Source organism: Lepeophtheirus salmonis, chromosome 8 (assembly GCF_016086655.4).
Source record: "Lepeophtheirus salmonis chromosome 8, UVic_Lsal_1.4, whole genome shotgun sequence".
NCBI lineage: Eukaryota > Metazoa > Arthropoda > Copepoda > Siphonostomatoida > Caligidae > Lepeophtheirus > Lepeophtheirus salmonis.
The window spans coordinates 37,323,096-37,467,274 of NC_052138.2; the positions used below are offsets into that span (position 1 = coordinate 37,323,096).

The 144,179-nt window shown below is 30.9% G+C and overlaps 1 pseudogene; it reads left to right on the plus strand.

Annotated features, from left to right (window-relative positions):
* The first annotated feature begins 8,105 nt into the window (after positions 1 to 8,105).
* LOC121123617 (uncharacterized) lies at positions 8,106 to 72,622 on the plus strand (annotated as a pseudogene).
* The last annotated feature ends 71,557 nt before the right edge of the window (positions 72,623 to 144,179 follow it).

The following is a 144,179-nucleotide window of genomic DNA, read 5'->3' on the forward strand; positions in this document are numbered from 1 at the left end:
CATTTTTCATGGGCTATCTTTAAGATTGTGCGTTTGCGCTACTATATTATATTAAAGTTTCATTCATTTCTTCAAAGTTTCAAAGATTACTTAAGGTAATAGCAAAAATAAATGCTACATATTTTGTTGACAGCTACGGATTTTTGTAGCTTTTTTCCATGGAGCAATTGTATGAACGTTGATTGGTTGAATTCCAAATAGCTATTGTTAAGTTGTAAACAATCACTAGGAATTTTTTAATAGGAAGGATTTGGCTAACCAACAACTGATTTTGGAACATTGTTTCTTTTTTATATAAAAGGTTACACGATACAAATAAAGAGAATAAGTAATTATTCCTCCGTTAGGAAACAAGGATATTGTACACCCGAGATATAAAGGATTTGGTACATATTTTATTATTTTCAATCAAAAATGGCATTGGTAAAAAATCACCGAGGAGGATAGTAAGATTTCTTATCTCAAAACAGTCAAGCAAAGATGGGTGGAAAGAGCAATGAAGATTCTTAACTTTCTCAACCCCTACAAAAAATTAGGTCAGAAATGTGCTATTTTTTACCTCTCATGCCACTTTGAATAAGTAGAACAGCCTCTAAATCACACAACCAAATATTCAAACAATGCCTTAGTTACAGTGAAATATGTCTTCAGAACAAACAATCAACCCGGAAACATGGTTTGGGATAATTTAGGGTCTTCCCTCCCATTTTTGTGGAGATGAAGAAGTGGCTCAATTTATATACTTTTATTGAGCTTCTGAATAAAAAGAGCGTACCTTGGGCCATAGAAAATTTATGGGACAACTTATATTTCACTCAAGACTCTAAGACCTAGGCTTTCTTGAGAAACAACTTTCTATATTTTAGGGATTTCAACATGTGGCCGCCCTACTCTCCAGACACGAGCCCCATCGACTAATGTATCTAAGTAATTCTGGTAGGAGAGGTTGTGTGCTACTCCCCACAGGAGTGCCCAGTCTCTAGAGGCATCCACAAAGAAGGAGTGGACAAGCTTGTGCCGACCACATTGTGAAGAGTTGTGCAATCCCTTCACAATGTGATTTACAAGGGAATCAAGGGATTTAAGCCTCGTATTAAGGCAATTATTAAAGCTGAGTGTTCATATATTGAATAAAAGTGGGGCCAAGGACTATCTTTGTTTAATAAATGTCCTCACAAAACCTAGAGGTGACCCCGTATATGTAAAACTGAGCTCATGGCTTCATCTGTCAGAAGGGGTACTCAATGTATGACGTTATTTTTTTAAATACTACAGCAGCAATCTAATCTGTGGATGTACAGGAATTTTCTAATACGAAATGAACCCATACTATATCAAAGCCAGGACAAGTATTGTCCCTATCTCCAGCTGAATCAAAGTTATAAAGTGGCGAAGTACAACTTGTTAAATTCAATAAATTGTTATATATTTTGGATGTAGTTTTTGAAATACTACAAGTTATATTTTGCCTTCGTGACAAATGCAGCTTTTTCTTTGCTTCACAGAATTAACCTTGCTAGTTCAATTCAAAAGGTGAATTCAAAGAGACTGCGAAGTTAGTTCTAGACTAATACACAAAGCACCCTCCAAAAGAAAAACTGATCACGTGTTTATTATTTTGTCACTTTGTTTATGGTCCAGGGTTGCCAACTATGCAAATAGTCATTTTTTTTTCTTTCTATAAAGCTTAATCTTTTTATTTACACTCTAATTCATAAGTGTTTTAAACTCAATATTGAATGTTTTATATTTGAATGTGTTGATGGATATTGTTATACATAGAGGGAATGCCAATAGCTGGCTAAAGTAATGTATTTGTTGATATTTATATACAAAAAAGCATGCATTTCTATCGTGAAGGAGTAAAGCATTCACTCCAAAACAGAATGAAACATGTTAACCTTTGAAACATTTTATGTTACTAACTTGTTTTGAAGAAACCATTCTCATTATTCGTATTATATATCTAAAAAAAATTTGTCATGCAAGACTCAAAGCATTACATAAAGTAATTAAGGTTATTTACTGATAGAGTCAATTAATAAATATTGCCATATCTACTTTTTTTCTTTATTGATAGAAAAGTATACCATTAATACACTATTTTGTCTCTAACGAAAATAAATAAATTAGCTTTTCTTTTGAATATAGCCTCTTACCACAAAAAATATGGAGAAAAAAGATAAATAATGAACCTCGTTTAGCATAAATCACTTGCCTTGTTTTCCTTCATATTACATTCACAGCATTACTTTTTACGGAATCAAATCACGATAATATAATGTTCAGATGAGTTCAAGTGTTAATTTTAGTAGAAAAAACCTTGTAAAAAGGGATTTAGAAAAATTGCCCTGGAGGAAATTGCTAGTGGAAATTTGCCATTGGGAAAAATGGCTCTGAAAAAATTGTTATTGTTGAAAATTTCCGGTCATTTACTAACAAAATCACAATACTTTGGCCGATAACTTATTATATACAATGACAAGGATACCAAGCAGGTTCAAAAACACCGCCACTGCTTAACTAATACTCCCGAATACTTTCATATTTCTCTTTATATTTCAATAAAAGCATTTATTTCCAACAGTCTTATACTTTTCGTGGATATTTTAATTTATTTCAAAGGTGCGAAAAAATTGAATTAATTAAGTTTATACTATTTTTGAAGGGTTGTGTTCTCTTTTTGTTGCATGTCATTTTAGCAAACATTGTTTGAGGGATTCTGTTTTGAGTGCATTTTTTTGCAAGTGCCGAAGACCACACAGTTAAGGGTTCAAAAAATTAATTATAGAAACAATAACGAAAATTCTACACTTAAACTGTTTAGTCTATTTTGTTAATTAATTGAATATTATTACATCGACGGATATCTTGAAGGCACCTATCAGGTTTCTCATTTCTCTTTTAAAGCTCCTCGTTGAAGGTGAAATCTAGAGCCTCCCTAGAACCACTTCAGATATCCGCTTGGGCTGCTTGTTTTGTAAAGTGGTTTTTAACCTGCATGGGGTGCCAAACCTAGGCGTTCAATTTATAGTCAAAGGTCTAGTCAAAAGCTGAAACAAATCTATTATTCCATTTTAAGCATTTGCAAAAATTTCTTGATAGTACAAATTGGCCTCAAGAGAGGCTTATGAACTATTTCAGATTATTACCAATGGGGACGAATACTAATTCAATCGGGGAATTATGAAAGTGCCTTCAAAATGAACAAAAGTTATCCAACAAAACGGCGCATATTTGATCTAAATCAGATAATATTAACTATATTTATTGGATTGTCAAATTAAACGGAGAAAATGCTCAAAAATTTTAACTTGACTAACTATACAGATATGTTGTGTACAAGCTACGATGTCTGTAACTTGAAAAAGCAAAAAGTAATAGCTACAAATTCTCGGCTTAAAATGCCTTATTGAAATATAGTATATTAATTTTCATTAAGATCTGTTAATATTAGATGGTTTTTATGTATTTAGGAGTAATATAACAGTGGATTTGATCTTTATAATGTAAACTTCAATTTAAGTAATTTGTATTCAAATAGTCAAAAATTTCACCAGTCATGTATCAATCATCCATGGAATGTTCAAATATTATATTAGACTTTCCCAAGATATGTAAATCCTACATTTAAAATTATTTATCTTATTTCATTTTTCTCAAATTGTACAACATAAATATTTGAGAAAAAAATTAGGTTGGGATTCATAAACATCTTATTTAGGGGGGGCTGGATGAAACACTTGAGATTGGTTCGAATTCTTCAAAGACTAGAGGACTAACTGTTCGTTTTGTAATATAACAAGCCAAACTACCGACGTCTCTTTTAGGACTGTTGGCTTGTAAGGAAGTCTTGTTAGGGGATCTCACATGACCTGCTTTGAGAATTTTGGGGCAATTACAAATATTGATGAGTTTTTAAGACATTTTTGTGGGAAGGAGAAGATCAAAGTTAAGACATTATTTGAGAAAGAGTCAAAAATAATTTATGAAAAAAGACTCCAACCTTATGGACATCATCCCCATATAAAATTATATATCAAAGTTACTAAAAGGATGGACTCGTTCTTTAGTCACCAAAAGACTCTTTTACTTAAAACATTATTTTACGTGTAACTGTTACTCGATTTTTGTATCTTTATTTTGATTTTGATATGTGTTTGAAACCGAAAAAATAATATTATAACTTTTGTTGTTTGACTTGTTCATAATTAAAAATCTCTGTTGTGGTGTTCTCTAATCTTTTTACTTTGGATAAATTTATATTTGTTGCACATAAAGGTACACCATCTCTGCGGTTAAAACGTGGACTAAGATTTGACTTCCATTTGTGAAGAAACATATAAAATTCATTCATCACTTGTAGCTTTATAAGAGCTTTTCCCATCTCTGGATGATATCCATATTACCTCAGACAGTTGTTGCAATTAATCTCCAACCAGTGTACGTCAATGTTTATAAAATGTATATATAAATTGGGTTGTTAGTCCAGTAACGCCTATCATCATTATATGAACATGTTAGCCCTCTATACACTTTAGTGACAGATTACTTTAATTCTCTTAATGCGAAAATATGAAATCTAGAATATCTACAATCTGTAATAAATTTCAACAGTTTATAATTAAGATTTATTTATTCTTACTCATATAATTTTTTTGATAAATAGTAGATGTTTGATTTTAGACTTTATTTTAAACTATTCACAAAATTTTTACCAAATTAACTAAAATGCATTTGTAGTACTTTAATATGTAAAATTTTTGTCCAGGTGATTGAAAATTTCATATTGAGAAAATAAGGCTAATAGAAAATATGTTTTTAATTTTAAAAGATCTGCCTACAGTGATCATATAAGCACAGCTTTTTTCTCAACCAAGGGAGGTTTATTATAAAATAATTTACATCTATATTAGCTAAATTAAAATTTTCATTAATAAATTTTGCAAAACTTTTTCCTACTTTCAGGGATTAACAGCGAAGTCTTCCAACACCATGCTGTGGCGTGGTTCCAAAATACTACTCTATGCCACCATGGTGGCATTAGCATTTTACAGCCAGCACACTGTTTGACACTCTAAGAAGATGAAAAAGAAAGAAAAGAACAAAAATGAAAAGAAAAAAAGGGAAAAAATGAAAAAGAAGATGATGACGCAGGAGATGAGAGATTGGCAGACAGACACACAGAGATACAGCTACATGCTTTTGACCGCAACACTGGCTAGCACTCTATGAAGAGAGAAAAGAAAAAGGGAAAAGAAGAAGATGAGAGACAAACAGACACAGAGATATACAAAGGTAAAAATCCAGTGCGGAATGAGCAAGTTAAAAAAAGAAAACGAAAATCATCATGGTAACCCTGACAATTTGAAGAATGTTTTGGGAGAGAGGAAGAATAATGCTTATGACGTTTGATTAGATCATCCACAATTGGCTGTCACAAGATAGGAAGAAAAAAAGGATATGAACAAGGCCATTTGCTAGAATTACTCTTACGTGGATTCCCAATTCTGCTCTGAGTCCAACTAGGACTTACAATTATATATTTGCAACAATTACTCAGGGTTACACACCATTTTTTTGAGCACACATGAAGGTTCAAAACATGTTTTGAATATAATTGAATCTATTTAGGAAAGGGTGTTTACTCCTCAGGAATTAAATAATAATGACAACTGCCATGGAAATCATATTTGTTCTTTATACTAACAATTACAAATTAACAGGCCAGTTCTAAACACACTGGATTTACATGCATGGAGATATATATTGACAGTGACTTGGTTTTTGACCTGCACACTGGATGACTCAATCAACAATTGAAAGGGACCCAGAGTAGATGAAATGGCTTCGGTCATAATGGTGAAAAGATAAAGAGAATAATAATGAGAATTTTGCATGGCATCTAACGACTCTGTTATCCAACAACTGATAAGTGATGACAAAGAGCAAGATACTTTAGGAAGTCTAATATGAATATGTTTTGTTTTTTTAAAGATGATGAAAACTCAATTTGCAGACTATGAAACTCAAAAATACCTAAAAAAGCTCATCCACTATCGGAACGACTATTCATCTCAAACACCACCACTGACAATTCGGCTGGAGATTTTTTAACTCAAAAAAATCATTAAATCAGCATTAAATGATCAAATAGATAAACGATCATTGTGGTCTTGTGTGCCTACTATGCCCATGGTGTACCAATAACAATAATAAAAGCAATGATAGTAATATATAATACTGTTCTATTGCGTCTAGATGTAAGACAAAAAGAATTGAATTTCAATCTTGAAACCATTTTTATTATTAATACTTAACTTTTAAAATAAAATAATGAAAAAGTTTTTGATAGAACAATTTTGAATATGTATTAAACCTACCTTCGAAATCTGATATTGTATTGATATCTACTTATATATAAACAGTCATGACAAGTTAATGTATTTTGACTTACAGAGTGGATACCCAAAAATTGCAGAAGCATATAATTACGATTTAATCCTCATTATTTATCATTAGAAGGTTTTGTTATACAACCGAACGACAGGTAAAACGAAAATAAACAATTTTTCCATGTCTCTATAGCTATATATGTCAGAGCAACAAACAAAGAAGACAACGCACGTGTTATCACATATGCAATGGTATCAAGACTTTTGACGGTTGTAAATACTTTTGGCATCTCCATCTGGACTGCCTCCAAACATCAAGAATTTATTAAGGAGCTTCCCCTCCCATAAAGCCATGAAGAACCCCAACTTCTACAGCAACTTTTGACCTAGCTCCATGTGACTCTCCTACATCCCTGACGTCGACGCCCTGGACTTTACAGTTTCGGGTATTTTAAAGAAAACATGTTTGCTGCACCTCACATCTGAATTTGGATTCATTCCGAGCTTCCATACGAGGATATATTGAGAACAAAATATATACCTCCTGCAGGTCTAAAAAATATTCACAAGATAAATCGAAACAATGGGCTTTTAAACTGTTTCAATTTTATATTTTAATTTATAAAGGGGACTGTTTTTTTAATCTATATAAGATATGTGAATGTCTCTATGTGTGTGTACATATATACCCTTCAATCATGGCCAAATCAATGGATGAATTTTCCAGAAATTTTTTATTTAGGTTTGTATACCCCCAGAAACGGTTTTGTATCTTCTTTTTTTTTTTTTCGTCTTAGAGGAAATAACAGTCTTTAAAATGGCACTTTTAAGCGCTTCACCTTTACAAACTGAGGTATATTTTGGATTTTATATTCTGTAATGCTCGAGCAAGGGCCATTTGAAGAATTTAACCTGCTTTAGGGACCAAAAGCCCACTACCCGTATGCGGGGGTATATGATAGCATATTAGAAGTGGTACTCTTTGCTAAGAAATGTGGTGGAGGGACATTTTAAATTGCTTTGAGACCCAGTACATCACCAGCACAGCCTTGGGATATTAAGAGGGTTTCTTTATACTCAGGAAAGTGGAAGGAGAGGAATTTAACTTGACTCAAATCCAGTTGTTCACTTGCACAACCCGTGGGCTGGGTTTGTATTATAGAATATTAGAAGGGGCGGTGGTAGTGTTTAAACTTAGTTTTTGCCCAGTGCTTCAACTGTACTACCTGAGAGTGGGGTGTATTTTAGAACTTATAAATCTTTCCTATTATTTTTTATTACCTATATCTCCTTTTATTGTTTTGTGTTTTATAATTTAAATTATTTGTCTTTAGTGGGATATTTTGTAATGTGACAGAATGCAAAAATATATATATATTTTTAAATATTTTAAAAACATTTGACAAATTGGTTTTGAATTGTTTTTTTATTATATAATAATTACATTTTTGTATTAAATTCTGTTATTTCAAAGTTTTATAAAAGTGAAACTCACTTTTTACCAATGTTAATGTCCCCTATTATATGTCAAAATGAGACCAACAAATAAAATAACTTAAATCTTACAGTCTACAGAGTGCAACAGGGAAATTTTCCGCGTCATTAACTTTTTGCTCTTATTGAGGTTTCAGGTGACATTTCAAGGAATGTTCTGATGTGTTGTCCCTGGAGGCCAAAACCAAAGAAAATCCAACAGCATCAATGCGCTACATGGCTGACGAGTTCAACGTGGGCAAGATCACTGTCAGGATGGCAGTTCATGATGATCTCGGCCTGAAGAAGTTTGTCAGAAATACTTCTCCTGACCGACAGGATGAAGGCCTTAAGAATGAAAGAGATGCAAAAAAGTCCGTAATTACATGAAGAGTCATCTCTCGACTGTGAAGATCTTCTCATACAAGAAGATCTTCACAGTCGAACCGGCTTTGAACTACAGAAACGACAGATTATCGCAGCAATACCTGAGGAAGTCTAGGGCACCTCCAGGACAAAAAATCCGGGTCAAATAATATACTTGGGAGTAGTGGCCTCTCTTGGGAAGAAGATGGATCCCTTCTTCTTCATGCCCAATGAGAAAATAGTAGGTTTGATACCTATTATAATGTACTGATGTGGAAAATCTCGGCCTCGATATCTGAAGAACAACTATGTGTACACCCAAGGCGTGGCCCCCAGCTTACAGCCTTGAAGAAACAGAAATTCTCCAAGAAGCACTTTGGTGACTTCTGGTACAAGCCTTTCTGGCCCTCATCCACTCCTGATCTTAATCCCCATGACTTCAGTCTGCAGAGTGTCTTAGAGAGAAATATTGGGAAGACATCGAACAGAATTGTGCAGGAGCTCAAGACCAGCATCATGAAGTAATGAGCCAACATATCTGTCGACTATATTGTGGCAACCTGCACCAAGTTCCAAACTCATATGGAGGCTGTGATAGTGGCTGGAGGCGGCCATATTGAATAACTTTTGCCAAAATTAATTGCTAAAAGTTGTATCAATAACATTTTTCTTTATATTTTTCTAAAAAAAAGTTATTAAGATTTTGGTTTTGCTTTTTGATCCCGGAAAGTTTCCCTGTAGCACTCATTTCAAAAACTTTATCCAACTATAGCCTAGTTTAATTAAATATCTTACCTTTAAATGCTATTACATCATTATAATTTTTTTTTTTTTCAAATTGTATGTTAGTAATATTAAATATTATTATTGAAAGAAAATATTATTCTGATCTAGTTTTACAACTTTTCTTGTCCTTAATCGATCAAAAGAATAGTTGTAGAGATTTTCATAACGTGGCACTTTGATTATATTTATATATTATTTAATTTTTGATTTCCTTTTATTGTAGATTTTACAAAATTTAAAAGTCATGAGGTTGGAGTTGATTACCAAAATCCATAAAAAAATTTCATTATTTCAATTCCTATCCAATCTTCTAGTCTTCCATTTTGTAGTTTTATAATAAAAAGGTTCATATACTTACCTTATCCTACAAAAAAATATTTGTAATAGATGTGTGTATTATATTTGTAATGCCTTGAGCGTATCATTAATCATGTTTGTAAATAAAATGAAGAAAGTTGAATGGAAAAACTTTTTTTACTACTATATTCCAGATGTGACTAAATAAAAAATCTGAATTTTCTTTCTCACAAAATTTAAGTAGATATATGTATTCTACAAAAATACATGTATACCTATTTCTTTTTCTTCAAAGATATAAAATCCAAAGAAGTAAATCATAACACTTCATTCAAGCATTTTCAAAAATACATATTTTGTAGGTACAAATATTATATATTGCCAAATATACAACGAAATATCCTTTACATTTTGAAGATATAGAGAATATGTATGAATAAATTACATTTGGACTTGGAGCATCTTGTTTGTTTTAACGGAGGGATCCTAAAAAAGTAAAAAAAGTGTGGCAAAGTAGCTTCCTTTATTATCAAGCGTGGTAATACAGGTGTAGAAATAGTAGTAGAGCCGGTGTGTTTTCATTTTTGAGACAAGATTCTAAAGTGTTCATGGAAATACAGTTAGTCACTATCATGTGCAAAGATGGAAATACTGGAAAAAATAGGGTGAGCACAAATCGCACGCCATGAGCATTTAAAAAAATATATGTTAATATCTTATGGGTGTAGTTCAACTGTTTATATTTGATCGGTCAATACATTTTGATCCTTTTTTGTCAACGCTCATATTGTCAATAAATTAAAATTTGAGGAGCCACATCAAAGAGAGCAATATTTTAGTTCTGCTGCGGCTAATTTTTTTGTACAAATTTAAAATATTGGTCATGATTTCTGGGATTACGCTTTTGGCATTGTCAAATACAAACTCTCAAATTCAGCTAGATACATGTGTATGTAGTTTAATATGAATTGTTTGGAGGTATGAATGGATTGATTATTATTTTTGTATGATTAATTCAATAATTTTGTGTTTGTTTTATTTAAATGTCGATTTTTTTAGGCTGAAGTCTTGGAGGTATAATTTGAAGCTAGAAAGCTTATTCATGTTAATGTAACAAAATGCACTCATATTATTTTATTTTATGTTTTGTACATACATATATTTCATGTATGATATGAATAAAGATTAAAAAAGCTCTGTGTGTTTGATTTCTAATAAGAAAACGTCATACTACTGTTAACTTTTTATTTCAAACTATTTGAATTTATATATTCAAACTAGATCGTTCTTTTTAGACCGGTTTGAACCCAGATTTTGGTCGAGACAGTAGTCTCGGACCAGGGATCAAAATTTAGTCGTTCTCAAATAGTGGAAAAAATTCTTTTTTTTTTGGTTTCACTCTATGCAACGAGTTTTTTCGATCTCACTTTCAGGACCCAATTTCTCCTAATTCCAGAACTAAACACTCAAAAAAACCTCAATGACTCATTTTACCGGCAACACACTCATCATGACGTGATCAAAAGTTCAACTTATAAATCGACCCAGACTGATTCTTAAGTGAGACTGTTCAAAACTTGATTATTTCTCGAGACTTGTATGAGTCGAATTTATTATAGATTACTTTATTTTACTTTTGATCTAAGAAAAGCTATAACGGTCTAAGAGTATGTAAACTTTTGTAAATCGAACTTTCAGCACTAAATGTGAATTCTGTAAGTATGTAGGCACTTATGTAGCGGGGGTTTCCCCCATTTGACCCATGAAATATAAATTTTTTCAACTATTAATTTTCAAAAAATAATATTTGGTTTATCTAACCAAAAAAAAAACAATAACTCTGTGATATTTTATTGATCTTAATTGTAAAAAAAAATCACATCACCCAGTACATCAGTTGACTATAATACTGTAAAGAGATCATTTATTTCATACTCCAATAGAGTTCCGTCTATGTACATACATTCTTTGTATAAAGAGAAATATCACATTTAAAAAAAACAAATCCCAGTATCAAGTTTCAAATTAATTCGAGGTAATTTATTATCCTTGAAAAATGATTAGAACTGACAATATATGTATGTATGAGAGCATTACCTATATAATTCTAAATATGTATGTAGGCAGTAAGCACATTGGATGAGTAAGAATCGAATAATAAATTAGTGGTTATGCATAGTTTACTGTTTTGGGAGTAGGTTTATGGAGCAAGTACTTATATCTTTCATCAGTTTGATTATAATATGTACAATGCACTGGTTGTTAAAAAGTTTTTACTCAAAATATTCAGAGTCAATTGTCCTAATATGTTTTTTTTTCTTTTTTGGAAATAATACTAATTTAATGTCTAAAAGCATGTGACAAAGTAAAGAAACATAATAATGGTTAAAAAAAGTTTTTTGAACAGGTCTAAATATATGGTCGTAGGAATGAATTTTTGAATAAATATGTATTTTAGAACCGTGTATATCGTTTTTTTAAGAGTGCTATCGCTTTACGCTAGATATTGTTAGAAAGATAAGATTTTGTACTTCAAACTCCTTTGACAGTTTTGTGAATGCTTGACTCCATATTGTTTGAGCACAAAATAGAGAAAATACACCATATTTTACTTTTATTTTTCTTCTTCAAAAAAAGCAAAAACGAAAGCCAGGCGGCTAATAATGTGAAAATTAAAAATAGTTATGAGCAGCTTTGTAAATAAATAATAAGAAGAAGTTTCGTTATGTCAAACACAATTCACTTTGAGCAGCAATCAGTAAATAGTTATATTCCTGCTACAAAAATATGGTATTTTGACATCCCGATAGGGGTAAAATATTCTTTCCAACAGTCCTACTTTTCCTACGTCCTAATACCCCAAATTTAGCAATTTCAAAAGGATCTTCAACATCTATTAGTCAGATTTAAATCAAGTATCAATGTTTTTTTTTGTATTAAATTATATTCAATATATGCGTTCAATTATGCATTTTTCATTTGTAAATCAAATTGATGTTTGTTTTCCCAAATTTTGTATATTTTAAAGATATTTATCAACTACATCCCTTTTCTATTAAGTATACAATCTGTAATGTCAAATCTTTCATATTGACTGAAAAAACGATGTTTTTCAATTCAAAACATGTTTCAAATTGGATTTTCTATTTATGTTATATCGAAGAAAGATATATCAGACGGATTCTATACATCAACTCACACGAATTGGAGTTATGACGTCAATTACTTCCATATATGCTTCATAGCTTCCCCTTCCTAATGGAGAAACCTATTAGGATTTTAAAATAACATACATAATTACTTTTAAGTTAAATTTCAGAAAAAGGAACTTAAATCATGTAAATATGTTAAGGTCCTCCATGTTTGTTACTCACATAAGAGATTTTCCCATTGAATGTCATCATTTTTGTATACTCTACATCAATGTATATATTGGTTATTATTATTATGATTATAATTATTTTCAAACAAAAAGTTTATAATAACTTTTTTATTACTCTGTATTTTTAAGATTATTTAGTGGTTAAAACTTTGAATTTCATTTTATTTAAACTGTTATTTTACTATTAAAAATTACCATAGTTAATTGATCACCCATTCCTGCCACATTAAACTATTTTTTTTTAACTAAATATTTTTTGTTCTATATATAGATATTTAACAATCACAACTGAAAATGTTTTTATAAAATTTTATCAAATATTTAAAGAGTTGTATATTTCTATAAGTAAGTTATAAAAACAATAAGTAAAGTAATAAATAATATATATATAGTAACATATATTTAGAGGGTCTCAACTGAATTTTAATTCTTTTTTTTATTAAGACGTTGCGTAACTTTTTTAATCATTTGATGCATATATTTTAGTACAATTTTGGACATATATTTGACGAAAATTGAGTGAACAGGATGCAATAAGGCGTCGTTCAGCTGAGTTTTAAATATAGGCCTCTAACTAAGTCTTTTTGACTCTGAGTAAAATATCTAGAATGCTTTGTTGCTTAAATAAATTAATAACAGTGTATTATGACGTAATAGTACAATCCATGCAATGGTAATTGTAATTTGTATATGATAAATTGTTAAGGAAGAAGGCTTTTGACGCATCTGATCATAATTAATTTTAAGATTTAAATAATTAATAATTAGCCTTTATATGTCAAACAAACTTTGTTTCCAAAAAGATCAGAAAAAATGCCATAATCATCTTGTAGTTAGCAACTAAATCAATAATACCGACTGGTATTTATCTTTTAACCCATTAATGACGAAGGGGCATCTAAATACCCAATAACATATTTCACCATTACTTCGGAATTTGTTTTATTAGATAGGTTAAATTTATACACGTGGTTCTTGAGTGCGTTGGTAATAAAAATTATATAGGATAAATATGATTTTGTTTATAAGTCTTGCATTATCAGTCTATTTTTTGTTTGTAATCGCGTCCAAGAATTTGTTCAAGGGTAATAAGTAAATGATTTAGTTTTTTTTGGTATAAACATCATAAGTAACTACTTCAAAATGCTGCATGCCTAACGACAGGACGTATATCTCTCAATTAGTACAAAAAAAAATTATATATGCATAATTATAAATATGTTTATTTTTCTTAACAATAAATTACGAGGAATATTATAATAACCCTTTGTCCCAAAAGAATGATTTTCTCCTCTATTTTTTTATAACAATGAGCTCCTACATTTTTGCTTTGATCGTCTAAATTGCAGTTTAACAGCTGATGAGATGTTGGGATTCCTAAAAGCTAGAAGATTTATCAGAGGTAATACATCTTGGATCAGGACTCTAACAATTGTGAAGACGGCGATGGGGATTTATACAGTCTCAAAAAGGGGCATTCTCTCATCACTATGTTTTCTTTGTCACAATGATGCCAATGAAGAGGAAATAATTTGTAATACAAAAAAAACTCAGAAGAGATGAAATAGAATTAAAATTGAAGAAAAAAAACAGAAATTCCTATCCCTACATCTTTCAACATCAAAGAAACATCCCTCTCATTAAAAATCCATAGGAATATTTTGTTTTTCTTTGACCAGAACCTGAGAGATCTCATCATTTTTCGAAGTAATAGGTACACAATCTAACACAACACCACCTTGGATTTGACATAAGATGAGTCCTTATTTTTTATTGGTTGCCTTTTTTATATATAGCACATCCTCTTCACAGGATAAGAAAATATACTGATCCAACTCTGAAGCTGTTCCTCATATTTTACCCAATAATATTAGTCGATATCGATTTTTAAATATTATAAGTATATTTATTTTATAGACAATAGAAAAGTCGAAAAGTCAGACACCACAGCAAAACTGAGACAATTCTTGAGGAATTTGGACGCCTAAATATTCAGCAATGGACGCAAGTATGGTTCAATATTATGGAAAATATCACGCCCAACAGTTCATTCGAAGAAAAAAAAACTCGTGTTGGCTATAAAATTTGGACCCACAATTCTCAAGGAGGATACTTCAAAAAAAAATTTTAAGGAGTATTGAAAATATTGTCAGATATAGCATAATTTACCACTTGATCTTGTATATAAAAATGACGATGGTAAAAGATGTAAATTTTGTGCTATAAACAGTTAGTTTATGTGTGAAAAATGTAATAGATATTTTCATTCAAAGTGTTTTAAAGAATATTATATAAGGTACATAATCAATTACTTAACAACTTTTTTGTACCTTGTAATAGAATAATAAATTTAAATATAATAGAGGAATTAAAAAAATATATAATTGTATAAAATTGTACGCCTATTCGAAGGGGTATTTAAATACACATCCGATATCTCGAGAATCCGTGTACCAATTGGTCTTTTATTTTTTAGAAAAATAACAGTAACATCAATGGATATCCTAAATTTCAAATTAATTCATCGAATGAATACATTCCTCTTTAATGGGTTAAGTTATCCAGACAATCAATTTCTTTTCTCCACAATTTTTAAAAAGAATTACTTATACAGAGTGTGCAAACAATCCCTGGCCCCACTTTAGCACACTCCCATAGATACACACGTGGAAGAGGCCGTTAATTACTTTTTTGGTGGTAAGCTTTTTCAGTCATACACCACTTGAAAAAAAAATAGAATTAAGTTAGGAATTCATTTTCCCAAATATTTGGTAAAGGCACGGAACTACAACATGACAGCGTGTTATTCATGACATTTCATTAGGTTAGCGGCGAGCAGCCTCAATGAATATGGTTTCTAATACAAGGCCTTACATGAGGCAACAAGACTCTGCTCCCTGCTACACCTCGAAAAAAAGTATTTAATGGCTCAAAGACAATTTTGACGGCTTTATCTCACAGGAACTGATCCAATTGATTATTTTTTTTTTTTGTGTTTTGACCTGATTTGCCAAAGGACCAAGGGGTGACGGCCTGTTCTCTCTTTCGGCTTAAATACAGAATTCTGAATCTTTTTGTTTTTGTTTTTTTTGTAATCTGATAACTGATTGTGTTTGAAAGGACAAAATCATTTCGTTGCACTGATAGCTTCTGCACCATGTATGGATAAATCAAAAATATAAATAAATAGCTTTAAATCAACGGTTGCGTAACTCATATATAAAGGAAACAATGGTATGTGCCAACAAAGTACGTAAAAGAAAAAGGTTTCCTTATTAATATTTAATTACTGACAGATTATGGTCTTATTAGAATACTTGTAAAAGATAAATGTATATTAAGTATCCGACGAGGCACCAGTTCATATATTTAAAGAGAGTGATGATGTAATATAATTCAAATTAAGGGATAAGTTTTACCCTCCTTTAAACATACTACAAAAAATGCATTTCTAAATTTGTTGATAATGGGAACTTTGGTGTTGCATGGTATGATTTACTTTTTTTATGATAAATTAATATTCCATTAGTGAACAATTTTAAATGCAGGAAGTGAACTGGGTAATAATTAAGACGTATTTATTTACATGGTAAACAGTTGCATGATAATATTCTTTACTTTTTTTAAATCTTTTATCATTTTTATAACTATTCCATCCGTTTTCCATAATAACTATCAATTAAAATGCTGAAAATACTTGTATTAATATAATACATACAAAAAAATGCAACCATATTTGTATATAATTTTAACAACATGAGTTTAGATTTTTTACAAAAGTATTATGTCTTATTCTTAGATTATTATACAGGGTAGAGCATTAATGTATATTTTCTTATTACTATGAAAAGGTGTAATGGTTATTTTTTGACTGTCTTGTCTTGTTTTTACACTGTCTATTTTACAGACACAAAATGTAGTAATCATTTAGTTATTTCATCATCATGAGCAAGCAACAATCAAAAAGGTCATTACAGCATCTCAGATCTTTCAGATCCTGGAGTTGATGTAATGAAGATTACGGACGTTTTTAAGTGTTCTATGAACTGTTTTTCTAAGTTGGGGAAGATGAATAAAAATGTAGAAGACCTCTTCAGGATGTCAGGAAGTGGAGGGCATAATTTAAAGCGGGATACGAAGTTCTTGTCTAAAGTAGGACCATCGAGACGGCTATAAAGCACAACTTGGAATTATTTTATTTTACAAGGACCCCATGTCACCTTCTGAAAGAGGGTATGAACGGCGGAAGACTCAAAAGGTACAAGAAAATACTCACATGGATCAAAGCTAATGGGCCAATTCTGAAATTTTTCTCAGATAAGAAGATTTTCACAGTTAATCGATTCCACAATCACCACAACAACTGTTGGCTTGCGAAAGCAAAAGAAGAGGTCCCAGGGTTTTACCACAATAAATATCCAGCCTAAAAAATGGCCCTCGATGAGCTGGTCTCTGATGGAAACAATATCCCTCCGGGTTTTTTTCAAGGCTGGACAGAAAATAGGGTAGGAAGCTTACTATAAGGGGTTTAAGTACACCATCTTACCATGGCTGAAGACGATCTACCCAGAGGGTAACTATATGTGGACTCAGGGCGGTGCCCTCTCTCATACCTCCACCAAGTGCCAAAAGTTCTTCCAAATCAGATTTGAACCCAATGGACTTTTCTATTGAAGGGGAACTTTGGAGATGGAAACCAACAGGTCCTCACACCCTATTGTGGACTCACTGAAGTCCTCCATAGTGGCTGCATGGGACAACTTGTCATCAACTCCTGTATGGCCTTCAGGCGACACGTAAAGGTTTTGATTGAATATGAAGGTGACCATATTGAGTGTAAAAATATTTTCAAAAACCTTGTCTACGTGTCTTGTTTTTGTTCTATAATTGAAAATCTAAAATTATTGATGTAATTCTAAATCCATCTCTCGAGCCCATGTTTTGATGTCCTACCCCGTAATATAATATTTACTCTACGTCTAATTTAGGAATCTTCATTCAAGTTCAAATACATGAAGTATATTTCCTTCTCTAGGAATGACCGGGGTGCAAAACTACGCACATTGAGTTCAAGAGAATAATTTCTCCGAGCGCGCTGTCAATTGGGATACGTTATTCAGGCATTATAGATGATTTACCACAATCTTTACACGGAGTTCTGAAAATCAGAAACTACTGTTGTCAGCACTCCTCAATAAAGATTGTGATATATTAATTGTAAATTATAAACGCTGTTTCGGAATGACATATTATGAGTGTATTTATTAGTTTAGGCCTGAGGGGTCTGGAGGACATTAATGTTGATATAACTACGTCGTGTCATCAAACAATAAAAATCATACCCTGAAACTATCGATAGAGAATGTTTTATTAAATATTAAGGATCCCCTAACAAAGTATATATCTATAAGGGAACAAATAGTTGCAGAGCATACTCATCCAATTTTAATGTCGGGTGTTGCAGATATTAAGCGTTCGATTTGTCGATTCTTTATACGATTAAAGGTGATTGGGACTCGTCCTCTTATATTATAGATATAATCCATCAAACTCATTCACAAATTTTGTAGATTGCAAAAAGTACTAAAAGTTTTTGATAGGGCTTGAAGAATCGAAATATTTTTTACGTCATATTACAATTTTGTCTTTACTATTATATATTTATGATTTAGTGGATTGTTTGTTATTTATTTATGCCTATGATGACGGGTATTGATGTGTGTCGTATTATCTTATTATACTAATTTTTTATGCATACTTTGTTGTTGTGATACTAATGTTATTGGCAATAAAATGTATAACATTCTTTATAAATGTCGTGGTGTATATTATTCCAGTTCACTATGGAACCTTAAGTACTAATTAAGGCAATAATGTTGGCATACTTATCCACTGCATATTGTGTCGCTATACATACTTATTTACAAATTGCATTGATAAATATTGTTTTCAAGGTAAAAAAAATAATAATAATGTATTTTACAGCTTGAATTAAGGCCTACAATTGGTCATTATCGCTATAAATATGCTTGCCTTTATTTATAACAACATAGCGTACATATTTTGTCAGTTACTTACAGCATTACCCTCTACTGGAAATGTTGCCCCTGTAAATAAAATTGCTGAGTACTGGCTGAGCCTTAAAGCTGCATTTACCGAGTGATGAATAAAATTTTTCAACTTCAATAGAATATAATTTATTAATTAACAATAGAATTTCAACGAAATTAAAACTATAAATAAATTTGTGTCTAACCTCCTTTAATCATTAATGTTGCCACCATTAGTGGTAATTATGGCTTTCAGGGGGAAGTGGATGACCTAGCATCCAGTGCGGATGTAGTCCTCTGTCATGGCGTACCACTGCTGGCTGACAGTTGCCTTGAAGGCCTTGGTGTATGGATGACAAAAAAGTGTAGTCAAAGGAGATTGGCATCGGAGCTGTAGTGTGGTCCAAAATGTCAAAAAAGAGTTTGAAAGAACTCAAAAGAGTTTTGCAACGAAGACTACCCACCTTTTTTTTTATAACTCTCTGGACAAACTGGAGTGAACCCCCGAGATCTCTTGCATAGGCCCTCGTGGACTTGAGGAGATTAGCCTGGGCTATATTTGTCAACTCCTCCTGGTCTAGTTTGACTTTTTGAGAGAGCCCTTTTTCTTCTACATCGTTTCGGAAATGCTGACGGGTTAGACAGTTGTCATGAAAATGCCCGATTGAAGCCTCCGTCAAGTGGATTAAGATCAAGTGACTAGGGATTTCAAAATTGTATTTGCAAAATCCTTGTAATTCATTTGTAAAGTAGATTTGGGAATAATATTTATTATAATATAATATTTTTTAAATCAATACTCATATTTTCATGACGTTAAAATGAATGAGACTCTAATTTTGAGGCATGCAGTATTCAAAAATAACATCACGTACTTTTTGTCTTCTTTAATGGAATTCGTATAACATGTGCAAAAAGTGTGTTCAATTAGTTTGATTTTGTATAGTTGAAAGATACATCTAATTACATACCTGGGGGAGAGACATATAACTTTTGCGACACGGAACAGTTGCAACAATCCCTTTATCTTTACTAATAATTATTTATCATTTATAATCGATTAAAAAATACAAAAAAGAATACTTACCAATATTGTCATTGGTAGATATACTCAAACAAAAAGTCCCCAATTATAAGCTAAGGATAATGGCAAATCCATGAAAAACTTAATTTTAAACTTTTAGCGTTTTTTTACTTATTACTTCCACCAACGAAGTTGAGCTGAATTTTTTTCTCTCAGTGTCTTTGTTTTCTTTTAAACAGGATTATGAAAAAAGTTACAAATGGAAGTTGCCAAAAACTATCAAGGAAAGTTAAAAGTAAAAGAGTTAACAATTTAAACTCTTTAAAAAAAAAACTAATTAAAAAAATAATAGAAAAACCCAAAATTTGGTTTTAATTATTTATATACAAACCTCTGTATATTCGTAAACGTATTAATTTTAATTATCTCCTGAATTATAATTCTTGTAATAACTAGTTTAATATTCATGTTTTATTAATTTATTGTAAAGATCTACTCGTATATGGAAATAAAGAAAGAAGCATGAAGGAATAAACACATATTTATGGCCCAAATAATAATTAAAAAAGTACAAAATTAAAAAAAACTTAAGCATTGTTATATACTATATACACCAAAATGGTATAATAGGTTGGATGAAAAGTTAGTAAGCTGACTCACAGATGGCACAATTAGAAATAGAGTATAATTTTTATTTAGTATCCATCATCAAACGTTATATGTAAAATTTAACGTACTATCAGAAAATTGGTTCATGAAATACGTATAGCATTATGAGTGAAGAAACTTTAGTTTTTATTTACATGGGCAAAAGAGAAATACTGTGGAAGCCAGGCTGGGCTGAATGAACATTATTCGGATTCTGTACTAGCAAATTAAATGTTGAAAATGGTGTTTCTAAATTTGAATGAGGCGAAATGAGCTTTGAAGACGATGCATGTAGTAAACGACCCAAAGAGGCAGTTTTTCGACAAAACATCAAATAAGTCCACGAAATAATTTGAATGATCGTGAAGTCATGTTAATCGACACAGATATCAAAAATAACGTTTTGATCATTTCGTGTATGAATATTTGTAGTTGTAAAAGCTATCAATGAATTAAAAGCAACAATGTTGCAGATTCCATTTTTAGGGAAATTCTACCATAAGAAATACGAATTTTTTAGACGATATTTGACTAAATATAAAACATGGCTCCATCACTATACTCCAGGGTACAATTAGTAGTGAACAGAGTAGATTGCACACGATAACCGAATCTAATGTATGGTAAGACGCAACAGTCTTCTGTTAAGGTAATGACATCAGTATTATTGGGTGTCGAAAGGTATAATATTCATTGATTACCGTTAAAAGGGCCAAACCATCAGCAGTAAAAATTACATAGGATTACTAGAGTGTTTGAAGGATGGAAGTTTGAAAATGGGCCTATTTTGAAGAAGAAAAATTGTTGTTACATTATTACATTGCATTATGTCACAAATCACTGAAAACAATTGCAAAATTGTATATACAAAGGCTACGGATTGTTTCTTAATCCACAGTATTCTACAGATCTGGCCTGCAGTGATTTTTCTTGTTTGCAGACCTCAAATGAATTATCTTTGTAAAAAAGCTTTGAGGTAATGTAGAGGGCATTGCCCAAACTGAGACCTACATTGCGATTAAAGACAAATCGTACTATAAATAATCATTGGAAAAATGTCAGACAGCTATAATTGTTGTATTGTCTCAAAATTTTCAGACAACCTGTTATAGTAGGACATATTCATCACTCATAATGACGTATTAAATAACTAAAAAAATTATTGAAATGAAAGTAGGCAATCTATACACCATTATTATTGCCGATGTATTTACAAGATTATTGATGTCTAAGCAAGCAGGCCTCTTCGCCGTGAATGGATTCATCAAAAACCGGTTATGAGAAGAAATAACAAAAATAACATCTACATAATAAATTACAAAATACCAATGTCTTATTCCTTCCTGGTCGATGATGTCGTCCTTTTGTGGAGCTACATATATAAGTACATGTACAAAGAATGTTGCCTTTGTATTAATGAAGGGGTTGTATTTAATAATTTAAGAACATGGATAATAACATGACTTGTATTATTAGTCTATAGATTATTTTTTTTCAAAAATTTTAATTTTTGAATTTTTTTTTTCAAAATTTAATATTTGAATTTTTTTTACAAAAAATACAATTTTCTAAGAATAGCTATGGATTTTTGAAATCATAAAAAAATTCCAAAAACCAAGCCCCTCCCAAAATATATATATATATTGTATATAATCCTGGAAACGCTTTTGACTGAGGAGCTAATATTTTATATTATTCAAACAATCTCATAAAAAACTTTTGGATAATAGCTTGATTTTTCAAAATTCGTACAAATAATGATCATTTCATACAAATTTTTATTTAAAAAAAAAGTAATAAATTTTTACTGTACGAATAACCAATTTTATCTTGTTAAAACCTTCAGCTCATATTGTTCTTTTAATTTTAAAAATGAAAGTTTATTTTTCATCGAAAGGGATAGTCACTAACTGAGAATTAGATCAAATAAAGATTATAAACTGTACTTGAGATTAATTGGTAGGCTAAATTGTCCCACAAATTTGAATGAAATAGTTTTTGAATTTTCATAATTTTTTTAATGCTTATTTTTATATTGACACACCACCTTTGTGAATAATTGACATTACAGGAGGTCGAAGATTAATTCTTTTGGAAATCAATATTGGTGTTTAGAAATTAATAATGCTATGAAAGACTATTCCATGATAAATTTTTAGAACGATTGAACTATTTTTGAAAAGTATTTTAATACAGTTGAAGTTATATTTATATATAATTGGGGGATTTCTCATTTATTACATATTATGATTAGAAATTTGATTCTAGGAAAAAACTTAAGAGCCCATAGTAATAAAATGGCTCTTATTAAAAAAAAATTATTTTTGTTGTATATTAATGCATCAAAAGCTTAACTTTAATATTTAATGTTTTCTAATTTGTAAATTTTAATTAGTCTTGCCTTTATAATTAAGTAGATAGGGTTATCCTCCTGACAAAATAAATTATGTTTAATTTTCTGACATTTTAAAAGCGTATGGTAATTGGAAAAACTCTAAAAAATATTGCCTGCAGGATTATTGTCATAAAAAAAAGTTTAGGGAAATATCTTACAATTATACAATACTCAGACCTCTTCCTCATTTTTCAAATAACTACTTTATCCCATCCGAAAATATATCATTTCAATTCTGGTTGACAATCAAGAGAATAAGGAATAAATAATTTGAACCATATGTCAAAAATAAAAGACCATTTTATAATGTTATAATACATCACGACAAAATAATTTTACGTGTATGTAGAGAAATTCATTCATGTGAAGGTGGGAAAAAAGTAATTAGTTTATCTAAAGGCTTCATAAGCCTTGAAAACGTGGTGTACAGGAGGACAAACCCGGAAATGACCCTGACTTGCATATAAACAATAAAGGTGTTGCTAATCCCGAGGGTTTTCGTCAATGTATCAAACAAGGTTTTAGACATGTTACCCCACACATTGAAACATATTGGGATCCCAAATCATGTGCACCTTGGACACAATTCGAGAAATTAGAATCGGTAATTTATTGTCCCCCATCTGGAGATGGGAAACTATCAAGGGATCCTTAAATGGGTCAGACACATCTATGGGACAATTTAGTTGATGAATCAGTAACAAAGTAATTCATTACTGGCAATTTTCTGATAGCAATATTTTATATGGAAATTTTCCTGTGATCAATCCATTTGCGCATGTTGCCACATTTAAAAATTTTAATTGAACGACGTAGCTCAACGGACAAAACGCTTGAACCAAATTATTTTCTAGAACTCAATGGACTTCAAAGACAACTCTTAGGCTAGATGGAGTATTTGTAATACTGTAAGGTGTATGTAAACTTAATCAGTGCAAGTCCATCTGACCAATTAAATGAATATTCAAAAAAAGTTTTTAAACTTCCTCAAAACAACCCACCCTAATTGTACAGATTAATAAATCACTTTGATACCATTACGTAAATTGAATGAGGCACATGCATACGCGAACATACAACCATTAAATATGTATTTTCAATTATTTTATTATTAATTGCAAAAACAAAATAATAATAATAATGATTGTTCATGAAAGAGTACACGTATACAACAAAATTACCTTGTAGTCTAATAATATAAGAGATAAATTGTTTATTTATTTACATATATCATGCTATCATGACTAATGATCCTTGATATTTAAGTGCAAGTGTTTATTTTATGTAAATAATGGATCTTAGAATAATACTAGATTTTTTCAAAAGAAGGACGAACGTACTGCATCAAGATATAATCAATTAAATATTGCCACTATATTTATACGTAATATTTAAAATAATATTGTCAAATTTCAATTATTTTGTTCCAAAGACAGCGCTTGTTGTTAATTTTTTTTTTTTTTTTTGTTATTTTTTTACCATTTTTTTACTTTTATTAAAGAAAAGGTAATTTAACAAAAATCGCCCCTCCCACAAAGAAAAATGAGTGTCTCAGCCTTGTTTGATCTCGAGACCAATTTTTGAAGGTATTGTATTGGTATCTACCTTTTTAAAGCCTTAATATGAATACTCAAAAAAGAAAAAATATGATAATTTTCCTCTATTTGTTTCGACTTGATCTCGATTAATTAAAGGTCTGGGATCTTCATGATCTCATAAAGCTCTTGTTTTTGATGACGAAACTATGTAAAATATTAAGAATTTTTCATTAAAAAAGTTTCAAGAGCAATTTGATCCCCTGGGTATTAATTTGATCTCAATTCCTTTAAGCTTTACATCTTCTTGCTCTTTATTGTTCAAGGTTTTGGTCTTACTGTCAAGATTTTGTAGCAAGGCAACTAGATTTTCCTTCTTTTTTTTATCTTTTAGGTATTGACTTGATGTCAATATATTAAAGCATCGATTGCAACATGGTCTCAATTTTATCATAATCATTGCGTCACATTGGTTTTGATCCGGTATGTATAGTATCGACTCCTTCAAATTCTTAAAATCAGTGTCAAAGCCATGCAACTAAATAAAAACTTTCCTTCTTTATTTTAATAGTCTAAATCCTTTAAAGTATATCAACATCTCGACCACTTTTACATCTATATATTAACTACTTTAAGTAAATTTTGGGAATCAAATTAATACCCATCAGTTTTGGATCAGGTTGCAAGTATTATATAAATAATAACTTTCTGCAGCTACCGTTATAGACCTTAGTCCTCAAATTGAAAAAAAATCATGGGGAAAAAAAAGGAACGACTTTGAAGCAAAACAGTTAACCAATTACAGGGAGCGGGGATCAAATTGTCGCCAAAATATTTTTCTACATAAAACAACACAAAATATACATTTTTTAACTTTTTTACTGAAAATCAAAACTATGACGAGCATATAGGTATAGAGTAGCCATTCATTCGATATAATCACCGTTGGCATCAATAACAGCTTCAATATGGCCTCTGAACCGGCCGCAGGTTCTTCTGACCATCTCATTGTCCATGTTGCCGAATACTTCCTTGATGGAGTCCATCAGGCTGGCCTTGGTGCTATGGGGATGTCTGTTGGTATGTCTCTCGACATAGCCCCAGACAAAATAGTCTAAAGGATTAAGGTCGGGAGAGTTGGGAGGCCACAAATCCTTGGTTACGACGTCATAACAGTTCCTGGTTAACCACTGCATGGAGATTTTGGACACATGGCAGGGTGTTGAGTCCTGTTGCCACACTTAATGTTTTCTCATGGCAGCCCAGATCCCTCACCATGGCCTTCATGGACCTGGTAGGGTCATCCTCAACCATCTTCTTCACCTTGTCGACAAAGTTGGTGTCCCTGACTTCCTGTCGGCGCCCTCCTCCTTGGGTGCCCTCTTTATGGTGGCATCAACATCCCAGGTGTCCTCTAGCTTCTTACGGATACGCTGAACAGTCCGTAAATTCACTCTTAAGGTTGAAGCAATCGTTGAATTGGAGATTTCACCTCCATTATTAACCAATGCCATGACTACGGCGGACCTCGAAAGCTCCTCGTTCCCCTTATAGCTCTTTATCTCCTCATATGATGACGGCATGATGCTAACTGAACTACGTATTGTCAGCTGACAAGAATAGCTTTCCTATTTGGTAACCGGTTTTTATTTGATAATGTCGTCTTCAAGTTATCAAGGTTTAAAGTAGGCGACAATCTGATCCCCGCTCCCTGTATATTTACTAAATGCCAATGAAAAATACTAATTATAGGAATAAATCATAAAGAGGGCATTTCAAGATAAATAACACATAGTATATATTCAGATTTAAAGAGTTTTAAGAACATACTGAAGATTTTGGGTCATGAAATGTAGATTTAGATTCACCACATAAATTACATCAAAACAACTATTTGATTTATATTTTGAGAAAAATGTTATACGCTAATTAGCATTGCTGTACTTTTTTGTATTATCACTTTAAAGGAAGGGCAGTTTGAACATATATGCTGAAAGTATAAATAAGTGTTAGTGACTTTAGATATTCAATAATAAGATAGCTTAATGAAGAATCAATTAGTGCATAAATGGTATTTTTGAAGTAAAGTCTCTTGCATAACTTTTCTTGTAACAAAGACAATACATAAATATCCCATGGTATTAAAATAATATCTTTGTATAAAGGTACAAACATTTCAGACATTAGAAATAGTTGCTGTTAATAAAGAGTTTTGCCTTTTTATAACTTAGATACTCCGTTTTAATGGTAATATTCGCACCAGAAAAAGGGTATTTAGTAGCGTTGTGTCCTTTCATAAAATAATTGGTCCAGTCTATGATAGAAAGGGTCCTATCAGTCATTAGGACCGGACTTTCAGCCCGGTCGTACACTACTGGTTTCCCAATTTTGAGTCATTTAAATGAAGATAATGGATTTCCATACATAATGTTAAAAATATTTTTATAATAAAAATACAATATGAGACAATGAAAAATAAACTCATTCAATCGAACAACAATTAGCAAAAAATGGTTTGGACTTAACAGGAACAGAAGATTTGTTTCAATTTTTTGATTATGCTTGGGGCTTATGGAAGCCCAAACTTCGTTGACATAAGTTTGTCTTTTGTCCAATCTATTCTGATTCTTTTCTAAGAGTAATCTTTCGGCTAAATTAAAAATTGAAATGAATTAAGACCTGCGTAGGCCAGAATTCCTTAGTAAAGCAGCTAGGCTTGCTGTTTTTAGATAAAAATCAATTCCTAGAAGGATATTTAATATTGTTTCGACATTTCCGTGCATTGTATTTTTACTCAAATGAGGTTTTATTCTCTTTGGACATCTCCTTTTTATAAAATTCCTATTCCTAGTAATATTAGTTTTTATTTCCAAATAGATAAAAAAATTGCCCTAAAATATTTTATAACTTAATGAATAATTGTCAAAAGATATTTATGGTACGCCCGGTAGTCATAAATAGTTTAGGTTATATTGTTGTGTAATTTTTAATAAAAAAATCCTTCTATAGCAACAATTAAATATTAATTAATGAAACTGTTGTAAATGTCAATTATGGATATGTATTTGTAATATAATTTGTTGTAACTTTTTTTAAATGCGAAACTACCTACTACTAATTTGATTACTATTAATCTTTTGTCAAACTTTGCTCTATATTTCAATGTTGACAAAAGGAATTTGTGTCTATAATTAATTATACCTGTTTGTAATTATACTTATATATGTGACATAAGCGTAACTCCAATTATAGGAACCATATAGAAAAAAGTTACACATCGTCGGCCGTTCCAAATTGTTGGACACTTAACGGTTCAGTCATTACAATTTTATAGTACTTTAGTTAAGGGAAATTAAAAGCGATTGTTATATAATTTTCACACATTTCTAAATAATCTTGTAAAATTTCAGATTGATTAATGTAATAGTTTTTGAAAAAAGTTTAAAGTTCGAGGTTTTAATCAATTACAGTTCAAATTCAACACTTTTATATTTTCCAATGTGTGATAATATGAAGTTATTTTGTCTCCATTTAGTTATATCAGAAGAAAGTGGCTATGTTCGAGTTCAATAGGAGTTTGAAACATAATTATTTTATTTATTTACTGCATTTTTGTCATATTTTTTTCAAAATAATTGCTGTTTGATAATATGAACCAAATAATTGACAAATTAATACTATCGGACAGTGTCTTAAATTTAATAAAATAAGAAATAGCTAACTAAATACCAAAATAAATAGCTAAATACCGAAGAGAAACTCATTCAAATAGCTGTTGATGAGGAAAAAGAAATTGAGGAACCGACGCACGGTACATAAATAAGGAAGAGAAAAATCCCTCAAAGCTTCCAGTTATTAATTAATAAAATGGATGATATTTATAATTATATCCGTGCATCTAAACCCATCTTTTGGAAGAATATAACGATTCAGCAAGATAATGTCATTTATTCCATTGATTTCTCCAATACAATACATCTCTCTCCGAATTATAACTCTAACCAAATATTGTATAGAGTCTCTCAGAGTTCGAGTGACTTGACTCCATCTCATCACCTTGGGAAATTATCAACATTTCTTGTTGAAGTGTAAATAACTATTTTGGAACATCTAACAGGTGCTCATACGAAAATATAAAGTCTGACTGGATGAACACAACAATTCCACTTGGAGCGATGTTGATTAATAATGGGTGGAGTTTGATTTTGAACTTCCAGTAGGTATTTAAATGAATACCTTTTATTTAGGGAAAGATATGAGGAGACAGCAGAAAATTATTTATCCAGTTTTATTTTCCATCTCACCCAATCCTTTATTACACAATCAAGGCGATATATAAGAAATAATTAAACATTTAAGAACTCAAGTTAATTCATATATAAATTGTATAGTATAATATTAAATTTATTGATTAATAAAACTTTAAATTTGATAATATTATAGAATCGTTAATCAATGAGAAATTGGATTTAGCAAGAACGGAGAAGGTAAATTCGAAGTTGCCAGTTCCTTAATCATTAAAGAGCAATGCGTTTTTTAATCTTAAAAAATGATGAACTATCAAGGCGCAAGCCTCTTATTCCAACGAAATCTAAGCTATATACTTCCATACTTGTTAATAAGTCGAACCAGACCGAGTAGATGGAGTTCCACTGATTAAGTATAAGTAAACATTATAGTTTTACAATTACTCCATCTAACCTTGGAATCTTTTAGTGAAATTCATAAACATAAAGTATGTTTCTTTCTCTAGGAATCACCGGGGCGCAAATGTTATTATATTGTGACAATAAATTTTGCCCACTATAAATGTGACAGAATAACTTGTTGGTAGAAATCAAAAATTATTTGTTAAGAAATATAATTGTAGTCACAATCAATTTTGAGAATGGTCACTCTATCTTGTTGTCGTGTTATTTGACTGGCCACATATTTTGACGACATTGAATTTGACATATGTAATTTGTGAGAGGCGCTAAGAGACTTAAAGTAGATCATGTTAAAATAACTTTTCAAATGACCATGTTGCACTGTAAGCAGGGCCTAAGAAGAATGTGGATCTAGGAAAGCTTCATATCATTATGAATTGTGGAAATTATTTCTAAAAAGCATCTTAAGCATAGAATGTAGACAATTTAAAGTACAACGCCGTTAAGAGAAACATTCGGCGTGTATTTATAATCTTTGTTTGATAAGAACCTTCCCATGTAGTTGATCCCAACTGTACGTATCACAATTAAGGTAATTAGATAATTACATGAAGTGTAGAATATTTTTTCTGAAGTCATTAAATATGTATTCACATTTATTGATATAAAATAAGTTTATTGATGGATTTAAACATTGACAAAGGAATTTACATCAATATTAGTTTTACAAATTAATAAAGTTGTTTACATTCTAAATAGTTAATTGAATGGAATAAATATGTAGAATTGTAATAATCATATTCTTCTATATAAATCACTAAAGAAAATGATTACAATTGGATGTTATATATTTAAATATCATTGTATCAAATTAGTTTAATACACTTAAAAATTCGTTGAAAGAGCCTATCAGTAACTTGTTATAGTTATCGTAACCTGGGTTGAGATCCATTAGAGGTATGAATTTGTTGTCCTGGGTATACAATTCCGAGGAGTCAAGGCCCTTGAATGAATTCTCAATGCAGCTTGCTTTGTACAAGAAATAAGTTCCATGAAGCGACAAAGAAAATCCTTCTCATCTCTCTATTTGTATTCCAATTCTAAATGTCTCCAATTGTACTGAGATTTACAATTTTCCTAGCTTGCATCTTTCATTTATTCGTGCTCCCCTACGACCCGACCTTTAAGTGCCTAACCAAATCCTCTTAGTAATTTGCCTCACAACATCCAACCGCCTCTTAAGTAAGTATAAATTGCTTCTTTTGCATAATCTGATGCTAAGCTCGTTCATCGAACCATAAGTATTTTCCATTATGAATAATCCATCATTTGTACAGTCTAATGATAACTGATTGAGTCTAATTAATTGATTAAGATTTCTTCCGTTTGAATTACCTTCGTGTTTGTTTACTTTTCTTTTGTCATATATTTATCATAAATAAATAATATTACCTATATTGTTTCTGCTACAAACTCATTTGTCATAACATAATTGAGATTATAATTGATATTAAATAAAGGAAGGCTTCTGTCCGATGAGCCTCTTCCAAGTCAAATTTACCAGGGCAAGATATACCACGGCAGACTTACACAAGGTTTCCTGACACCGAAAAAAATATATGTTTCTTCTTTTAAATTATTTTTTTGTTAGAATAGGAACTTATTTTTGTTAAAGAAAATTAAAACCCTGTGAGGGTCAAATACCTCCAATGCCCCTAACCCTTCATTTAAAAAAGCTATATATAGTAAATCTATACACTATCAATTGCTTTCGTCAAATTAAAGTATATTTGGTGAAATGGAAATGTTTTGTATATTTGTTAATTGCTTGTAATATATGTAATAATATATATTATATATTTATTTTTCAATGATGTATATGTTCTAGGAATTGTTTTCATATATTCGAGAGGTTCTAATAATAGTAGATACCACAAAAAAAAATTCCTTCGGATGGAGATAATGTATCGTTGAATATTGTATAGATCTTTATCTAATTGGTCTAGTCTAGTTCAGCCTTAGGACCAGTCTTGTTGATCCTTAGTACTGACAATCCTTTATTTTTCTTAAGAATGGCATTGGTTTATGAAGCTAAAAATGATGATACAATATATATGTTTCCTTGCAAGTAATACTTTATCATTCTGTCTCGGAATTTAAGACACCGGAAAGTTGTAATCTAATAATTAAAACGGAAGATACTACAAAAAATAAACAGATACATTAAAAAAACCGCTCAAAAACATAATAAAGGAGATTATTAATACTTTATTAGTTTACGAGAGAGTATGCGCTATTTAAACAACTGTTTGGAGGAGAACAGTATACTATTTTCTATAGCTTTAATAGTAAAAACGATTGCAAGATCCAAGTTTCTTCTATTAAAATAGATGTTAAAAAGATTCTCTGTCGGTTTGAGGATAGTTTTTCTGAGACTGAAGTTAAAATTTTTGCCAAACGCATTCGAAAGGGTATGTCTTGTATAAGGCTTTTAATTCCCCGATGACGATTGAATGCCATCCTATTAATGATAAACTTTGAATGAGCAGTTTCCACAGGAACAATATAATCCAATTGTTTGAAATGCCATTAAACCAATAAACTTATTTTGTAGGAAATTCGCAAACTAAGGTTTTTGTAAATCATCAAATGATATTTACAGTATTTTTCATCATTTTATTCATCTGCTGTAAGTCCATAGATAGGTTCTGTAGAACAGTTATACATATTTTGGAGGATCGTGAAACTAGATGGATTGTCTTATTATGTGGAGAAAGTTGTGAGTTTGTCCTTTATAGAGTATTGGGGGGGATCATAGTGAAATCACATATCCATTATGTAGGACACTCAACTTCTTCTTGTATCAACCATGAATCATTACAGTATAATCACTAAATGAAAGTAGTAGTTATAATGGAAAATAACTTCTATGCCATCAAATCTATTAACTAGTGGTTTCATTTTAATCAATATTGCACGAACATACTCCATTTATATATAGTTTTATAACTTATTAAATTATATAAGTGAGGAAAAACACCCTCTATGATGTCACAAAGGATTGACTTTATCTTCTTTAAGGACCTACAAGTGGAACTGGAATATATTGGACTTAAACTATTGATATTATTCTCTATAATTTACACTTGTGATTAAAAAATTAATAAGTCTATGTTCATAAATATTATAGTGAAGGGGACTGTTGTAACCGTCCTGCGTTGCAACTGTTCTACCTCTTCATTCATTATGAAATTAATATAATGTACTTGGTCAATTAATACAGCCAATAAGTATGAAAAATATTTATAATAAATAATATGTTGAAGTATATCAACTATTCTGAAAATTTTGAACCACTTATAAACTGTTGAAGGCGCAAAGTCCCCATAATATTTATCTTGCTAAGTTTTAGCCTCCTGAGGTTTTATGTCTTTCATAAAGTAATATTTATTCAACAGACGAAATTATTTTTCATCCATTTTTAAAAAGTCACTCCAATTACTCGACTCAAATGAATGCCAAACTGAAGTAAATAAACTGATCTGGCTGAAAGTTGAATTGTGGTCTTCCAAGAGACCTTACTAACTAAACATAACCTCGATACGTGCCATTAGTGCCATCTCTTGGACTTTGAAGAGATTTTTCAAACAACCCATTTACTACAAAAACATTGTTTCTTAAATATATATGAAAAAATTCAAAATTCATAAGATGTTCACCGAACAGAAACGCAGTGTGACCATTATTATATGCCTCTGTGTCAAGTGCATTATCAGTATTATAAAAAGATTTTATATCAAATCAACTCTTCACTATGTTTCACACACACCACTAAGGAAAACTCATTACCCTTCTGAGAACAAAAAACGCATTCCAGACTTATACTCCAGTGTTTTAGGGAAAGAAAATGTGGACTTGTATCTTTTTGGACTACTTTGTAGGGAGTGTCATAGAAAGAATCCACTAAGGTGATAATACTGTTGACTCCTGAAAGGTCTCCATTCTCGAGGTAATACCCAACATGGACAAAGGGTTTATCATCAAAGGGTTGGCCAGGTTAAGTGCCCGGTTGGAGGTTGTGGTTGAAAATGGAAGCGCTTGGTTTGAGTGATTAACTTCACTATGGACCTTGTCATGTCAATGCAAAAGTTTTGGAAATTGTCGAATAAATTTTGGGAAATAAAGTGTCATATACATTATCCTTAAATTTTCTGAATTTAAAATACCCAATTTTTATTATATACTTGTAATTTAAATTTTAAGGCTTTAGCTTTTCATGCTTTTTTTTTTTACTGTTGCAAATCTCTTCAGTCTCTTTACATTAAAAATAGCTTTTACTTAGCATTGTTGGGACTGTAGCCTTTTTTATGTTTTTTTTAATTATCCCCGGTCTCTTTAATTTCAAACTAACTTCTAATTAGCAAAGTAAATGTACTTCATGAAATGACAAATTATAAATTTTCAGAGAAATTTATGAAAGTATACGAAATGTCCGAATTCCTATCACTCTAAAAACTTTATATTTTATTACTATTTATCAAATATCACAATTATTTGTAAGAATAATGTTATAAGCATATTCAAAGCAAAAAAAAAATTGAGTTAAATTTAAAAAAATTATATAATTCAATCTTTTGAAGGTTTAAAAACAACCAGGAAAGTATATTGGAAGGATATTGAAATATAAAATTATTATTCATTATAATAGTTATTGTTCACAATGGTTATTTTTTGTGCAAAAATTGCACACACAAAGTTAGAAAAAAGCTATAAATAGTTTATCTGCAGTTTTTTTAATTCTTGTTTAATATAAAATGTTTTTTATAGGACCAAAAAAGTAGTATTTTTAATACGTAAGGATTCCATGCCATTGTATAATTCTTCAAGTAATCTAACCAAGTATAGAAAAAGTCGTAATTTGTGTTAACGCAAGAGTAAAAAACTTACTCTTAATTCATCTATCGCAGGTAATATTAGATACCAGATCAACACCAAAATTATATTAGTGGTTAAAAAACAATTGAATTTACAAACAAAATTTAATATAAAAGTTCTCAAATAATAAAAAAACGGTAATTTTCTATTTAAAGCCCCTTTTCGTCATTCACCTAGCAGTTGAATTTATTTAATGTGGGAATTACGTCCAACAAGAATGTTTTCCATCAGTCTGTGTAAAAGTTGTCCATCAATGCAACTAACTCACTTATAGAATAATTATGAATAATATATTATCAATGATGTAATTTGAAAATTCACCATTACGAAATGATTCATTCTAGATAATATATGATGCATATTCAATTCAAAACACCACAAAATTATTACATGGTTTACATATAATTTTTAATGATAATATGCTTATTCATTTACGATACCTTAATTTTTATTGAAATCAAAGTTACTAAATCCCGAACATTTCCCATAAAAATCATCAAGGGAGGGTCTACCGATATGAGCAAGTTACTATTTTTTTGTCTTGTAATCAACTGTCTTTCTCAGTTGAAAGGTGACCGTTCATCTAATGACCAATATTTAGTTATATAATAATTTATGTGGCAGCTAACCTGGGATAGTAAGGACACGCTTAATATAGTGTTTTAAGTGCCAACTAGGGATGACTGTTTAGTACTGTGACACGCTTAAATCAAGCAACTGTTAGACCAGTTTCGACTGTATAAAATAGGGTAAAAATATTGAGAATAGGATTATGATTTATGTCGAGTTTCAATAATATGAAGACTAATCAAGCGTACATAGACCTTTCAGAAGAGTTACGTTTATTAATGCATTAATACTTCTATCGATTAACATTGGAATGACCTATATATCAATGTGTAGTGTCTATATCATTATCCTTTGAGTTATTCCATTAATAATAAAAAAATAATAAATTTTATTGTGTCTATCAACGATTCTTAGACTTAATGATATTACATACTCAATCAAAGAGGTTCAATAACCTTTATGTGCGGATCCATTTTCCTCATTGTATTTATTTTGAAATACATTTATATGCATTATACAGTAAAACACCAGAACTTGACTGCCTCAGTAGTCACAATATAATCGTAGTTCAGCGCACAGATAAAACTTTGCCTCTGAGCTCAACAAAACTATAGAGTTTGAACCGACTCATAAGATATTTGTAATTAGATACAGTTTGTGCATCGGTACAATTATTGTTTATACGGTTTTATACAGAGGTGGGGCTCAGGCTGTATACTTGCGACTCGACTTGAAGTTGATAGCTAGTTTATACTGAACTCAAGAAAAAAGATTAATATTATTGGCCTTATATTATAATTATAGAATTGAAATGAGCTCAAGGGAAATCTAAGTTCTGGATCAAAATATTCAATAAGTCAAACTTGACACGAACATAATGAGCAAGGTGCACAAAGACTTCACTTGGAGTTGTATATATTTATGCCAACTCTGGTTTTTTAGTACTGTCATGATTTGATTCTTTTTTAAATTATATTGTTTATTCGGAGTACCTTTCTCCGAAATTTCGTATGAAAAGACAACTAGATTAATCTTTAGCTATAAAAGTTATATTAATAACATTGTTTAAAGCACCTTTAATCCAATAACCACAAATATATTTAATACATGAGTTAGGGAAATACTCGATTTGAGCCATTCGACAAATTTATGGCTCAAAAAACTTAAATAAATAAATAATCAATACAACATTAAATTGGCAAAAATTACTCATTCTTTTAAACATTAGGTTCTCATTATTTTAAATTAAAAGAATTGAGAAACTTTAAATAGCTTGATAAAAAAAACATATTCGATTAAGAAACAATTTTTACAATCGAAAATAATTTTCAATTTTACTTTAAGAAATGAACAGGACTTTAACATTAAAAGTCAGTAAATTATCATATCTCTAATCTGGTCACTATTTCCCTTTCCGGTATCAAAATTTGTAGTGGGATTTTGATACTTTTTGTACTCAAGTTATAAAAAAAAAAGTAATAATCCGTTCATTAGTGATGTGGGATATTCTGTAACGAAAATTGTATAAAATTGCTATAAATTTGTTAAAATTGATTTTATGGCCGGATTTTTTAGTATACTCCTTAACCATCCTTCATACAAAAATGAAACTTTATTGTAAAAACAAATTATTATTTTATAATTATTCTTCCACTTTCGCAATTTTTAATAAAGGTTAGATGAATTAAATTAAGGTGTTTGCTTTTAAAAGGTTCTTTTGTTTTTCTTATTTTTTTTTTTTTTTCATTTTAAAATATACATGTTGCCACTAATGTAATATTAGCTGCTATTCTTTATATCACAGTCAACTTGGCCAAAACAATAGCCCACCGATGACCGAAAGCAAAAACGTATTAATGGTTCTGAGCAGTATTTGCCCATGTTTAAACGTAACAAACGGATTAAACACGGAGCTATCACTTCACTCCAGATTCAAAATCATAATTATCTGAGTGGACATCAACGAATCTTTTGTAAAGTACCTGAAAGCACAACAATCAGTTATAAAAGTTTTGGGATGCGCATAGTGTAATATGATTGAGCGTTACTAGAGCGTTTGAAGGCCTAAATCACGAGAAAACTGCCCATTTAAAACGTAAGAAAGGGCTCTTTCACTAGGATAACGCTCCTTGTCATAACTTAATCAAAACAATGGCAATACTTCGAATTGCTTCCAATAAAAGATTTTTCTCCTTGTGACTACTGACTGTTTGAAATAAGAAATTATCTCTTCTATGATGAAGCTATCGCTAAAACTTAGGACTATTTTGAGTGGAAATATCAAGCATTCTATAAAAGTGTCATTGAAATGTTAGTGCAGCGTTAGAATGATTGTGTTGCTCTTGATGAAGATTATATTGTTGAATCTAGGCAATTTTGAACGAGGAAAAAAAAAACGTGTTAAGCCCTGGACTTTAACCTTTTTTAGCCCAGGCTGTAAAATACACTTATAATGGAGATTGTAGGATTTTGGTTTGATATAGGGGCTAGCTCGAAAATTTGATGATTTTTTGTTAGATATAGATGATATATATTTTTAATACCAATTTAGCATTATATCGTTTTAAATACGTGAGTCTACCTGTACTCATATCATACCTATATACAAAACAACATTAGATCACGCATTTACCTTGTAGGTACTTTAGGGATAAAGAAGACGTTTGAGATAAATTTTTCGAAAAAATGGCACTTGACTCCTGAATGATGACACCAAATATATACACAATAAATTCCTCGTTTATATCGAGGTAAGAACGTAGAAAGTGAAAATTAGATTAAGAGTGCTATGTACATACAAAAAGAGAATGTATTTTTCTGCTTGTAATTTATTTCTCTTCCCCCTTCGTTACGAATCGATTCAAGGAAAAATTGTTACAATAAGTAAAACGGAAGTCTTTATAGGAACGTAGTAGGGCATTATTTCATTAATCAAATGATTACATGAATCCATCAAATATTTATGAATGTATGCACGAGGTGTGATGAAAAATAAACTGTTATTTTCTTTTTCCGAATTCAATTTCCATTTGATTCTCAAATTGATTTTTGTTTTATGATGGTACACATTTGGGCTGGGACAGTGTGCTAAGCCCATGGTTTGGTACGGACTGCGGTACAACCTTCATGACACGCGGTTCTGTACGGTATTTTGTAAAATGTATATTTAATAGAATTAATGTAGTCATTCAAGTTTTTTATCGATATTTGATTCTTTCATAATTTATTTTCTGTACAAATAAACTTAAAATCTCTTTAAAAAAAAAGAAGCTTAATATAAATTATCGACGGATTTAATAATATTATTATTCATAAATATATATATATTCTATATAATAAACAAGACCGATTTAGAGTCACAGTATCACCAGCTGTCAGAAAAATTAAGGATGTTTTTGTATTAAAATCTTAACTCTCAATATAAATCTATTTGTTAAAAAAAAGATAACCAAAATTTTATAGCATCAAAATATTTAATATGTGATTGTATATACGTGCCGTCGTACAACACCGAAAGTAAAGACGTACTGAACCAAACCGCAGTACAACCTAGAACCGTAACAGCCATAGTACACTTTACACAACGTTTGCATTGTTTTTTTGTTTTTGTATTTTCAAATAAAAAAAAATAGTAAACGTCTTTTGGTGTGCTCTACAATTTTCTACTACTGAAAAAAAAAATTGAGTAAAGAAATCAATGAGGGCAAAAAAAATTGGAAACTTTTATAAGATTCCAATATCTTCAAAATTAAGTATTTTGTAAGAAATAAGAATTTTATAGGAACATTCATTCCTTTCTTTATTAAACGAAAACGTCAAACCTTTATATTTTTTATAAATAAAAAAAAGCATGCAAAAGGAATGGTTCTGTCAACATTTTGCGGACATAAGAACAATCATATTAGGAACATACTGCTTTGATCAAAAAGAAACTGTTATTTTTTAATTCTGAATTCAGTTCTTCAATTTATTTTTGCAAAGTTCGTCGATTTGTATGAGGAGAATTCCTTTTTAACAACGAGCGTTTGTACCTATAACTCAGCGCGTCATATTAAAAAGTTATTAATAGGCGAGTATAACATATAACAAATGATAAATGTGACTTTAAAAGAGGAGGATTCAAGGGATCCTCCTCACTCTGAGTCTCGTCATCATTCTCTCCCCCCCCCCCCCGCATACAGTTCATATTCATCAAGGGTGTGTAGTTAAATATCAGCAAGTCATAAATTATAAGGAAAAAACATGGATATTTATGTTTGTAAATCTGAAACATGTTTAGTTTGCGATTTTTTTTTGTTGTTGTTGGCAAACAGAACAATATTTATTTTTTTTCAAGCTGTTATCATTATTTTTTCACTATTGAGAAGAGAGAATCAAGATATTGAGTAACGATGTGCGCTCATGAAAAACGGATAGTAAAACTAAGGATTTCTTGGGGAATTATCTTCTATATTAATTTAGCAAATTGTGTATGTTTGTCGACGCATAATAACTCTAACCAACGGCGGGTACTACCACTTTTGTAAAAGTAACTTTTGAAAATTTAGCATTTTGGTAAGAATAAGCTGTTTAAGACAAAAGTTTTAAATTTTTTTGACATATATGGATGTTTTCTTTCAATTTAATTAAATTGTAGAAAATTTATAAGCACACAAAAAGACGTCTAATCTTTTTATCTGTCAAAAGAGTCGAGCAATTCCTAAGGGCTGATATTTTCAGTTTACGTTGTGGGACATGTGTACCAAATCCATAAGTATATACTACTCTGAGCCAAAAGAAACAATTATTTTCAAATTCCGAATTAAATTATCATTTGATTCTCTAATTTATTTTTGCAAAGTTTATACAATTTGTTTAATTGTATGAGGACCTCTCATTTTTAGAGTGTGGAGCTATAATTGAGTGCATCATTTCAAAAAGAGAAGAAATTAAGAGTATATGTCTTTAGATGAGGTATAGGAATGAACGTGTGTAGCTAAGGCACGTTTTATAAATGAAAAGAAAGGGGTGGTATATCCATATAAAGTTGTAAATCACAAGTATTTTTAGTGTTTTTTTGTTGTTGGCAACCTGAAGAATGTTTCTCTTTCTATCAAGCTGCTATAATTATAATTTCATTCTTAAGCATAGATTATTTAAGTATTGAGAAACAACGTGTGACTGTGCTCATGAAAAACGTTGTGCACATTTCCACCAACTACATAAAAAAGAAATTGTATAATTGAATTCGAAATGAGAAGATAGCGGTTTCCTTTTTAAACACTAGAGGAAGCTAATTTGACAAACATTCATATAAATTTGTATATAACAATAAATGTATCATTTTTTAACAATGGAACAATCTCTGCTAGATATTGTTCATTCTACACACCATTCGTTCAATGAACTCTTTCAATTATAATATCGATATCGGAAAGATATTGATCATGTATCAATAACGGACTATTTGACTTAATTATTATTGATATTGTCTTTCTCAATTGTAGAGTAGTGGATGTTGCCATAACATCATGTCACTTTGATTTAAATAATATTTAGTGACGATCAATTTATTTAGAATAATCATATCTGTTTGGGTTTCCATCTCTCGCAATCATGATTTGATCTAGGCTTTTGCATCAACATAAGTTGAATATTTTGTTTTGTTCTAGGGTAATATGATCATGCGACAGATTTCTGCCGATTAAGCAGAAAATGTGTGGTTTTAATACTTTGTGATCAATTTTGAGTTCTATTACTTAGAAAAATTAAACAGTTTATTGAGAAGACTTTAAATCTATTCTTTTTTTTTTTGTTTTTTTTAAATAAATTCATTTTATGTTGTTATTTAAACATATATTTTACCCCACAACTTAAGCTAAAACCAAGTGGAAAAACGAAAGCTAAATACTCAATTTCTGTCAAAATTTAACATACTATTTTTCAAGAACGACATGGAATATCATGAATTAGTCAATTCTTTATCAAATCAGTTTAAAAGTTGAGGGTAAAGATTTGGACGATATGGGAATTCCCAGTGTACTATAAAATAAGGTTTTTGGATTGATCAAAAGTTTATTTCGGGTATTTTCTATGGAAAAAAAAAAAAAAAAAAAGTTTGATTAATTAAAAGTAAAACAGTTAATTATTAATAGTTTTTGACAGTCAATCAATATAATTGGACATCGTCATATATAGTTAATTAGAGCTTAGAATATAAAACAAAAATCCAGATATCCCTGAACATAAGCTTCTTAAAAGTTAAAATAAGAACATATATTATCAATACAAATGGTGAAGAAATACTTATAGAACGCAGCACACATACATATCCTTAATTGGGAAATTCATATTCACTTTCTCGGTAAATCCCGAAAAGAAAATAAACATTTTTACTTAGAAAAACACATTTAAAAGTTTTTTCTTATTAATAAACTTTTGAAATCCCAAAAGTCTTGGGTATACCAAAGTTCCGGGTCCATTTATATGTATATCAATTTAATAATAGGCCACTTATGCCAAGCTTAGATGCAAAATTATAATAATAATAATAGATATATTGTGTGAAGAAGTTGCGATGGAAATACAAGCTTCTTTATGCAAATTGTATAATCTTTACGTCATATAATACTTTATTTAATTACAGCATCAGTCAATTTAATTAATTATTCATACACCATGAATAATTCATTTTTCTTAATAGAATGACATATTTTTTATGTATTTAATATTAGTATACCTGAGAATGTTTTAACATTTTAACATAGAATATTATTTGATGAGTTATTTTCTGACTACAGATATACAAACTTTGTTCTGTAAGTCAATATATAAAATTCAATGGATCATCAAATGCCAATTTCAACTTATGACCTCCCAAATTTTGCAAACGTATTGCCTCAACGAAAAAGTGCAAAAACTACGTCGTCTTTAAACAATAATAAATCTAATTTGAAATGTGTTTTGAAGACATTCAATCAGTTACTTTGAGTATAAAAAGCTTTTTACTTATTATAAAAAACTCAACAACATTAATTTAATCGAATCAAAAATCTTTGATTTTGAATAATTTGTTAAACAACATTTTTGTTGTTACAATTGCACAAAATTTCTTTTTTCCAAATACCAACAAAATATGACTGAATAGGTTATAGTCTAATTATGATGTTTTATACTATTAGAAATACACTGGTATAAAAAGTCAATTAGAGCAAACAGGAAGTTGACTAATAATAAAGGAGTGTTAAAAAATTACAGACATTAAAATTATTATTTATGGCTAAGTTTCCTAATAAAAAAAAATGTACAGGATATTGAATACAATAAAATAATTTATGTGAACGGATTTTCTAAGCTATCATATCATAATTACTTAGAAAATAGTGAAGTGACAATCTGATATTATATCTAAATGACGTCAAAGAAGAACTATATACGTAAGCAAATATAATGTTTCTCATAAAATAAGTATGACTCATACGTAGTTTGTGCTATATTCATGCAAAATATCGACATTAGAATGTCTCAAAACTGCAATCAGACTTAAATCATATATGGCAAAGAGGATTTTCTCATTATATGGATGAATTTAGGCTAATGTAGACGAATAATATTTCTGTTGATGACTTGTCATGACTTTTCATTAAATTAGCTGCAACACCTATGAGAGTAAAGGTATAAACAGAAACCCTTACTCCGAATCTTTGAAGAAATAATATTGAGAGGAATTACTTTGATATAAACCCTCAATTATACACCGAGCCCCTCAAAATGCCCTTTATGGGCGTTCGATATCCTATTTTAGTTCAAGTATTTACTGGATTTTAACGATTATGTTATAGGAAACTTTTTTAAATTGCAGAAAACATTTGACAAAAAGTTTAGATCTTATGTTAGAAATAGAAGAAAAAAAAATTGCACTCTATATGCGGTACAGCCATACTTTTTTTTTAATTCTTTGTGGGGAGCATTGTATGAAAAGTTTTTTAAGATGAATTATTTTTTTTACTAACATTGACTACTTTAGTTATTAAAAAAAGAGTTATCTAAAAAAGTATGAGATTTATAAACTTGAAGCAAATGGATGAGTAAACATTAATTAATATAAACTTTAAATATTATTTTTTTACAAAAAGTAACATTTATAGACTACCTGGCGACTCATTTGAAATGGAACAGCTATAAACTCTATTTATACATTAATCATAATAATGATTGAGAATTCATTTTACAAAAAAAAATCCAAATAACTATTAACTAGAAATAATCTAAATAAATTATTGTATGTGGCCCCCTTGTTAGCTAACGCAGCCTTAATCCATGCTCTTTTCAATGCTGGGCCAGGGCTTTCATTTTGTAATATTTTTTGTGACAAACCCTCCTCTCTAAAATAATATAATGGGGGTCACTTCTGGGAGGAGGAACCAAATTTTCTTCATGTAAAAATTAAATTTTTGGTACATCACAACTTCTGGGACGCAATTGAAAAGCGGGCAGGGGCAACATTCTTCATAACGGTGTTCCTATGCTCCAAATTTTCACTGTTCAGCCATGGTAGGATTTTGTTCACCATAATCTCCATGTAAGCCATCCGACACCTCGCCAAAAACCATGACTTGGTTAGGGTGCTGCCATTTTAAAAAGTGTCCTGAGGTGGATAGACACGTCTCCGAGGCTTCCAGTCAAAACGCGTTCGTTTTATGTATAGTGCCACTCTTTTTACGTTGAATATTTTCTCACCTGTACATATCAATGATGGTCGATGGCCTTGTGGCCTCAGAGAACACCTGCTCCTTCTGAAACTTGTAAACGTAGATGTTCAGGTCCAATTTAACCAGCCTACTCATGGCCTACCAGATAATTTCTTGGTCCTTGTCCATTTGAAGTATGCTGCAGTTGAAATGTATCCGAATCTTCTCCCTGACGAACTTGATAAGCCTAGGGATATGGACTGTCCTTGGTTTGTTGCATTTGGTTGTGCCTTAAAGTGTACTGGTCTCCTTATAACGTTTGACAGCCCTCATGACCGTTAATTTCTGCTCCAACAGCCCCATCTCACGTATTGAAAGACCCTGATTTGATAGATGTATAATCTTCTCTCTTGTTGTCATTTTATCTGTCATTTCTCAATTAATTTGTTATAGACTCAAAATTGTTGCTATAAACGTGTCAATTTATATAACACCAGCTGATATAAAAAATAAACAAGTCGTTACATTTCAAAAGCGTCACCCCGTTCATCCCTAAAACATTTTTTTTAATCAATTTAAGAACCACTCTAATATAATATATATTTACATAAATATAGACAAATGTTAAAGGATGTCTCTTTGATAAAATTCAAAAGGATTGAAAGAAAATGTACAGCAAATTTGATGCAATACGGAACATTTAAGCCTAGGATGATGATAGCAATAGGAAAAAGAAAAAAATACGTATATAATAGTGAGATATATGCGGAAATGATAAATGAGAAATTCGAAACTTTTTAAGGATTTCTCATATATTATACGAACATATGTATAACTATTCTTTATTCAGAGCAATTCCACTCGAAGTATTAAATAAATGACGTAGTAAATATCAGAAAATGTTACTTATGAAATATAACACTCTATCCTGTTACTAAATGGCCAGGCAGATACATATACCTAGGTAACTAGCACTAATCATCAAAATTTCAACTCATCACATATTTTGATCCTAAAGCTTATTTCCTTACACTTTAATTTATTGTCTTGTTCAATAATCTTTAAAAATAAGGACGCAGGACATGGTTACTGATTAGTCAATACTATAAACCAAATTAATAATATTGTTGGACTCAATTTTTCATAATGTCCAATTAAAACAGTTGTTGAACAGAATTTGTCCTACAGGAAAAAATATATTATCCTTGTAGATACTGTTTCAAAATATATTTGACACTTTGGTTCATGCTTTTAGCATTTGTCAGGCTCTGCAAATACTAAGAGATTTTCTTCTGCTAAATTGAAAAGGAGTTACTGCAAAAGCAGTTTCTTCGATTCTACTGTTTGGATTATCAAGTCGAAGAGTTAATGTTCAAGAAAAGAGTAGAGCAAAAGATTCTTCCATTTTCCAAGGTAAGGGTCTTATAGCAGAGAAACTGACACAGTTGAAATTTATAAAAGTCGAATAATGAAGGGGGCGGAGGGTTCTTATTGCTGTTCAATATACTGTTGTAACAATTAAAATTACACACGATAACATCTGAACTTGAAAGTTTCTAATTAAACTTCATCTTTTACTCTGAGCAATATACTTGACGGTTTTGTGTAAGATTATTTGCAATTTTAAATAGTTCAAAAAAATTTGGATCATGATAGTTTTTTCCTTGTTAATTTTTATTTTTCTTCAAACAATTTTATTGTTTCTTTTTCTATTTATATAGACTTGTTGTTATTTATTTTTTGTCATCGTTTAAGGACGTTTGTTTGATTATACTGTAATATCCTTTTTTAGGAAAATAAGTAAGCTTAAATGTTTATTTTGGATTAAGAATATGATGTTTTTTAATGTTTTTACCTGAAAAAAAGTAACTTTTATCCTCGCCAACTAAGTATATTTTTACCTTGGTTTGTTTATTTGTCTGTTTATAATTAGGATTACGAATAATGTCACAATTTTATTTTGGTAAAACTTTGTAGGGAAGTTATACATGTTAACAGTAAAAGGCCATTAAATAACAACTATAACAGGAAAGTCATTCGTCTGGAAATGTGAAAAAGGGGGAAATCTTGGTGAGCCTAAACGCAATTTCTTATAGTTATATCATAATAAAATTGGTCAAAAATGATATTTTTTAATTAAAACTAGCCTTTAATATTTACTAGCCTATATTACTACGAAATTTTTGGATATGTTAGATGAACTTAGGTTATAAAGATTTTTCGATCAAAAGAAGGCATTAAAAGGTTAAACATATAGTAATTTAGCCTGTTATGTCTATTTTAATTAAAACATTGACCATTGATAGTGATTTGGAAACATAAAGGGTAAAAATGGCAAATATCCTTGAGGTAAAATGAAACTGAAATTGGGCATGATTGACTGTTACAATATAAACACCATCAACACAATTAAAATTTTAGCCGCCTGGATTAAGTTTTGATCTTGTTCTAATAAAAACTATAAAATATGGCATATTTTCTCCGTATTGTCCTGATATTGTAACACCCAATCATGTGCAATTTCGGTTTGGTTGATTCTGTTTCGGTAATTTTGATGTTAAAGATGCACCACGCTCTGACAAGCATAAAATGTGGATAAAATAATAGAAAATCACGAGTCTGACGTGATGGTAAGCACTGTTTTGATTGCCTAGGAGATAATTATTAATTAAAAACAATGGATTTATTTTTACTGCATTTATTATTTACACCTTAAGGTGAAGCGGGAAAAAATTGAATTTGAATTGAGTCTCAAAACTAATAAGAATTTATCTCACGTACTTATATTAAAATATTGTATTTTATTTTTATGGACATACGAGTATTTAAATAGTAAATAAAAGTGTATTTTTATAAGAACCATGTAATAATGACCAAATGAATTTTGTATAAACCATGTGAAGGAACGTCAACCCAAATTCAAAGTATGTAGGTATGTGTTCTCTTGCTTAATTTATAAAGACGGAAGAGGAAGAGACTCTATGAAACAGAGCTGTGTATATCTTCAAATAATAATAATATCTTTGGTTCTTCTTTGTTATTGTCGGACTTTACTCAATGCATTCATTGAAGGTATAAGTTTATTTATATCATTCTAAATTTAGTTCAATCAATAAAATATTCCTTGTTGGATAACCTGTTCTATAGGTTGTTTTTTTATAGAAGTTGTTATATCGCAACAGGATACAAATATATACATAAATACTCATAAAAAAATTGTCAAAACGATTATAATTCATTTTGTAACGACTCTTTTGCTAGAATAATTATTTTATTGGTAATTTACACGTCGTCAGTTATAAGTACTATTGTCTTCGTCCTTATTTAGGACTGAAGACTGCTGTCCCATCCGTTTCAGTCTCGGTCCGGTAAAATTCAGTCCTTAATAACAGTCCTAAAACTTATAAAGTTCGGTCTTTGATGACGTCACGCAAAATGTATTTCTTCTTGTTTTAATCAGTTTCAGTACTAGTAATCTTAAGGACCGATCCGAACTACTAATAGGACTGGTCCTTAGACTGTACTGGACCAGATTAATAAAGACTCACACAACAATATTTAAAATTAGTGGGAAAGACGTTTAAAAAAATGAACCCATATTTTTGGATGCAAGAGAATATTTTAAGAACTATATAAAAAATTATTATAAGCTTGCAGCCAAAACAACCCTGCTCCCTACTCCGAAAATAACTTTTTTCTTAAACATGTTCATCCAATTAAATTTTACACTAATTATCTCCGCCAACGAAGTTGAACAGAGCTATGTTTTGCTTCTGTTAATTTGTTTGTCTGTTGGTCAAAAAGATTACGGTATTAGTTACAGATTGATTTTGCAGACTATATATGGTGACAGTATAAGGCTATTACATTTTTAGTGGTCAAGATATCACCAAACGTCAAAAATACATAATCGACCATAAGTTTAAAACTTATTAAATTACATAGCTCAAATTCGTGGCAATATGTTGTTTTAATAAAGAAGCTCTTTTATTATAAAATAAAATACAAGGCGCATCTAAAAATTCAAAGTCAATTAAAAAGTCAAAAACGCATCATCCACAATCACTTTTGATACGGAGATGAAATCATTTCTTGTACAAAGGAATATTATCATCAAATTAAACATTTTATAAACTTTTATATCAACAACAAATTTACAAATTGTTATTGTTATAAATAAGCTTGGAATAAAATTCATATTGTTAAAAAAGTGAATTATTTTCATTTTGCGACGCACAATTTATATATATAGAAACACATATCAAGCATGAAGATTTAATCAAATTTTACTGTAATTTTCTTTTTGTTTTTTTCGACATATATATATATCAAGCCTTTACATACTCCATGTAGAAATAAATTTTTTGTACTTTATGGTCAACGCCTCCGGGTGGGCCATGAGGAACGGTATGCCCATTTACTTTAATACTATATATATATAGTAACGACAATAATTGTTTAATTAGCTCATACTAATAAATATATTATTTTTAGTCTCCGACATTACAAAACAGTTTAACTACCGTATCACAATACTTTTTCCTGATTTCAACTAAAAATCCCTGAATCAATTCATAGAAATTTGAACTGAATATGTTGCAATTGTGCCAATGTTATGTAGCTTTATCTTTGTTCATTACACTCAAAAGTGTTGCTTGCATTGTTCTTTTATGTAGTAAAATCTTTTTTCAAAACTTATTTAGCAATGATATATATTGCTAGACGTTTATGTAATAGAATAATCTTTCATAGGATTAGTAACATCCACAAATGTTGAATCCATAAAATGAAGAAACTTTATCTTGATATGAAAACAATCAATCTTAGAAATATCCTAGATTCTATTTTCCAGGCAGCCTTTCAATTCATTCAAACTGAATTATATAATTCATTACTCTTCTCAAACTACCCAAATAATTCTATCGACATAGGACACATATATTTGGATTTGGAGGTTTTGATTAAATCAGAAGATTGAATTATCAGAAATCAGGGATATTTTGTTTGCTATCATTGGAGGGAAAAAAACAAATGAAACTCTGAGTCTCTTTACAAAATGAAAATTTCGTTAAACAAAGACATTTTCAAACGGTAATAGACGTCACAAAAACGGTTTTTAAAGTATGTAATTTTTCAAATATAACTTTTTAATCAACGCAGAACAAAATATATAATTAACACATACCTTAAAAATGGGACACCTAAGATATAGATTATGAAAAACGATTAAGTATATTTTATTCTCAAAATAAGTTACTGAAACTTTGTTTTTCTTATTAATAATACCCACAAGCCAGCAAAGTACTTCATAAGCTGAATAATCACCTTTGCAATTTTTGAATATTGTTTAAACTCATCTTCAAGGGGTAAAGGGTTTGGTTTAATCTCGGTCTAGAACTTCCTAGGTTATTTGGTCTCAGTGTCAAGATTAAAACAAAATTGTTAAAATTTACCTTTTAAAATCTAAAATCATCACAAATTATTTTTTTCATAGTCTAAATGAAGTATTTGATATCGTTTTGATACCAGCTAAGATGGTTTTGACCATAGCTACATATAAATCAAGTAACGAAATGAAGCCCATGTCATAAATATTCTTTCCAAATATGCTGACCACACGAAAAAAAAATTGACCGCTTAGTGTGTAATGTAGAATTGATTCTTTTACTAATGCAACCTCCATGAACTCAGAGAAAATGACACAGAGGTTATCCATGGTATCATAAAAAGCAACATATTTCGTGGGGAAATATATTAATTAGACAAAGGAATTTAACTAAGGTAGTAGTGTTTTGCCAATTGATTTTATACCACAGCATTAAATATATTTAGTTATCAAAAGTTATTGTGGAAGCATCAATTAGTAACTAAATAATGCGAGAGCAAGAAATAATTACATATTTAACTAAATGAATAAGAAATTCAAATTAGCTTTTGTTAAGCTGTGAACACCTTTTACTATTCAGTAAAGAATATTTCCACATATTGGGAGTATTGGTTATATATCAGTTGGTTTTAAGCCTTTTTTCTGTTTATTTTTGGAGAAGGTTGAGAGAGAAGAATAAATAATGTTGTGTGTTATACTCAAAACTGCTCAAATGTGGACAATCCCCCTGAATTACATTTGTAACACTCTGCATAAACTTATCGTTGAGCCACATGTCTCCAGCGGACAGCATTTTGCCTATCTCTGATTTAACAACTGCTTATTTTATGACTGAAATTTCGAAGGAGTTTTATTCAAATTAAATTGACTATCATAAGATTCATTTAGCATTATTATACAATTAAAAATGGGTACTAAGCAGGAGTGAGAACTTGGACTCGATACTTCCATCCCACTAGTTTTTACAACTATGTTTAAAATAATACCTTCATCTCAAATTATCGAATAATAACATCTAAAACATCATTTACAATATTTCTAGGTCCAAATAATTCCTTCTTACCTTTTTTTGCCATTGGCAAGGTTTTGCGCATTCCAAACTAGTACAACAGTTATAAAAATTTGTATTTTTTTCTGCGCAATTCTATTTAAATCAAATATCCAGCTAATTTGATGAATATTTTATTATACAATTATATGGTAATAAACAACAAAGACTTGTACTTGGCTTGATTCTTAATCATTTCTCGGAATAATATAGAATTTAATAGATAATTTAGACTCTGTAGTCCTGCCCTAGATGATAATAAAGATTATATTATTTTTTGCAACAATAACCACTTACATTCAAAGATTTAACGAGCTGCATTAAATATATATTTTTCAAAAAACATTATTTTTAAACAACATCGTAATATGTTTTATGACTAATTTACAATAAGGGATATTTTATTTATTTATTTTTAGAATTGTAAGAAATTATTCAAATTTTCTTAAGCTTCCTGTTAGAGGATAATTATTAAATGCACAGACTCCCACAGAATGCAAAGAAACAACATTTTCTTCAAATTGGTATAGGTATAGATAAAATTTTAAGAGCTATTGGTATGTAAAAAAATTCACAATGTAACGTTGATTGTTCGAAAATCTTTTTGGAGGATAGTAGCTTAGATATCAGAACATTTTATTAGATAAGCAGGTAGTAGTTATAAGCGGAAGGAATTAACACAAGCCCTACTCCGTAACAAGCATGTTCAATACTAAATCCGGCTTTAAATCTAACGAGGACTTACATACATAAATCCCCAAACAAATCCTCAGTGTTACCCTCAGTCATTTATAAGCACACGTACTTTATATTTATATGTTATCTCCTCAATAATAAAAGAATAATGAAAATAACTAAGGAATATAAAAAACATGGCACAGATTGCCAGCAAAAAAAAAATATACCACACTAAAATTGGTTAAAATGTACAACTCTTGTGATAAGTGTACCAGTTGTAAAACGTGAAGAGTGGTCGGTGGTTCTTAATCAGGGAGGGGAAGTATTGAGATATCGTACGAAACACCGTCTATATAAAAATATAAGGTGACCTTTTTTTTAAGAAAATATAATTCAATTTCCAAGCAAAAAATGTGGATAAGAGTGGTTTGATTTTGATACTGAAACTGTGTAATGTAGGTTAATTGTTTTAGAACAAAAGTTCTAGGTTTTAAGCATAGGGAGAAGAACCAACAATGCACCAGCTCATACCTCAACAGTTGTGGTCCCAAAGTTAATAGAAATAGGGTTCTAAATTTAGTTGCCAACAGCAATAGCAACCTCACGCACCTTCTCTCTACTGTCATCCATCACCCCATCATGGATGGAATTGTAACCTCAAAAGGGCGTCCAGAACGTTCAGCGTCACTTGTGCCCATACTCCATTTTTTTGAAAACACTAATAGACTGTTCTAATCGAAGGTGCAGAGTCCCCATAATGTTCATCAAGCTTCTTTTTAGTCTCTTGAGACGTGTTGCCCTTCATAAAATAATGCGTAATTAACACCCAAAGTTATTTTTAGTCCATTTTATGAAATCCTCCACTTCCTCCATTCAAACTAATGCCAAACAGACAGAAATAATCCGATCTGGCTGAAAGTTGGTGTGTGTACTTCCAAGAGACGCTACTAACTAAAAATAATCATGATATACGTTAGTAGGGCCGTCTAGGGATTTATGTTCACAAGGTTGATCATACTATTGGTACAAGTTTTGTTAATTTTAATACGGAATGGCATTGGTCCAAAATCATAAAGGAGGTCCACCAGACATTTTATCGCTGAACAAAGCTAGCTGAAAAGGCTGGAAGGAGAAAAGAAGATTTCAAATTTTCTGAAGGACAACATAAACTCGGCCAAAGTTTTGTACTTGTCTGATGAAATGTTTTTTTCACCGTGGATGCCACTGTGAGTAAGAAACACAGCGACTACGTCACAACCAAACATCCAGACAATGTCACAGCTTCAGAACGAGCTGTTGTGGAGTTTGCTCTCCTATTTTCGTGGAGAGAAGGAGTGGTTCAATGCAGATGCTTAGATCGAACTTCTGTATAACGTATTGCTACCTTTGTCCAGATAAAAGTTCGTACACAACTTTGTTTTAAGATGGAGCTCTATGTCCGACTATTGGGACCTCAACATGTGGCCGCCATCCTCTTCAAACACAAACCCTTTGGGCTACTTTATATAGGCGGGTTTGGAGGAAAGGAGAGTATAGAGGAGTACAGAGGAGTGTATAGTCTCTAGAGACTTCCATCATGAAGGTGTGGACCAATTTCGAGCCTGACTACATGGTCAAAGTCTCCTATTGAGGCAATTATTAAAGCTGAGTTGTGCCGAACACTATTTTCCAATGATTTTGTTAAATTAATGTCTCATAAAACATCTGTCCACTAGATTTGATCAACCCTGTATATGATGTTAAAAAAATATATAGGGAGATTGTATCCTTTTTTTTTTTATTTTTTTCAAGTTTGTTTTATTTTGACACACCACATACATACATAAAAATTTATTAACGTATAAAATTGTATTTAAAAAAACACATCAAGAATCACAAATATATTTATATAAACAAAGCGATATTAAAATTATATAATCCCTGTACTTAAGTACAAGTGTTTACATAACTTGGATATAAAAAGTAATACTCTAATGCTGATTTATAATCTTCCAGGATGTCTGCAATTTATGTATGTATAATAAAAGGTATGTTGATTCCAAATATGTATATTAAAAAAAATAATTGTTTATTGAGGATAAAATTCACCAATAAATATTTCAGGATTCTTGAAAAAAGCAAATAAATTTTGGGTTAAATGCAACATAAAACAAGGGCAGAAGATTCCAGGGCTTCACAAAGAAAATATGTTTTTTTCGCTCAAAATTGTTTATTTTTTCATTTTTATTAATATTTTGTTATTATTTGCTTTATAAAGTGGAGTCCTCATAATACTTTTGAAGACATTGCTTAGCTTGAAAGTCTTTTTTTCCCCCATCAAGAAGCAGTGTAAAATGCAAACACAAAATTGTTTTAGATCCATTGTTTTCGAAATATCAAAAGTAGTCTCACACTTAGTACAATAACTCATAAACTAAAGAGCAAATTGTCATGAAATTTTGACAGCTGTCTTTTAAAGGTTGATACTCACTTAAAAATGAAATGAATTTTTAAAAAATGTCATTCATGTGTGAAGCCCGGGACGTTTCAGGACATTTGTTACATTTTGTTGATACTTCAGTCTAATGTTGTTTAGGATCATTTTAAAAACTAAGGTTCGTCTGCTCCTTTTAATGAACTAAAGCAAATATTATGAATGCAAAATGAATGAAATACCTAACAAATTTAAATAATTGAGACACCAACTGCTTGTGTACTAGGGAGTCTAATTCTTAGGGTGACATGCTACTTCGATCTTCTATTGTATTTTAGTAAAAAAGTAATGTCTGTAAAGTTAAAGTATTCAAAGAGCATTTTTTGACCCTAACAATTTAATTTTTTTTTGTTTTTCTTTAAATTACTTGTATATTTTGAGGGATATTCACACTTTTCAAAAAGATGCACAACTTGGTTGGCTTAGAATATATATATAGTTCTAGCCACGTACTTCCTTTTTTTTAAGACTCAGGTATCTTGGTCCCCCACATTAGATTAAAAAAATCAAGGGCACAGTTGGAGCCCTCTTGACACAGATAGTGAAGACATTGATGATTTAATCTTACACAAATTTTGCATTAAAAATGCATGTCTCAGCTCTAAGGCAAAAAAAGAGGATGAATTCAATACTATTATGTTAGAAAAACGGGTTATAACGAAAAAGAAATCAAATGACTCCATGTTATAATGAAGTTGAGTTCAAATTTCCCATGCACATTAGATCTAAGTTTCAATGGACCCGTCAAGTGTACTTTGACAGAGTGAAATAGGCCCATTCATTAAGTAGGAAGTACTATTCTTGAGTTTGGAAACGGAACAGAGGAACAAGAAGATGAAGGAGATAGTGCAGAAGGAGGGAGGGGAGATAAGGTCGAAGAAGAGGAAAAAACAGACAAGGAGATGATGGAAGAAGAGTACCCGCCTCTTAAGCCCAAAAGAACTCTAAAAACGAGTTGTTGCCAAAAGTACAAAGAAAAGTAGGGCCCATAGCGATGATCACCATGACCACAAGGGCTGCAACAATAATGATGATGATGAAGAAACCAAGAATCACCAAAAAAAAAAAAGTTCACGAATCGAATGTAAAACAAAAAGTCAACAGCTTAACATTTTATTTCAACTCGTGTAAAAAGACAATTTTTAATTGATAATTACTATTTTTTATAAGAATGTGTTAATATATTTTGATAGTTCAATTTTTAGAGTAAGTATATTATTTTTTTGAAGCCTTGAAAAAAATTAGATTAAAACAAATATTACGAGTGATTTGTATTTTAAATATACTTTCCAAAGACCAATTATGCAATATTTCACACTTCATTTTTTGTTAAAAAAGGTTTTTTTTTAACAAAACTGACATTTCCATGAGGGGAACACTCAGTCAATTTCCCAACCTCCCAAAATGTTCTGCCTCAAATAATCCGTGGGTGGTTACTTAAGAGGGGGGTTAGCCCAAACAGTGCCAGCAGCCCTTCCTGGGAGTATATGTAGGTTAAATTTCTATAACTTTCAACAATACAAATAAATAAATAAATACTGTAATTATTCAGTTTCCATTGTTTGATGAAATCCTTGATATGAGTCGAGTTACATGTAAGATTATGTATTACTTATGAATTTACGTATTTAAATACATAATATATGTAAATACTTTGTACTTTGTACATCCTTGTCCTTCCGTTAGAACAGAGGAACGTAAATGACGTACTACATATACCTTAGCGGCATTATTACATCAGCAATTCTTTGGCTACCATTGACTCTTTGTATGTAGATAGATACATATTAATTATAGAGGCTAAGATACAAAATAACTGCGTAAAAATGCATTTTTACGTCGTAGATACATAAGTGAGTAAAGACTCCTTATTCAAGGGTAGTTGAAACTTGATATTCTACTGACAATTGCGACTTATATTTGCTTTATTATTTTATAGATATTCTATTAATCAATTTTAGTGGGCTCGTTATATTGCAAGTCATGCTTGTTGAAAGGACTGCTAAGGAAGAATAAGATATACACAAAGATGAAAATCCAGTGTTGAGGCGGTATGTAAAAAAAACCCTAAAATCAACATGGTAACCCTGACAATTTGAAGAACGCTTAGGAGAAGATAAAGAATAATATTCATAAAGTTTCTTCAGATTAACTACAATCCGCTGTGACAAGAGAGGAAAGAGAAAAGGATATACACAATGATATCTGTTAGAATTACTCAATGTCGATCACCAATTATAGTCTGAGTGTAACAAGGAGATAGAATTATATATCTGCAACAAATCATAAGGGTTACGCTTTGTCTTTTGTGAGCACATAAGAACCTTCAAAAAGGTTTTGAACATAATTGAATCTATTTCTATTTAGGAAGGTATTATCAATACTCTGGAATTAAATAATAATCACAACTGCTTAGGAAAAAATAAATCCTTCTTTATCCTACCAATTACAAATTAACGGGCCAGCTAAAAACCAGAACGGATTTACATCATTGAATATAGAGCATGGTGTTCAGTATACCTTGGTACTAAAGTGGTACTTGGGGAGTAGCATATTTAACCCTTTACTTCCAACACGAACAGTAATGTATGTTAAAATGACGTTTTTTGATATTATTTTTTTTTTGAGAAAAAGTACTCAAAACATCCCTTTCTTTGTTCTTAATTAAACAATATGACCACCCCAACAATAATTATTATATCATTTTTTCTTTAATTTGTACGCAATAAGTGCAGTATAGTTTGTAGATCTTTGCAGTGTGTATCTTCTTGGAGCGAGGTTGAACATTCTGAGTTATAAAAGGGATAAACACATGCCTCATTATTGATTTTAATATTTTAAAATTAAGTATTGATATGCACCTACTACATGAATTATTTTTGCTATAGTTTTATTTTATAATTATTAATAGATAATAATGTCTAAATTTCGTACGTGCATATTTGTACGTTTGGGAATGAGCCCTAGAAATATCTTATTGTTCCTACTTTTGCAAACGTTATTAATTTTGAAGTTAATCTAACGAAACCTTAACATCAATTAATTAACATCGATGTTGAAATTAATTATACCTAATAATTATAGGGAAAAAAGTTGAATCTTCAAGAGATTCTTTCAATTTTAGAGGATGACCCCCCAGATGCATCTACAAGTGTTTATCTAAATTTTATCTAATAATGCTGAACTTTGCATTCATCATCAGGATGACTTGATGAAAAGGAAGACCCTAATTTCGATGAAACTCAATCCATGTATGTAGAAAAACAAATTACTTTTAAATATATACATATATGTAAGTCAAATGTTTTTCATTTTTTATTTGTAGACAAGTAAAAAGAGAAAACCATCTATCAACTGATAGTGGAACACTAAAACAAATTAAAAATGTTATGAGAAAACAGTCTGCGCCCACATATCGCTTCCAAAGTATAATTCCACTTTATAAAAATTCAAAATGGAATAAGTCCACAATTCCTTTTGATGCCGATTCTACCACAGCTCCCTACGAATTCTCAAAATTATGTATATCATATTCCTGTCTAGAAAAAATATCACAGGAGACGAAACGATATGCCTGTGGCTCAAACAATCCAACATTTAATGACAAGGTGAACAGTAATACAATTTCTAGCGACTCATGTCATCATATACTTAAGTGGGTATCTCAAAGTGGCACAAAGAAATATGTATTGGCAAAGACTCAAGAAACACCGTAATAAAAAAAAAGCAATATCCTGAAATAGATTTGATGAACTTCTACGGTACACACATTTTGCCAACAACAACCATCCGAATCTGAACGATCCCTTTTGGAAAGTTGCAATGCTCTTTGAAGCCATAAACGAGACTGCAAAAAAATATGTGTAAAAGTCTGAATACATTTGTCTGGATGATTTTAAGGTCAAGTACTTGCCAAAGCAAAACCAACATCGGTTTGGGTTTAAAATTCGGGTTTTAGCAACATCTTCGGGTGAGCTGATTAATTGCATTCCTTATCGAGGAGCCAAAATTTAATTAAATGGTTATGGATTGGGACAAGGGACGATTGCTGTTTATGGACTAATTGAAAAATCACAAATATGTGAAGGTAGTAAGGTGGTCATGGATGACCTTTTTACTAGTAGGTAGATTCAATAGACTTCATTCAATTTCCTTCCCATCAAAAAAGGAATCAATGAAAATGAAAAAAAGGGAAATGGAGTGCAATTATATAGATGATGATAAAGTCATTATAGTTTTGAAGGACAGAGCAAGCAACTTTATTAGAAAATATCCTATTGAAAAGTGCAGTCGATATTCCAGAGATGCGAAGAAAAAGCTTGAATTGAATCAGCCTCATCTTTGCAAAGTTTACAACAATACTATGGGAGGAGTTGACCTATTAAATAATATAGTTGCAAACTATGCAATCAGTTTACGAAGGGACAAATGGTATTGGTGCCTTTATAATTGGTTTCTAAATGTGCAAATGGTTCAAGCATGGCGTCTTTATAGAAAAAGTGGTAAAATATTAAATTTAAAAGATATGCAGATGAAATATATTGTTACTTGATTTTACGGGAGCTTGTACAGAATCTTTGGTAATCAATCGTGCTGAAAATATAAGCACCACTATATTGCCAACTTAAAGCATAGAGCAAATATTTATTCTCTACGTTACGGCAATGTAGGACATTTAATTGTCAAAACAAATAAACGAAATGTTTGTACATTTTGTTCGTCAAGATGCATATATAGATGCAAAAAGTGTGACGTGGGTTTGTGCACATATTGTTTTGAAAAATATCATATTCAAAACTTGTAAATAATATGTATAAATGTATATCGGAAAATATTTTTTATTATATTTATCCAAAATGAAGTTAACTTAGAATAAAAGAATAGGAAAATTAGTCATAACCCCATTTATTATCATTGCATCATATTAATTTATAAATATAAAATTTTTTGTGGGAGATCTTCACAAGCGTACATATACGTACGTGCCCACCAACGGCACAATTGTTAATTTTGATCCAAAGAAATTTTTTTAATATATGTACTAATAGAAGCTACTCAACAAAATATCATCAAAAAATTCAAACGATTTATATAATCGGGAAGTTATTGGTTAAAAAGGTTTTATAATGAATAAATAATATAAACAGTATTTGTTTTTAATTCCTATAAAAATGGTATTATATAAAATTAATATTAAAAACGGTTGTTGAGGCTTCATTAAGGGATAATGATATTGAACTGCTGATGGTGTAACCTTCAAATATCTGCTATTGTTTAAATATATTTAAAAGCTATGACAGTCCATAGCATGCGACCCTTCAAATGCTACAAAATATCAATTTTGTAGCATGATATTATGAAAATTAGACACAATAAGATTTTTCGATATATAAATCAATAGACTTTTCATGATTTTGATTCATTAAATTTCAATGTATTGTATTAGATTAAGATATAATACGATTTTGATTATATATCACGGATCAATATTATAGATCAGAGAGAGTATCTTTGAACATAGCGTTACAATTATAAAATTTATCCTGACAGAGTGGTTTTATGATTTGGATAAAATTATATCAACTGATATGAAAATAATCAAAAAATTAAATGATATTTATTATTGTAAAAATAATGAAAAACCAACTACATTTCTATGAAAAAATTATCCCTAAAGAAACTACTTTTACGCCTCCAATGCAAGTTATAAAATAATGATGAATTATTAAAATAAAATAAGACTCAAACCCCTTTACTAAATGATTACAGAAGGGGTTGGAGTGTAGGTGGGTTACATCTTCTATATATACCAACAAGTCGAATAAAGAGGACCTTGGATGTTTTTCTACAAAGAAGCTGTAGAATCTTCGTTCCATTTATTTTATTTTTATCTATGGTGGAGACTATCATTACCCATAGGTGAAGCATTAGTCTCAAGGTGTCAGATTGCTCAAACAATGAGGGGAGAAAATAACTTCAAAGTTGAGGGGATAATAGCAAGGACCATCACGATCATTTATACTTGCAAATCAAATCAAATCTTCCTGCAGGGTTTAACACATCAATCGTGAGATATATGGACTCAATGGATTTTAAAAATATAAAACATTTATATTTTTATTGTATAAATGGGACTCCATTTTTTAAATCTTTAATGAGTTTTTAAATAACTGAAGAAAACTCCATTTTTTATTCATTTAAAAAAAAAAAGTTAGTATCATTTGTGAAGAATTATCGATTTTTCCCCTCGGAATAATGTGCATTATATTATACGATTTTAATGTAAGTTTTATGGCAAGAACGTTTTTGGGGTTTAAAAACAAACACACAATAGCGTTGGTACCGTGTGCTAACAGTCCATCGTATCCTTTACTTATCATGCTTGTTGAAATAACATCCCAGGAAGAATAAGATACTTTGGGAATCAAAAGTTTCATAAAGGTTTTATATAATGTTTTTCGATATATCGGTAGAATAGTTTTTTCTGGAGTACTGACTAGAAGTGGGCTAATCAACCGGATTGAAATAAGAAAACCAAAATATGTATTATCAACATCGCTTTGGTATGGAGAAAATTCATCCAAAAATTCGATATTTGCTCCAATATTTTATATGATGTACTAAAAAAAAAGAATGGTAGGTGAAATGAGTTGTTGTTCAATTTTTGTAGGTAGGGAATGCTTAATACACATAGATGAATAAATAAAGGCATATTTTAAGACTTATGTACTTTTAAAAAACTACATTATTCTGGACATTACATTAGGTCAAAAATTCAAGATAAGAATGATTTCTAATCAAGACTTGTCAAGTCTGCCTTCCATTAAAATCCATCATTCTATTTTGATATTTTCATCTTCCTAACATGACTGAACCCGGATCAAATTGATGAATCTCTTGTACATAATTTTATTATTTTTTATTCAACCTCTCACAAGAGGGCCTTTTCAATGAAGGGACTGCCAAATTAAGCAAAACAAGATGGATGAGCATGTTCTTAAATTATTATAACAATAAAATGACCTCTGAGATTCCAGAGCTTCATAAAAGTCTTGTCACTGAAAAGCTACTAATAAATAGTTACATTTGATTTTTTTTAAATAATACATTATTGGCTTCACAAATATACGGCTGTTTTTTTTTTATTTCAACTCATTTTCAGTTAGTGCCAACCTTCAAAAGACAGCTGTCAAAATTTTATGACAATCTATTGTTTAGTTTATGAGTTATTGGGCTATGTGTGAACCTACTTATGTTATTTTCAAAACAATGGATCATACAAAATTTAGTTTTTAATATTACACTACTTATGATGTGAGAAAAATATCATTTAAGCTAAACAATGGTTTAAAAAATGATATGGGGACACTGCTCAATAAAGTGAATGAATATAAATAAATAATAATTTAGTTTTAAAAAAACCATGTTCGAACAAAAAAAACGTGTTTTCTTTGTTCAGAGAGGGCTTTTTATTTCCATAGGAAATGAATATAATGGCAAACAAAACATTGCAATTGTGACAAAGCCAAAGCAATGATTTCAGAAATACATGTACACCCAATTATTTGTAAAGTATCAGATTTGATCCGAAACTTTTTTTATATGACCCCATTTATTGTAAAAAAAAACTCAAAAAGACAAAATTTTAAAAAATTTTGTCCTCTGTTTTAATTTTTTAGGGGCTTCTAAAGTTTCGTCCTCGACGACACCTATTTTTAAATCGCTGTATTTTGTATGTTTTTGAAGATATCGCTCTACTCTAAAAACAGTTATTCTTTTGTTGTATTTCATTGGATAAGCCAACACAATATAACATTTAGTGAATTTATACAGAAATTTTTCAAAGCTACACACACAGTTTCAATTGTGGTATTTAAGGGGAATCGAATTGAGGCCCTGGAACCAGTTTGGTAACATACGTAACTTGACAACACTAGTACTATATCATACCTAGGGTTACCAACTTTTTGGGCTCAGTTGACAACACTCTCGGAAGAAATTATTCACTTGAACTCAATGTGGGTAGGTTAGCACCTTCCATTAGTGAACTTTACGTAGATATTGAATTGGAGGAAAATGTTGCCTAAATATGAAACAAATCACATTAAATGATCCACAGTCGAAAAAAACTGAAGAGTATACTTTAAAAATCTGTAATAATTTATAATCATTTCCATTCATTTCGCACTTACAAATATCCATTAAAAAACAATTATTAATCCTATTAACATGATTAAATTTGAGGTAATTATAATTAAAAAATTATAACTTTATTTCTGATAACACATTTTGTGAATCATTATTTATTTTTAACAAATGTTAGGTACCAAAAAATAAATGTTGATTTTTTTTTGTTGCCCACTAGGGCACTCAGTTTTATTCAACAATTTTCTAATAGAGATCACGTTGATATAATTATGTAGCAATTAAAATATACAACAACAAAAAACTACGCGCTCATTCTAATCACCATTGGTAACCATGTACTACAATGCAAGTTTACCTTTTAATCATCAAAAAACGTCGATAGCTGCATGGCAATACAATAATAATTAAAAATTAATCCCATTCAAAGTCCTAAAATACAATCTTAATAGAGGTAAAATACCATCAAACTTATTGTCTCTTGTAATGCGCAATTTGTTTATAAAATATTGTACCTTTGTTATTATTGTTTCGATTTTTCTGTCGTTTGCTGTTGATAAAAAATCATTTTTCGAAAGTTGGAGGGCAAATCCCTCTTCGGTGATTATTTGTACGCCACTGTAGATTTCCGTTAATCTGCTGCTTCCAGAGTATGTGGTGGGTTGTTTCTCTTGTTAAACAGCAAAAAAAATAATCTGCTCGCCCGTCTTTCGAGTATTTCCCGGCCGTTTCAAGAGTACCCGAAAGTACTCTGTACTTAAACCATTTCTCTGGTGTGGTTAGATACTTATTTTTAATGGTGTTGATGCTTTTTCTTTGGAGATCTTGTTCATATGAAGTTGATATTACATATATTCGCATAAAATTAAATAAAAATGTTATTCTTCAATTTTAAAATATTCAAAATACCTACTACATCTTATCACATGACCAATTTTCTTTTTGTATCATGTAGGGGAGCTTATATTACATCAAGTCTGGAAACATAAAATTCCTATAAACAAAGATAAATAGAAATATACAGAACACACTTCAATGATTGACTAATCATACGTGGAAACTTATTCGAGCAATTGTGATGGATTGAATCAAAATCCCTGCTTCCTATTCCAATAATATATGTATCCGCTCTCGTTATCTCCAATTTTGTGTGTGGTAGAACGAGAAAGTTCAACGTGCGGACAAACTTATTCAATGACCCCTAGTTAAATAGTGTATTTATATTATTTTATTTTATTTATAATTATTTTCACACATATTCACTTATTCATGAACTCCTTATTTTGTTTCACAGGTAAATTGTAAGCATATATACATCAGTTCCTTAGAATTCATATCCTGTTGCAAAATGCCAAGAAATGTAGGTGTGGAAGCAGAGTCTTCCGTATGTTATTTTTTAAATTGTTCATTCAAATGATATATGTTGGTTCAAGATGTTATTACACTCACAAAACACGCTCATTTGATGTGAACATCTTTATTTCCCTACTTGAAAAAAATCAAGTAGTGAATGAACGAAAGATAATTTGTTAAATTGGATATCATTATAAAGGTTTTTACATTATTTTTTTGAAAATAGTATACACATATTTTCTTCAAAATTAAATAAAAATTTATAGGAAAATATCCTTATTGGTTTTTTCAATGTTTGTAGAAGGGAAATTGAGTTTACATTATTGCACCTTTATTTTTTATGTGTAAAATATTTTCCTATAATATTATTAATAGCATTCCATAAAATTACATTATGAACAAAAAATATGTAGATACAAAACACAACATGTCACATGACGTATTCCAAAGATACATAGTTAACAAAAATGAATACATACGTAAATAATTATGAGTTAAATCAGATATTGAAGTACGTCCAAATAAAATAAATCTCTTACACATATCAAAAAAGGAAGAAAATCCCCTTTTTTTTCTTCTTCATATAGACATACAACCCAATATATCAAAGACAAACAGGATGTTAAGATCAAATCGGTGCATTTTTCAAAAATCTTTTAATTATCACTAAGGCAGCATTTTTTGATGGATTTGCTTAATAGTTGGCTTGAATTGTGCATGTGAATATTTATAAAGATATCATTTAATATATCTGCATCCAGCTTGAATCACTATCTGAATCCTGTCCTAGAAGTAGGAGTTGACGAGGTAGTTCCTTTGCATGTTGTTCATTAACTCCTTGATAGAGTCATTCAGAAGATCCATAATGGCAGGATATGTTTTAGATTCAGCGTAGTTTTAGACAAAATAATCCATCGGATTAAAATTCGGGCTGCTTGGGGCCATATTTCTTCCCCAGTGAGCTCATAGCAGAGCAAACTCAGCCACTTCAGCAAGCGGATCTGGATCATCAGTCTCTGAAAGAGACTTAAGAATCTTTTGCAAGGTCACAATCGATACGCCAGTCACAATTCAGACCTCTCTATTTGGAATCTTCATATTTTTGTGGACAAAAATCATCGTTACGGCACAACACCGGTCCTCAGAAGCTGTAGTTTGATGAGCAACACTTTATTAATTATTTTTTACTATAAAAAGAAAGATACCATTGGAGAGATGCATCATATGTTCCGCCGATTTGATCTTAAAACTTGGTATTGGAGTCAATTAGTTTGTATTCAAATTACTGAATTGAGTTAATATACAATAGATTTTAACTATAGTTAAAAACCTTTATTTTATTACGATACTTATATCCGCTACAATATCTATGATTCTTTTGTTGTAATAATCAATTATGACTAATTTTAGTGCAATATGCGACATAAGCAAAGGATTAATAATAGTTATTTGTTGATAATTATTGATGATAATTTGTCGAAGAATAAAATCTTATCCATAGTCAGTTTTGATAAAAAAAATTCTAGCTTTCTTTTATGTTGACAGATACAATGATGTACATTTAAGAATTAATGTGCCGGTCCTTATTTAAGACCGAAGACTGCAGTTCTGCCCAGTTTAGTCCTACATATCAGTTTTAAACCTTTTTAAGTTCTGTCTTTGTATATCTCAACCTTTCAATCCTCAAAATATAAAGTATTATTATAGTTAATATATTCTTCACAAAATTTACAAGTCTGTTTACAAAAAATAGTTCATTTATATTTAAATCTGGATATATTCTGTTGTGAAAATTCAAGGGTTGTTTATATATAGGTACTCTATTTTAAAGAGCAATTTTATTTCAATCAAGTGTAATTTTTTTATGGAATGACCCAAATGCTTAAACTAGGAATATACAACCTTTTATTTCTTACTTCAAATCACATGAAATAGGACATTATCAATTGTTTTTCTCAAAATATTTTCATCAAATAAGCAGATGTTTTAATAGATCCAATTAATTATAGAGTGACATTGTTTTGATTGAAGTACTTTAGATATTTGTAGAGAATGTAAATTATAGTGTTCTTTTTATTTTTGCTGGTATGCAGCAACGGAGTTTCAATATTTGTATCATTATTAATATATTTTCAAAATACTGTATTTAAAGTTTAAGATAATAAATCATTTAAACTCTATTTCCACTTTTTAGCATAACTTGGATTTTCATTTTCATTCACAAAATCTAATTAAAGTATAGGCAAATAATGTTAATATAATTAAATGTCATTTATAACACCTGTTCCTTATTGTTTTTTCGGTTTTATGGCTGTTATTTTCTCATTAAAAATGTACAGAGAAAATATTAATATCCAGGTCATCATACTTTTAAGAAGAAGTTGTGACAAGGCTATAACTGATAGAAAAATGTTTCACAAAAAGCTTAAAAGAAACACCAAACTAATTCATCATCAAACGTTATTGGTTATTATTTAGAATATGACCATTACAAAAAAAAATATTATTCTTTTAGGTTCTGTTACTTTCATGGAGTGTTTATCTACTCTGTAAATTGAAATAAATTGAATAAACTAAATTTTGCTTTATCTCCAATGTAAATTTTGAACTTTTCATATATTTTCTGTATCCAATTTGTTTGTAATATTCCTTTATTAATTTCTGAGTTTTATCAAATTCTGGAATTAATGATCGAGATTTCAAATATCCTTGTTATAATTTCCTATTATATAACCCATATACTACGAATATTAAAATGCGAGTTGGAAGGGGTGTGGGAAATGCTTTAGTCTATTTAGAGCATGTCTTGGTTGGGTAATTATTTATCAATTTAGACATATTATACCATTTAAAGTCTCCATAGCGTAATATTGCTCTCTATATACAATTTGAGATTATCAGTTCATATCGATCAAATATAGTTGTTAAATAATATTCAAATCCTTTACTGATGATTATATTACCATATTATATAAAACCAACTTTGACTGAGTAAATAAAGTTTTATAAGAACAAAAATAATTTTTTTATGTTGGGGTGGTTGAGAACCCCAGGGAATTATTTGTGTTAAGATTGGAAAATTAGGTAACAAAGAGCTCGTATTTTCCATCTAAAATTTGTTTGGCTATTAGTAGTACTGTTTCCAAAAATTTAAATCTTTTTTAAATTGAAAGAATTTAATACTTAAGATAAAGTTCCAACTGATAATTTGAAAACATAAAAGGGTGCGAGTATTTTTTTTAGAAACTCGATGTTTTTTTAAAGACCTAGAACCAACACTAAATAGGTTATTAGCATGAGCTAATTTAAAAAAAATTAACCTCTTGTTGATCCAAAATATTTATTTATCTTTTAATGATACTGTTTTTAAATGAGTCAATACCCTCTAACTATGACCATGTTCCATTTACTGAACCCAACTAGTGATGAACAACAAAAACATTGGAGTGGTTGTGGGGTATGAATTACCCATTCTGGGTATGTCAAGCAGCTATAAGTCAACAACAACTAAAACTTTGATGAATTTTAATAAAATCAACAGTTTAATACTTCCCTGTTAATAAAAGATCTTAAAGTTTCAAAAAAAAACAACATCTAAAAATATATAAAAGTAATGTCTTTGTATATATTTTCTTTGTAAATTTAGTGATTTTTGTATTATGAAGTCAAATAGACAATTTAATCAAATGTATTTTAATGTTATTTCTCAAAAAAAACAAAAAACGATAATAACTATAAATAAAAAATTGAGAGTTATTCTTCTAATATAGAATGATTTAATTATATTCTAAACATCTTAAATATTAACTCAAACTTCATTGATAGTTAGAAAAAAACAGGTAATGAAACTAATATACATATCCCTTCTACAAATAGCCCATTAATTTTCTATCGGATGAAAACTTGAAACTTACACACTTTTATTTTATTGATTTGAGAAGTTTTGGATGAGAAAATTAAAAGGATCTATAATTGTATTGGTAGCCATGTATCTAAAGCACCAGCTAATTTTCAAAACGATTTAAATGGGACGAGAAATGTCATCGCAGTGAGATTCAAGGCTTAGTGCCTCAACTCTTCTTTGTGCAGGTTTCTCTCCAATAGAGGTCACGAGGCTGACGGGAATGGTTCATTATACCGTCTACAATTTAAGAAGAGGCGATACCACTACGCCACTTCGGAGAGGAAAAAGGGTTCCGGATCGAAACCATAATTGATGCAGATACCCAAAGGGTATCCCTTATATAGTTCCAGTAGGGTTATAGGCTCATGGAAGCCATGTACATCGACGTTTTCAAGCCTAACATGCTACCTTGGATCCGAAAAAATTTCCACACGGCAACATTGTCTTTCCGCAAGATCGGCCCCTCGCTGACACTGCAAATATTACTCAGACGTTTTTACTCAACAACATTGCTCTCTGAGACCAAAGAATGTGGCAAACAAACAGTCCCGATATCAATCCCCTCGGTTTTCGTTCTAGCTAAACATCGAGAGCCTGAAGCATCTGTTTACCGAACGTTGAAGTCATGAAGGCCTCTGTCGACGAGGAGTTGTCTACGATGGACCCGAAATTCATTCCCCATAATTTCAACTCTTTTTGAAATAGGCTTGTCGCCATCTGTGAGACCAATGGCAAACAAATAAATCAATTAGACATTGGTCATGTATCAGAAGAAGGTTAATAATGATTTTTGATAAATGTATATCTACAGAATGGTGATCTATTTTATTTTTTCTTTCCTAGAGTGTAATTTTCATGTTTCACCTGGTAGAAACTCATAATGTCATACAACAAGTACTGTGAGAGTAGTCATTATTTCGTACAAAGTAATTTAAAGCATTGAATCTAGGCAGACTTGTTTTCGACTTCTTTGTCATACAACTTGTCGACATTTGGTAGTTGCAAATAAATTCTGATTACTATATTTTTGGAGTGTAGGCTGAGCACTGAAGGGTAAACCAAATAATACATAAAGGGATTTTTTACACTACCTATCTTAGTTGGAATGTGTTGATCAATTAAAATTAATGGATAAATTACAACTTGTTTTGTTACTAAAAAAAAATCAATTTCACCGATAACATAATGATTTGTTTACCCTTGATAAAAATATATATATTTTTATACAATTTAATTAAGTTTATAACAGAATTTTCACACTAAAAATTGTTTGTATAAAAATATGGCACTCTTAATGATTTGTTTACCTTTGATAAAAATATATATATTTTTATACAATTTAATTAAGTTTATAACAGAATTTTCACACTAAAAATTGTTTGTATAAAAATATGGCCCTCTTTGTTTGAAGATATTGTAAGGCTATTTATACAAGTTATTCTAACTTACTAACTTAAAAAGGTTTTTTTCACAGGCCTACAAATGTCCTTAGACGAAGGGATTGTTTTTTGTGAAGCATATGTACACATCAACATTCTGTATACTCAAATCAATGTCAAATTAAATTAATTTCAAACCATATCGTTTAAGGAGTATCTGTAATCAATTTCAGTCGTGTGTAATATATCATCTTCCATAATTAATATCGATTTTTTTTTAAATCCATCTTAATTTTTCAAAAAAATAATGCCCTATTCTAGACTACAGATTAAATTATTCACAAATCTTGAAATTAAATCTTCTGTTTTTTTAGTGCAATAAGTTTTGTAAATATAATTTTTGTTGGTTCATTTGTAAGACCGTCCCGAACATTTCTATACGTGTATGGTCATTTTACTGTATAGGCTTATCCGTTAGACTTGCTAGTTGTGCTGTAAAATCGGTCGACTGCAAGTACGCAAGCGAACTTATTAAACTCTCGCCACTTATTGTTTTAGATTACCGTAAAAATATCAAAAGATGAAAAATACTATAAAAACCGTTTGTAGTCCTATGAAAAATGTCAAAAACGGGGATTTTTTTATTTTATTTGAGTCGGCAATTGATTAGGTGTCAGGATTTTTTAGGAATCCAACTATCACTAATATGAACACAGCCTTATTTTCCGCCAAAAAATACTTATTTCAAGTGAGATATATTTATAAATATTTTTTTCATCAATAAATTAAATAATTTTATTTAAATATCTATAAAATATATTTGTTTGTGTTAACACTTTTTAGACAGTATTGTGCTGGGCTGTTTTAGTAATGAGTTATAGTTTGTCAAGTATGGAGATCTCAAATAAAGATATTTGCTTTATTGTACACTTTTAAAAAGCTGAAATGGACAAACACGTCAAAAATGACCAAGAAAATTTGATATGTATCGGGGCCAATACCTTTTTGGTTCGTGTTGCACAACAATTGTTCTATGGATTTTGATCTAGTTTAATGGAGGTAAATGATGTTCCACACAGTGTCAGGCCCATAAGTCGCAGATGTCAATCAAATCAAGGAAAATATCAAGACCGTCATGTTCGAAACTATAACATCGCCCTGGAGCTGAATATCGATCACAAAACCGTTTTGAACCATTTGAAGAAGGATGTATACAAAAAAAAATCGAATAAGAGAAGAATAATGTTTTATCAAGACACTGCCAAGCCACACACACCCTTGATGGCGCACCAAAAACTCCAGAAGCTCGTATGGGAAGTTCTTATGCATCCACCCCACAGTGCATACCTGTAACCAAGACACTACATACTGGTCTTGCTTATGGTCAATGCACTTGAAGGTAGAAATATGGCATCAATAGAGGCATGTGAAAGTTGATTGTCCGAGTTTTTTTGCCAATCAGGACAAAAGCTGGTATATGAAGGTTGTTATGAAATTGGCTTAAAATGGATTATTGTAACACTTCTTATAAATCATTGAAATAAAGCGAAAAATACGAAATTACTTTTTCCCCAACCTATACAAAAGTATTCTTTAACTTTTGAATAAATAACATATTTTATACCGCAGGGGTACTACCCACAGCGTTACCTTTATCGCAACCTTTTCATTGAAAAAATTCAGAATAAAGCTTAAAATCAGATGTTAATTAATTGGGCAATTCTTTCGTATCAATAAATTATTTATTCAAGAAATTGGTGGAAATTGTTCACAGCATTTTAACAAGAGCTAGTTAAAATTGACTCAATTAATCTTCAAAGAACTAACAAATGACAAAAAAGTAAACGAATTGACAGTAATAACAAAATGCTGTGTAAATTTATTTGTTAGTAAGGTAGCACTGTAAGTAAAATTTCCTAATTAACTAATACTTTTATTAACATTAGCTGCCTGCTACATAATATAACCCTGCTATGAGCAACCTCACTTTATACTTACGATGTTCCTTTCTCAAGAATTAAAGAATAATGATAGCAGCATCGGAAAACAATTAGGTCATATTTTGAACAACTTTACCCATAGCAAGGTACGTCAATGTATTTATATTATTTATAATCACAGGTGCTTTTATCCAAACATGGTGACGGGACTCTCTTCAGCACTTGTATACATATATTTAAAAAAAAAAACATGTAAAGAACTGAAATCAAGTCTGTATATGCACCTACATATTGTAGATTTGAGAAGACTCAAAAAGGGTAGAAGTCGATAATGTGTCAATGACACTATCTGACATAATAGAATCATTGCTTCATTGATAAAAATATATCAGACATTTTCAAAATTATACTTTTTTTTTTAAATTTTAAGGATTTTTTGCGCTTCTTTCACGCCCATAATTTAGATGTGAGAAGCTTGAAAACAATATTATATGTATATGTAATATATCCGACCTCATCAGCCTTACACCTTTTCAAAAATGTCATTTTGGATGGTTTTGGGAAGTTTTTAAACAAGAGTATGCATTCAGGGCAACAATATTTTCTTGAATTTCCCAGTCTCTGATAGATAATTTGGAGCATTGACTTGCCATTCTATTTTTGAGCAGCTGATCTCTAGCAAACTCATAGTTTTTCGTCAGGAGCCGTACCCAAGAACGGTTAATGAATCTAACTGTATATGTAATGTAAATACAACAAAACTACATAAGTAAGCCCCGTAAGATTTTAAAGTGGCACAAAAAAACAGTTGTTTCTATTCTGTCAGATAATCCCAGACAATCAAAAGTATTGCATTTTTTTCAAATAATTCCGTCACTCTAACTTGAAAAGGGTAATATTTTTGAAACATTTAAGCTATGGTTAAGAGTGCAGCGTTAATTAATTTGATCATTATCTCGTCCAATTATACAAAGGTTACGATGGTTAATTTTCAACTTCCTATATTTACGTGGCCTCCAATTTCGAGATAGAAAGAGAAAATATGACCTGTTTTCAAAATTGTACAACATACTATTATTATATTATGAAATAAATAGAATATCATTCATTTTCCCTCCTCAGCCTTTTTGACAACTTTTATTTTATATGCTTATCTTTACACACACACACAATCAAAGCGAATTGCGTTGTTAAAATAGCTTCTTTTATGTATGTGGAAAGGCTTTCGAAGAGTGTTTATTATTCTTTTCTCTCTCCCTCTTGACGTCATTTTCTCTCAAAATTGTTTGTATTAATCCTCTGTTTCTATGTATTGTATGCACAGTGTGCGTATTTAGGTATTTGGAAGAGAAAATGGTAAAGGACTCGATGTGTATATATATATATAAGGAAGAGGCAATATTCTGACGTCACGAATGACGTATGGATTTTCTATATATATTATTGCTGTAAAGCCTGTTTTTTTTTTGTTTTTTTTCAAAAGTAAAGTAAACTATTGCGTTCCACGAATAATAAGTACGAGAGGGCGGAATGATATTAATATGACAGCTGTTTATACATTATATACATATTTAATTATTTGTAGAGAAAAAGTTGTATGAATGAAAAGTGTTGTTTATACAATGAATGAACGTGCCTTAGTTAAATTTTACACTTGTTGTTTAGAAAAGGAATTCTTACAATTAAAGATAAACTTGTTTAACCTTTGGTTGACTCTCCCACAATAGTCAATAGTATATTTACTCCTTTGTTTCATAGTTGTTGAATGGTTTTTGTGTGTGAACATTTATATAGAAGCAAATGTTTTATAATTGAGCAAAACCGGGGATAGTAGTAGAAATACTTTTTGCTTATGCCTCCATTACTGAGAGCTTGTTCTATTCAGACACGACGAAATTTGACAGAACATGTCATTATATTGCTATTATTTAAATCTTTATTTTTAATGCAGCTTGTGAAGTGTTGCAAATCTTCCAGAAGCCAGGAGGTTTGCAACAGTTAAAAAATAAAACTTGAGCGGGAAAAAAATAAGAAAAGTAGAATTATATATATTCTGTAGCTAGCATGGCCTCCATTCTAGGCCAAAAGGCCTTTTATACTATGAAAAGGTAGTGATTTGACATATCAGTCCACTACTTCTCAACAGAGGCCCAAGAGAATCTACACTGAGACGAGGAATTTTGCAGCCCTACTCTCCACGAAGCCCCATATTCCATAGTCCAGTGGCAAGCAGTCCGGTGATGAAGGGGCACAAATTTGTGGGCCATAAATTGGTGAGGTTTTATCATGGACCAAACTTGATTTATTATGGCCTTATTGCCAGTTGCTGAGTTTTATTGCCAACATTTATCCCCTTTAGGGTAATTAGCATCCAACTAGGGTATCACAATATCTATCATACATCCTGGTACTCCTTTGACCCCACCCTGAATCTCATCGATCAAGAAGTCTTCAGTGACAATAAAAAAAATGACTCTTTCTATTGTCTCCATGAATCTAAACTTTCTTATCTAGAATATCCGTAAAAGGGAACTCATTAAATATATTTCCTTTCTGAATTGGCCCAATGTGGTTGCACTTTGCGACACAAGATCAAGTATAAAGTATTTTATGGTTTGAAGGAGCAATACATTCTGTTTGAATCATTAGAAGGGAGCGCTGAAAGAGGCGTTGCTATATTGGTTAAGAAAACTTGTCACTAATCATGAGCTATGCGCATCCGAGTGGTAATCTATGCTAAATAACCATAAAATACTGTGGCTCGAATATTGATATCTTTGGAATATATGCCCCTAAAGAAGACAATCAAGAATTATATTTTAATGTTTTTCGACCTTTAATCAGTCACTTGAATACAATTGTTACGGGTGACTTCAATCTCAAACTTAAAAAGACAGATTCTACTGCAAATGGAATGGGGAATCGAACAGCTTCCTCCGGAATGAAGAAAATTATTATTGACTGCGCTGCTGCACTCGAAAAGGACAGCTTCTCTACGAATACACGAAATAATAAGAAGATCACCTCAGAACTCGACCTATCCCTTTATAGAAATAGTGGAAGCTATAAACAAGTGGGCTTTGAAGTAATTCCTAATTCAATATCAGATTATCTAACCATATGGACCAAATTGAAAGGATAAATAGGAGACACAAACGTAAGAGATGGACACTCATCAGTTCTATCTCAAGTAATTCAGACTGTCAAAGGAAAATACTCAATTTCATTACTAATACCCGAATTCGTCTCAGACAAGGTTCCTCCATATTGAATGAAATAAAAAAGTATGGAAAACACGTGGAAGAATACTGTAATTGACTACTTTATAAGAGAAGCAGTCAAGATAAATGTAGGAATACTCAACATAATCAAAATTGGCCAAAACATTGAAACTTATAAAGAAATCAGTCTTGTTATGGAAAAAAAGTTTTGAGACATCTGTTTGCAATTACAATTCAGAAAAATAAAACTGGCAAGAAAGGGCAAAAATTTCCGAACAGAAGCAAAACAAAAAAAGATATTATTGCTCGGGATACGACTCCGATAATAACCTGGAAAAGAATCCTTCCATAAACAACTATATTGTAATAGATTATATTGAAGAGCAGAAAATGCAAAAATTCAGTTGTTTGTACTCAATGTACTCTTCACAATGCAAATTTTTGCTGATTACATCAAAGTTCAAATCCCAACTCATATTCCCAAAATAGTTTCTGCCACAAATGGACATATTTATCAGACAGAAATAGTATTTACAATCCAAAACTGTGGCAAAAAAAGAAAAATCTCCAGGAACGTCTGGGATTACATTTGAACCTATACAAAATCTTTGCTCAAGAACGTGCACTTATTTTAAAAGAGTAGTTCGAATTTTCTATTATGGAAGGGGTATTTCCGATGTATATCAACGATGAATTACTCATGACTATCTCAAAAAAGGAATAAGGATACAAGAACTTGTTAGTAACCTAAGACCAATGACCCTTCAAAATACTCTGTACAAATTTTTCCCATATGTCATTACTGACGACTAAAAAAGACACTACCTAACATATTACATGCCTCTCAACGGGGGTTTGTTACAGAGAAAAGAATTGAAAATATTATTACTAATCTTCAAAAGGCCTTTGAAAATGAAGAGTAGGATATTATTGTGGTACTTGATTTTAAAAAGACATTTGACACCATTTCTCATTGCCACGTTATCAAAACCTTGAAAGCAAAGGTTTTAGGGATATTATGGTTAAGATAATAGCAACTATCCTGGTCAAATATGTAACAAAGTATATAAATGGTACGAATGCTAGGTCTTTTAACGTTGGAGAAGGATGTAAGCAGGGAGACCCCGTTGCAGCAATTATGTTTATTATTACGGTAGATCACTTTTTAAGGTTACAGGCAGTAATAAACTAATGCAGGAGACCAGAGTACGTGGAGGAGAATCAATATATGCCTATGCTGATGATACTACAGCCACCATTATTCCTGCAAGAGTCCATACCATTGCTGCATTTAAGAAATGTTTCGGTCCTTGTTTTGGTTTGAAAAACTCTGGGGTCTGGAAATCAATAAAGATAAGACGGAAATTGTCTCGAGAAACATTTCTATTTTGGAAACTTTTTGTCATTCAGTGAAAACTGACATAAGCGTTTTAGGAGTAACAATTGGTAACAAGGAGTCATCAATCCATAAAGCAGCTATTTTAAAAAAGATTGAATTCCACACCAAAAGTATAAAATATCTAGGCTTTCATCGATGGGAACGTATAGACGTGTGGAATACATAAATAATGTCTAAAATCATTCATATTATTGAAGTAACATATTTTGACAAAATTGTGTGCCAAAAAGTTGATGGTGATATATGATCCTTGTTAGAACTCCAGAATAAAAGGGAATATCTATTGCAAACGAATATATACCTCAAAGGCTCTGGGAGGATTGGGGTTTATGGATTTTAGAGGTTTTTGGAGGGCACATCAAATGAAATGGATTTTGAAGTGTCAATAGAAGCTTGAGTTATCTATCAGTCAATGTTTACCTCTGAGAGGCTCAACATTACAGATTCTTGAGTCTTTGCAAAGTATCCCAGATGTTAAAACTGTAGGGAAAATCTCGTTTTTGACATGAAGATGAACTCGAATAAACTATTACTGAAAAAAAAGTGAACTTGCAGAAATGTTCTTTCCTTTTTGAGAGTATCAGATCTTAGGTCATTGTGGAAAAGATCTTAAATCAAATAAATTGAGAGTGTTGGGAGATGAGGAGGTCTGAATTTTTGTGAAATTTTTGTTCTAGTCATTTTTATCAATAAAGATATGCCTATTAGGAGTCTTTTAAATTTGGTTTAAATTTTGTTTGTATATTTGTTTGATAAAAAGGGAAATTGCAAGACAATTTGTACATTCAAGGGACTTTAAATTATTAAAAAAAAGTGCATAATATTTTTAACTGATAGGGGAAATACTAAATATTATAAGAGTTTTTTTTAACTTTTATAATCATATTTGGACGATATAAGAGGCATGAAAATGACCAATTTGGACCTAAAAACTATTTTTTACAATCGCAAATGGCTAGTACGAAGACAAAACGAAGACATTATGTTCCTCTGTGCCAAGGAGATTATTGAGTTTACAAAGTTGCACAAAAAACCTTTTGCTTTGTGATTAAGGCATTCAAGGAGTCCGATGGGCAAGGAACATCTGTAAGGAGGACACCTAATCTTGTCTAGCTAAACACTGATAAAAAATTGATTGGATATACGATTGAAATGAATGGTCATGTGGCCTCCCAGCTCGACGGATCTGAGTCCCGTGAATTACTATAAGTGGGACATTTCGGAGAGAGAGAGTCCAATAAACGTGCATATAGGACTGTTGACACTATGAGGGCATATATTCTTGAGGCAATGACCAACATGGACTTGGAGTTCCTCATCAAGGTCTGTACCAGGTTCAGGGCCAGGTGAGAGGATGTGGATAAAAATGGAGGAGGTTGGCTTGAGTGATTGGCTACACTATGGACCCCATCATGCAAGAGCAAAGATTTGGAAATTGTCAAATAAATTTTGGGAAATAAAGTGCCATATTCATTATCCGTAAGTTTTCCAGATCTAAAATGCCCCCCCCCCCGTTACCCCTATAAAAATATACAATTTGATGAGCTCATGCATCAATAATACCTATATATGACCATAAAGATATTTTAGAGCCTTTTAGCCCTTTAATGACATTCTTCCATATTCAATAGTCAATATATATGTAAATGAAGAGGGTCCCAAATGAGAGGGCGAAAAATATATTTTTATCCATTTTTTATAGTCTTGCCATAATTTCATTTATTTAAATCAATCAATCAAATACAAGTGACAAGAGTTTAGATTCGGGTTATGAATGAATTTATGTACACGGTGTGACTCTTAAATTGATAATAAAATGAAATAAAAATTTGAAGGGGTTTGCCTTCAAACCATATGAAAGCCCATATTTTGTTCGGGACTCCTACACAAAGAAATTCCAGGCCGGATATTCGTGCGGTAAATTATGCATCAATAAGTTCTAACGCTCTTATAGCAGGTCGACTTACATCCAGCAATGAACTACGATTAGGGGAAATTAGAAAGGTATTTATTTAATCTGCAGCAAGATATGCCGTTTTTTCCATGAATTGGGACTTCGCCTCGGATTTGGTTCTATATTTTACTTCTTTGTCAGTTAGATATCATCTTCAAATAGAAACTCTAATAGATAAATTTTGGAAAGTAACAAATGAGAAGAGCATCGTCTTTTGATATTATTATTATGAACATACTTTGGTTCTTTTCTTTTTTTCAAAGTTGTATTATATATATTACTCGGTTGTATGTATATTTTTGATGGTAGAAAGTAATGTTAATCAATACGTGTTTGTTTTAGCTATATCAATGTTTGTTTATTTTGTATGAAAATTCTTTTTTGGTGTTTTATGTTTCAAAGGAATATCAATGGGAGGGTGGGCTTTAATTGAGGGGGAAAATTTTAAACTAAAATGATTATTTATGATTTTTATTTTCGTATTTCCTCTTCATTTTTCATGATATTATGTATGTTTGTGAAATAAACCCCCTTAAAAAATTGACATAATATAATTAATTAACTAATATTAACATTAGATAATTTTGTCATGATATATTTTAAATATATAAATAAATAATTATTTGCTGTCACACATTTATCTAAACGAGACTGGAGCCTAAGGGAGGAGTGGATTATCTTTTCTGGATCTATTAAGATCCATCACCGTGAAATGGAGGTCTTCGACATTTGAATGATGTGTCACACAGGCCTTCCTCTCGTAAACCCTCCAAAAAATAGTGATCTAAAATAATTTAATTTTATTGAGGATATATCATGTATCATTCGAGACTGTGTTTTCCAAAAATCTCCAAACATTATTTTTGTGTGGTATTGGAGGTGTGAAAGGGCTTTATCTGATTACCAAATATAATTTCCGTTGGAATCAGTCTTCTGACGGCAGATTGTTTTATAATCAAGTCCAAGTTCTCGTCCTGTAGGTCATGCAAATGACAACACACCTACTGGGATCACTCGAGAGTGTATGTCTATTCATTTTAATTAATCGGATAAAACATCAGATTCATCTGCTTTTTTTTTTCTTTAAGTTTTCGAAACTGTTATCATTATATTAATTTTAGCAGCTTTTGGGTAGATAAAGCCGATCTTCCTTACATTTATTAGACAACATTGCTAGTACACAACATTTATATATCATATAAGTTCCTCTGCATTTATTATCTTGAATCACAAGCCATGTCCTTAGGATACATACGTATATGGTTATCTTAGCAAACATACATACTCATTTAGTTATACCAACAAAACAAAATAGTATACAATCGTAATTAGAACCGCGTTTTGTAAAGGAGTAATAAGTCAAAATAATAATTACATTGGGTATAGTTTTTTTTTTGTTTTTTTCACATGACCTTGAAGTTGATGTTATTACTTTTTATAAGTAGTATGATGCATTTTATTCTTATATAGGAACAACGTATTAAGTAAAGGGTTATAGGAAGCTCTCAAACATTCGCAATGTCGACTTTTTTTTTTCTCAAATAAAAAATAGGAAGAAAATTTTCTATTATTTTTTTATAAACATTTATTTTAAAAAAATCATATATAAGCAACCAAATAAAAATCTATAAGCTTAATATATATATTTTTTTTTTTTTAAACAAGGAGGAACAATCTAATATAGTCTTTAACAATGTGTACCAACAAAAAATTTGTGGCGTCATTAATTTCTTTAAGTTAATAAAGGTAATATTGTACTTTTGTTATGACGGTATGATGTAGGATCTTTTTTGGGGACATCAAAGTGAAAAAGTCGTCCCTCAGAATCTTTCTTCCAAAAGATTATTCTACCTCATTTCCAACGACGTTAAAAGCTGTACAGAGTGCTTTGCAGTCACATAAAATGTGAGATGTGGTCTCCTCATATACCTAATAGGAAAAACACTTCTCGTCTGGTTTCATTATAGAAGAAACTTTAAGTGTACCTGTACAGACTCTGTAAGTAAACCACTTTTCAGCTGGAGACAAAATTGTGCTCGTAAAGCCCCGACAAATTTGATTTCCAGCCACATTCAGACCTCTTCGTCTACCAACACTCTCAATTAATTTTATTTCCAATCTTTTCCACAATTACTTCAGATGTGATACTCTAAAAAAGGAAAGAACATTTCTGCAGGTACATTCTTTTTTCAGTTGTAATTTATTAAAGTTCATCTTGATGTCAAAAATGATTGCTTATACTGCAGCTTAACCAAAAGTCCGTTACATTTTCCAAGATCCCCTACGGTGTTAACATTTGAAATTTTTTGCAAAGACAGGAATCTGTAATGTGGAGCCTCTCAGAGGTATATTTTGACCGAGAGGCTTCGGTAGAGTCTATTGAACATCAATAAGAATAAAACTCAAAAATTTGGGACTGGTAAGATGTTGTATGATTGGTTGTAAACCATCATAAGCATGAGCCTGTCCGAAGATCTAGAGAGGTACTTAAATGTTCCAGAAATCGTTTTCTTTTAGACAATTCAAAATTCATTTCGGCTGAAGTGCCCACCAAAAACCTATATAATCCAAAACCTAATCCTTGAATTGCCTTTGGGGTACATATTCGTTTGCATAAATATTTCTCTTTTTTCCGAGATCTAAAAAGGATTTGATGTAACCATCGACTTTTCGCCATACAATTTTGTCAAACCCTGTTACTTAAATAATATGAATGACTTTAGAGATTATATATGTATTTCACACGTCTATACGTTCTCATCAATGAAAGCCTAGATGTTTTATACTTTTGATGTGATAGTCATTCTTTTTTAAAATAGTTGCTTTGTTGATTGAAGAACTTTTTTTACTGAATGACAAAAAGTTTCCGAAATAGCATTGTTTCTCGAGACGATTTCTGTCTTATCTTTATTGATTTCCGAACCCCAGAGTTTTTCAAACCAAGATAAGGTCCGAAACATTTCTTAAATGCAGCAATGGTGTGGACTCTTGCAGCATTAATGATGGATGTAGTATAATCAGGATAGGCATATATTGATTCTCCTCCACGTACTCTGGTCTCCTGCATTAGTCTGGTACTCCCTATAACCTTAAAAAGTGATCTACCGTAATAATAAACAGAATTGATGCAACAAGGTCTCCCTGCTTACATCCTTGGCCAATGTTAAAAGACCTAGCATTCGTACCATTACCATACCTTGTAACAGATTTGACCAGCATAGTTGCTATTATCTTAACCATAATATCCCTAAAACCTTTTGCTTTCAAGGTTTTGATAACGTGACAATGAGAAATAGTGTCAAGTGTTTTTTGTTTTTTTTTAAATCAAGTACCACAATAATAGTATTCTCTTCATTTTCAAAGGCTGTTTGAAGATTAGCAATAATATTTTAAATTCTTTTCTCTGTAACAAACCACCGTTGAGAGGCATGTAATATGTCAGGCAGTATCTCCTTCAGTCGTTCAGTAATGACATATGAGAAAATTTTATACAGAGTATTTTGAAGGGTTATTGGTCTAAAGGTTACTAAAAAATCTTGTATCCTTATTCTTTCTTGGTATAGTTATGAGTGATCCATTGTTGGTACATGTCGGAAATACGCCTTTTTCCCATGATATTAATTTTTGGGGTTGTATCTGTCTTTAATATCGAATTCAAAATCAGTGCCGTCTGTGTTTTTGGTCTTTGAAAAATGCCCAAAACTTTAAAAAGCTCTTTACAATGCATTACCTTTACTAATATTATAGCATAATATATCAGACTACTAATTAAATTAATTTTGTAAACCTTTAAGAATTCTTAATATACAAGAATTTCAGGCCTAATTGCAGTGTGCATTACTCTAATAAATATTACATCTTCGATGGTTGGGGTTAATTTAGGATGGCATCACTAGTTGATATCTATGATTTGTTCACCTTCTTCAGGCTTAGAATGGAATCAGATGGAATTTTTTTTTTGATTAGATAAATACCAGGCATGACGTTAATATTAACTCATTTGTTTAATAAAAATTTGAGTGGTTAAAAGATTTTTTTTTTTCACTTTTTCTATGAGCAACATTATATAACACATAATTATCTGTCAAGTGCTAAGAAAAACATTGTCCTAGTCGCCACCATGAGCACACAATACAAAAACATACATATTTTCGAGCTTTGATTGTTTGAGGTATATAATATTTGCTCTCGTTAAGCTAGAAACAGTTATCAACAAATAATAAATGATAATTTCAATGTTAGAAATAGTATTCTGTAAGATCTGATTTAGGAGCAAAGAATGTCGTCCAGCCCCAGGCGTTGGTCATTAAAAAAGGAAAATCGAGTCCTCTTGACGTCACTCAGAGTTTTTTTTTTTTTTTTTTTAATAATTCCGTTAAATAAAAAAAATACAAATAATTATAAATAAATATTTAATTGTATTTTAATGAAAATAGGAATATTTTTTGCAAGATTTGTGCAATGCAAACTTATCTCATATATCTTATTTGGCCTAATAAACCATCGATATTTTAGGGAATATTCCAAGGAACACCAGATAAGGACCAGTCCCAAGGACCGATAGGACCAGCACTAAGATTAAATTGGGATGAATAAAAAAAACCACCAAACTATTACTTTTTGGGAAGATCCCGTTGTTCTATTTGTTTTAGAATGAGAGGTTCCGAGATACAATTTAGTTACAAAAGTCTAATAGTCATTGAACCTGACCAATAAAACTACAACAACAACGACAATTCATTGACTTGTAAAACATGGAGTCTCAAGATGTAATGTAATTAAAATTTCAACTTTTGAATTAATTATAGTTATTAATGCAGTGATTTCCAGGGCCCACGCTTCTTACCGACCTTGAAAAGCAACTACACATGCAAAAATGAATATAATATTTACACTCACGCATATACATATGACACCACCCACATCCTTCACTAGTATCTAAGAGTACAATAAATAAAACACTCAAAAAAGACCAGTAAATAAGAAAATCTTGAAGTTTCAATAACACTCATAAGGATGTAATATTTTTTTTGTGATTTATTAACTTATTTTTAGCTACCATAGAATTAGTGTTGTTCAATAAACCAGTATTATAGTATGTAGTACTGTGCCCATAGATGTAAATAATATGACTTCTAGTTGTGTTAAAAAAGAAAAATAAACTTGCTAATCCTAAAAATTCCAAGAATGTTTCAAAGGAGAGCAGCACGTAGTATCATTAAATTAGCTACGGGCGGCTGTAAGAGGAAGGAAATAAAAACAAATCCCACCCCGTATCTAGAAATGATATAGGCAGGAAATGCAGAGATGTTAATCCTTAATTCTACTCTGAGTCCAAAAATAACTTTAACTTATAACTTCAAAGTAAATTATCCGTGTTACTTTTTGTCTTTCACGTTTGAGGCATTATTTTATGCTGAGAGGCTCTCTTTTCAAAATATTAGAACAAATAGGACTCTTTCATGATAATAATAGTTTCATCTATACTTGCATCTAAGCTTTTTTTTGAACGCTAAAAATGAGATTTTCGCTTTATGTTCCTATAGGACTTACAAAAGTAATAAAAACTAATAAAGCAAAGATGAGGCTTGGAAGACCTATTCTGTGGCAGTAGTACAGGGAGGGGCTGAGGTGGAACTTTTTCTGGCTCATATCGTACCTGAAAGTTTACACTATTACAAACATATGAACTTTACCATTTAAAAGGTTTTGAATCATTTAGCCGAGGCTCAGTATTTGGCCATACGTTTAAGGAAATACACCGCTAAAATTAATAAATTCTGTTTTTGTGTCTCGTGAGGGCCGCAGTTTAGTTTTCTCCTTTATATTGTTATTTTGATCGAAAAGAGCTGAATAACTTTTGTTATTTAGAAATGGGATTTTATTTCTGTTCTATGAAAGAGTTTTACGGCTCTTTCGAAGCGGGATTTCGCCTCCTCACTTCTTGTTCTAATATGAGCGGGGGCGTAACTATAGTGGCCTTAGCGATTCAAATTCTTGAACATTTAGAATAAGATGTTGATGCACTAAAACCAAAACGCCGCTTAAATTTTTTGCCAGTCTATTTTCTCAATCCCCCATTCTATAATTTAAAAGTTATTTTTTGAAATGGCCCCCTTATCCTTCAACCATGGCTACGAACCTGGGCCTGAAGGCTGCATATAAATAGACAATGTTTACCTTGGACATGGCTGCTTACTGCCTCTCAGTGGAGGCCTTTAGCGCGTCGACGTTGGAAGAGGGGACGGAACAGACCTTACATTGGACATAGCCCTAGATACCATGGTCGAGATGATTCATTATCATAATAAAATAACCTTAATCCAAGGTTCAGATTAAGGACGAAGTAAGAACTATATGTTTCATTTGGGAAAGGAAAATAATTCGAAAACTTATGGTTATTAATCTTCTGTATTTTTCTTGTTTCCAACTGTTAATTACTGTTTAAATCAGAGGTTCTCAAATTGGAGTACGCATACACTTGGAGTAATTGGAAGTACTCCAAGGGGTACTTGAGATTTTAAAAGAATGTTTTACAAGTGGTACATAATTTTGTTTACAAAATTTCCCCCAAAAAAATAATTTTTGGTGAATAGTGTAAGAATTTTGAAAATTTTTACCAAAAATTTAGTATTTCGAAATTTTTATCCAAACAAATAAATTTTTTGTGCATAGCTGTACATTTAAAATTATTTTTTCTAAAAAATTTTAATATTTTTTTTAATCCAAAAACCAAGACCCCCTCCAAAAAATAATCCTGCAAAAGCCTCTGTTATTGAAGCTAAAAATGTTTTTGATCGTAAAGGGGGTACTTGGGCTAAAGAAATATTTTACAAGTGGTACACCCCTAAAAAAATGTTTAGAATCCCTGGTCTAGATAATAGTTGTTTACAATAATGCACATACATTGAATTGATAATCTTAACAATGACAACGTATGAAATGAAATAAGTTCTAACTTTGATTCATATAAAGTAATATAAATATATAAATCCTATGTAATACCTTTTTTATGATATGATTTAAAGTTCATAAGTCGGCGGCTTTAAATCATACAAGATTCAGCTAATGAAAATTGATGAAAACATCTGAAAGTAAAATAAGATCAATCTTTGTTCTTTTCAAGAAAAACAAAGGAAGTAGTTTTAATCAAAACAATTAATATAATTCACTAAACCTCGATTAAAAAATGCCTTATTATCAAGATAAATAAAAGGTTGCATATAATCCGATTTAATGTTTCAAGAGCATACTGAAAAGTATTGGCGATCAAATGTAGATTCAAAGGGAAAAAAGAATTTTTAATACATCCCTGACGTTTGGGCTCTACCGAGTGTCCAGTAAAGTTTTTTTGATCTATTGCAGCAAGGAACTATATAAATCAGAAAAATAGACTCAAACATTATTCTTTCAACTGCAAACATAGCTTGGAAACTATAGTGGGATCATTTTTTTTATACGTCCAATGACCATTTAGCATTATATATTAATAGTTTTGATAAAACAGTAATTACTTTTTGTATCTGCAACTAATTGTTATATAAATGTCAATTTATTTCTCACTGTTTGATGGAACATAATATTAGATTAAGAATTATTGACAAAAAAAAATGATTTCCTTTAATATAGAGATCTCTTTCAAAGTAACAAATGTTCAAATCACTTATATAAATTATTGAATGATTTTATCAGATTGATACATTTTATACGTATACTTATTGGATATTTATACCTTGGCATGCATGTAAAATATCATTACTTTGATACTCATGATATCAATATTAATTTAATCAAATAAAGCGAAAACATGTGCTTTGAAAAAAAATGATTATAGTCTTATAAAAACATTTAAAAAACAACAAGATTTGAAATCAAAACATATACAGGGTTCGGAATCAAAACCTGGACTGTTAATAAATGCTAATTACGTCATTGAAATAGAAAGATTTTGTCATTTTTTCTGCATATTCCGATGCTCCTGTTCTTTCTGCATAGGTAAACAATAATAAACATTTCTCAAATCTTTCATCATGAGTGAACAAGAAGCAAAACGACAGAGGATCTCAGACCTTCTGGATGTCAAAATTGAAGTGCCAGAGATTATGGACATTGTGAAGTGCTCAATATATGAAAAAGGATGGAACAGACCTCCCAAGAAAAGAAGGAAGTGTGGGACACAACTTTAAAAGGGATTCTGAGTTTCTGGGCGCCATTGTGAAGGTGTGGAAACACTTGTCCTAGAAGTTCATCATCAACTACTCCTGCAAGGTTTTCCACCACCGTGTGGAGGCTGTGATTGCACCTGAGGGAGCCATATTGAGTGAACAAGTTCACAAAGGTTGTGTCTCAAAGTTTTGTAAATTTAAAAAGTTCAAAATCATTGATATTTTTCTAAAATCAGTCATTCAGTCCACGTTTTGCTTCCTATCCTTGTATGTGTTGACCTATGTCCGTTATTGCTAAAGGAGATCAACATAAACACGCTGACAACTGGAAGAATGTTTTAGAGGGGAAGAGCATAGCTGTCATGACGTTTCATTAGATCATCAAAAAAACGTTGTGACGATTGGAGAAACTGAAAAAAAAATCAAAGGAACGACGTAGCTCAATTGACAATTCATCCAGGAGGAATTATTCTCTTAAAGTCAATAAACGTAGGTTTTCGATCTTTCCTAGAGAAAGAAATATACAATATGAGTATATTGACTTCAAAGACTATTCCTAGATCAGATGGAGTAACTTTAATACTATAATGTGTACTTAAAGGCACGTAATCAGCGAAATTCTATTTGACCTGACTAATTAAAGGCACATTTTGAAGAGAAAAATACATGGCTATAGATAAGAATAACTCCAATTTCGATCCTCAATTCCATACATTGCGTCCAACAAGAACTTGCAATTTTAAATCCGTAACAAATCATCAGGGTTACTCCCTGTCTTCTATAAGCACACAGAAATCTTCAACCCGATTGTTTATATATTTATTATAGCTTGTATGTTGTGGAAAATGAAATTCAGTCGTAAGGGATTAAAAAATAATGACAACAGCTGATTAAAATATAATTTATTCTTCAGCTTGCCAACTACCTAAAAACGGGATAACTAAAAAATAAACTCCATTTCATCACTAGTATGTCTGTTCGTCTGTTTGTTACATATTAACTCCAACTATTAACGACTTGATGGATTTTGAGTATGTGAATATCTTAGAAGACTACACTGAACACCAGTTACTTTTTTTTATCTCAAACACCTGGATGTGTTTGGAATATCATGAAAATGAAATACAAAATGTTGGCGTAAAAGCATTAAAAAATGTTAAAAAATTGTAGTGCCTAGTTTGAAAAATGAGGTCAGTAAGTTTTACAAAGTAATTATTTTGTGAATTGTTGTGTAGGGATTCACGACAAAATAGAGTAAGATACAAGTCTTAAATTATATTTTTTAAAAGTTGTTTAGCCATTTTTCATATCGTGATGTCGTTAATTTTTTTGGAATCTTTAATAATGTTTTATAGAATGCTGATAATTAAGGATTACAAGTCCCATATTTCTTATCTTCGTCAATTTTTTGTTACAGTAGTAAAAATAAGGTGATCTCAGTATGATTTTAAGAAAGGATTACACATAGCTGGTCGATCTTTTTCGGTTTTTGTGGTGAAGTGTTCAAACAAAATTGGTGAAATATGGAGCTGTTTGCTTTATATTTCTTTCAACATTTTACACGGGAGTACACTTATAATAACGGGTAATCAAATATTTACATTAATAGCAAATGTGTGTTTAAATAAAACACACACCAAAACACTGGTGTACTAACACATTTCAAATGATACTTTACTAAACTGGTATTAGAATCCGAACATGCAATTAATCCACGAGATAAAAAAATGCCCACGAATGGCGTAATCCTTAGAAAAGAAAGTAGTCCCTTGTACAAAAAAATATTATTAAAAACTTTATTTGACAAAAAATCCTTAAATTTCTGAATTAGCCACCCCAAACAAATATCCTTCAAATTTAAGAACTTATTTTGATACTTGAAGAAGAAAGACTAAATTTCTTGCTGGTATTTACCATGATATGTTGTCAATTCTAATGTTCTCCATTTGATAATTATCACTAAAAGTTGCGTGAGTTAGTTTTTTTAAATATATTAAAAGTCCCATTTTTTTTTGGAATTATGTAACTCGATCCGAACTGTTAAAAAGAAAATTAAATATTAAGACAGGATCGAGCTAAATTTTTGGTGAGGCAGGAGGTTGTACCATTGTATCAGGGGCAAAACTTTCCCTCTGGATAAAAGTCTGCACGTATATCAATGGATGAATGCAGCTCTTTTTCTATAAAATTCAAAGAGTCACATCTCATATGCTTCAAAAACTTATATTATATTCAAAAAACGGAACTCTTACGCAGATACGGAACACTTTACAAATCCTTTGTATGATATTTTTAGGTTAATTCCAACTTCATATTTACATTCTATAAAACTTGTATGAATGACATGAATTAGCAAAAATAAACAGAAAAAGAGGTTTGCACTCTACCGATTGTCCATTCTAGTTTAATACGTATTCAACGTTTAATTGACTGAATTATATAAGTAAAACCCTAATTGAATCATTGAATTGTAACATATACAAGTAAAAAATTCATGAAGGAAATTTAGAATAACAATCAATTTAAATTGATTATAATTCGATGTTAACTGATACATTTACAAAAAAAAAAATCACTCCTAATTGTGGAGAAAAATCTACAAAAAACAGATATGTAATGTTTTCGGAGATTTTATAGAGATTTTTCCACTAAAAAAATTACTCCTTAAAATAAAAAGTATTTGTTAAAAAACATTAGCATAAATCAAATCAATTGAACAATATTGTATGTACAAAAGTACGTATTAGGAATAGTTTTATTTTAATGATTTTATCTGATATTTAGTATTTCGATGTGGATTAACTATTTTTTTCAATCCAATGTGGGATTAGTTATTATTTTTAAACTGGTTTTTGCCACTGATGCAGGCCCACATTTTGTAGTCACGGATCTAGTAATTATATGAGCCTTATAAAACTTTGGAATTTGGCATTTTTCTTTATAAAAAGACTAGAGGCAGTACCCAGTGTTGTTTGGAGTTTTTAGGCGTCGATTTACTTTACTTTAATAGGATACAGAGTGAGGACGCAAAACTTGCTGTAGCATCTAATTAAGATTTATGCCTTTTATTATTAATAACAGGGTTTAATTACACAACCAAACAACATATGAAACAAATATAAACAAGGTTTTTTTATCCCTCGGAGCAACAACAAAAAAATAGGCAGCCAGTGTGCAACTCCATCCCTGACCTCAGAACCTTGGACTCTGCAATTTAGGGTGTCTCGGAAAAGAATATCTGCTTCACCGCGCATCCAAATTTGGATTCCCTCCGGCATGACATCATTGTACTCCATAGACAAAACCTTCATAGTCGAGCACTGCCAATCTGTTTGCAGATATGGTGAGGTTCTTTTGCCTTGTGCGGATATTGAATGAAAAATAGTTTATTTTCTTTTTTTATATGACGTGTTGAGGTTTGCTACACAGTTTTTTATTTTTGAATATTTATATTCACACGCGTAGGTACATTGTTATTTGTTTCCAAAATCACTTTATAGCCTTCCATACAGACAAGCTTAGATTAATAAAGATAGATATCCCATTACTAATTAAAACATATAAAAAAAAGTGTATGTAACATCACAATATTGTAAAATATATTTGAATATACGACGTAATTCTATTTCTCAATTGGAAAGATGCCCTTGACCACGTAATTTTGTTTTTGGAGAAATTTTAATTTTACGAATTTTAATATTGTCAACATCAATTCGAATACATTTTTGAATTTTCTAAAAACCCTTCTGTAAGAGGGCTTGGTCGTCATCCTAGGTAAAAGTATAAAGGACTTTGGCTCATTGTTTCTTAAAGCGTATGTCCTTTATGTTTGTCCCAAGCAGTTTTAAGTTTAAGTTTGTGAATGCAGAATAATCTGCAGCGGTCTTACTTGGACTACATATACGGTGGATCCTGTAAGGTCTTGATATGATTGTTTTTACCATAATTTACTTGACTGAAGATAATTTTGGTAAAGGTAATGTGAGTAACAATCCATCAGTCCAAGAGATCTCTGGGTTTTCCACAAGACTGTCCAGAGAGCTATCGAAAATGTAGGAGGAAAAAGTCTTATGAGGGAGGGGAAGCCACTTTTGACAACAGCAATAAAACCATCTCCTCCGTTGAATGAGTCTTTGAAGTTCTTTTGAAATCTTCTTTTGACACTTTTGCCCACCATACAACCCTGATGCCACCACCCTCGACTACACCTTTTGTGTGCATCTTGAGGGGAAGTCCTGCAGTGTCTGTTATCCAAACACCGAGGCCCTTCAAAGCCACTACCATCCAGCACTGACTAGGACTACATCTGCAGCAGGACCTAAGCCCTCTACCACCCCCTGGAAGCCATCATTGCCGCTAAGGGTAGCTATATTAATTATTAAAAGAGCTCAGACGCACATTTATATTTTGGTACAATTTTGTTGAAATTCTTTTGTTAATTAATAAATTAAATCATGTTCAATTTTAAAATTCAATGTGTTCATATTTTATTTGACCATTCGGTATAGCAAGGACATATAAGCAAGTATTTCTCCAATGTTGATCCTCAATTCTACTCCGAGTCCAACTGGAACTTATAATTATAACTCTGGAAGAGAAAAACTAATGCACACACACTAGTTTTTAATTAAATGTTCCATTCCCATAAATGAAATTATAATAATAGCATGTTAAAAAATAAAACATTGGCAGATTGCAACTACAAAAAGTTGTTCCCGCCTTCTAGGACATATTTTATACTCCTCTAACATCTCTTTTATGAACATAAAACATGTATTTTTTACTCATTCAAATACAACAGCATATAATTTGTTTGTGACTGTTAAGAACATATTGTGTTTTTATCAGGAAAAATGATTATTGTGCATTGAATAACATCTACATGCATATACTGCATATACATGCAAAAAAATAATGCAAAAATAGACTTACATCATTATGAGCATGCATGAATGGAATTCAATGACGATGAAGTAAAAAGTGCGACGTACAAAAGAAGGAAGTAGATATGAATAGGTCAATAACCGAAAAGTTCTATTTTAAACGTATATATCATTTCAATACAGGTGCAAAAAGAGAATAATCCCCTTGGGAAACAATCCCCCCATAAATAAGTAACTTAAGCCGTCTGCCATAGTATTGAGGACATATTTTACATACGTATGTAGACGGGTTTTCATATTGCAAGCAATATGGATAATGTGATCTTGTCTGATTTGATGAAATATGAGTACTTTTTATTTTGTTTTTATCAGTACAAAAAACCAACTCACTTGCCTATTCAAAATGAGAATTTGATCTACATTACTAGGAGTGGCAGTTGGAAGAGCAATACATATGGCGATATTGAATTAAGACCTGCTCTTTTTTTAATCACTTGTTTTTTTAAAGATTTTTGGGGGAAAAATTTATTTTTACTACAGAGAGAAAATCCTTCTTCATGTATAAAAGAATTGGTAGAAGGTAAAATATTATAAAGTTACATTTAAATATTCGGTAAAATATATATCTTTTTAAAACCCTCAGAAGGTTATTTTCAGCCACTTTTGTTATAGCTCTTTAGACAGTCTCATGTGAAAGCCCATGATCTCTTGCATGGACCTACATGGACTTGAGGGGATTTAACTCCTTCGAGTTCAGTTTGGCCTATTTAATGGATGTTTGTGCATCACGTTCACTTGTCATTTTCTCGACTTGTACGAGCTCAAGTTAGTTTTTGATTTGTAACTAATTTTTATACTTTAATATTTCGAAATAACAATTAATTTCTATCTCACAACCTTCATTCATTATTAAATTAGTAATTTTTTAGACTCCAATGTACCACCCAGTAAAACCTTTAAACAAAATTTCATCAAAATCTATCTGAAACTTTTTCAGTAACAAGTGTGTTACAAACAAACAGACAAATAAACTGAGGTGAAAACAACTTCGTTGGCAGAAGAAAAAAGAATGTTACATACAAATAACATAGTTAAATCGGATATATAATAAAAGTAGACATTCCAACTATAGATTTTTGATTGATTTACATCATTTTAAATGCCAGTCCCTTTTTTGACATCAAATACAAGGCAGACGTTCATCCTTCTCATTTACATTAACAAAAACTGTTGTATTCTTATATAACTCAAGGTTAATAGAAATACAAGGTTAGACCATCAAGTAGTCGGTCTTGCTAGAATTTTCAATCTGATGTATTGTACCGACTATAGAGCAAGACATGCAGATTTTGACAAACCACACAATCACTCATAGTATTTGACGTCACAGTTGCTAGAATTTTCAATTCAATGTATTTTACCGACTGCTGCGCAAGAAATACAGATTTTGAGGAAACACGCAACCACTCATACACTATGACGTCAATATTAAAAGCTTGTATTTCCATTAAACTTGATATAACTTATTTAACTGAGATGACAGACATCAACAATGATGACGTCACATGAGTACGATCTGTTGTTAAGCTGTGAATTTACTATTAAATGAAAAGTTTGCTAATTGTAATATAATTTTGAATCCTTCTTATTTCTCTTTTTGGAAGAAAGCTTGGGAAAACAATCAAAATGTTATCATGTTATAAAAGCTACCATTCATTTGTTCAGCAGTTACTTTCTAATAATTTAACAATATCAAAGTTTTATTTATTTTTCCATAATTTTTAAAACTTTTTTTATTGCCTTTTGGAAAAATGAAGGTCTGCTGTTACAACCTGTACACTATACATAGAATATATAATGAATCAATAACTTATTAATTGAGGACATACAATGGTCATTTTGAAATCATTAAGTAATGCATAGAATCAACATTCATGGCTTTAAAGTTTTAACAAAAAACTTATGATAAAGTAATCGGTACTACATATACCGGGTGCGGAGAAAAAATCTTTATATTTTCAATCTAGAGCTTCATCAAGATGAATTTCAGCAACCAGTTGGAATTGGGTAAATCAATAAAATTAAAATAACTAATATGATGTCTTTTCTACACTAATCATCGATGTAGCCCATGGGCAGAAATGGTGGCTTCCAGAACAAAAGTTGTTCATCCATCGATGGAGAAAAAGAATAATGACGTGTCCGCCCTTGGCGGCGATGACCTTGCAGGTCCAGAAGGAGGAGCAGGCCGAGACGACGTGATATGGATTTACTTTGGCCCAGTACTTCACGGTCGATATCTTGAGGTCGGCCACACTGTTTTGGGGCCTCGAGTAGACTTGCTTCTCTATCTCCCTCTAAAACAAGTAGTCCCTAGGGTTCAAATCAGGAGGGTTAGAGGGTCAATTCGGCGTGCACCATAAGTCGATGTTTTCCTCCTTTAGTGATTAGAGGGTCTTCTTGGCCTTATGAACGGGGCTGAGTCCTGCTGGAAGATGAACCCATTGCCCCTATTATTGGCTTTCATCCACGTGATGACTTTTTCTATCAGCATCTCGCAGTACATGTGTGCACTTACCCACTCATTTAGTTTGTAGAAGATCGGTGGTATCACCGTTCTGTTGGACTTGATGAACATGTGTGGACCATGGGGTGGTTTTGACTATTGTATAACATGTTTACGGCTCACTTCTGAAGAAAAATACAGGACGACGCTTATCCTTGAGGAGGTTCTATAATTTGTGGCTCTTGGTCAACTGGACTTCCTTCATCTTCGATGTCAAGATGTGCATCATTGAGTGCTTGTAGGAGCTATACTTCAGGTCAGTCTTTACCCCCCTCTGGAATGTACGCGTGCTGACTTCCAAACTTCGCCTCAATCGATCGTTTGAGGCCTGCCAGAAGCATGGGATTTCTCATCTTATCGCTTCTTGGGACTTCCGTTAGGAGTGGTTGGTTAGCTCCTTCTCGTCGTAGGTCCTGTAGACCGTTGACCTAGAGTATGATAATATCTTGACAATCTCGGGGGCTTGTGTCCGTGCGAATACTTTCGACAACGGCATACTTTTTCCTGTACTTGATGTTTGTTTGTTTACCTATTTCAACGAATCTCATTTTACATAAATTAGAAACCCACAATATTGAAAATATTGGCATATTTACAATGCCATAAGGTATACCTATATTAAATTTTACATTAGTAATTTGGCCACCGGGATGTACAACACAGAAAAGAAATAAGTATGTAACGTATGACATCGAAGAAAAACAATGGCCCAAGATTTTAGAGACTGCTCGGAGATCTGGGAATCGATGGTTGAGGTTTTTTTTTCTAATGATCATTTAGATGGAGTTGCACTGATTATGTATAAGTAAACATTCTGGTATTACATTTACCCATCTGACCTAAGAATCTCCTTTCAAGTCCATATACATGAAGTATATTTTCTTCTCTACGAACGACCGGGACGCGAACCTACTCAGATTGAGTTAAAGGGAGATTTAGATACATTTTAAGTAGGAGTTCAACAACAAAAAAGAAGCTGTATGGTTTTAACGAGACAAGTAATAATCACATAATCCTGTCAAAGTCATTTTTAAAATACAAACGATGATTGTTTGGAAAACAGACTCTAAAAAGATAATTAGCAGCCACAGCATCTTAACAAGTTTAGTTTAATAAGTTTTATATAAAATATTTTCATGGTTATTTTTAGAGGACAGGTTGGATCATTTTATGTATTTATTTAAATTTTAATGGTATTTTAGAAATCCCCAAAGAAGGGAAAAAATCAGTAGTGTATTATCTAATTGAGAATACGAAGAGAAAAAAGAGTAATATGACATTAGACATACACCACATCCAATAACAAATTTTAATTTGAAACTTTTGTTACGAATGTTTTTCCCCGTGTCCTGATATTAGGTCAAATAAATTAGTCCTACTCTTACCTATATAAAGTAAATTTATCTTTTACATGAATACTAACGGAGCTTTGATTATGAATGAAAGGGACATTTACTTGATTAGTTTATAACTTAATAAAATGAATAAGTTTTTATATTTATACGCCAGTTTAAAAAAGGACATTGCGTCATGCCCCACGCTTCAATATAAAAATTAAATCCCACACAAGTAATGTCAAATTTGACATTTATCTTTGCAGAAAAATTAATAACAAATAAAAAATATGTCATTTATAGATTTTTTTTTAAATAATGAAAAAATTAAAATATTTTAAAAAAGAGTTAAGTTTAGAAAAGTTTTTTTTTTTAATATTCATTTATTTGGTCAGATGGAGTTGAACTGATTAAGTATAAGTTAATATTATAGTATCAAATTTACTCTATCTGACATAGAAATCTTATTTGAAGTCCAAATAGATAAAATATATTTCCTTTTTTAAGAAATATAGGGCGTGAACCTAAGCACATTGAATTTAAGAAAATAAACGTGTTGTTCAATGAACTTCGCCGTAATCATTTTTAGCTAAGCAATCTCTGTAAAGAAACATCTTAGTTCAGAACCTGAAAGGTCCCTTATATTTTCTTGCCCTTACATCCCGTTTCGGGAAAATCGGTCATTTAATAAAAATATATAATTCACTTTAAATTAAAAAGAATCAACTTGACTCATTATCATTGATTCGTGCAATTTACAAATGATTGTATATAGAATGAAGCTTTAAGATAAGAAGAAATTATTTTAAAGCTTACAAATAATAGTATATAGTATAGCCATAATGCTGGGAGTTGACCCATGAGTCAAAAGATAATGAAAATACTGTGTAGTATTTTACCAGATTTCGTAAATATCTTCAATAAAATAAGTAAAAGGATCTAGCAAAAAACAAAGGAATTACGATGAGAAGTAAAAGAAACATAGCTTAATAAAACTAAAAAAAAGTCAGAAAACGAACACAAATGTTAACAAAACTGTATAAGTTATCTATGGATGTCTATTAGACGGCAAAGAAACGTAATCTTATATTTGGGGCATGCTAGGTAGTAGTGTATCAGATCCCCGTGTACTTCCACGTTAGATGAGGAAAAATCTGGATTTTTTTTTTTGCCAAACACAGAATAAATTGCAGCAGTCGAAATAAGAATAACTCTAAATTCTTTAATTCAGATAGAGCCACCTCCTGTCAGCTTCTCGTAAGCTTACACTTAACACCAAGCATGTTTTCAGGTCTGAGAAGGGCTGTGAAGAAGGTTGTAGAACTGAACTTATTCAATTTAAAAACATATATTATGATCTATAACATAAAATTTAATATATCTCAAATTGCTATACAACATTGAAAATTAATCATACAACAGCGAGTTTTGTTATTTTTTTACAATTTTTCCTTAATTTCTAACTCAACCCCAATTTTTTAACACTCTACCGGTTAAAGGGTGAGCAGGACGAGGCAAGACAGCATAAAAAAATACGGAAATGGTGAGAAATCAGCCTGTCCAGAACATCTAGAATACTCCCATTCCTTCACTTGGAGGATTGTTAAGTCCTGCTTTAGGGCTGGTGCAAAGCCCAGTATTGGCTGAAATTGAGAAGGATTGGCACATCAATATTGTAAAGGCTTATGTCGCCTTGAACTTGGGTCCTGAGATATTTTGGCCCAAGGAGGTATGGCTTCCTTCCTCCCCCGACCTCAACCGTCTAGATTTCTAGTCTTGGTCGATGGTGGAGGCCGTCACCAACCAACACCGACATTTCAACTCTCAAGCTCAATATTACCATCATATGAAGCACTGTCTTGGAGGCATCCAAGACCAAGGAGATGCGTGCCAAAGTTAGGTAAAGGATTATATGGCACTAGCTGCAAATGGGGAACACATCAAGGTAATATGTTTTATTGATTGTAGAGATTAATCAGGCTTCGCATTGATATATAATACAACAATATTACATGACTCAAAAGCCCGTATTGCGAGCAGGCTGATGTCATATGAACCGATTGTTGAGGAAGAAGTGAGGGGTATAATTTTGGCTTCATCTGTGAGATATGTTGTCTTATCGTTGAAAATTTCAAACATAGGAACGGATACATAGACCACAGCGTCAGATGTCATCAAGTTTATTCCATCTATGGGACCCAACAAGGATAGTGATAGTACTGTAATTTTATCGTTTTAATTTTATGTATTACATTTAATTTGGAGATTATTATTCATTTGATGAATTTGTTCTGCATGTATAATTTTAGTAGATGTGGTTCAACTCCAGGGTACTAAATTTAAGTTATAATGATTTTTTATGTATCTTTACCTAATTGCCCTGTACTTTATTACTGTTATATTTACATTATCTTTTTTGTTTGTATATATATTAATACATATAAAGGAACCAAATAATAAAAATAATAATACAGATTAATACAAAAAAAATCCATAATTGTTCATGTTGTGGCTAAAATCATTTTTTTTTCTAGGAATTGCCATGACTAAAAATATAATTTTAGCCATAAATTTAGCAATTTACAAGTTTTTGTAATTTTCATTGGACAGACGGTGTATTGTTATTTTTTTTTTACACGAAAAACTACATTCGGTAAAAAAAAAATGCTTACTTTCGTTAGATTTTTACAACTTAATCTATTTCTTGAAAATAACAATCTCTGTTCTTCCTAATGGTATCAATTGCAGTTCAATCAAATCCGAAATAAGAGAGCTGAAAGCCTCTAAAGCAGAATCGGAATTACAGCTCACTCTTATTAATTAAAACGTACAAATAATAGCATAAATATGTTATTATGTTACTTGGCGCTGTCGGAAGGATGAGGCAGGGGGCATCCCCCGTATTTCACACCTATCTTCTAGTTTAAGACTGTAACAACACCTCTGGTTTATCATGTCAAAATTGTGCGGATCTGAGTGGAACCAGCCCCGAGTAATTGAGTAACAAATTAAAAGTTTTGTACCTGTTCTCAGACTGGTCTCCCCTATATAAGTCAGTATATCAAATATACATAAAAATACAGATATTTTTGCTGTACATATTATTACAGAGATAATGTCTCAACGATGTGACCTCTGCCTTTAAATAACTTTGATGTCTATTCAAAGGAAACTGTGCATGTAGTCCCTACTATTCATCAGGATACGTAATTTCATTTCATATTTTTTTTTTTTTTGACAAAGCATTTATTTTACGGAAAAAAAAACTTTTCCGTTACTCAGCAGGAAAGTAGATCCGGGGCATACGCAGCCATAAAAAGAGTTTCTTTGCAAAATTATTTGCAATTATTTATGTACTCGTAAATACCGATTATGTTTTACGTTGGAAAAAGTAAAAAGTTTGTTGTTATAGCATTTCACTTTAAAAAATGAAAGTTGTTTTTCAAAGAACAATATAATATTACAGTGCAGCTGTAAAGTGTCCAATTTGTAAAAAAAAAAAAAACCTTATTTACCTTACTCCTCCTGACCATTTATTCATATGTGTTACATAGCATTATTCAAGTGTGTTGTTTCAAGGTTATGCTATATATTATATTACTATAGCTTTAAGAGACATTGATATATTTATTAAATTGAACTTGAAGGATTTTGCAAACAAAATGCAACTTATACAATTTATTTAATGTGGTTTGTTACAAAGTTGTACAAAAATGAAGATCGGAAAGGCTCCCTCTTCGACCTTGGAACCCTCAATATATGGAATTCTGCACAAGCCCAATTTTTAGTAACAAAAAATTAATGGTGACTAGATAGGTTGTGTTAATCAGTTATTTTCCTCTTCCAATACTTAATCTAGTCGCACTGAATACTGTTTTCAAATTAAAAAAAGTTAAACAGTACGATACTAAAATTGTATTGGAACTGTATACGCAGCTCCACTCCGTGATAACAAAATTAAGTCGCCGATGACATCACATAGTGGCCATACAACAGTGAACCATGTCCATTTCACTTTTTGACAATTTAAAAAGTCTATTAAATAAAATATTTTTTTAAAGGATCATTAATGGTCACTCCACTCTTAAAAACAGTGCAAAGAGACTGTAACCCCTGCCCCTCCCGAAAGAAAGTTGTCCTAAATCATAATAATCTTGTTTAACCCTGAGGAACTGCAGCCCTTCAACCAAAAAATCCTACAGACGCCCTAATAAAGTGTAGCACATGTCAATTGTACTAAACAACATTTTTGTTTTAATATAAGTATTCAAAAAAGAATTGAAAAGTACCAAAATACCGATCCTTTTTTGGTACCGGAATCCGTAAGAAAGGTCTATATCGTGATTACAATGAGAAAAGATTTACATTATGGATGAGGAATTATAGGAAAAACTTTAATTCACCCATGTACTTGTTTTTTGTATTTTCAAAAAATTATTGTTGACTAGTGAGTGAATAAGGATTCTACACTCAGCTCAGCTACGTCATAAAATAAATTGGGCACCAATGACGTAAGCCAGAGGGCCACAACCATCCTACTTATAGAGAATTTAAAAAATGTAGTTAATAAAATATTGTTTAATATGATTGTTCATGGGCCTCCACTTTCAAAAACGGTACACGGAGCCTCTAACACATCAAATTTATAATCCCTGCTCCTCCCATAACAAAACTATTCTGAATTAAAAAAATCAATAATAAAAATATTATCTTATAAATAAAAAAGTTATCAAATTTTTGAAAACACCCTCGAAACAAACAAAAACTATATAATATATAAATAAACTTTGAATATATACATTATGAATGAGGAATTCAATAAAAAACTTTGATTCGAGCATGGACTTTATTTTGTATCTCATATGTATTGCATAGACTTAAAAACAGAAAAAGTTGTACGGTAAATAATCACAAAAATATATGAATAGTAACATTTAAATAATTGTACATTACAAAATTAGATGTTTATTCATTCAAATTCCAAATAAAGATTAAAGTGTGTTTTTTTTTGTACACTTGAGTACACAGAGGAAATCGTACAGTTTATAGTACAAACTTTTTCCTTTAAAATACATATAGTCCATATATTTATATCTTATCTAAGTTTTTTATATAAGTCTATGGGTTATTGATTCTTTGTATCCAAAGATAAAATAGATACTTAAGACGACTTTTTTATTCATGAGATGATTATAAAAGGAGGTGTATAAAATATGTCCTAAAAGGCGGTAGCTTTTTCTACCAAACATTCCAGAAATTGTGAGGATTAGCACCTTCATTTACGGTTTCTTTTACTTTGACACACTGCCAGGACATTTTCCATACATCACAGATTATAAATTAAAAAGAGCTCCAAGATGAGCCTCACATGTGCAACTCTGATGATTATTTTTCTCTATAAATTGAACTGGATGAATCAAAGCTTTAAGCCAAGTAGTAGAAACGAAAAGTACCTTTTATGAAGGGACTTCAAACGTCTTTGCTTTTTGTTTATTTAAAGCATTCAATTACTTGTAGTACTTAATAAGTTTGTTCATGGCACAATTTTTTGTAAATGTCGGTAAGTTGCACCTTTTCCAAACAATTGAACTTAATTGATAACGACTCCAGCTTGTTTTACATCTAAATTTCTTTTACCTTGTATTTGATGATGGTATAATGAAACTTTTTTATATAGTGAAAATATACTGCTGGTTAGATTGATGATTCCATATTTCCGTACAGCTTTTAGAAGCAGATTTAACTTTAAAGTTACCATAAATAGCTCAAACTTGTATATTTATTAAGAAAAATTCCTAAATTATACCAAAAAGGAACCTAAAATATAAAAGAAAAATTAGTTTAAAACACCAGAAAGTAAAATATTGAGATTCAGTTGTATCAGAATGAAAATATAGGTCAAACAAAATAATATAATGCATAGAATTAGTCAGATTCAGTTAAACATAAAGTTTTCATTTGCTGAAACTATAAAATTTGTAGCAATTTTTCACTTCAAAATCGAGTAAACCTTTAAACTTCTAGGGCTAGCTGAGTTTTTATTTTTTGGATAATTTTGGGTCTTTTTTGGGGATATTAAGATGTTTCGTGTACTTAAGTGAGTGCAACTGAGTTTATTTAAACAAACTACAGGATCTATCGTTAAAACAAATAGTTCAATTGTCATAAAAACTGATTGTTATTAAAAGTTCAACACAAAGTATAAAAACACAAGAATACGGACAGCATGATCTTGTGAACATAATGGCACTTATTTTGCGTAGTGCACTTTATATATTATTGAACTTTGCACACACAAAAAATCAGATCTCAACATCAAACTAAGTGATTTGCAAAAAGTCAATTTTGAAACAACTAGCTCCCCTCATCTCCCAATAGCATTACATAATTTCAACTCTATAAATGTCTTCTATAATCATACTAAAATAGAATATTGAGCTTTAATATATATATGACTGGCCAACACAATTTTTCTTGCATGGGGTTTTTAAAGTGAATCTAACTCCATTTTGGGTTGATTCCCAATCTTTCATTAGTTTTTGCCTATCACATCAAGGTTTTGAATAACAGGGTAATGGAAAAATACTACAACACATACCAAAAATCCTTAATTTACGAGAGAAAAATAATACATTATTTTTTGTTTTTTTGTGATTTTATTTGCATATTGGCTTCTAATTTCAATCTGTCACTAGTTGTTGGTTATCACATGAGGTTTCTGAACTCTAGGTTGATTAAAAGGTTTTATTTTATTTTTCAATACAAGACACAACAATCTAATTTTGTTTAAACATACAAAACTAAAAAAAATACAAAACATGAAAGTACTAACACATATTTGACAAAATTCAATATTATTACAAATATAGAATATTATATCAAACTAGTAGATGCAGGAACAGTATATTTTTGTTTGTAGACAAACATATTAGTTCATTTTTGGGGTAAACTTCCTTTTTGATGACGCCCTCTTATGTAGAGCATCTGAATGATCCCTCATCAAACTCCAGTAGTAATCAGCCATCATATGCGAGTTCCAACGACCTTGATATCTGTCTTCCGTGACTTTAATGTCTTGGTGGAACCTCTTACCTTGTTCGTCGCTAACATTTCCAAGGTTCTCTGGAAACGTGTTCAGGTGACCGTGTAAGTAGTGCAGTTTGATCCTCATTCTGCACCCGAGCTCTCGTAGACTAAGGATAAGTTCATCCACAATCTCTGGATAATTGTCGTTTTTCTTGTTCCCAAGAAAACCCTGCACCACATTAGTAAATGCAGTCCATGCTCGAGATTCGACAGCGTTCATCCTCTCAATGAAATGTATGTCCCTGAGTGATGTTCTGATCTGGGGGGTTGTCGAATATCCCTACCCTTTTTCTTCGCATCACTAGAACGCGGAAAGGTTGAACATATGTATTGAAAACAATCACCATTGGGATCAAGAGCTTTTACATACTGCTTCATAATACCGAGTTTGATGTGCAATTGTGGAAGGAAGATGTTTTTTCGATCAACTAGTGGTTCATTAATGACATTCTTCTCTCCAGGTACCAACGTATGCCTTGATGGCCATTCCATTCTAACCCAGTGATCCTTGTCAGCTCTACTGTCCCAGTAGCAAAGGAAACAAGGGTATCTTCGTGTAACCTCCTTGTTGACCCAAAAGGAATTTCACTATTTTTAAATCAACACAGATGATCGAGGTATTTCAATCGTTCAAGTACTATTTTGATGTTTCCATACTCCTCCTTCACGGAGGCTGAGTGTCCAATAGGGATACATCCATATATGTTACCATTGTGAAGTAAAACACACTTTAAACTTCTTTTTGAGCTATCAATAAAGAGTCTCCACTCACTTGAATGATACGCAGATAATCCCATAGCCACAAGAAGCCCTTCCATGTCACTGCAGTATACAAAGTGATTGTCGGAATCAAAGAACTTCCTCACTTCTGCATCTCTGTTACGATAAAATGTTACTCTTGTGCTCTGAGCAAGCATGTTTCGCTCTTGCAGTCTGGAAGCCAACAACTCAGCAGATTGTTTAGGTAAATTCAAATCTCGAATCAGGTCATTCAATTCAGGTTAACTATACAGAAAAGGTTGAACAAACAATGAACCCAATGCTGTGTAATTTGCATCTGTATCTTCTTCATCATCATCATCGACTGAAGTATGTGTTTCATCATCAATATCTGCTAACTTGGTGAAAACTATTACTGTTATTTCGTCCGAATGAGGAACTGGCCGTACTGCAGAGGAGATGCTAGGGTATGTCATGTATCGCTTGTTCTTTTTATTGAATCCTTTAACATTTACAACGCAGAAGTAGCAATCATCTAGGTGGTTTGTTGGTTCTCTCCAAATCATCGGCACACCAAATTTGAGCTTAGCATTTTTTCCTTCAAACCAAGATCTCAGAGTTTCGAGACAAGTCGTGCATTCCATGTGAGGTGCTCATTTTTTGTTTTGGTCTCCAAGCGGTACTTTAAAATAAGCAAGTTACACACTCTTAACGAAGTGAGTTAGGTTCCGTCTTTGAGGTGATAAAGTGAAGCATCCACAGATATAGCAGAATATATCTCGGTCGCTACAGCACTTTCTTCTCCATGAGGATGTAGACATGGCTAGCTTATACACTTATACAGATGTGTTCGGATTTCGTAAACAGCTATGATGGTGATTTAAAAAATATTTAATATATAATCTCCAACGTTTACTAAATCCAAATGAGAGTAACACAAGAAATAATATCCAATGAGAGTTTTACTAGTATAGATTGGATTAAATAAAGGATATATTGGTTGCTAAAGGAAGAGCTGGCACACATCGAGATATATATTAAAATATGTTAAGTACTCGCGTCAAAGAGAGAGAAAGATACAAACATAACAGGAACACATGGTATCATTATAGGTTTTTTTATGTAAACATCCACAAATATTAAATATCAGATATCACAAAAACTTGATGTGAAGTGGCAAATCTAAGCATATATTCGGAATTAGCAGCCCAAAATCTATAAGAATCCGTTGTCAAAGTCCATGCAAGAGAAAGAAAAAAACCTTTGTTGACCAGTGTAATGATTCATCTCACATAGTTATTATTTATTCAGAACTTAGGGGATTATAAAACAATACTTTTGTTATAAAATAATTTGAACTTAATTTAAAAATAGTGTCAAATGTCTAATTAAAATTATTTTTTTCCTATATTTGTTTGTTTATTTATTCATATTTGCTATGTCATCTAACAAAATTATCACATATAAAGATTATCGTTTCTTTTTTCACAATGAAGTACTAAAAATATTTTTTTTAAATAAAAAGGGCTTCTTTTGCATTTTATAATGTACCTATATATAACTTCTCAGCAACATATTCTATGTATAAGAGATAATGTAATAATTTTCAGAAGGTTTTTTTTTTTTTTTTTTTTTTTTTAAATAACAAAATAAAGGTTCAATTAATTCCAAGGATAAAGTAATTATTAGGTCCTTGAGGTGTTTATTTTTGGTAATATTATGATGATGAAAGTAACTATATGAAGATTTTTATGTTACTTTACTTTAAGAGGTACCTCACCTGCTCAGCGTGTTGGAATTAATCGATATATATATTGCTGAAATTTTATAAAATATAACCTCCCATTATGTAAAAATAAAAGAAACCAAAAAATAAACTTTGTCACTTTGACAAATTCGAATAATATTATGAAGGAGAGCAGCAAAGAGGCGTTGACTTTGTCATAGATCAGCATTGGGTAGTTATGAGAGGATAGGAATAAATAAAAATCCCACGCAGGGACATATAGGCCAGAATAACTCAGATGGCCATCCTCAATTCTACTTAAAGTCCAACGAGGAATTTCCAACACTCATAACAAATGTTGTGTATGACCTTATTTATTTGATCCAGTTTAGCCCAGTCTAATGACCGGTCCTATTGGTCTTTGGGACCTTTCCTTACGACGGTAAGTACTTGTGTTACGTCATCAAAGGCCGACACAACATTACTTATAACTCCTTAAGCCAATCCTAATTTGTGACCTCCATCATTCATGAGCACACGCATTAGTGATTTCCTTATACTTGGATATGCTCCTTTCAAGAATTAATGAATAATTATTACAGCATTAGAAAATATTTTTTTAAATTTTACATGGAGATTTTTTTGCACGCGTTAGTTCATATATTATAAAATGATTTCAATAACTTTTTGGGGTTATCTGACTCTGCAAAGAAAGAAGTTGCAGGAATTGAATAATTTTAGAGACGTTAGATAATTTTGCCTTACACTATTCTTCCTTTAACTATTTCAGCTAAGGACATCTTGCCTTAGAGCTATATTGCCTCAATGATATTTTGCCTATATTTTACATAAAAAGATTTATACTTTAAATTTTTTTTTTTATCGTTAAAATTGATGTTCCTTTGGAATTTTAATCAAAATATATAATGAGTATTAATATAAAACGCATTAAATTATTGTTTTCTGTTCCAAAAATGATTAAATCATACTCCAAAATTTAAATTAATATACCAACAAAATCTAACTATATAATTAATTCAAAGTAGAGACAAAAAAGATAATAGAACTAACAAATACGACAAGGATTCGAATGGAATAGTAGCTAATCACTTCATTGTTAGTAATTATCATTAGAGATTATGGATTATTCATACGAGAAAAGACACATGGATTGACAAACAAGCATAATATTAGACAAGAGCATAATTTCACCCTTATTCTAACAGAAAACAAAACATTTAATGTATTTGATAACATATTACATATTCTGATTTAAAAATTCAAAAAGAATCTTAATTTAAACCAAAAATAAAAAATAATGACTTATAAACTTTATTTATTTATAAATTAAGACGATATATTCTTGAGGTAAAATGTTCAAAGGCAAAATTATCAGAACCCCTTTTTTCCATATTTCAGATGCGAAAATATTATAACTGTAATCTGTTATGAAATTATTCAGTGCAAAACCATGATATGTGTCTTTAAAAAACAGAAAGTGGACACTTGTCATTGCTAAAAACTATAAACTTAAAAATATTCTATGATATATATGTGAAAATAAAAATTCAAATTTGTAGGATAGTTCATTAAATTTTATTTTGTTTTTATAGCATACCGTTCATTTTTACAGAACTCTATGAATGAGTGAACACAATTTAGTTTTTTTTTATTTTATTATTATTTCGATCGTCTTGTCTTCTCTTTCCTTAGAGTCTCTTTACTGTAAACATTTTACAAATATTATATGTATTTATAGATACATACATATGTTATAAATTATAAATAGTTTTCTGGCCTAATGAAATGAGTTTCTTTTATGTACATATAAATATCAAGAAGAGACAAGTTCTTAATAAATACTGATTATATAATTTAACGTTTCTGCAAAATTATTAATTTTACATTATGCAGTGAAGTTTGATCGTTATTTATCTGCAAATAACATTCTTTTTTTTTTGTATGTCAAGGTTTAAACGTATACTCAAACATACGAAATAAAATTTATTTAATATGTAAACAGTTTATGCTCTTTCATACATGTAAGGGTGGGCAGAATTATCTGAACAATTTTTTCAAGTAAGTTTAAATAAAAGTAGATGGGTTTTAAGACAAAATTTAAAAGAGATGAAATTTAAATTGTACAGTTAGATATTGTATATTTTAATACTATTAACCTCGGTATTTATCAACAAATGTAAACGAGACATAAAGGATGAGGAGGCCTTTATTATATTTTTCTTGTTGAAGCAGTACATGTTCCTCGTCGAATATTTAATTTACTGAAAGAAATATTATTGCTGTTCTGAGAAAAAACAAATTGGATTTGAATTACAATGCATAATAGTTGAAAAGAAAACTAATACACTAGAACGTGTTGCATGGATTGTTTTTTTCCCCACAATTTTCTTACAGCAAAACAAGACTATTTATTGTGGTTGTGCCGTTTCTTTATTTGGGATATAAAATCAGTTCCATATATCGGTTCATATTCACATTTGGAGTACTTTTCTTTACAATGTAAATCCATTCTGTATAGAACTATCCTCGAACTTCAATTATTAATTATAATAGTTGAAGAATATTTAGTTACAAATAATACTACGCAATACTTTGTAGTTTCTTTTTAAGTTAATTACCACCGATGATAATTTGAAGAACGAAAGGAAATTAATTAATGAGATATTTTTCATAGAGAAAAAGGTAGATAGGGACATAATTACCTCAACCAAAATAATATAAATATCAAAGTTAAACAAAAAATACTGATTAGTTTAGAAACATAAACTGTATGACGTCAATTAGTATCTGGGAATAGAAAGGCAAGGCACCCATTTACTGGGAATGTATTTTACTATAACCGTTGATAAAATTTGTTAAATTTTTGCATTTCTAAGTAATACCACTTTCGAGCAATTTAGCCAAGAACTAAATGTGCTTCAACTGTCTATTTTAAGTTTGAGTTTTTAGCATTTGGCACCAAATTCATATATAAATACTTAGATATATTTAAACTTTTGAATTTGTTGATAGAGGTTCGTAACTTTTCTATTTTAAAATTTATAGCTGCATCAAAAATAAAACAATTTTTTCATTGAGCATTTTCTATTGATATTTCTGATGTTTAACTGAAAGATGAGGTGTTTAATAACATTTTTTGCCAGATGCATGTTAAAATAAACAATAAACAGCAAAAAAAAATATTTAACATTCTTATGAGGGCATGTTTGACACCAATAGGATTTTTTCTGATTGTTTGTTTATCCAAAAAACAATGCTGGGATTTTACCATTAAAAACAATCATTATTATCCCCTTTATAGTGTGTGGGAGTTGATTCACATACCAGTATCTGTATCTGAACTAATACATATGTATAATCGATAATATTAAACATTATATTTAAATAAGTTATGTATAAATTATATGTTTTTTCCGTTACTTCTCTGGGATATTTATTTTAATGATTGTTTTTATCGTATTTTTAATACACCTTCTGTGTAAATTATTATAGTAATATTTTTTTTGTAGATCAGATAAAGTTTCATAAAGTAATCATTAAAGTAATACAATTGCTTACTCCATATGACCTCGTGACCTCGGAATGGTATTTAAAGTCAATAATGTATATTTCCTTTCAACTGGGTGAGGCAAAAGATTTGTGACATTTTTAAAAACTTAATAACTCAGGGAGTAATTCAATAACTTGATTATTTTTCTCTTTTGCAGAGAGCCCCGAGCTTTTTTTTCTTTTTATGTAAGTTAAATTCAAACCATTAGATTTTATTATCATATAGCAAAAACAACAAAGGCAAGAAATTGGAACCTTACTTATCATGGAAACAGTTATTGTGGCGAAATATGGCTTAAAAGCAACTGATTACTGTATAAAGGATATTTCAACTATTCTGAATGTAATATTATGAAGTCAAATTACTAAATTATTTTTTTGTGTCTAAAAATATATTTAAAACATTGAGCTTGCTCTAGAATTTAGTATAATAATAATTTTCTTTATATTATCTTTTAAAAAATATAAATACAAAAATTTTGTGATGCAGTAATCACAGTTTTCATATTTGGAGAGCCTGATTTGTATATTGGGAAGGGCTTAGTTGCAGTGACTATGATTAGTAACCATTAATACAGACAAGAAAAAGTTCTTATACAACAAGTCCAATAAATTTTATAGTCTGTTGTCACAACCCCTAGTGATCTTCATAAACATATTGATAGAGTACCGTTCGTTTCTGCAGATTCCATGTGAATCCATTTCAATTCCACATGATATCATAGGACCCATATTGCTAAGGTTTTTTTTTTATCTACAACAAAAGATATTTCTAATTCATATCAAGTTTTATATTCTATGGTGTTAAGATTAAGTCAAGTCACAAGTCTTCAACATATTTGCTCAAATCTAATTGCAAGTCTTCAAAATATTAGCTCAAATGTAGTCGCAAGTCTCATTCATAAATATTTTGTAAGAATAATAGTTATAATATAGAACTTGGCATATAGTGTACGACCTGTATTTAACAACCAACGCCATTTATAAAAAAATGGATTTAATCCTCCAAAACTAATTATCCAACTTTAATATAAGAAAAGGCCAAAAGAAGGCTGAGTCGAGGAAAAATATTATTTTTCCATATAATCGTTTTTGCCCTTAATAACGGCCTCAATTTGACCTGGTAAAATGTACTTTTAAATCATAAAATATTATATAATTATATATTCGAAAAAAATGCATATAATTGATATACAACTCATAAAGATGAGCGGTAAACTGTGGACTTGGAAGGGTGGAAAGAGAAAAGGACATGAGAAAAGAATGTGTGGAGTGGGATTGAGTTCCAATTATATTATAATTAAAAAATAGTAGATATCAAAATACACCTAATAAGTGAAGTTGTAAAATAACCTAGGGGTATCATATATACATATTGCTCTAATATCGTGACAATATGTATATATGTATTTATAGTTAATTTAGAAGAGGTACAAATTTTCTAGTCCATCCCCCACCCTAGTTATGATAGTGGGCATGTTTTTAATTAAAGAAATTGTGAACACACATTATATTTGGTCTGTCAACATAAAATAATATATACAAAAATCAAGAATTTTAGAAAATGCTAATTTATTTTTTTACTCCATATCTACATACTGTCCAAAATTTCAAATACATATTTCAGTCAATCATTGGCTTTGTATTCAAATTTGTCGAATGATCTCAGAAACCCAAGAATTTTATCTATAGTTTATTACCTTTATTTGACATTTAAAGTGAATTGATTCGGCCTCAATATCGTCTTTTATATAAAACCCATTTATTTCTCAGTATTTCATTGCAATGATCAAATTTTAGGTAGTTTGACTTGAAATGCGCAGTGTCTCTAAAGGATGATAAGAATAATTTATGGATAGAAACTGTCGATAATACAGAACGAAATGGCTCAATGGATAATGTTGTCCGGAGAAATTATTCTCTGTAACTCCATGTGCGTAGATTCGCGTTTCTGTCTCTGAAAATAAACTAAGGCACTTGCTCTTGGGAATATTTTAAAGGAAACATTTTTTAAATCAGTTGACTCTTACTAAAAATATTTCTCAAATTTCATAATTATTTTTTTTTTATTTTTTTTGTAGGAAATTAACACAATGACCAAAAATTATCAAAATCGGTGAATTTTTCCCGGTATTGTTTATTCTACTTTTTTACAGACAAACTTTGCTTCATTTACATAGATTTGAAATTCCTGTTGGTTCTATTAAATCGTATAATCTTGATAATAATTTATAAGCACAACTCAATTTTCTTGGCTATAAGTGACCTTTGTTATATCTAGGCCTAGGCATTAAAATGCCTAAATATCACGAATTTTAAACGTGAGTATATAAAGAATGCATATATTTGGCAAATTTTTTTTACCAAATATGTAGATATTGTTCTTGACTATTCAAAGAACACCTAGATGAAAAAATTCATCTTAATATCTTTATTACTTCCATATTCGGCGTTGAGCCTCTCCTTGAACTCTGAAAAGACAAGCTTTTAGCTATAAGACTCAACAACAGCGGGTACCTGAAGGTTGGTGATTTTTTTTATTTTTCTTTATTATTAATATGTATTTATTATTCATAAAATTGATTTTTATTAGCCAGATGAGGACCCTAAAGACAGTTGTGCGAGTGAATTTATCAATTATAATATTTGCCTACCTATCAATAATCGATTGGGTCGAATAAATAAATCTGGACTATTATTCACCTTATGGAAAAAAAAACTCTATAGGGAAAGTAGCAATACTTTACTTTTTGGAAGTGAGAAATAAGTTCACTCATATCAAACAATTAATCAGTCAAAAATGAAAAAAATTAAAGGGTTGAAATAGCTAACATAGCTTACTTTCTTAGTGCAATTAAATATTTGCTTGGTTACTCTAAGAGCACAATTCATTATACCTACACTCCCAAGGAAGGATGACAAGGATGTTAGAACCAAGGTGGGGCAATAAAAGTATCCCAATCCTCTTTGTCCACCTAAAACGATCTATGAGCTAAAGTCCTGAAATACTATCAGTAACTAGGCCAAAAAAAAAATCTGCAATAAGGCCGTTTCACTATCTCCAAAACTATTAATTTGGACTTAAGGATTATTTTCTTTTAACACTACATTTTTACAAAAAAAATATATCAATCAACGAATGAGATTCAATGATTGAAAGATATTTTTAGAGCCTATGAGATGAACGGAATCGTGCACAGATGGACAGAATGATGGCTACGTTGTTGAAATGAGAGCCAATAGCTCTCACAAGTTCAAAATAAAGTGTACAGCTTCCATCATGGCCCTCAGAGTCATTGGGAGCTGTGGCTAGTAAACTGAGTTGCCATCGTTCCTGGCGATTTAGTAAATGCCCGTAAGTCTTTTTGGCCTAGTTTGGGGTTCGTTATTGCTTCTGAAGATGAGCAACTTGAATAAATGTACAATTTTAGATAATTAATGTCGTTAACTGAATTTGTTTATCACTATTTTCATTCGCGTTATTTTAAATACGTATTTAAAATAGTCTGGATTGACTTATTCGAACCCTTATAGTTGTAAAGAATTTTTTTTTTTTTTTTAAATATTTAGAGAATTTTATCTCTTGAGTTTTTTTGGTGATATTAATAAAAATCAGTTAATTGCTTTAATCTCTAATACACAAAATACAATCCTCTTCATTATTTGAAATTTGCAAAAATAACTGTAACGCAAATAAATCCCCATGCAACAATGTAACAGATATACAACTGATGCCATCGGAACTGGAGGTATACAAGAATTCATAATTGGTAACATTGATCCTAATCAAGTAATTAGAACCGGATTTATTCCCCCCAAAAAAACATTTTAAAGTCTTTTGCAAATTGCATATAAATAAGAATATAATCAAAAAATTAGACTTATTTATGAATTAAAATATGTTAATTATTGCATTTTTCTTCTCTTAATATGAAAAAAAAAACCTTCAAAATCTCTAAATGAAAATTTATAATAGAAAAGTTAAAAAATCACTGGGTGTTAAAACAACAAATTTCGATTTATTTAGATTATGGAAAATGAGAGACGTCACCTATCTAATATGATTTATAAAACTATGTAAAAGTAAACTTTTAGTGTGTACTATCATTATGAATTATAAATCAATGTTTTCTGATTTACCAAACTTTTTTTTATTGTCTTTTCAAAAATAATGTAATTTTGTCGCACGGAAAAATTTCAGAAAACGCTCTGTAGTACCCTGTAGTCGTAACTACACACACCACCCAATATTTGAAATATTTAGATGCTATTTTGCAAGCCTGTGTCTAATTAGCTCCGGGCGTTTAAGCCAAAAGTATTGCTCTTGTTGCTAGTCTCCCCTGGATAATTTAATAATATGTAATTACAGAGTAAAGAGGTATGTAGTTTTTTGTTTTTTTAGCTATAAATCATAGATCTACTGGTACTGATAAGTTTTTTCTAATTCATTATTTTGAATTAGAAAAAAATTGAATAGAAGGAATGCAAAGTATATTTATGGTTAAAAAATCTTATTTTGTTTATAAAATTTCAAAATATGATGCAGAAAATCGTGTGTATTTTGAGCATGTTAAAAAAAACCCTGCAAATCAACATTGTAGCCCTAACAATTTGAAGAACATTTGAAGGAGTACAGCTTAGCTGTCATAACATTAGATTATATGAGATAGAAGCAGCTGTGACAAGGGATAAGGAAATAAACAAGGACATTAACAAGAACCACTAAAAATATCTATCCTCAATCTAACTCCGAGTCTAAAAATAAATTACAATTATAACTTCACAACAAATCGTATACTTCTTTTATGTAGACACACGAGTTACATCACTAGATATAGACTAAGTTTTTTTTATAGCCTAAAATGATTATTGATTTGTTATAAAAGAATAACAAATTAATTGTCGCTGTACCGCAGTAAGACAATTTAGCAAGTTTTCAAAAAGTAGACTGGCCTGTTTGTTACTCTTAAGTTTATTTAAATTCTATGTACCAAATTCAGTACATACGACAGTAGAGGTTTAAGTCTTTTAGAAATGCAAGAGTGCAATTCAATGCATAATAAAAATGACATTTATGCAAGTACCCTTTATCTTTTACCTGTTTGATTCATATTTGCAGCTGGATATCATTCTAAAATTGCATTACTATCCATGGAATTTGTTAGGAGTATAGTTGACTTCGAAGCACATACACAAACACTCACGTTTTTATGCAAGTACCAACGAGTATATACCTAGTAATAAAGTATTAACGATTCTTAGTTTCTCAAGGTCATATCTACGTACATGTTTGTATGCGAATAGTGTGCACAATTAACAGGTTTGTAGGTTGCTAAAATGATCATTTTTGCTTGCCAAACTATTTTGAGAGATGTTCATGTAATTATGGTATTATTTTATTAGACTTTTTATGAAACATTGTTTATTTTATAGAATATTTGCATAAATATACTTATAACTTAAATAATCTAAATTTTGACAAGATTCTGCTCAATTTTATTTCGTTTGAATATAGAGCTGCATAATGACTCACCAATCTGATTAAACTTTTAAAATGATATTGATCCTATGTCGATCATCTAAGAAGTTTTCAATATACAAATAAATGGTTTTTGAAATACATGCATTTAAATATTACACGACTCAGTAGAAAGTGTATCAGTCCACAAAATGCGACGTCTTGTCATGTTAAATCTTATGAACGAGTCTAAATCGGAAGCAAAAGACGATCCATGGAACAATCTTTGACGCCATGATTATTAGATATGAGCGCTGTGCAAGTGACGTCTCTATTAATCAATTTCGATAAACTTATTATAATAATTAACATCAAATGGTTACAGGAATTTTAAATACTTTAATTAATAATAATGTGAAAATATTTTTATCGTGCTTGATTGATACTTAAGGTTTTACTCACTGGAATTCAATAGTTGAAATGACCTAAAGTAATGCTTTCACAAAATTCAAAGTCTATGCAAGTCCGAAAAACGGCAGTCGTTAAGAGGCTGTTTTTGAATGAAATAAAACCACATTTCCCATCTAACTTTCTATTCTCTCTGTGTCCCTCTTCTTTTCTTCTCCCTCTGTCTGTTTTGTTCTACCTTCATTCTTTGTTTCTATTCCTCTCTTTTCATCACTAAAATGCAGGCACCCTTTGCTAGTATATATGCATATAAAATAAATCTTTCTATATAATGAATTATATCACGGTGCAGATAAGTTTTGCCCCCCCCCCCCTCAATGATGAAAGCTAGAAACGCCCCTCGTCACCAGTGTCATCAACTTAAAAGTAATTATAATAATTTTTGTATAATAAAACTTATATTATACATCATTGATCAGGATTATTTATCGGAAACATTACTTGTAACAACCCTTTTATCAATATACTCAATGTGGATCTCAATTCTAGAACAATACTAAACTGCATTAGTTACATAGTTTGAGAAAAAATCGTAGACACACTTTTTTTGCATTAACTCAACTTGATTCAACATAAACCCGTTCTACATAGTCCTACAACAAAGTAAATGTCAAATTTCAACTAGGATTATTAAATTTTATGGGTCTCTTTTTTTTTGTACTTTATATCAAATTTTATCTTGTAGTTATAGACGGATCAAAGTACTCATTAAAAAATAAGACTGTATGATAATTAGATGTCCTACATGTGAAGGTAAATATAAATTTAATATATATTCAATTTATAATTGTACTTCCTGAATGCATTTTTCTATAAAAATCATGTGTGTTACTAAAGTATTTGATAAATTTTATATTAATAAAGGTAGGTTTGTATGTCCGTTTGTCTAAACGGGGACTCATTTTTTAGTGTGGACTTAATATCCTAGAAATGTATGACTACTTGATTTAAAAAATAGCAATCTAGCAACGGATCTAACTAACTAAACCTAGATACTTATGGCTAATTTAATGAAGTAGCACGCCAGGTAAGCTGTTTCTCTTCCAAACATTCATCAAAATATAATGTTACAAAATAATTTTTGGTTTCATTTTATTTTCATACCAACAGGTCATATTTTTTACAGCCCTCCCTATAGATTCCAAAAAATTGAGACAAAAGCAGCTTAGCTTCCATGACGTGTTATTAGATTAGCAGTGTGCAGCTATGAGGGAAGGAAAATTGGTAAACAAAAATCCAACTCAGTATATAGCAAATACAATACAAAAGAATTACTGGAATGTCGATTCTCTATTCTACTCTGAGTCAACCAAAGTCTTGTCCTTGGGACTCCTCAACAACCCCTCAGGGTTACACTTTGCAGGGACACTAATGGTTACTTTATTTAGGTACGTTACAAAATGCGGATTTACTAATAAGCGAGTTTTTGTTGCAGTTAGTACCAATCTGGACAGAGTTTTGTGTTTTCTAAAGTTAATATCATAAATATTTCATATTTGAAAAGAGAACATTGGAGTGATCTACTGAGATGCTGATCTTTAACATTTTTAGCTCATTTGTTTTCCGTTTTTTTTTTTTTTGGGAATTGGTAATCCAAAGAATTAATTTTTTTACAAATTGTTGTCATTATTATTTTGCCTCAGGAGTGAACCTCCTTTTTCCCTACAAGATATGATGTAGTGTTATAATTGTAAATCCTTGTGAACTTAGAGTAGAATTGATGATCGGCATCGGAGTAATTCTTGCCTAGGTATGTTCCTGTTTATTTCCTTCTCCCCCTCCATCCTCTTCACAGCTAAATGTAGCTGATATAATGAAACGTCATGACAACTAAATTACTCTCTTTCAAAGATTAATCAAATTGATAGGGCTATCATGTTGGTTTGCAAGGTTTTTTTTTTTTTTTAATGTTCATTTTTTAGGTTAGAATGAGTTGCACTGATTAAGTATAAGTAAACATTAAAGTATTGAATTTACTCCATTTGATCTAGGAATCTTCTTTGAAGTCCATATATTACATCAAGTATGTTTTGCTTTCTACAAATTACCAGGCACGAACCTACGCAAATTGAGTTAAAGAGAATAACTTTTTTCAAGCGCGTTGTCCATTGAACTATGTTTTGTTGTTTAACATATCCAAAATACAAACAATTTTCATCACTTTCCATCTTTTTGTCTGCTGAGAACTCATTTTTGTGTAAGTGCTTAATTTTTTAGAACTATGTGACTAAAGTATCTTCGAAATATCAGTGTAGCAATGTGTATTTGTAGCTAAAGTTCAGTGCATAAAATAAAAAAAGAAAAGAAAAGAGGACTATATATAATCTTAAAAAAAGGTATTATTAATTTTCTAAAGTTGTTATTATAGTAGTAGGTCAAAACGTCGACCGACAACATTTGGAATGGACAAAACGTCGACCGGAAGATATTACATTTCAAAAGATAACAAACTATTTCAACGACATTTTACTCAAGACATTACCAGCCCGAGATATTTACCCCACCACACCTACATAAACTAACAGTCAGATACCCTACCAATCCCCCATTTATACCTCGAAATTTTGGACTATTTCGGGTACCGCCGGTCCTCAAAATGAAATGAAACCCGAAGCAATCTCAAATTTCGGGGCCTTTTCGGGGTGTAAATAGATTTGGGATAAATTTAAATAGTGGCAGTGGGTTTCATCCCATTTTGGGGCCAGGCCATACCCGAAAACAGCTCAAACATTTGGGGGGGGTACATAAGGGTTGTGAGGGGCTCTTAGTGGTTGCTTAAATAGTGGCAGTAGGTTTCATCCCATTTTGGGACACGGCGGTGATTGAAAACACCCCCAAGGATTGGGGATTGGGAGGGCCTCTTAATGGGAGTTTATATACAAATGATGTTTTTGGGTTATGTTTCAGGCGGGAAATGTCGGAATGCTATATATTGCAACACCATTTGGAGTAGCCCTTCATTATATATTCTAGATTTAGTCGACGTTTTGTCTGGTTGACGTTTTGTCTATTCGACGTTTAGTCAATTTGACGTTTTGTCCGTCCGACGTTTCGTCGGCCGACGAAACGTCGCTGTTGAACTTAAAGTAGAATAGAAGATCGAACACAGAGTATTCCTGCCAATGTCCTTAATTTATACGAACTGAAACTTATGTTTATTACCTTCATCTAATAGCTAATTTAATGAAGCGTTCTGACAGCTTAGATACTTTCCATCTAAACATTTTTTAAATTGTCATAAACACCCCTTCCATATTAGGTTACTTTTATAGTATATACCAAAAATGCATACGATTTACAACGTAAGTATGATTCAAGTATAAAGTTGCAATTTATTGAGACTCCAGATATAGTCTACAGCTTTTATAGGACAATAAAAAATAAACATACCATTATTATATATACAATGACTTATTGATGAATGTTGCAATGTGTTTGTGTAATTACTAAGAAAAAAAAGGACATTTGGATAGTTATTATTGAAGGTATACGTCATATAAAAAAATGCCAAGTAATAGAGACGCAAATAATAATGTTATATTTTAATTTAGAAAATGTCTTGAATTAATTTTTTCTTTTATTTTAAATTGAAAAAAATTTTAACCCCGGTTTGAAACTTGAAACTTACACACATGGAAAGAAAATAGCTCGTCATTCTTGAATTATACATTTAACAAAAATAATCATTGATCTTTTGCTGATAAACAGCCTTTGTCAAATTGATTTATTCTATTTGACCGCCGACGAGGCTCTTACGAAAAGAGTTGCAAGTATTACGAATGTCAACCCACTCCTTGTCGTCAGAGGCCTTCATGTCTTCAACGGTCGGGTACCAAATTCTACAGGCCCACCTTTCGATATGAAGCTAGAAATAAAAATCATGGGAATTGACATCTTAATTGGCCACATTCTCTTGTCCTTGAAAGCCATGTTGTTAACTAAGAAGCTTTGAGTAATTTTCGCAGTGGGGGTGGGGGCTGATCTTTCTGAAAGAACACGTAACCCTTGGCGAAATTTTCTTGGAACCAGGGGATCAGGTTAGCCTTGAAAATGTCGATTTATATGACTACCGCGAGTCGGAAACCCTACGGGAATCAGATCAGACTGTCATTGAGATCATCTGCACTAATGATTCCCGTCAGCCTGGCTACCTCCATTGGAGTGTGACCCTCACGAAGAAATGTTGATTCCCGAAGCCTTGAATCTCGCTGCGGTGACATTTCTCTTCAGATTTAAAAAAATCACAAAGCAGAAGGTTCTTGAGATACATGGCTAACAATACAATTATAGACAGTTCGAATTTCCTGATAGGAGACCTCCCAAATCAATATAATACAAGTGTGTAAGTTTCAAGTTTCCACCTGGTATATTACATAATGTAGAAAATAGTTCCCGTTAATTTTTTCAAACATATTAGACACGGATAATTATCCTTATGACTCCAGTAGAACAGGATATTTTAATAGCCTAAAATATTTTGTTATATACAGGCCTTGGCAGTCGTTAAAATATGCCAACAGCCAGCAGGGATAGCCAATAATAAATTACTAGCCCAGTGAAAAAAATTGGTAGCCCAGAATACCAAAAATATTAAATCATTTTTAGACTAGTAAAGGACTAGAATCAAGGTACTTATGTTTTCAATAACGTAAGGTTTGTGAATATCAAGAAGAAAGTAATCTATTTTCTGTGAATATATACTTGATAAAAAATACAACTAAAAAATTGAACTTGTAATGCAATAATTATTAATCATGCTCTAGAGAAATTAAATTTTTATTCAATGTAACATATCCTTTAAATTCTTGATTTCGAAGTAGTAACCTGCATTGCTTGCCTCATTTTCATCACAATCCGAATTCTGTAAAAATGGGAAATTTGGCGTTGAAAGATATATTTTACTTAATAAATCCATAATATTTGTTGTCAATGACTATTCGACGTATAAAACGTTGACACAAGGTAATGTTTATGATTTAAAACCAAAATTACCTGTCCATAGGCAGTATTTAAGTAGTTTAAATCCTAATTTTATCAAGGGTTTTATATCTATGATTTTGTCTGTTAATATCAGGATCACTGAAGAAATTTACTCTGTTTCCATGATGTTTAAGATCACTCAGGATGCGTTTACAGCCCTAGAGAAAAGTATATTTTGTACTTGACAAAGCAATTGTTGTTTCTAAAGGTTTACTAGAGTTTACTGGCATCAATTGTTGGGGCTCTTGACTACATTCTTTATAGACTGTATCTGTTTCAAATAACCCTATATAATATTATGAAGATGCTTCATTAACATTTTCAGTGAGAGTATCAAAGCCTTTCTTTTCCATTTTTTTAGCATAGTTGTGCTCTTAATATTTAGTATTATTTATCAATGTCATATCTAAGGACCAAGATTAATGTAGTAAACACAATCCATTTTTGTACTTGTATGCTTGTATAATGTATGTAGGTATAAAGTATACCTACATAACTCTTCATTTACAATCTTATTCTTTTTATGAATAATGAGCCGAAAATTAACTATAGAAAAAAAATGAAAATCAACATAGATTTTCAGATAGTTTAAAGAATGTTTTAGATGAGAGCAACCTAGCTACCATGACGTGTAATGAAATTAGCTGGGAGCAGTTATGAGATGAAAGACATCAACACACACCCTCACTTCATATCTAGCAATGATAAAGTCAGAAAATACTCCAATCCCGACACTCAATTCTACTCTGAGTCCAGCAAGGAATTATGCTAACCATTAGGCTGGGTCATACTTCTCATTTTTTCGAAAATCAAAAACCTGTAGTATTTTTTAACTGTGTTTTTTAACGTAGATCTCCAAAATATACGTTTTAATACGATATAATAACCCTAAGGTTATTATATTATTGAAAATTAGAGAAAATGCGAGTTTTTCTATATTTTCGAGTACTGGCTTTCTTTATGCAATTTATAGGTATTGATATTTAGGGAATATCTTTATATTTATTATGCTTAATTATGATTTTTATACGTAAATATACGATTTGATGATGAAAATATAAAAGTCATAATTGAACACAATTAGTAGTTTAAGTTAACTTTTAAATATTTTATAAATCCTTATGAACATACATACATAATAATTGAGTCATGAATCAATTTAATAAAACGTAAATCATTGAAAACAAATAAGATTAGAAGAGTGCAGGAGAAGTTGACAAAAAAGATGAGGGACCAGCTGGAGAAGAAGTTTCCAGAAACTTCTCATTTTTTTTGCAAAGCTACCAACGTTTTCGATACTATATTCTTGGGCTTGAGCATAACTTTAATTAATCTTCTTTACCCCAACCTTGCTTCCCTTGATTAATGCTGACGTTATTTCTGTCAGGGTTGTGACTGAAACATTTTCTTGACGGCAGAATCAACAACATTTGGGGTTTTAAGAACATCATTTGGACAGAAACCTGAAGCTCTAAATTTAACAATTGGACATTGTCTTCACCTTGGGTCAAAGTTGAGGGGTACAAAATATAACATAGAGATAACAAAGAACAATTGATGTTTATATGAGATAAGACCGATCGAAAATAGGATTATGTCAACGCTAGATATTCGGTCATTCTTTATAAAATTCTGGTTTTAGCTTCAATATATCAAACCTCAATACTATGTTAATGGTCAACAAGATTGAAAGCGGTTGGGCAGAGCGATCATCCTAGCGGATATATTAAAAATCAAGAAAGCTGAGACACATATCTATTTATAATATTAATTTTGTTGAAATAATATTGTTAATTAATAAATGATGTCTTGTTGAAGTTTAAAATTCAAAGTGTTCAGTTTTTGACGATTGGTATCTCTTTCAGCCCTTCCCCACATATAAAAGTCCAAGGGGTTGACCTTTTGGTCCTGGGAAAAGTTTTTTTCATCTGAGTAAAAGATGAGGATGTCTTTCGTGGGTGGCTTTTTTGAACTTCATCAGCAGCTTCTTGGCCTTGTCAAATGTTTGATCGCAGTGCTCATGAACTGGCCTATCCGTAATGCATATGACTAATATCTTATATCCTCCCTCACAATCTTATTTATTCAGGTGTGAGACATACCCCAACTCCCTGGAAATTGAGCTGATGGACCTGCCAGGGGCCTCCTTGATGAGAGTCTGAAAGAAGTTCACAATATCAACATCATAAGTATCAGAATGACGCCTGTGAGTGTTTCTTTTTACGTCAAACTCTTAAGGGTCCCCTTCCTTCTCACAGTATTCATCATAAATGCGCCTGAAGTTCCTCACAGTGTTGAAAGACAAGTTGTTAAACTGGGCAATCTCCTCGCTGGTCCTTTGTGTGAGAAATCCACACACTATAGATCTACAAATTGCCTCCTACAGATTCCCGTTCTTAGTTGAGCGATTTGTTTGTTTTGATTATGTAGCTTCTGAAAACCGACTATCAGCTGATTAACATAGTTAGCCAGTCTTGCCTTATTCATGGATAGATATTGCAGTTTTAAAAACGGGCGTTAGTAGCGTTTTCACCTTGTATATGACAACATTCTCTGCAGCCTTCTCGTGACTGGCACTGGCTTGAGGGAGATTATACACGCGTTGGCTTTTTCGTTGTTGCTACGACATTTTTACACTAAGAGACGTGGAATAAAAACTAAACTTGTTTATTTTTGTTTCAGCTATCTCATTGTTGCGTAATGAAACCTCGTAATTACGAATAGCTGCAATACAATCATAATCAAAAGCGACATCAAGTTTTAGATTTCCACTCTGTATATCATAAATTGGTTATAGTATTCTGGATTTGAATCAGCAGAAAAGGCACATGTCTGCTCAGGTTGGTGGTCTACTATAAGTTTTAAAGTAGTGAAACGCGATTTTTAGCTTGAGTAGATTCCTGGTCGTACTGATTTCACTTTATTTGATAACACAGATCACTTCACGTCTTTAGTTTTTGTTATTTTCCCTCATGACATATACAACTTGTTTTTTCCTTCACAGAATTACTCTTCTTAACAAAGTTAAAATTGTGAGTTTATGGAGGTTGTACAGTAAGTTATGCAGTGATATTCAAATGCACTCAACCCCTTGAAGGCAAAAGATTATTGAATAGAACACTTCTTTAAAAAAAATAATGATCACAAGGTCTTTATTTCTCCACTTTATTTATAGCATTGGTTGGCTATAGTTTCATTACAGAAAAGTAATTATAAATAAATATGACGCATTTATAACATTTTCCCGTGACTTCGGCTTAGGTAATGTTAGCCATTTTGGTGGTGTAAACAATCAAGATTTATATCAATAAAACTCCTTTTTTCAATAATATTAAGGAAAATAGTGACCTATTGGATATCCAAATAGGACTAACAAACAAAAAGAACATAAAGCTGACTGCTTTTTAAAAATATATTCCTCTATTGTCTAGTTTTGTAATATATTTGACACTCAAATATACTACAAAATATGTTATCCCATCGTTATACAATCTTATTTCCATACTGTATATAAATATTAACTCTAACAATGGAAAAAAATAAGACATTTTTCACTTGGAGTCATACTTTTCTCGTCCCTAATCGACCCATAAAAAAAATATATATGATAAATCTAACCATTTTTAGGTATTTTCAGTAGATATTACCTTGAATTAATTCAAAAATCATAGACATCAAGTAGTATACAATACAGACTTAAGTTGTTGTTTTTTTCAAGCCATTTGATGGGGGCCTTATCAAGCTTTATTGATTTTTTTTTTCATTTCATCTACTAAAAAGATGTTGTTTCCTTTAAATTATGATGCAATTTATGACGGCAAGTGAGTTAATCAATGTATAATATATCACAAAAGGGAAATATTGGTATCATGACAATACTAACCTAGACGTTGTTATTACTATTTATGTGGATTTTTAGACATTCAAAAACACGCAAAAATATAGATAAAGTTTGTACAAACATTTAAGTAATACTTCCATTTAAAACCAGGAAATAATCTTTTTTATCTTGTTGTCAAACAGAGGCAAACAAGAGAAAACAAAAATAAATGGAATGGTTCAATGACTATTATGAATAGAATTGTACTTCTCCAGCCTGTTTCTCCTAAAATTAAGCGAACAAAATAGTTTTTGTTCATTTTTGCGACAGTTGCTCACCTCTAAATAAAGCCTCTATAAACATATATGTGTGATTAATACTTTATATACATTTTACATACATATATATAGTATTCTTGAATGTTCGGTACAAACGTCCGGATAATATATATATATGCCTAGGGAAGACCAAGCAACATGATCTTTTTTTAAGATAAAAAAAGCTAAAGTCAAAAAAAATAAGACAATACAGATGTATAATATTAGATTGGGGAAAAAATAATTTAAATTTAAATATAGTAATGATTTACTAGGAAGTCTTACAATTATTCAATATAAGCCAATATTGCCCTGATCTATTTGATAACTTGTTGCCAACGAGAATTCAACTTCATAATGTTCTTCTCGTAGAAGCACTTGTACCTATTGGCAAAAAAGAAACTCGGACAACCAATTTTGAAAGGTCTCTATTGAGTTCAAATCTGTACCTGCAAGTGCGTTGACAATAGAGAGGAAAAGGTATTATTGATTTGGTGTCAGGTCCAAACTGTAGGGTAGATGCATAATAACTTCCCATCTGAGCTCCAGGAGCTTCTGACGCGTCATCAATGATGTGTGCGGCTTGGCGTTGTATTGATGAAACACTATTAATCTCCTATTAAAGTTTTTTTGTATCCCTCCTTCTGCATTTGGTTAAACAAGGTTTTATGGTCAATGTTTAGCTTTTGGGCGGTGCTTTGACTGCTAACATGACGGCATATCTATATATTTTCGCTGATTTTATCCAAATTTTCTACGACAGGCCAGCCTGTGCGTGGTGCATCATTTACATCCACTACCACTGAGCAAAATTGCTCGAACCACTGTTGTGCAACACGAACTAAAAGAGTATCGCCCCTGTATACATTTTCAATTTTTTTGGTCGCTTTCGATGTAGTGAAAATGAAAAACATTTCAGATTTCTTCCTTTGAGACTTCCATATACGACGCACGATAATTCACAACTGAACCGTCTAAAAAGCGTTAATAGTATACACTTACACCTTTACAGTGTGCTATCGTATGGTTCGATATCACCAATAATCTACCAAATATATTGTGTTACAAAAAAAGGACGGGAAATACTATATTACTTTTTTCCAAACCTATTATATTGCAAATTTTTGTGACAAAATAAATCATTTTTGACAACTTTTATTCATGATATGTCTGGAGTAACAATATTTTTGTAATAATGCAGTCAACTTTTGATTGTTTTTACTGTAACTGATATCATTTGAATCATTCATTAATTTTAAACAACATTCAAAACATGAGTTGCAATTGACGTCCAATTGTTTATTCATTTTTGTTATTTTATATACCTGATTAAACTTCACAGCAAACATTTATAATACTAAGGGCAGGCCTCTAAAAAGGTTTGTGAAAAATAACTTCTCCAATCAATAAATCAGTGGTTTATAATATATATCTTAATTCATCATACCTTCCTATGAATTATTTCATTTTCATTAGATGTTCAAGAAATTAAAATGTGAAATAATTTATTCCTAGAAGTATATATTAATTAGTTTCATTTCCTTAATTTCGAACTCAAATTTGATTTATACACTATTACAAACTTTCCGCTTTCGGAGGTAAGTTTGTAGAATTTGAATGGTTGTATTAAAATGCAATTTGTGAAAAATCTACTGATTCGTAAAATCTCTAAATAGCTTCACACAATACTAAGCTGATATTGTGTTAAATTTTTCACATCTGAGTCAAACCAACTCTAAATAAATGAGCCAAATACAACAAGTGTTGAAACTGTCTTCCCTAAATATTATATGAATGGGCTGAGAATGGATTTTGGACTCTGTACCCTGATATATTGAACTTAGTAGCCGTAAATATGATGATCTGATAACTTATCAAAAACATTATTTTTAAATAATTAAGTGGCATGAGGTACAAGATGGGATGTTTAAAATGTATCCAAGAATCAATTAGATTGCCTAAATGAATCTTATATTTTAGGTAGATTTCTAAGTAGCAATGGAGTATTTTCATGTGACGTCAGCATTGTTTGTGTCTAACATTTTGGGAGCCTTAATAACCAAGTTTTATAACAATACAAACCATTTTACTTCTTCATATCAAAATGGGACTAATAATTAAAACGTCCATCAAAAATATATCTTTATAATGCCTAGTTTGATTACAAATCAGACCAAAATATGGTATAAAAATATTTAATTTCATCATCATGATGTATTTTATCTCCATAATTTAGACAAACAATAACCTATTACAATATTATTATTGTCCCTAATCTATTTGGAGCAAAAATAAATAGTACAAATCTAGACATTTCAATTTATTTAGATATTACTTTGATTGATATTACTGGGGAAAATTGTACGTGGAAGATTGCCATAGAGGAAAATTGCTAGTTCGGAAAATTAGCAAAGATAAAATTGCGTAGGTAAAATTATTACAATACAATTTCCTAGCAATTTTTTAATTTTAATCAAATCTTCTAGGAAATAGATCAAGAGGATTGGTAAGGAGGGGGAATAAATAGTTTAGTTTATTTATTTATTTTCCACCAGTGGCGATAAACAAAGTCTATAAAATACGACTTATTTTATAAAATATAAAAATTATCGTTCTTAATAATAGTGATGCATTTATAATACAAAAATTAAAATATAACAGACAAAAACGTACAAAAAACGTGACAGTACAGAGGAAAAAAAAGAATTTACTTAAAATTGCTTGAGGTCATCCTCACTTCCCTGACGAAAGCAAAAACGTATTTTGTTCCAAGGAATAATAGATTTGTAATAGAAACTATGCTTAAAAATGGCAATCTTTGGTTTTGGTAGGTAGATGGTGTTTTGAGTGGAGAGTCTCGTTTTGTGGAACAGATATCCTATATTTAGTATCTAGATTGGGGAGATAGGTTAATATTTTTGCTTAGAATTCATGTGGTGTAATCATATCTTTAATTGCACGTCTATGAGACAAAGTAATAAGGTCAAGTCTTTTGATTTTGCATTTGTAGTTCTTGTTATCTCCCAATGAAGGAAAAAACAGCACAAACCTGGCTTGCACCTTTTCTAAGGAATCAATCAAGGGCCTCTGAAAATATGGTTGAATACCCTCCGTACTCGGATTGGCCAGGGGTAGTGTGGTATTGCTAATAAACATACCAAAGACATCTCCCAGGCTACCCTGAGGACTTTGAACTAGTTTGAGGTTTTAGAGAAGTTCTTTGGGTGTATTGGATGAATTGGTGGTGTTTAACCATCCCACCTTATCCCCGGGACAATGGCCAATCCGAAGGTGGAGTGTATTCAAGCATATTTTAAGAGGACTTAAGCTGTTTATCCCCCCCTTCCTCCTATATTGCAATAATATTACTCACATTTGAAATTACTACCATTGGAGATGGAACAAACAAATATGTTGAGGCCTTAGTCATAAATAATATTAAGTGAATTTATAATGTGTTATTATTCATCATGAAGTTTGAAAAAAATACGGACAATTTTCCTCCATGGCAATTTTCTCCAGGGGAATCTTCCATGGGCCATTTTCCCCGAGGTAGGTTTCCACGCACGTTTTATTATATACCTGACCCTTGAATGATTAAAAAGATATCGCTATACAATCATATTTCCGTGCTGTAGATAAACAGACAGAATGAGATATTTTTCTCTAGCTATCCTATTTTTCTCGTCCCTAATTGACAAAAAAACAAATGGTAAAAATCCCAGCAATTTTAAAAGAGTTTCAAAACATATTGCTTTGATCTAAATCAAATATGAATGCTTACCATTGGCATCAATTAGTATTCCATTCAGGGGTAAAGTCTTTTTTATTCATAAAGCCAATTTATGGAATTTTTCCAAGCTTTGTTCGAAATATTTTCAATTCATGGAGTAAAAACATTCATTTTGAGCCCCTAAAATGGAGTTTCGTTGAATTTATTACACTAGTGAAACCGTTCTGCATAGTTTACTATAGAAAAAAATATTAAATAATGTTCAAGGGTTTTTCTCTATTTTTAATAATAGATTATACTAACCTGTAAGTGATTAACATGACTTTAAATTTACTTGCAGCTAAATGATCAATAAAAGCAAGGGACAGTGATTATAATTTTCCCTGGAGCCTCATAAATGAGTTGATGTATTTTGTAAGATTCTGCTCTACATATGATGTGATAATTAATGTGATTATATTATGTACTACGTAGAAGAGAATAGTTAATTAAACAGTTGGCAAAGGGGTAGCAATAAACTAATTTGTTGTTTCAATATTTATTTTTCTACTCTATACAAAAAAGGCACATTTAGATATATAAAAACCACGCCTGAGATATTTTCATAAAAAAAAAAATCAATATATTATCTGGTGACGAAGATTACAATATATACAAGGTCGTGCCATATAATTGGAACAAACTTTGATCTCATATACAGAGTGTGACATGGAAATTTTCCGTGGTAATGGAGCAAAACCAAAACCTTAATAATTTTTTATTAGAAAAGTATAACGAAAAATATTATTGAAAATATTTAGCAATCAATCTGGCCAAGAATTATTCGATATGGTCGCCTCCAGCCTCTATCACAGCCTCTATACGAGGTCAGAAACTGGTGCAGGTATAATCGGCAAACATGTTTGACAATTGCTTTCTGATGCTGGCCTTGAGATTCTGCACATTTCTGTGGGATGTCTTACCAACCTTGCATTCTAAGACACTCGACACACTGAAGTCGAGAGGATTGAGATCAGGACTGGAAGAGGCCCAGAAGGTATTATCCCAGAAGTCAGCAAAGTGCTCCATGGAGACGTATTGTGTATTCAAGACCGTGTAACTGGGGGCGCCGTCTATGGTCCACACATAGTTGTTCTCAGGATAAGCGTTCAAAGAATTTGGAAAATTTCAAATTCGTTAAACACTAATTTATGAGGGATTGTATTTTTCCATCTCAACAACTGACTCAAAATGAACACAAACAGAAGTTTATGTAATTTGTCACCTAACCTATTGTATGTAAAGGTAAAAAAAAACTAGGAGGTGAGGATCTCGTACGAAATAAAAGTAACGATTTGAGAGATGGTAAAAAAATGAAATCCCGGTCAGTGTAAAAACCTCGTTTGAGATAATGTCATGAAAAACAGTGAGAGACTACATATCTGTTGACAAAGATTGCTAAAAGCTATAGCACTCTTTACTTACTAATATTTTTGAACTATCAGATCTAGTGAGGATTAATTAATAATAGAAGAAGTGACGAAGCTCAGTGGACAACAGGATTGGTGAAACTATTCCTTTGAACTCTTTGTGCAATTGTTCGATTCACGATCGCTCCTTCAGAATGAAATATACATAATGAACTCCAAAAACATTCGCTAGCTCAGATAGAGTGGTTGTAATAATATAATGTTGGCTTGGACTTAATTAGTGCAACTCCATCTGACTAATGGAAAGAACATTAAAATAGAAGATAAAAAGTTAATAAGCTCGAACCAATAGTGCATTCTTTAAATTAACACTCACCCGAATTTCAACTCTTTTAACATCTCCACCAATGAATTGCAAGAGCTAAGGTGAAATAATTTAGCTACATAATAACCACAAGGAAACTCTTCTTTTTTTTGGCCAAATTATAATATACCATTGATGGGATGGGCTTGATACTTTCCTAGTGATAGTTTATTTAGTAGGATATCGTCTTGACTAACAATTACTTACTAGATATAAGTAATAACTACCCATAGGTATAAGTTATATATATATACATAGTCTCTACACTCAAATGACTCAAAATAAGCTATAAAAGGCTATAAAATACATCATTAAAAAAAATGTGTGTAGGAATGGTAGTGGGTGATATTCAAAATATTGCATTCGTAGTCGAGGAATTTTTTTACCAAATCTGCAACCCTACTTAAATATGTTACTGAGTTGAAAATTGAAACCATTCATGCATTTCTTCAATCTTTAATCCATTCTCTCCAGACTAAAAGGTATATACATTCAAAATATATTATGATTAAATTATTCTGTTTTGTCTTTTATTTTAATTCATTTTCGTGATTGAGCAAGGATTGTACAAAATGCCCACGAGCTGTTCGCTGATAACTATTGGAACATACCCTATTGAGAAAAAATTCAAACATTTTATAACAGAAAAAAAAGTATTTAATAAAAAAAAATTGACTTTATTCTACCTCCATCCTCCTATAAAAAAAGCAATCCTTTGAACGGCCCTGTATCAATCTATAAATAATTTTTAGAAAGACAGGCGACGATGGAAGGTGACAATAAATTGATAAAAATCTGTCTTGTGAAAAATCCTACAAACATTTTTGTTTTTGAATATAGAAATTTCATTCTATTTTAAGATTGTCACTCAAGCTTGAAGGATTTGCAATACTTAAACTTTAAAAGCAGCAATTATAAAATCACTCCGAATGAATATTGAATATATTCATTCAGAATAAAAACAAATAATTCAATCTACATTTGAAAAAATTTCTGCAATTGTTTTGTTTTTCAGAAGCCTTAGTTCTTTTGAATGTAACTATTTTGAAAGCCATGATTTTTTTTTAAATGTTATCTGACATGGTTATGTTACAAAATGAAAAGTTAAACTCATCTAAATTATATCTATTGGTGGTTTTGTTCTTTAAATATAAAACGACATGTTTAATTTAATATAGGGGGGAGTAAACAAAGGGGATGCTCACTATACACGGTACATAAATTGTCCATTAATTGAACAGGTCTAATGTGACAAAATACACTCTTTTGTATGTACATCTATAGACCAACTCCCAATTCTCAGAAAAAATTCGTGGTACATTTTTCTAAATATAAGATATTTCTTACACCATACTTATTTATTAAATCAATGAGTAGGTAACTGCTTTCAATAAATAGGAAGGCGTTGAAGATATTAATATATATATATTCGGGAAGGATTACTGTCTGAAAATCCTAGAACGATCTGATATAATTTTGATTTTTAATGGACATAAAAAAAGGTCGGATATAATTTTGCCCCCCCCCCTACAGTTCTGAATGGCACCCCCCTCGACTACACCTTTTAGATGCATGTTGAGGGGAAGAAGGTTGGTTATAATTTTGCCCCCCCCCCCACAGTCCTGATGGCAACTCCTTCGACTACACCTTTTAGATGCATGTTGAGGGGAAGGCCTGTAGTGTCCGTCATCCAAACACACCCAACATTTTGGTGTGCACGAATTGAAATTCGTCAGTCTTGTTCAATTGTCATTTTCTAGAATTAAATATAAGCCAAAGAGGTCAGGTACGGTTTGTTTTGTAAATAATTGTTTTTCCTTTAATACTCATCAAAACATAAATTGATTTCAATATCTCAACCTTCATTAATTAGTGAATTAGTAATAAGTTTTTAGATTTTAATGGACCACCCCGATTATGTTGGAAAAAAAACATTATGTAGCTTGCTGAAGAATAAATCTTGAGTTACATAAGTCATTTTTATATTTCTTGGTGAAAAGTAATTAGAAAAACACCATCTTAATCCAATAGCAAAAAAAAAATTGCAATTTTGTGAATTAGTGTATCCACAAAACATCTTATGACACACATCTATGAAGAAAATGGTCCTAATCAGCATTGAGATGGTGTAGTTCAATCCAGAATCCAATATTCTATACTTCATTTAGTATTCTCTGCTTTATTATCTTATTGTATCATGTAGCTTTATGTTCAAAGCATTATTTTGTTTTGATAATATTCTATGTTGTGACGTCACTTACAGTAGGTACAATTTATGGGTAAATACTAAAAAGACTTTGTTAGTTATTTTGGATAAAACTATTTTGATAAACAACATTGTTTTAATCTATGAAAAATGTTAAAAAAGTTTTATTTCAAAATTTGTCCTATGGAACAAATAAAAAAAGAGAAACATATTTTTTATATATTGTTGATCGTGTATAGTGCGCATTATTTTATTTTTATTTTCGTTATGGAAGGATCAAAATTAGCTTATGTCTTTCTTTCTTTTTACTCCAAAGGGTATCTTTAGAAAAATACTTCCTTAATATTTTATATAGGTTTGAATAATGTCTATTATAATCAATTTATACGAAATTATGATTAATGTTGCATATTGCTCGTTATTAGCGAAATAAATAACTTTGAACTCGTTTCAAACTTTGTTATAGGTGTGCTACCAAAAGATCACATTATAAAACAATTAAATTTTTCTTAAGTTATTTCCTTATCATACCCCAAATTTTTCAAGCTAACCATCATTGAAATTCGAAAAAAGTTGAAAAACGAACTGCCCTAATGTTTAGTCTAGAAGTAGTTTTATTTATACATACTTTAGATTTAGAATGAATAAAAGAGTTCAAGTGGATTTTATGAAATTGTTTACTAATCAGACAATAGTCGTAAATTTAGAGTTAGGGCGTACATATAATCCTAAAGTGAGTGTGGAATATTTTATTTATTCAAATACTTTAAAATATATATGTATATAAAAGTATAAAGAACGTGAATTTGGTTCGAACAAAGGCTCTCTCAGGGGCATGGAGAGAGCTGGTTTTAGCGTGAGCAGGGCTTGGAACAAAAATAAATATAGTTACTATGGTTGTGATCTTTTTTGAACGGGCCAAGCCTTTTTAGGGCTTTTTTATGGTAATGAATTTTTTCGGAACATAATATTACTTTCCATGTTTTGAATAGACAATTTTTTGAAAAAATAGAAGTAGATTCTTCTTCTAATTTTATTACCTTTCTGCTTAATGTATATTAAACTGGCATCAAGCTATGAGGGAAGGGAAATTAATGAAGAAAAACCATATAGAAAAGGCTCTTATCTGTAATTATTCTAAATTTAAAAATTGGTTGTAAGGGCACTAACTTGCAGTGATGAGTGTCCGTTAGAGTAAGTTTCACTTTAAATTAATGTTTACAATTATTGTAGGCCTCCAAGTCACGAACAGGCCTATTTCATCAGACCCTGGGCATATATCTTATGCTCATAATACTTAAACGTGCTGATGTGTTTTAAAAAAAGTCTATATGTTAAGTTTTAGTTCATTTTATATATTTTTGTCAATGTACTAGTAATTTAAAGTTGAAGTATAGGGATACTGAGGTCAATTGTGGGCAATTTTAGAGATATTGTATATAACATTCATATTTGAATGGTTGGGGTCAAATTTAAAGTGTCTGAGATGATTCAGTATAAAGAAAACTGTTAGATCGTTCAAATTCTATGAACGCAGGGTACAAAAGGCATTTTCAAGAAAGCTCAGGCTGTTGTTATTATATATTACAACAAGCAATAGGACATGAACAAAAACTAAGAAGATAACATCAAAAAACACAACATGGTGCAGAAAAAAATAAGTATGAAAATTACTAATAAACAATAATAAACTCAAGGTCCTTGGGTATTTTAACCAACTACTAAAAAGTAAATAACGAGCATGCCCCATTGAGTTTATATATAGAAAATTAATTTTACAATTTATTAAATCAAAAGAACCTCTAAGCCAGGGGTTGATGAGACATTACCTGTGATGACTGTAATTTGCTCATTAATTCTGAGCTATATTTTTAAAAATAATATACAGAGTGAGACAACAGCACCCTCCAACAGTATAAATAGGAGTAATTGTAAATAGAAGATAAATTTATTTTTTCCCGAAAATGGCCGTCTTTTGGCCAGGAAAAAGGCTGTTTCCATATAATGACATTAAGGAGATATGATTACGACCGTTATTTAATAACAAACATTGAGGGAATGCACAGGTAAGAAGTTGTTTTTTGTTTTGGGGGCAAGCCAGAAGTGTTTGGCGTCATTTTATTAAAAAATGACATCGATCAATGAAGTATTTATTCTCCAATTTGCAGCTGGGAGGTCATTTGTCTGGTAACAAGACTCTGCGGCATGACTGACACATTGCAAACATATTTTGTCAACTATGACTAGACAAAATGTATTCATCGACGAATGTATCTTGTATGAAAATTACGAGACAAACAAAACAAAAAAGTTTTTTGAGTGTTTTATACAACAAAAACTAAATAAACTTGAAGGAAAGAGGAGACAAGACAGTTTAAATTGCATTGAAACCAAAAAACAGACATCTATGTAAATTATGTTCACTCATTCACTCACCCTCGATCATAAAATGACTAGAGATTGGGCTTTTATAAAGCAACGTATAAATTATAACCTTTATACTTCTCTACAAAAATCATTTTAAATACCCATGACGTGTGTCAAAAGTGTTATATATTTAAAGTTGTAAAAAAATATGACTTTACACGGGCACGATAGCCTTTTTAGTTACAACATAAACTGTGTTCTTTTTCCAAACTGTTATCATTATTCTTCCATTTATTTTTGAGGAAGGAGCATCTACGTATATTTGAAGTGCGTGAGCTCATGGATAATATTATGGATTTAATAACATTGAAGAATTATAAGTGTAAGCCCTTGTTGAACTCAGAGTAAAATTGAGGATCCCAATGTAGGAATCCCTACTTATATCATTGCTAGATATGGAATTGGATTTGTGCTAACATAATAAACATACTCATGACAGCTAAGCATATCCCCTCTCAAACTTTTTTCAGATTTTTACAGTGACTGTATTGATTTTCATATGTGTTTCTCTAAAATCAAAGTGGGTCTTATTCTTTATAACAATAAATAAAGCGCATCAGACAATTTTAAACTTATAAGAACTCCAAAGAATATGTATATATTTTTTTTTACCACTTACTGATCAAATATATTATTTTCTTGACGAAACAATATTGAAGCTAAATGTTCCGAAGATGGGACGCTATATAATGAAATAAAATGTTGTAAAACACGGTGAAATTAACTAATACAAACTGAAAGTAATAATGGTTTCTTCAAACTTTAAGGTATTGGGAGTCAATACTTCAAGTTCTATAATATGTAGTTAAAAAAATAATTTCGGTCATGTTTAAAATGCAAGACGTATTTCTCTTATTTTAAAACAGCATTGAAACTATTACCAAGATTCCTCATAAATAATTAGAATTAATTTTCGTATGGGTTTATAAGTATGTAGAAGTTAAAGTTATAATAGATTAATTCGTTAATATTAACTTCCAATAAACATTCGGCAATAACAGATTTCTGGATGAAATATATCGTACTAATAATAAAAGTTTCATATATGATTTTTTTTTTTTTTGCCAATGTTATCAACTTATAACTTGACTTCAAATATTATTAAAAATATATCAAATGGGAAAAAATAAGGATATTTTATGTAATTTAGCGAATAAACAAAAAAATAATGTAATATTATTTGAGAAGTTAAAAAGTGTTCATTTATACAAGCAAAATGCACAATTGTACGCTCACACGATTAAAAATAAGCAGTTTGTTCCACTTTTCTACTAATACCAGGTGCGACAAAACAGTCTTTACATTTTGTGTTTGCTATATAAATCAAAGTTTTTGTGAATGCGATAACATTGTTCCGGTAAAATACCAAAAAAAAAAAAAAGTGTCTTAGAAGCCAAGAAAATTCCAGATGAACGTGACAAACGAATTGCGGTCCGTGCACTTTTGGACACTTTCAAGAAACCAACGGAGATTGCAAAGTAGTTTGGGATCCAGACCAACTGCCCAGACATTAATGTGGTGTTTCAGCACGATGGTGGGCCTGCACACACGTCCAAAAAGACCCAAAAGTGGTTTGAGGACAACTGGCCCAAATATCGACAACCTCAAGGACACTGTCAACCAGCACTGGGATGCCATGTCTTAGGACAACATTTTGAAAGGGTGCAAGGCCGTCTGGAAGCCATCATTGCTGCCAAGGGGATCTACATTGATGATTAGGGTAGCCAAGATATCATATTAGTTATTTTTATTTTATTGACATACCCACTTACAACTGGTTACTGAAATACATTTTGATAAAGTTTTAGATTTAAAGTGTATTGATTTTTTCGCCGCACCTGGTAAAGGTTTTATTCCAGAGGTATGATTCTAAAGTTGCATGAAGAACGTGCGTTTGAAGTCGATAGAAAATATTCACAAAAAATGGTTTAGTCATAATAGATCTATTTCTGGTAGAGAGCAAAGGGCAAAGTAGAAATATGCCTCATTGCCCAATGGAACTTTCCCAATTGTCCATATCGTTTGACGTTGAGTTTGTAGGTGGATTTTGGGAGGAGTATCGGCAAAGAGGTCAAGTAGAACTATTGAATAATTGTACACAAATTTCAGGAACAAAGATACATACACAAATGAAGGATACAGACCAAAGAGAAATAAGTTGTAGCTCTACTTTCCCTATTGATCCACCAAAAAACAACCTAATACTTTATAAAATTTAGCTCCAAAGTTTTTGTGAAAATAAGTTAATTTCTTCAATTTCTATAAACAACTTTATTAATTCACTTTCATAATTTAAAATTTGCAAAACTATTTGAATGCAGTATACTCTATGCATTATATTGTAAAACAGCTATAACTGCTACCAGCAGTCAGTGTGATGCAAGAATTCTATTTTTTTAATATTATTATTTCATTCCTCCCAATGTTGCAGCATTTTTATGAAAAATATTTAAATATAACATGGAAAAAAAAAGGACTCATAATTAATAGGACATAAGATAGCTTTAAACAATAAAAAAGGCATTCACACTTCCTCGTTGGGATGACACTCTGCTTCTTCTGGAATTCTTTGAACCAAATTATTGGTTTTTTAAGAAGCTTTGAAAAATTGAGCCGTCAAGTATTCCTTCATTAAAATATCCAATTGATATGAGGTAAAAAGCCAAGCAACATTTTAGCAGCAAGCATTCTAAATTTGTACGGTTAGTCCAAGTCGGGTAGTATAAATGGATTTATTCCGGAAATAACAACATTTTTAAGACCTTTACAAAATCTCAAAAGCAAATGGACTTTTTCAACTGTTAAAATGGATTGTTTTATATACTTCATCGTTCTGTAATTAATAACTACATAGTCCTGTAAAACCTCTTACCCATGAGTTATGTAAAGAGGAACAAAAAAAATGAATAAATTTCCGGGTATTCAAATACAAAAGTTTTATTCCTTCAAAAATGTAGGACATCACCTATCTGATATAATTTTCAATACTGTGTAAAACAAAATTTAAATGTGTATTATCATTATGAAACCAAAATAAAACTCCTTTGATTATTATATAACTTATTCTATTACCTTTTGAAAAAAGTAAAATATCCTTTCGCAACCTGTTTTACATTTACGCACATCAAGCAAAAATAATCTTCAACCGTGACAAAGTGGCATTTCCTATTTGGTTATCTCATTAATTTATGTATTTATCACTTCATAGATATAAATATATATTTGATGCAAAATATTGCAATGAGGCATTAAAGATTATAAAATAAGAACGGGCACAAATAACAGGTGAAATAAATACTTGCATACTATTGCCAAAGAGATAGTGATACTTTTGAGACTCGGTTTGAAACTTTTTTTTTTTCTTGCTTTGATCTGAAGTGATGCCAAGAACAATCGTTCTATGAAATCTATTACATCATTACATTTACTTCCAAAAAGAAGCCAAATAATTAGAAAATAAATTTGTATCTTTAGCTCATTCTTCCCAAATATTGAATTAATATTCAATAATTCCTTAACCCAGCACGAAAACAAGCCATCTGGACAAAAGCCTTAACTAAGATATTTATGCTAATTGGTTTGGATGGAATAAATTAAGTTGCCACTTCAAGAATATATCAGAGGCGTTCCCAGGGGGTGGGGTGGAGGGACTGAATTGAATGAATGAATCAAATAAATATGTCCTTTTTAGAAGAATTTTTTTGACAGCAAGCATCAGAGTCAAAAAATTTACTGTTTGAATTTTTAAATTTTTCCAAGAAATAAAATATTTGAAATTGGTTTTTTGAAAATTTAATTATACTACTTTTATTTAAATTTTTTTGGGATTGTGATAAAAATAATTTATTTTTAAAATAAATCACTCCTTTTATGATTATTCTAGGTATCTAGAATTCCATGGACCAATCTAACACTACAATATATGTAGTGATTACTATATGCTCATTGTTCTCTCTTTAAAAATAAAATAATTATAATCTTGGGATTTATCCTTCTATTTTGGGATATTAACGTTACGTAAAGGATGATTTTTATTGTAATGTCGAAATGTTGGGACTTTCCAATAATAATTTATTAATAGGTGTAAATTGATTGCTTTCTTGTGATTATATTAATTATATTTTCAAATCATTCTCGTTTTGTCTGATTCTAGCTGCGGCTAAACAATATATTAGAAAAAATATCAGAAAACGTTTTCACTAGAAGCCTTCTATAGCATTAATAAGGACACTTGAAAATAGGAATATTCATCAACGATACAAACATATGCAGAAAATGATTCTACACACTTATGTGCAGATTTTATTGAAGGGGAAGACGAAAATGAAATATCACTGATTAATTAATTTTTTCATATTAATAAAAAATTTAATATTTGAATTTGAACACCCGGATAGAATTGTATATACAGACGGATCCAAAGATGATAAAGGCAACACAGATGTGGAATGGGCTATCACTCGAGGTGACATGTCAATTCATCGAGTATCATCATAATTAAATAACAAAGTCTTCTAAGCAGAAATCGTCGGCATAACACAATTATTGGTAGCTTTTCTTAACCAAGACAATCCATCAAAAAACGTAATAACTCCATTGGATTCTCAATCGGCAATTGCTGCTATTCTAAATCCCTTTACAAAGAGTAATGCAGATAAGAAGTGTTAAGAAATATTAAACATCTTAAATGTGAAATAAACCTATATCTGGATTGGTGCAAAAACCATTCAGATCTTGCAAAGAGTGGTATTAAAAGTCAAAATCGTTTCTGCGTTGGAGCACCTCCTAGCTACATACAGAAGAAGGTGGGTGACTTCCTTTTCGAAGTTTGGTGCAATAGATACAGGGAAGATCAAAGAATGAAACATCACATCACATTTTCAAGAAACCAAAACAGAAGAGTGTCAATCTTTCGAGTCAAAACATGAACTTACTCGTTCAAGCCTACCCAGGACATGGGCCGTTTTTAGCACATCTAAGCAAATGGAAAAATACAAGTGCAATATTTGCATGGAAGAACCACAAAGTGCAGACCACCTTATTAACAGATAGCCATCGCTCTCATTTGAGAGATACGAAACTATGCTAAAAGAGTATGAAGATCTTTGTATTCTTAAATTTATGAAATGTACAAAATTATAGATAATAACTATTAAATTAAGTAAGACTTAAGATCAATTTCTGCTGTCGTAGCACATTTACCCCTTTGTCTGGTCGTGTTCTTTGCCGTATGGATGTATATTTTTGTAACGTATGCAAATGTATAACTATAATGCATTGACTATACTAAACAGCAATAAATTCTTTCCTAACTAAATATTTGAATTTTTTGTGCTAAAAATTTTTTTTTTTTTGAACAACTCTGGATTTTTGAAACTTTTTGTAAAAACTATGAATTTTTGAATTTTTTTCAAACCAATTTTATATTTTAAATTTAATTCTTCAAATCTTTTCCCAAAAAATTATTTATTTTTTAACAACTGTGGATTTTTAAAACTTTTTGTAAAAAGCTATGGATTTTTTAATCATTTTTCCAGGTATATTTGAAATTTAATTTTTGAAATCTTTTCCAAAAAAATATTTTTTTGTGAACCACTGTGAATTTTTGAAACTTTCTGTAAAAAGCTATAGATTTTTTAATTCTTTTATTCCAACAAATTTTATATTTGAAATTTAATTCTTGAAATTTTTTCCCAAAAATTATTTTTTTTGTGAACAACTGTAGATTTTTGAAATTTTCGTATGCAGCTGTAAATTTTTCTAAATTACTAGACTTTATTTGAATAGCTGAGGATTTTTGAATTTTTTTTCCCAAAATTTAATTTTTTGTAAATAGCGATGGATTTTAAAAAAAAGTTAATATTTGAATTTTTTTTTCTCTGAAAATTTAATTTTATGTGAATAGCCGTGGATTTAAAAAAAAATTATATAATTTAATTTTTGATTTTTTTTCCAAAAAATGCAATTTTTTTTTTTGAACAGCTTTAGAATTTTTAAATTTTTTTTCAAAAAATTTAATTTTTCATTTCTTTTTTTCAAAAAAAATCTAAAACCCCCCTCTAAAGATAATCCTGCGTACGCCCTACTCCAAAAAGATCATATTTTTTTCATCTTTAAATTAATGCAAAGAGCTAGCTAAAAAAAAAAGCGTGTGTGTATCTGTCTACTACTACAACAAATGTATGCACAAATACACATCCATAACAGAAACTTGTTTTGCTTGTTTTTGTCTAGTATGAATAGATACAAAACCTGCTTTGTGTACAATGTACATATGTACAAAAGACCAAAATACTAATTCATAATGGGGAGTTATAGGCTCATAAATAATGTATGTACAAGTAAGTGTAAAAATGAGATATAAATATATATTTATGGATTTTGTGACAAGTCTAGACAATCGTTCAATTAATTATTATTATTTACACATACACAAAAATATGTAGCACATTGAATTAATCAATTTTTTCTAAATTTTTGTTCGTACATTTATTTGTTTTAAATATTCATCATGTTCATTATAAAACCAATCTATCACCAGCAAAAGGAAATAATCCCAATATATAAATTTACTTCATGTACAGAGTTGTACAGGAAAAAATGAACATAGGAGACAGCATTATAAATATTTCATTAATTTTTTATTTTCAATATCTAAAAAAAATTGTAAACAAGCCACTTGCAAACTTGGTCACTCAATATGCCACCCTTCAGCAACCTTAACACATCATCAATAGGCTTAACAAAAATTGTTGAAAAAATTTGGTGGGTTCGCATTAAAGTGTTGAGTTATGGTGGTGTCTTTCTCCAAAGCTTCCTACACAGCTAAGTTCATCTGTTCAAATCTGCTGATTATGGGGACACATCTCTTTGCCTCTTTACTTCTCGAGGACAGAGAATTTTGGGAAATAAACAACATAGGCTTAAAGATACTTAATAGAGTTACATTAATTAAGTATTATAGTATTAAAACTATTCTATATGTAATTGGAATTGTCTTTGAAGTACATATCCATTAAGTACATTTCCTTCCCCCGGAACAGCTGAGTATCAAACCCCTAAAGTCCAATATTTTAAAGATATATTTGATTATTTATGAACCCTTCTGGTGACGTGTGATTGATGTTGAAGGTTTTTTTAATTATGGAGAATAAAACAAATACTGAAGTATTTCTAAAGGGACTTCTCGAGTACACATATTCCCCTGACAGGGATACATGAACTCTGTCAGAAGGTGGCATGGGAGAATCATGGGCAATTTCAAGTCCCCTTTCAATGGTATCTTAATTCATCTTCTTCTCCATGCTGAACAAGAACTCTGGATCCCTCTGTAAATTGTACCCTCCGTTTCGTGCTTTCCTGGAGATGTCTTCTCCATCATTCTTGATATTAGATTCATTGAAAACCAGGCTTTTGGATCACTTCACAATGTCCATAATCCTCACCATTTCAACTTCAGCATCTAGGATATCTGAGATACGCTGTCTCTTGGCTTTTTCTGCCTCATGAAAGAAATATTTATTATCGTTTGTTTATGCACAATAAATGGGTGAACCAGAATGACAAAAATAATCAATAAACCTTCCATTATTATCGAAAAAATTAAACTTCATTAACATTTTGCTGTCTGACCCCGTATATGACCAACCCCTACAGTCCAATATATTATAGACATATGGGATTATTTATTATCCAAAGTACAACTTAACTATTTAGTCCATCAACATTAAATAGTTTTGTACAAAACAAGGAGCAAATCCCTTTTTTTATTATTATTATTTCCTATGTTGGTACCTGAAGGCCAATATTCAATTCACATATTTGAGTAAATGATAGATCTTATGCACAAATTTGTAGGATGTGTTAAGACCCTTAAGAATTTTAGGTATAGTTTAAAATCTTTCTTGGATTTAAGATACTTATATTGCCCCCAATATAGCGACTTATATTTGTTAAATATATGTAAACGAGAATTGAGAAACTTTCTAGAAGTTATTTTTTCTTGAGCATTAAAAAAGCTACAGCCGCAAAATTTAGCTTATAATTTGTCAAATGTAGAAAATAAGTATTTTCGACTATTTTCTCTGAGGTATTGGATAAAACTGATTCTGAGGTGTAAAATTAGACTGATTTATATATTTATTTTTAGATGATAAATAATCTTGATAGCTTTTACTCTGATATCATTTAAATTTAAGTCAGTTGTTATAATTTTATTATAATACAAAACTCACTTATTGAAGAGAAATCTGAGATATTTAAAGATTAGTACAAAGGGATTAGTTGCAAAAAGGGCTGCAATTGCCCTTTCTTAATCATTTTACTTGTATGTAATACTAGCAGAGGATGTCTCCGTTGCAAGGCTAAATAGAAGGGATTAGAAACATAGAGTGAATGCAAGGTTAACAAATCATTTTTTCATACACTATGACGTCAATATTAAAAAGCGTGGTGGAGTCAAACATCAGTCGTACGTGCGTTATGGTTTAACCTTGGAATGAATGTAGAAGAAAAAAGACGGAAATAGGGATGGAGAAAGATACAGAGAAAGAATTGAAGAAGGAAGAGATATATAGAAAGAGAGAAAGGAAAGGATGTTTTATTTCGGTCAAAAACTGCATCTTAATTACCTTGGAAGCTCAAAAAAATTTCATGAGAACATGTTTGGTTATTTTATAGGTTTACTGGCTAAATTTCAGATAGATATCTTCGACTGTTTTGGATTCCATGTGTTAGCTCCAAAAACAGACTTATAAATTAATACAAGATATACACTTCACAGCAAACCTATATGTTAAGCAAAAGAGGAACCTGAAAAAGGTCTTTTGCAGGGAATTGTACTCCTTGTGAATTGTAAGCTTCTAGCCCAATGAAAAAAATTATCTTGAGAATTTTAGAGTCAGGGACGATAATTAATTCATGCAAATCGTAGCAAATAATTTAACATTTAATCTTTGAAAATTGGAGCAACACAAAAGAATTATAATTGCAGTATAAATCATCACAAAATATCAGGGCGTCTGCAGAGGGTGGGCTGAAGGGACTATACCCCACCCGGCAAAAAAAATCCTTTTTTTCAAAAAATTAATTTTCTGTGAATAGCTATGAAATATTGACCTTTTTCTCAATAAATTTAATGTTGAGCTTTTTTTTCAAAAAATTGGTGTATGAAATTTAATTTTTGAAATTTTTTGTGAACAAATATGGATTTTTGAAAAAAAAGAAGTATATATGTATATATATATAAATTCTTGAGGACACCCCTGAATATACAAATTATTTTATAGACAAATTGGTAGTTCAGTAATTTGGCTTTCAGTAAAAAGATTCCCGTAAAAGAACCATATAAATGTGTTTAAAAAATGTAGATTAGGATAATCTTTAATTAAATTCAAACAAAAGCAGACATATCGTGATATTTTGTGTAAAATTTTGGCGTGTTTGGATCAAACCAACTCCAAATAATTAAAACCAAGACAAAAAAAGGAGCTAAAGTTATCGTTCATCTCTACAAAGTCAAATCTAAGAGTCATTAAAATGAAGGACCTTTAACACTATGAAAAATATTACAAACACTTTTTCATACAAAGATGTTTAAAAAGTGATGGTGAAGGTAAATATTTTAAAGAAATACAAAAACATTGTTAAAAAAGATAAATGTCATCAAAACAAGGCTATTAATACAAAAACAAAGAAAAAAAGTTGAGTTTCAAATTGATATATAATAGAATAAAAGCTTTTGGTTACTCTGAGCCTTTTAGCAGATATAAATATTCGCACGGTGTTACCTCACAACACATAAATGGATTCCATTCGAACCACTGTTGTGTTTGTTTATTTGTATTTTATGTTATAAATATTAATATTGGTAGTAGATATTATATCAGGTTAAAAGAATCTTTTCTCCTGCCATTTTTTCCTTGACATTATTTCATCTGCCATTTTTCCCAGGAACTGCTTTAATATATTGAAACATAAACTAATTTCAATCACTCAACCTTCATTAATTATTGGGAATATTATTCAAGTCATTATATGTTTTCTCGTCGAGAATTAAATAATAATTATAACAACTTTGAAATATATTAAAAACTATTCAGATTCGCAACTACAAGAAATTTCAGACGGAAGTAATCTATGATTTGGTTCCTTGGTTTTTTAAAAATACTTAAAATTTTAAATCTCAAATTAAAAAAACTTCAAAGACTAATCGAAATATTTGAATTTTGATTGTTTAAATATATTTTTTACACTACATACAACTAATAAGTAATTTTTTATAGGTAGAAGCATGCTGATAGGCTCTAACTAACAATAAACTATACAACCAATGTAAGGGTAATTATCGAAATATTGTTATTACATAATTCAAAAATGATTAAAAACAAGCCAATGAACAAACAAACTAACAATAATTAAAAATAAGAGGAAAATAATTGGTACACTAATAGTAAAAAAATTGTTTAAAATTTTTCATCATTAATGTAGCCGTCCTTAGCAGCAATGATGTTTCTAGGTGGTGACAGAGGGCCTGGCACATGCTGCGTATGTAGTCCTCTACCATGACGTCCGAGTGCTGACTGGCAATGGCATAGAGGACCTCAGTGTTTGGATAACACACACTGCAGGCCTTTCCCTCGACAAGCACCCAAAAGATGTTATCAAAAGGGGTTGGCATTAGGCCTGTAGAGGGCCAAAATTGTAGAAAAATAATTCAACTCAAAAGAGTCTTGCAAGAGAGGATACTTTTTTTGTTTTGTTTTTCTTTTTTGGTGTCGAAAGTGGCCTCTCCATCCACACAAGGTTCTTTCCATCAACTTTTTTGATAGCTCTCTGGTCAATTTGGTGTAAAATCCTAAGATATCTTGCACGGGCCCTCATGGATGTGAAGGAATTGGTTTTGACTCTTTTATTTAAGTCATCCGGGTCTCATTTGCCCTTTTAACAGAGCCCGTTGTTTCATACTTGATGACGGCGTAAACGATGATCTTGAAAACGTCCAACGGCTTAGAAGGTGTGTATGGAAATTCGTCGATCCTGTTCAAGTGTCATTTTCTCTACTTGTGCGTATGCTAGTGTTCAGATTTGTTATGTTTTGCAGCTAAATGTTTACTATTGAATATATCGAAATATAAATGCTATTCAATTGTTTATAATGAGATCCGTCTCTCTTGATAACATATCCCACATATGGCGATAGTAGTATAGGCAGATTAGATCTGCCTCTTGTAGATCCAGCTTTTCCATTGTACTGGTGTTGGTTTTAAATTTACATTCCCTGGATGGATGGAGTAGACCAAGGAAGAAATTACACCTTCTTCCAACAAGACAGTGGACCGTCTTACAAGGCCACAAAAGTTTAGGATCCCTTGGTAACAAAATGTAATCACTTTTGGAGCTCCGACCTGCACCCATATGATTTATATCTTAGGGGGAGGGTCGGTCATGAGGACTGTGCCAAGTATCATACGTCTATGGAGGCCCTCAAGAACTCAATTACCCGTACACAAGGACGTCCTGGCCTGCCAAAGCCTCAAACGCCGTTGCCGAAGTTATAAACAGAGGTAGATCTTATTACAAATAATTTTATATCATTAAATAAAGAAAATATACGTTTCTACCCAATTATAAGACTTTAAAGTTTTCTCAAATTTATCTGGACTCCCCTGTATATGAATATATAGGCATAGTATGAACGATCTTATCAAAAACTACAATTTTTTTGTTAAGATATAGTTTTTTATATTCATAATATATAAAAATTCCATATGAGAGGAATATAACACACGATACTGGGAGTGAGAATCATTCGAAATGCCCAATTATGAAATATCTGCGGTGTTGGAAACTGCATTTTGGTGGATCTCCTGTACATACTGTACATACAACCCAATAGACATATTTGAGTGAAGTGAAGGATCTGCATTCAAATTAATGGTATAAGTTAGGATAAAGAATAATTTTGTATTTAAAACCTTTATTGACTAGTGTAAGTGTTTATAACGAACAAGGATTAAAAAAATATTTTTTGGGCAGAAACTGACGATAATAACGTTGTCGAAGACTGCTTGTGTAATTTAAATTCAATTTTGTGAAAAATCATTCTACCTTGCTTTTGTGTCGACAGGCCACAATACAATGGTGTGGTTTGGTATATCCGTACTATAGGGATACCCTAATACTTACCCATGATTAAAGGTACGATACTAAACAGATATAGCACTTGGTACTAGGTATGTAACAAAAAAAAGACCCGTAGATGACGTAAACCCTCAAATTTCATTTATCCATCCAAATGAAATTGTTCCTCATAGAAAAGAAAAGAATAAACTATTCTTGTTTATAAAAAATATTCATTCTATTTCTGAACTAGCCCCTACCCCAACCAAAAATCTCTCGGTAAGGGCATTTCAATTGCCATTAACTCATTAATGCGGAGCAGCAAGGTTTCATGCTACACATTAAAAGTACTTTTTTGTCATTTTTATATTTGGGTGACAATGTTTAATAAGTTTATAAAAACTCTTTTGAAACGAGATTAAACCTGTTCAAATATTTTTTAATTGATTTATATATCTTCAGAAATACGTTTTGTTGGAAGAGAGAAACGATGGCAAAATGCATTTCAATCAAAAATGTAATTTATGTGCATTTTTTAAAATATATTTTGGTGAAAAAGTTTTTCTTTTGTCAATTAGGGATATTGTGTTTTAATTAAATACAACATTTATTTTAAATTGAGATCTTTGATAAATATAAAAGCACGGATTTATTGCTGAGTGCAAAGAAATCATGCTGGATATATAGCAGGGGGGAGGGGGTCCTTTTTAAAATCTGAACACTTACTAATTCAAATATTTAGTAAAGGGTTTCTTATTGGAATTAATTCCTTT